The 144,179-nt window shown below is 45.5% G+C and overlaps 2 protein-coding genes and 1 pseudogene across 2 annotated transcripts; 2 read left to right on the forward strand and 1 right to left on the reverse strand.

The window, feature by feature from the left end:
* The first annotated feature begins 16,605 nt into the window (after nt 1-16,605).
* On the forward strand, nt 16,606-99,653 carry LOC141176198 (gastrula zinc finger protein XlCGF66.1-like). Its single transcript, XM_073660188.1, has 5 exons — nt 16,606-16,794; nt 97,780-97,929; nt 98,059-98,238; nt 98,321-98,444; nt 99,649-99,653. The coding sequence occupies exons 2-5, from the start codon at nt 97,852-97,854 to the stop codon at nt 99,651-99,653; spliced, it is 387 nt and encodes a 128-aa protein (XP_073516289.1). The 5' UTR covers nt 16,606-16,794; nt 97,780-97,851.
* Nucleotides 30,074-61,001, reverse strand: LOC141176100 (uncharacterized). Its single transcript, XM_073660092.1, has 7 exons — nt 60,941-61,001; nt 54,627-54,761; nt 54,318-54,497; nt 54,112-54,235; nt 53,931-54,028; nt 53,642-53,732; nt 30,074-34,109 (listed from the first exon to the last, which is right to left on the reverse strand). Exons 2-7 carry the CDS (start codon nt 54,702-54,704, stop codon nt 33,001-33,003), a joined length of 1,680 nt encoding a protein of 559 aa, XP_073516193.1. The 5' UTR covers nt 54,705-54,761; nt 60,941-61,001; the 3' UTR covers nt 30,074-33,000.
* Nucleotides 99,654-108,512: 8,859 nt separating the features above from the next.
* LOC141176101 (uncharacterized) lies at nt 108,513-120,951 on the forward strand (annotated as a pseudogene).
* Nucleotides 120,952-144,179: the final 23,228 nt, after the last annotated feature.

Genomic DNA, 144,179 nt, shown 5'->3' on the forward strand with positions numbered 1-144,179 from the left:
ATTACACTGTGTGGGGCATCATACATACTGTATAAGGGCATAATGGGGGCAGTACACTGTGTGGGGCATCATACATACTGCCTAAGGGGCATAATGGGGGCATTACACTGTGTGGGGGCATCATACATCCTGCATAAGGGGCATAATGGAGGCATTACACTGTGGGGGGCATCATACATCCTGCATAAGGGGCATAATGGGGGCATTACACTGTGTGGGGGCGTCACACATCCTGCATAAGGGGCATAATGGGGGCCTTATACTGTGGGGGGCATCATACATCCTGCATAAGGGACATAATGGGGGCATTACACTGTGTGGGGCATCATACATCCTGCATAAGGGGCATAATGGGGGCATCATACATACTACATAAGGGGCATAATGGAGGCATTACACTGTGGGGGGCATCATACATCCTGCATAAGGGGCATAATGGGGGCATTACACTGTGTGGGGGCATCATACATCCTGCATAAGGGGCATAATGGGGGCATTAAACTGTGGGGGGCATCATACATCCTGCCTAAGGGGCATAATGGGGGCATTACACTGTGTGGGGGCATCATACATCCTGCATAAGGGGCATAATGGAGGCATTACACTGTGTAGGGCATCATACATCCTGCATAAGGGGCATAATGGGGGCATTACACTGTGTGGGGGCATCATACATCCTGCATAAGGGGCATAATGGGGGCATTACACTGTGTGGGGCATCATACATCCTGCATAAGGGGCATAATGGGGGCATTACACTGTGTGGGGGCATCATACATCCTGCATAAGGGGCATAATGGGGGCATTACACTGTGTGGAGCATCATACATACTGCATAAGAGGCATAATGGGGGCATTACACTGTGTGGGGCATCATACATACTGCATAAGGGGCATAATGGGGGCATTACACTGTGTGGCGGCATCATACATACTGCATAAGGGGCATAATGGAGGCATTACACTGTGGGGGGCATCATACATCCTGCATAAGGGGCATAATGGGGGCATTACACTGTGTGGGGGCATCATACATCCTGCATAAGGGGCATAATGGGGGCATTACACTGTGGGGGCATCATACATACTGCATAAGGGGCATAATGGGGGCATTACACTGTGTGGGGCATCATACATACTGTATAAGGGGCATAATGGTGGCATTACACGGTGGGGGGCATCATACATACTACATAAGGGACATAATGGGGGCATTACACTGTGGGGGGCATCATACATCCTGGATAAAGGGCATAATGGGGGCATTACACTGTGAGGGGGCATCATACATACTGCATAAGGGGCATAATGGGGGCATTACACTGTGTAGGGCATCATACATCCTGCATAAGGGGCATAATGGGGGCATTACACTGTGTGGGGGCATCATACATCCTGCATAAGGGGCATAATGGGGGCATCATACATCCTGCATAAGGGGCATAATGGGGGCATTACACTGTGTGGGGGCATCATACATCCTGCATAAGGGGCATCATACATCCTGCATAAGGGGCATAAAAGGGGCATTACACTATGTGTGGGCATCATACATACTGCATAAGGGGTATAATGGGGGCATCATACATACTGCATAAGGGGCATAATGGGGGAATTACACTGTGTGGGGCATCATACATACTGCATAAGGGGCATAATGGGGGCATTACACTGTGTGGGGGGCATCATACAGCCTGTATAAGGGGCATAATGGGGGCATTACACTGTGGGGGGCATCATACATCCTGCATAAGGGGCATAATGGGGGCATTACACTGTGTGGGGGGCATCATACATACTGCATAAGGGGTATAATGGGGGCATCATACATACTGCATAAGGGGCATAATGGGGGAATTACACTGTGTGGGGCATCATACATACTGCATAAGGGGCATAATGGGGGCATTACACTGTGTGGGGGGCATCATACAGCCTGCATAAGGGGCATAATGGGGGCATTACACTGTGGGGGCATCATACATCCTGCATAAGGGGCATAATGGGGGCATTACACTGTGGGGGGCATCATACATCCTGCATAAGGGGCATAATGGGGGCATTACACTGTGGGGCCAGTAAAGGGGTCCTGTACTATGAGAACAATACGTTTCCTCCCTTCCTGTCTCCATAGTTGGGTCGTATGTATCTATTACAGGAAACAGAACAAAAACCTTATGATTCTTATAAAGGAGCAACACTAGACCCCAAAAGAGTCTCGGTGCTGAAGGGGTTAATGCCCCCTGCGCCCAGTAATGGGGTCTCCACATACCTCCACCTGCAGAGCCGCCACCACATATATGGCTGCTCTGTGCGCACAGGAGCTGTGATGAGGTCACAGGAGGGGAGGAGTCAGGGGTCACATGATCAGGGGCCTCAGTGGATGCAGGACTCTGCTGTGCTGGTTGTCATGGTGCTGGATGAGCTGAAGTTTATGTGTGGGGTCAGGAGGGGGTTTACAGTGTAGATGTAGGAGAGCCGCGCGTGTACGAGGTGTACGGAGCGGAGCCGCGCGTGTACGAGGTGTACGGAGCGGAGCCGCGTGTGTACGAGGTGTACGGAGCGGAGCCGCGCGTGTACGAGGTGTACGGAGCGGAGCCGCGCGTGTACAAGGTGTACGGAGCGGAGACGCGCGTGTACGAGGTGTACGGAGCGGATCCACGCGTGTACGAGGTGTATGGAGCGGAGCCGCGCCGCGCACGTACAAGGTGTACGGAAAGGAACAGCGTGTGTACAGAGCGGAGCCGTGTGTGTGCGAGGTGTACGGAGCAGAGCCGTGTGTGTGTGAGGTGTACTGAGCGGAGCCGCGCGTGTACGAGGTGTATGGAGTGGAGCCGCGCATGTACAAGGTGTACGGAAAGGAACAGCGTGTGTACAGAGCGGAGCCGTGTGTGTGCGAGGTGTACTGAGCGGAGCTGTGCGTGTACGAGGTGTATGTATCTGTGCGCTGTAAGGTTTCTACCGGACAGGTCGTGAACAGGAGGCATGTGTCCCCGAAGTACCAAGCTTCGGTGATGTAGGACCTGGAGAAGCAGGCTCCAGCACACATAGTGCTGAGAGGGTGTTAATGGGCCTGGATTAAAGGGCTGGGTTTTACGAGCAGCTGAAAAAGCTGGGGGTGAGGAACAGCTGCTCACTTACCTCCAGTCCAGGTCTTGGAAGGCCTGATTTAAGACAGCTGCGCCTGTCTCAGTGTGCTGTGTGTTGTGCAAGGTGAGCAGACCTTTCATGTACTGCTCAGAGTCGGCTGGAGGCAGAGAAAAGTCTGGACCGGTTATTTTGAGTTTTATCTTGTTATACCTTTTGTGCCAGAAAAAGGCTGTTATGTTTTGTTTTCCTGGTTGGTTTATGGACATTTAATAAACCACCAGTTTGCTTTGGAACCTGAGGACTGCATTCCTGTGTGAACTTGCACCTACACGAGAGCTAATCTGTCACAAATTGGTGGAGAATGCGGGCACAAATCCCAAGGGGCAGTGTGACTTCTACAGGAAAACGTATATGTCCTGGGTGAAGGCCGCCAGCCAGCAAGGTTCGTCCGGCAGCATGGAGGAGCTGATAAAGCAACTGATGCAGGCAACTATGCATCAGCAGCAAGCTCAGCAGGAGACTAACAAATTGATAGTACAACAGTTCCAGCTTCAACAGCAATAGATGCAGCGGAGACAGCTGCAGGAACAGACGACGCTCCTGGCGGAGGCCCTCCGTGCCAGAGAAGTCGCACCACCTCCAGGCCAAAGCGACGAGACCCAGGTGAGGAAAACCTTGAGAGGGGCGTTGCAAAAGATGACTCCGGGGGATGACGTTGAGGCGTTCCTGGCCTTGTTTGAGAGGGTGGCGGACCGTGAGAGACTACCATCGGAGCAGTGGGCGGAGGATCTTGCACCATATCTGATCGGGGAACCACAGAAGGCGTATTTTGATCTGGCACTGCAGGACTCTAAAGGAGTATAGCAAGTTTAAAGCTGAGATCCTGGCCCGGCTGGGCATAACCCTGGCAGTCAGAGTACAACGAGTCCACCTCTGGGACTTCCACAGGGACAAACCTGCTTGGTCACAAATGTTTGATCTTCTGCACCTGGTACAGAAGTGGCTGCAGCTAGAGACTTGTTCCCCAGCCAGATGGTCGAGAGAGTGGTCATGGATCGGTTTATCCACTCTCTGCCAAAGCCAATTTAGTCCAGTGTTGCCCAGAGAGATCCCCAAAATGCAGACAACCTGGTGGGCCTAGTAGAGAGGTACCGGGCGGTAGAGGGTTCCTTGGGTGGTCAAGCAGTGGTTAGGTCACCTTTCTGGGGCTCCAAAAGAAGGGGATTAAATCTTCTTTACTGAGCGTTCGTCCAAAGTCCAAGAGGCAGATGAATCGCAGCTGGGGAATCAGTCCCAATCCATCCTCTGTTGAAGTTGTCATGCCCCTGGCCATCTAGCTGCTCGGTGGCCCAGGAACTCTGAGCCAATGGACTACAGCGTAGGCCGGCATTGCTCCTACTTTGCCTACCCTGCCTGTAGCGCGGTTCATCAACACGGCGAGAGCCCTCAGGCGTGCTCAGTGTCCGTGAACGGATGCAAGTGTCTCGACTGCTGGACTCAGGAAGTTTGGTAACCCTGATAAGCGCCAAACTCCCTCATTGGCTGGTTCCTGGGAAGGTGGTGGGTGTCCGGTGTATCCATGGGGACGCTAAAAAATGTCCTGTTGCCCGGGTGGATGTAAACGCGGACTGTGGCACCACAGCTCAGGAAGTGGGGGTCGTTAAAGACTTGTTGCACCTGACAATAATCGGACGGGACTGTGCATTATTCTGGGACGTGGGGGAAAGTGGTGACACCTGGTTGCTCAGATGACAGCCAGAACACCCCTGAAGAAACCTCGCCGCAGGCCGTAACCAAAGAGTTTCCCATGTGTGTTTGTGGGCGATGAGGATGGGGCAGCATCCCTTGACGCCAACATCCCTGAGCTGGAGGTGTCCGAGGGAAACTTTGGAACTGCCCAACTCAGGGATTTAACTCTTAAAGAGACATTTGATAATGTGTCTATACTTAACGTTGTTGCTGAAGAGCCGGGAGTGACACCAGATACCCATACTTTGCCGTCAATGGGGACTTGCTATACCAAGTCACCAAGGTGAGAGGGGAGCTCATCGAGCAGTTGCTGGTGCCGGGAACATACAATCGTAAGGTATTAGACATGGCCCATGCACATGTGTTAGGTGGTTGCCTGGGGGTAGAAAAAACACAGGAACGAATCCTCCAGAGGATCTTTTGACCCGATTGTCACCGAGCAATTGTAAATTATTGTAGGTTCTGTCCCACTTGCCAGCTGACCACTCCGGTGACACGCCTCCAGTGCCGTTACCTATCATTGAGGTGCCCTTTGATCGCATAGCCATGGATCTGCTGGGGCCCCTGGTAAAGTCCGCCAGATGGCATCAGTGTATCCTGGTGGTACTCGACTATGCGACATGGTATCCGAAGGCTGTGCCGCTACGTAACTCCTCCAAGTGTATAGCTCGGGAGTTGGTCCATTTTTTTTCTAGAACGGGGTTACCTAAGGAGATCCTAACGGATCAAGGGACCCCATTTATGTCAAAGGTGATGAGAGAGTAGTGCAAAACTCTGCAAATCACACAACTACGGACCTCAGTCTACCTTACACAGACGGATGGCTTGGTGGAAAGGTTCAACAAAACCTTGAAGGCCATGTTAAAGAAGGTCATAGAGAAGGACGGCCAAGACTGGGACTGCCTACTTCCATACTTTCTCTTCTCCATCAGAGAGGTACCACAGTCCTGTACTGGATTCTCCCCTTTTGAACTGTTGGATGGCTGACACCCCCAAGGACTCCTGGATGTGGCAAAGGAGACCTGGGAGGCGGAGTCTATACCCTGCAGGAGTGTAATCGAATACGTGGCCCAAATGCAAGAGAGAATTGCCAGGGTGATGCCAATCATGAAAGAGCACCTCCTCCTAGCACAAGAGGCGCAATCTAGGGTGTACAATAGATCGGCACGTGTGAGACACTTCAACCCTAGGGATCAGGTACTGGTACCTACAGTGGAGAGCAAATTCCTGGCGAAATGGCAGGGCCCCTACGAAATAGATGAAAAGGTTGGTGAGGTCAACTATAAACTCCACCAGCCAGAGAGAAGGAAGCCCTACCAGGTGTACCACGTCAACTTGATTAAGCCATAGCGAGATAGGGAACCCGTGGAAGCTTCGTGTTTAGTGGCTGAGCCTGACGCTGATGTGAAAGAGGTCAAGGTGGCAGAGTCACTGTCACGTGCCCAAAAGCAACAGTGCACAGAGTTGCTACAGCGAAATAAAGACCTGTTTTCGGAGTTGCCAGGACTCACTCAGGCTATAGAGCATGAAGTACTCACAGAGCCTCATGTTCGTGTCAACCTAAAACCATATCGGAGCCCAGAGGCCTGCAGAGAGGTGATCTCGAAAGAGGTGAAGCGGATCCTGAACCTGGGAGTCATTGAGGAGTCCAAGAGTGGCTGGTCCAGTCCTATAGTCTTAGTGCCGAAACCAGATGGAGAATCACGGTTTTGCAACGACTATAGGAAGCTGAACGAGGTCTTGAAGTTCGACGCCTACCCAATGCCTAGGTTAGCTGAGCTTATTGAAAGGCTAGGACCCGCTCGGTACATCACCACCCTGGACCTCACCAAAGGATATTGGCAAATTCCCCTGTCCAAAGAAGCCAAGGAGAAGATTGCCTTCTCGATGCCAGACGGATGTTATCAATACATCAGGATGGTGTTTGGGTTGCAGGGAGCTCCGGCCACCTTCCAGAGAGCCATGGACTGGATCTTAGCACCCTGCAAAAAGTATGCAGCGGCCTACCTAGATGACATCATCATATTCAGCCAGGACTGGGAAAGTATTCTTGGAAAAGTTCAAGCCATACTTGACGCCCTAAGGAAGGCGGGCTTTACCATCAACTCGAAGAAATGTGCCATGGAGATTGAGGAAGCAAAGTATCAGGGCTACGTGGTTGGTAGAGGGGAAATAAAACCACAAATAAATAAGGTCGAGGCAATCCTGAACTGGCCACAGTCCCTCTCGAAGAAGCAGGTCAGGGCATTTCTAGGCATCGTGGGCTACTATCGAAGATTTGTCCCTAACTTTGCCCTGATAGCAGATGGATCTGCTGAAAGGGACGAAGTCAGCTATGGCCAAGTGGTCCACGGAAGCTGAAGTGGCCTTCCAGGAATTGAGACTGGCCCTCTGTAAACAGCCAGTCTTGGTGGCGCTCAACTTCTCCAAAGAGTTTGTGGTTCAGATGGATGCATCGGATGTCGGGCTGGGAGCAGTCTTGTCCCAGGAGATTAACAGAGACGAACACCCTCTAATGTACCTCAGTCGGAAACTGTCCACATGCGACAAGAACTACTCTATAGTGGAAAAAGAATGTTTAGCCATCAAGTGGGCATTGGACACTCTCAGATATTGCCTGTGAGGTAGAAGGTTCAGGTTAGTGTCGGACCATGCCCCACTGCGGTGAATGCGAGAACAGAAGGGGAACAATGCCCGAGTAACTAGATGGTTCCTAGCCCTACAAGATTTTAGTTTCCAGGTAGAGCATAGGCCTGGGAAACAACATGGGAATGCTGATGCCCTGTCAAGGGTCTGTTGTATGGTGGCAGAAGGTGCCAAGGCCCCCGCTTTGGGCAGAAGAGGGGTATGTAAGGTTGCTACCGGACAGGTCGTGGACGGGAGGTATGTGTCCCCGAATTACCAAGCTTCGGTGATGTAGGACCCGAAAAAGCAGGCTCCAGCACCCATAGTGCTGAGAGGGAGTTAATGGGCCCGGATTAAAGGGCCGGGTTTTACGAGCAGCTGAAAAAGCTGGGGGAGGGGATCAGCTGCTCACTTACCTCCAGTCCAGGTCTTGGAAGGCCTGATTTAAGACAGCTGCGCCTGTCTCAGTGTGTTATGCAAGGTGAGCAGACCTTGCATGTGCTGCCCAGAGTCTTCTGGAGGCACAGAAAAGCACTACATTTAAACGTCTGAAGCCGTGCTGCATATGGACTGGTTATTTTGAGTTTTATCCTGTTATACCTTTTTGTGCCAAAAAAAGCCTGTTATGTTTTGTTTTCCTGGTTGGTTTATGGACATTTAATAAACCACCAGTTTGTTTTGGAACCTGCAGGCTGCATTCCTGTGTGAAACTGCGCCTACCCAATAGCTGATCCTTCACAGCATGTACAAGGGGTACGAAGCGGAGCCGTGCATGTACAAGGCGTACGCAGCAGAGCTTTACGTGTACGAGGTGTACAGAGTGGAGCCGTGCGTGTACGAGGTGTATGAAGTGGAGCCGTGTGTTGTGGTGTTTACAAGGCGTTCTTTATATTCCATTTAAAGCCTGGCAGTTGTGTGTTGTTCCAAACTATTCACACTTGGTGGCTCACCTACTGTACTCACCCATCCCTTGTAGATTGTGAGCCCTCGCCAGCAGGGTTCTCTCTCCTCCTGTACCAGTCGGTGATTAATTTTTGTTCAAATTATTGTACTCATTGTTTGCTATGTATACCCTTTTACACATGTAAAGCACCAAGGAATTAGTGGCTCTATAATAATAATTATACTCCGTTTAACCCCTTAAGGACCGAGCCACTTTGTAGGTTAGTGACCAGGCCATTTTTTTTCAATTCTGACCATTGTCACTTTATGAGGTAATAATTCTGGAACGCTTCAACGGATCCCCCTGATTCTGAGACTGTTTTTTTTTGTGACATGTACTTCACAACATTGGTAAAATTTCTTTGACATGACTTGCGTTGATTTGTGAAAAAAAAATGGAAATTTGGCGAAAATGTTGAAAATGTCACAATTTTCAAACTTTGAATTCCTATGCCTTTAAATCAGAGAGATATTTCACAAAAAATAGTTAATAAATAACATTTCCCACATGTCTACTTTATATCAGTACAAGTTTGGAACCAAATTTTTTTTTTATTAGGTAGCTATAAGGGTTAAAAGTTGACCAGCGATTTTTCATTTTTCCAACAAAATTTACAAAACCATTTTTTTAGGGACCACATCACATTTGAAGCGACTTTGAGGGGTCTATATGACAGAAAATACCCAAAAGTGACACCATTCTAAAAACTGCACCCCCCAAGGTCCTCAAAACAACATTCATGAAGTTTATAAGTCCTTCAGGGGCTTCACAGGAACTAATGGAATGTGAATGGAAAAAAATGAACATTTTATTTTTTTACCACAAAAATTTTCCTTTTGTCCAAAATTTTGCATTTTCACAAATCTAACATGAGAAAATGGACCATGCAATTTGTTGTGCAATTACTCCTGAATACGCTGGTATCTCATATGAGGTGGAAGACCATTCGACTTTTGCAACAAAAAATTGGCTGGAATCGGTAGTGGACGCCATGTTGCGTTTCAAGAGCCCCTGATGTGCCTAAGCAGTGGAAACCCCCACAAGTGACCCCATTTTGGAAACTAGACACCTCATGGAATTTATCAAGATATGTGGTGAGCACCTTGAACCCACAAGTGCTTCACAGAAGTTTATGACGTTGAGCTGAGAAAATAAAAAAATCTTATTTTTACCACAAAACTTCTGTTTTATGCCCAAATTTAGCATTTTCAGAATAATAAAAAGAGAAAATGCACCATACCATTTGTTGTGCAATTTCTCCTGAATACGCTGATACCTCATATGTGGTGGAAAGCTAGTGTTTGGGGGCTCGGAAGGAAAGGAACCCCATTCGACTTTTGGAATGCAAAATTGGCTGGAATCGTTATTGGAGGATGAGGTTGCTTTATTATTTTTCTTTTATTGCAGGAGATCGTTGGCTTCAGCTGGAATGGGCGTGATGGTAAGTATGGTTTAATTTAGAACAATAAAGAATTGTGTCTTTATTTCAATTAAAGGACTTTATTCTGGGTGTTTGTGTTTTTTTTTTAACTTTGACTATGGGGTTAGTAATGGGGGTGTCTTATAGACGCCTCTCCATTACTAACCTGGGCTTGATGTCAGCTGGCATTATAAGCTGACATCAACCCCAACCCTATTACCCCCTGCCACCGCACCAGGGCAGCGTGGAAGAGCGAGGCTAAGTGCCAGAATTGGCGCATCCTATGGATGCGCCATTTCTGGGGCGGCTGATGGCTGGTGTTTCTAGCCTGGGAGGGGGCCAATATTCATGGCTCCCTTCCTGGGCTATTAATATCAGCCCCCAGCTGTCTGCCTAGCCTTTGCTAGCTATTAAATTAGGGGGGACCCCACGTCATTTTTTTGGGGGGGGGTCCTCCATTTTAATAGCTAGTAAAGGCTAGGTATTCAGCTGGGGGCTGATATTAGTAGCCTGGGAAGCTCCGTGGGTATTACCCCCTTCCCAGGCTTCAAACATCTGCCCCAACTGTCTGCTTAACCTCCGCTAGAGACTAAAATTACAGGGAACCCCACGCCAATTTTTTTTAATAATAAATCCTTTATTTTAATACTAAATGACAAGTACAGTAACCAACACTATCACTGTACTTATTATATATGTGACTGACATGTTTCTATCTATCTAATCTATGTGTGAAGCTCTATTCTGTCTGTTATAAATTGTCGGGTACCGCTGCTGAATTGCCGGCCGGCTTTTTTAAAGAGACGGTGCATGAAAACACTATCATTTTTTTTGATAAATCCTTTACACTAAATGACAATTACAGTAAGCAACACTGGCACTGTACTTCGTATATATGTGGCTGACATGTTTCTATCTATCTAATCTATGTGTGATTCTCTATTCCTTCTATTCTAAATTGTCGGGTACAGATGCTGAATTGCCAGCCGGCTTTTTTAAAGAGACGGTGCATGAAAACACTATTATTTTTTTTAATAAATCCTTTGCAGTAAATGACAAGTACAGTAAGCAACACTGTCACAGTACTTCATATATATGTGACTGACATGTTTCTATCTATCTAATCTATGTGTGAAGCTCTATTCTGTCTGTTATAAATTGTCGGGTACCGCTGCTGAATTGCCAGCCGGCTTTTTTAAAGAGACGGTGCACGAAAACACTATTATATTTTTTAATAAATCCTTTACACTAAATGACAAGTACAGTAAGCAACACTGTCACTGTACTTCATATATATGTGACTGACATGTTTCTATCTATCTAATCTATGTGTGATGCTCTATTCCTTCATGTCTAAATTGTCGGGTACCGGTGTATGCCGCTGCTGAATTGCCGGCCGGCTTTTTTAAAGAAAGCGTCTTCTGAGCAGTTTGTGAGCTTTTGGACACCTTTGAAGGTGTTTTCTATGTGTTCCTATGTGTTTTTTTTGCCTGCCATTGGTTTTAACGGTGTTCGACGGTGTTCTAAGGCAGGGTTCCCCAACTCCAGTCCTCAAGGCCCAGCAACAGGTCATGTTTTCAGGATTTCCTTAGTATTACACAGGTGATAATTGCATCACCTGCACAGGCAATAATTCCATCACCTGTGCAATACTAAGGAAATCCTGAAAACATGACCTGTTGGTGGGCCTTGAGGACTGGAGTTGGGGAACCCTGTTCTAAGGTGTTCGACGAACAGTTCCTCGAACATCCCGGTGTTCGACGAACCGAACCGAACCCGAACACTACGGGGGTGGCTCAACACTAATCAGGAGTGCAGCAGGCAGAGTCTGTATCAGGAGTGCAGCAGGCAGAGTCTGTATCAGGAGTGCAGCAGGCAGAGTCTGTATCAGGAGTGCAGCAGGCAGAGTCTGTATCAGGAGTGCAGCAGGCAGAGTCTGTATCAGGAGTGCAGCAGGCAGAGTCTGTATCAGGAGTGCAGCAAGGACTAGTACGCAACCTTACACAACTTAGACTGCAGAACAGCAAGGTTCCACTAGAGCTAACTAAATAGATGGAGACCCAATCAGGATTCCCCACATTTAAAAAAAAATTAGTGGCAGACGCCAGCAAAGTGGCATCAATTTCACTACTGTAGAAATAGTGTAAATAAGACCCACGCCTCTTCCAGTACAGCCAACCACAAAGATGCAGACCTAACCAGGAGTGTTCACATTGCCCTCCCTAACACCACCGAAGTGGCAAAAATGTCATCAGACTACAAGTAGTTTAACGCAGACCCAAACCTGTCCCACTACAGCCACCCCAGGAGATGCAGACTCAATCGGAAGTATTTACATGTAAAAAATAGGGCCTAAGACCACCATTTCCATGGCCAACAGATTGGAGATGGTGGAGTTCAACCTCTTAGCTTTGTCATGTGTAGGATGAAAATCTTTTACGTGACCACAACAGCGGGATTGAGGGCTGAGAGAGGGCAGAGTATGGTGAAATAGACAAACCGATAGACCATGAGTGAGGTGCAGATGTTAAGGTGGATTGAGAAACGTGTGGTGTGCTCAGAGAAACAAACACAGCAGGTATGTCCGCTTCACTTACAGCTGACGGGCTGTCACTCAGCCTAACTGCAGCGGGTATACAGCTGGTTCTGTCGGACACCTGCGTGACACAATTTGGCACGGTAATAGAGGAGGAGGAAGAAGCAGCAGAGGTGTTTGATGGGGCGGCTGATGGTTGTTTATTGAAAATCAATTTCGAGTTTATCATGTTTGTGTACCCATTTGAGGAGAATAATATCTGCACCAAATGCTCAATTTCACTACAGTATAACTATAGAAATGCATGGAGACCAAAACCTCTTCCACTACAGTCAAGCCAATGGATGGAGACCCATTTTGGATTCCCCACATTTCCAAAAATTAGCGGCAGACGCCAGCAAAAGTGTAATCAATTTCACTACAGTAGAAAGAGTGTAAATGAGACCCAGATCTCTTCCAGTACAGACAACCCAAGAGATGGAGACTTAACCAGGAGTGTTCACATTGCCATAAATGAGGGCCTAAGAAACACCACCGAAGTGGCATCAATTTCACTAGAGTATAAGTATTGCAAAGGAGGCCTAAACCAGTTCCACTACAGCCAATACAATAGATGGAGACCCAATCAGGATTCCCCACATTTAAAAAAATTGTGGCAGACGCCAGCAAAGTGGCATCAATTTCACTACTGTACAAATAGTGTAAATAAGACCCACACCTCTTCCAGTACAGCCAACCCAGGAGATGGAGACCTAACCAGGAGTGTTCACATTGCCCTAAATGTGGGCCTAACACCACCGAAGTGGCATCAATGTCATCAGACTACATGTAGTTTAACACAGACCCAAACATGTCCCACTACAGCCAACCCAATGGATGAAGACACAATCAGAATTCTCCACATTTCCCAAAATTAGGGCCTAAAACCTGCAGCAGCAGCAAGAGCAGGCACAGAAGCCATATCACAGACTGCAATTTCAAGAGATCAATACAGCACACTCAAAACAACATCGCCTACTCTGTACAGTCTGCAATTGGGGTGCAAAAGACCTTGGAGATCCATGACTTGTTCATCTTGGTGAAAGTTAGGCAGTCTACACTTTCAGGGGACAGCCAGGTACACTTATCCGTCAAGACACTACAAGCAGCACTGAAGACAGGTTCAGAGAGAATGATGGCTGCCGGGCATGATAAAACTTCTAAGGTGTGAGAGGCGAGCTCAGGCCATTCATCCATTTTTGAAGACCAAAATGTAAAAGGGTCCAAACCCTCCCTGATGGTATTGATATTGAACTCTAGATACTCTTGCACCATCCTCTCCAGTCGTTCACCACGTGTCAGACTTGTACTCTGTTGTGCAAAAAGTATGTGAAAGGATTCACAGAAATTGCTTCTGCCACTTACTATGCTGCTACTAATGTTTTGGCATTGACGAACTGACGTGCTGGAGGTTGAAAGACTACAGCTGCGATACACACTGTGTGTCTCACTGTTATCTTGGGGAAAACCTCTATTAAGGTTGCTTAAAAGCTTGTTTCGATACCCCAACATAAGCGGGTCCCTCTCCAGAGCGGGAGGCATCTGGCAAAATTGACTCTTTTAACGTGGATCTAACACAGTGGCAATATTTAGTATTATTTTGAATCCTAACTATACGGGGATCATGTTGCAGATAGAGCATCAAAAAAGCACTCATAAGTCGGGCTCTTCCAGTAGATCCAAAGCCAGGCTGTATTGTGGGCTGCATAACGCTGATGCTTGTTTCCTCCATTCCCTCCTGCAAACCACATTCAAATGAGAGGGGGTGATTATCCTCTTCATCCTCTGAAAGCTGCTCACCCATCACCTCTTCCTCCTCCATTAGTTCCTCGGCTCTTGCACCTTCACTAACAGTTTTCCTGGTATCACCAAACCCCCTTGATCGCTATAATCCACCGTCACTTGGCATCCACCTGTGTGACGACAGTCTGGAAATTTGAGACATTGGTATCCCTTCCGCACCCTCCTCTTCTTCTGGGGCCACCACCTCCTGCCGCAGGTTATTCAAAGTTTGCTCCAGCATGTATATGACCGGAATAGTGAAGCTGATGATGGCATAGTCTGTGCTAACCAGTTTAGTAGCCATTTCAAAACCATGCAGAAGGGCGCAGAGGTCCTTAATCTGTTCCCACTGCTCAAACGTGATATGCTCCAAGTCCGTACTGCGTTGCCGCGAGCTATATGTCATGACATACTGCATCAGAGCTCGTTGCTGCTGGCATAGTCGCTGCAACATGTGCAGAGTGGAATTCCACCACGTCGGCACATCGCAGATCAACCTGTCAACTGGCACAGACAAACACCTCTGTATCGATGCAAGTCGATGACATGAGGGGTGCAAAAGGTGGAAGTGAGCACACAGCTTCTGTACTTTGTGAAGCAGCTCATCCAGGCCAGGATAGTGGCGGAGAAATCGCTGTACCACCAGGTTGAGGACGTCAGCCATGCAAGGCACGTGTGCGAGCTTGCCTCAGCCTAGGGCCGCTAACAGGTTCGCACCGTTATCGCACATGGCCTTCCCTGGCTCTAGATTCAGCGGAGACAGCCATTGCTCAAACTGAGCCTGGAGAGCTGCCCACAACTCTTCACCTGTATGCAGGGGCGGAACTACCGCCCGTGCAGCCGGTTCATTGAACGGGGGCCCCGAGGGAGAGGGGGCCCCTCCAGCCTTCAGCAGGGCCGCCATCAGGGCATGACTGCCCTGACTCTAGTATGGGGCCCGGCCGGTAGGGGCCCCCTCGGGGGCCCCCCTCTTGTGCGTCTCTCTCCTCATGGGGCCCCCGGCCCCATGCTATGCGCCGGGTCCGGGACATTTCAGCGCTGAGCTTCGCTGTTGCAGCAGCGCCTTCATGATTCCCCTGACTTCCGGTCATGTGACGGTGCCGTCACATGGCCGGAAGTCAGGAGAACCTGCTGTCAGCGATTTGGACGAGCGCCAGGATTCTGCAGGGATCGCATGGGGGTAAGTATAACAAGTTTTGTTTTTTTTTAAAATACAATTAACTAGGAGTGGAGAGATGGGAGAAGCACATGTGTATGTGTGTGTATGTGTGTGTATGTGTGTGTGGGGGGGGAGATGGGAGATGCACATGTGTGTGTGTGGGGGGGGGATGGGAGATGCACATGTGTGTGTGTGGGGGGGGGAGATGGGAGATGCACATGTGTGTGTGTGGGGGGGGGGAGATGGGAGATGCACATGTGTGTGGGGGGGAGATGGGAGATGCACATGTGTGTGGGGGGGGGAGATGCACGTGTGTGGGGGGGGAGATGGGAGATGCACATGTGTGTGGGGGGGGAGATGGGAGATGCACATGTATGTGGGGGGGGAGATGGGAGATGCACATGTGTGTGGGGGGGGAGATGGGAGATGCACATGTGTGTAGGGGGGGAGATGGGAGATGCACATGTGTGTGTGGGGGGGATGGGAGATGCACAAGTGTGTGGGGGGGGGGATGGGAGATGCACATGTGGGGGGGGATGGGAGATGCACATGTGGGGGGGGGGGATGGGAGATGCACATGTGTGTGGGGGGGAGATGGGAGATGCACGTGTGTGGGGGGGGGGAGATGGGAGATGCACATGTGTGGGGGAGATGGGAGATGCACATGTGTGGGGGAGAGATGGGAGATGCACATGTGTGGGGGGGGGAGATGGGAGATGCACATGTGGGGGGAGATGAGAGAGGTGCACATGTGGTGGAGGGGGATGAGAGAGGGGCACATGTGGGGGAGGGGGATGAGAGAGGGGCACATGTGGGGGAGGGGGATGAGAGAGGGGCACATGTGGGGGAGGGGGATGAGAGAGGGGCACATGTGGGGGGGAGGGGGTGAGAGAGGGGCACATGGAGGGGGATGAGAGCTGCACATGGGGGGGTTTGAGAGCTGCACATGGGGGAATTGGGAGTAGGGGGATAATGAGCTGCACATAACGAATGTGGGGTGGGGGAGAGTAAATGATAAATGATGATGGGGTGGGGAGAGCACGGACATGATATAATGAATTGGGGCAGGGGGTGCATGTAAATATTGAATGCGGGGAGCAGGAAGTATAGAGTAGGGGGCGTTGCGGATGCAGGAGTGTGACTGGTAACAAATTGGCGGAAAGAGTAGAGGTTCTAATTAAATTATATATTAAGTGCCTATTTACAGTTAATGGGGGCACAGTGGTGGATTACAATTTATATTTGGAATGGTAGGTTGCCTAATAACTAACCATATATTGATGGTGGATGCACGTCTGTATTCAGCTGCGTAATGTAGAAGTTGGGGAATGTGCTCTAGATAACTGTGTTATTTTATGCAGAGACGAGTCCTGGCTGGAAGACGTGATGGCGGTCTGTGCTGGATGAAGGAGAAAAGCGAAGATGAAGGACTTCACCTAGAGACGTCACCGGTGAGTCAGTCTATTACATGTACACTGTGTATAATGTCACTGGTGATCACTGTATTACCTGTACACTGACACTATATACAGAGCTCCTGTGTATAATGTCACTGGTGATCCCTGTATTACCTGTACACTGACACTATATACAGAGCTCCTGTGTATAATGTCACTGATGATCACTGTATTACCTGTACACTATATACAGAGCTCCTGTGTATAATGTCACTGTATTACCTGTACACTGACACTATATACAGAGCTCCTGTGTATAATTTCACTGGTGATCACTGTATTACCTGGACACTTACGTTATACATACCATGTATAGAGCTCCCGTGTATAATGACACTTATGGTAATATTAGTAATGTGGTGGTAATATTAGTAATGTAGTGGTAATATGTGGTCTGGTCATGGTGTTGCAGTTTTTCTCCCTTCTGTGTGGTATTATTCGGACACTATGTTGTGGTAATATGTGGTCTGGTCATGGTGTGGCGGTATTCCCTGTATGTGGTATTATTGGTCATTTAAAAAAAAAATGTATATGACACATTCCCTTAAAGAAAACTAAATAAAAATATATCTAAAAAGAGTATTGGATATTTTAAGAAAATTTTAATAGGTTAGAGTAGGGACCGCCCAGAAGAGTCTACCTTATCGTGGTGGCGGCTTTAAAAATCTTTTGGCCAAAACAAAAGCTGATGGCTATGTATGTGGCGCCGTCACATGGCCGAACGTCAGGAGAACCTGGTGGCAGCGACGTGGACGAGCGCCAGGATTCTGCAGGGATTGCATGGGGGTAAGTATAACAAGTTTTATTTTTTTTAAATACAATTAATTAACTAGGAGTGGGGGGAATCAGAGATGCACGGGGGGGATGAGAGATGCACATGGGGGGGGTGAGAGATGCACATGGGGGGGGTGAGAGATGCACATGGGGGGGGGTGAGAGATGCACATGGGGGGGTGAGAGATGCACATGGGGGGGTGAGAGATGCACATGGGGGGGGTGAGAGATGCACATGGGGGGATGAGAGATGCACATGGGGGGGATGAGAGATGCACATGGGGGGGATGAGAGATGCACATGGGGGGGATGAGAGATGCACGGGGGGTGAGAGCTGCACATGGGTGGGATGAGAGCTGCACATGGGGGGGTGAGAGATGCACATGGGGGGTTATGTTTACATAACTTTGTTGCCTTATGAAGGGCAGGGGGGGCCCCCCAAAATTTCTTGCACAGGGGCCCACTACAGTCTGTGTCCGCCCCTGCCTGTATGACTGCGATTTCCAAGGCATATTAATTTGAAGACTGCCTGATTATGGTGAGCCCTGACTGCGCATTATGGAGGTGGTGTGTATTCGCTCCGCACCCTTAGAATGTGTGTCTCGTTAAGGCAGAGGTTGAGTGTGCAGGTGGAGGCCCTAGAGGAGGTGGAGGACGCAGAAGCAGCGGAGGAAGTGGGAAATGCAGAGGTTTCTTCTGCAAGCCTTGGGGATTCCAAGATTTGTGGATCAGCCCCTTCCCCCACGGCCACCAGAGTCACCCAGTGCCCAGTCAGCGAGATGTAACGCCCTTGGCTATGCTTACTCGTCCTGGTGTCTGTGGTGAAATGCACCCTAGCACACGTAGATTTAGATAAGGAAGGATGCAGTGCTCCTCGTGCTTGCATCATTCCATGTCTGTGCCGTAGGGTGAAATGTAACCTCCTCGTCTTCCTCCTCCATCTCCTCTGATGAGCTACTCCGCTGCGTGACTCTGAGTTCACACCAAGTAGGATCTTCAACCTCGTCATCATCCAATGTGTTATCCCATTCCTCGCCCTCAGAGTGACCCCTCTCCTCTTGTTGCCCTGACAGCACAGTACAATCCGCATGAGCCTCAGGTATCTGAGTCTCATTGGGATCACCTCCCTCCCCTGTGGTTAACGTCTGGTGATGAGGTTCAGGAACCTGCTCGTACCCTACTTCGTCCTGCCCCAAATCCAAGCTAAAAAAAATTTGGGCATCGTTGCAGATGCTTTCCTCCCCTTGACTCTGTGACTGTTTGGAGTACACTTCTGATGCCCATGGTGTAGAATGGGTGAATAGTTCTACAGACTCGCCCATCTGTGGTTCGCTACAGCCAGTTGTGACGAGGGGAAAACATGAGTAATTGGGGAGCCACCTCTGAGGACTGTACTGCGTGTGATGTTGAGGTGGAGGAAGAGGAGGAGACGCCACTAGAAGCAGAGCTTGCCATCCACTGGAGCACCTGCTCTTTCTGGGCCTTATCAACAAGGCGTATCGCTGTGCGGCTGCCAAAGGACTAACATAAGTTGTCAGTTGTCTTTGGATAGGACCTGTTTGTGTTGGTTCACTAGTGCTTTCACTAACATTACCACATACCCCACGTACACCTTGAACACCAAGCCTATTCCCCCTTCTACCACGCCCTTTCTTTTTCCCACTCATGTTGGTCAGATACAGTGGTAGGAGCACGCAATTAACTAAAGAAAAATATGTTTTTTTTCCTGTGCAATAGCGCAGCACACACCTGAATTTCAGCGACACTAAATGACAAGGTAAGATATGGCCTGCCGTATAACATTACTAATACACAAAAGAAATTTGTTAGTGTGCATGAGGCTGATAAAACCGACAAGATATTCTCCAAACAATTTCAAACTGAGATGTCCCCTGCTGTATTACTTTAGGAACAGAAGACTTTTTTTTTAATGTGGATGAGGCCAGTATGACATAGAATATATGCTCCCAAATATTTCAAACGCAGATCTAGCCAGCTGTATATTTTTGGGTTGCTCTGCATAAGTTCTGCGTCCATCTGAATTTGACCGCCACTGACTTAGTAGCTGGCTTATAGCACTGTATGACTTTTGGCACAGGAAAAAATATTTTTTGGACTGGGCGTAGCAAGAGAAAAGTTCAACTCCACTAAAATAGTATCTGACACTAAAAAAACTTTAGTGCACACAGCTTTCAATATCCCAATAGCAGCAGAAAAAAACAGATTTTGTGTTCTGCAATAAGAAGCTCTGCAGACTGTGCAGAGCACGTTTTCAACCCCACTAAATGAAAAGGTGCACTGCGCTTGCTTGATCACATTAGCAAGTGCAAAACAAGATTGAAGGTATACTGAGACATGGAGCTCTATACCAGCGGTGCACAGCACTATTGTATGGCATGGGCCATCTGTTTCTGTCAGAATCTCAGTACTTGCACAAGAACACCAAAAATGTGCTGCACCAGCGGTTGCAGAGGTACACAGGCCAGGAATTATCTACACTATCTGACTACGATACAAGCGCCCATCTATCTAGCTAATATCTCTCATTACACAGGAGAACACTGAGCTGCGTCTGTCTCCAGCAGTGACATGGATATAATGGTGCTGAGGGAACATGGCCGCTTTTTATATTGAGAGGACATGTGATTTCTGCAGCCAATTGCAGAAGCCCTTATGTCTGGACAGTGTAGATGCTTCCTGCGCTATGATTGGCTGGCTGCGCTTTCCTCAGTTAAAGTTACCGCCCACAGGAAAAAAGAAAAAAAAGTGCGCCGCTGATCTGACCTGTTCTAAGCTCTCCACAGCACCCACTCACCAGACACATATCACCGCCCATCATACACTTGCACTATGCTAGCAAAACTGTTCAAAACGCCGTGGTTGCCCTGTATTCATGGTCCCGTGCAAATTCTTAAACTTTTCAGATTTTAAGAAAGTTTGCTCGCCTTTGTGATCACAAATCCGAATGTGCCATATTCGTGCCGAATTTGAAACTTTCGAACATTCGCCGAACAAATTCGCTCAACACTAGTGACGACCACAGTTTTACGCTGTGGCCTTTTAGTATAGTATTGTTCAGCGACCAAGTGTGAATAAGTTCAACAACACACAGCTGGCTGACTTTAAATAGAGTATATTTGGTATTCTCCACAAAATGTCTGTATTATTATGGCAGTAATATGGGATCAGGTGTGATGACCACGGTTTTAGGCTGGGGCCTTTTAGTATAGTATTGTTCAACCACCAAGTGTGAATAGGTTCAACAACACACAGCTGGCTGACTTTAAATCGAGTATATTTGGCACGCTCGACAAAATGTCTATTATTACGGCAGTAATATGGGATCAGGTGTGATGATGGAAAATTGTCTCTGCTTTACAATACAGCAATGTGAATAAAATAAAAAAAAAATGCCTGTATTCTGCTAACAAGCATATGGAGCAGCAAAATGGTGTACTGTATTGCTTTTTAAGCTACTAATCAGGATTAAGATAAAAAAAAAATTAGCCCTGGCCCCTGATATCTGGGGCCATGTCTACAGATATCTGTAACAGCAGGAGCAGACATAACGTGCAATGGACCCTATTGTGCTGTATACAGTGTCCACAAAACCTGCCTGCCTAACTCCTGCTATCACCACTGAATATATGCAGCTGGATTAGTCCTCAGAAGGACTGTTAGTTCAGATGGATCTCTATCTTGGTGTGGAATACCTATACCTAACTATTACACTGCCAATTCTGTCCTTCACACAGCAACACCTCTCCCTACTCTGCCTGTTTCCGGGTTAGACTGTGATGAGCATAGGGGCACCAGGTCTTATATATACCCTATGACGATATGCGGCCTGCCAATCACTGTAATGCCACAACCAAGATGGCAACGGCATTACAGTGAGTGGCAGACAATCCCTGCATGTTCACTGGCTCTCTTAAGAGTACCAGACATGCAGGGCAGGGACTCGAGCTCTCGCCCAAGCATCCTAAAAATACTCGCCAAGCATGTCGAGCAGTGAGATCCTCAGGCGAGTACCGAGCAGTGTCGAGCACGCTCGCTCATCACTACTTCTGATCTTTGGGCACCACCACATCCACATCCCCGTTCCTTAACGTCGCCCTTTCCCATATTAAATGCTTTATGAAAAAAAATCCCTGGCTTTATTTTTCACAAATACCCTCACAGATGTGTTATGTATAAAGTCCCTGTATGTAGCAATGTGTGGGTCATTTTTTTTAGCTTTATTAGACACGGCAACAGCAGACTCAGGAAAATTACTGGTAAATAGTTTAGTTTGCATAGCTCAGCAGGCTTTGCGCCAGTCGCACAACTGCTAGATAAATATACGCTATTTTAGCAATAGGCCAGGAATATTATTTAGCTGAAAAAATTGTTTAGTATATGCAGGTACTAAGGAATAATATTTTTCTCTAAAAGGAGCTGTTTTATCAATTATGGTACTGGATATGAAACCCTGCCTCTCTCCCTACTCCCATAATCTGTTCCTACATTATACACAATGCACAACCTACCAAAAAAGAGTGGAGTGACAGAGCCCAAAAAAGAGTCAGGTCAATATCATAATTATTCCAGATAAAAAATCAGTTTTACTGTGTATTAAAAATATGAAAAGGATGTCCCACAGACACTCCTAAATAGAGCACAACCAAAAAAATAGTAGGTCATAGGTGAAAACTACACAAAGGACAGAGAGACAACCATGTGAGTCCACAAATATGGGTACATGAAAAGAAGTGACAATATTATCAATCCAAGTATCAATAAATCCAGTTACCAAGTAATTGGACAACGTAACTTACAAGCGCAGGATACAATCATGCATATGTGTTATCCTGGCATCATAACAGTAAAGGTGCCCATAAGACATGTGTAACCTTCTATGATGTCCAGAAATATACTGACATTGCCTGGGAAGAGAAATTGACACTGACATAAAGATGAGTCATAACATACCCATAGTGCTGTATGGACCAGTGTCTCGCTGGGACCCCGACGCGTGTTTCGCGTGAGACTCTTCGGGGGGCGTTGTGCACAACGTTGTGCCAGGATAACACATATGCATGATTGTATACTGTGCTTGTAAGTTACATTAAACAACGAAAATATCCAGATCAATATATACTAAACATCTGGATAAAGAAGAGATACCAGCTGCATATAAAAGGTAGGTGGTGACAGATAAATTAATTACCTTATCTACCCATACCTTATCCACAACTCAACTAACACTCTATTCTCCCTCTTATCACCTAGACCAGTTCACGACGGTGAAAGATACACATCTATTTGCAAGGAAACTCATTTACAAAAAATTACATTACAAAACAGCGTTGCGTGACCTATTTCCTACCAGAGAAGAAAGGGAAGCATTGGAAACCCTGGAATCTCTGGAGGCAGAAAGTAATTCAGAGGTTAGTGACTTTCCCCATAATCTATGTAACAAATCTAAGAAATTTCCAGCCCTCAGCCTATGTCCTGCCATTGAGGTATTCACTAAGTTGGTCACTTTGGACATTGAGAATCTTTCCCAATGTACGCCTTGGAAATCTAACCTAAGTAAAATGGAAAAAATGACGCTAAAATATTTACAAAAATTGAAAGATGTTATTTTTAAACCTGCGGACAAATGGGTAAACCTCGTTGTCTGGCCAGTCAGCCTTTACAAAAAGCTAGCATATAAACTTCTGAATACCCCCTATTGTTATAAAAAAACTTTCTTATAATCCCCTATCCTTTTTCCAGGATGAGTTGGTGTCTATCCTCGAAGGGGCATTCAAACAGGGTGTGATACCAAAAGAGCTGTTGGATACGGTGCGCAAACTACAGCCTCGTTTGGCCACCTTTGACTTAATTCCAAAACATCACAAAAATCCGATTGATCCGCCAGGTAGGCCAATTGTTGCCGGTAATGGCAGTTTGTGTGAAATTATATCTAGTGTAGTTGATCACTACTTGAAGCTCTTGGTCTCTGGCCTGCCCTCCTACAAGATACCACGGCCGCCCTACAAAGATTGGATCACCTCTGCCTCGGTGACCATATAGTCATGGTCACTGCAGACGTAGAGACACTTTATACGTTCATTAAACATGAAGATGGTATTAGGGTGGTTTCGTGGTATCTGACGTCAAGTGGTCTCAAGCTGTCCCTGGCCGAGCTGCTCGTGGTCCTCCTGGAATTTGTCCTTCGACATGTGTTTATTTTCAAAAAGAACATCTACTTACAACAACAGGGCTCCGATATGGGGGCCTCCTGTTCCTTCTCCTACGCCAACCTTTTTTTGGGGGTGTGGGAGCGGGATATATTCCAGGGGGATACCACTGTTGAGATGGACTTGGTCCAGGGAAGGATGAGATACATTGATGATATATGGTTTGTGTGGGAGGCTACGGCCAGAGATTTGGAGAGGCTTATGACCAAGCTGGATGATAACAATTTGAATATTTGGCTAACATATAAATTCGAAAGAAGTCTGGACTTCTTGGATTTAAAAATCGGGGTATCTGAGAATGGTATTATAACTACTGACATATTTAGGAAACCAACTGCGACAAACTCGTTGTTACAGGCAGAATTGGCACACCCACCCTCCACCATAAGAGGAATTCCAATAGGTCAGTTCCTTAGGGCCAAGAGGATATGCTCTAATGAGAAAACATTTGAGGAACAAGCGACAGAATTGGCTAATCGGTTTGAAGAGGGGATATAGCCATAGGTTAATCAGACGGGGTTACAGGATAGCAGCACGAACCCCAAGAGATCAATTAATTTATGGCAATAAAAAAAACATCAACAAATCGGAGGAGGTACGATTTATTTCGGTATATAACAATCAGTGGCCTGAAGTGAGATCAATTTTACAGAAGCACTAGTAAGTTCTATTAACAGATCCGATCCTCCGTCAAATCCTCCCCCCAGCACCCTCAATGGTGGCGAAGCAAAGTCCAAACTTAAAAGATCTGTTGGTTCACAGTCACTATGATCCGGAGAGATGTAGAGATAAACAGGATAACAGGAAAGAGATTAATGTTTTTTTCCCGTGCGGGCTTTGTAAGGCGTGTGGATATTTGAAGAAGGCAAAGAAGTTTGATAGTTTTGGTGGCTCCAAAACATTTGAAATAAGGGCACATTTAAATTGTACCTCGAAGGGCGTAATTTATTATGCCCAATGTCCTTGTAAAAAGATATATGTCGACTTACTACTAAAGAATTAAAAATTTGAGTAAGAGAGCAAGTTAGGGACATTATCAAAGCCAAAACGGTGGAAGACCCTAGCACTCAAAACTTTACCACGCCATTTTTTACACCACCATCAATGCAGCCCAAGAGAATTCCGCATCATAGATATTGATCAAGTCACCATGGGAGCAAGAGGAGGGGACCTGGGGAGGATTTTAGCACAACTGGAGAGTAAGTGGATCTATCGACGGGGTACCCTAGCACCGGCAGGACTTAATGAAAGCTTTGGGTTCAGTACCTTCCTATAATAGAGGCTAATGGGTAGATGGGGGTTTCTTTTAATATCTTATGGTTTTATTGTAGATGTATTGGTGTTTTTAATTGTTTTTATTCATCCTTAGGAAAGCTTTTGCCTGGGTTGATGGGTCGTGCGGGATGTCTGTTTCCAGTGGCTGAGGGACCAGCTCAATTGTACGAGCAAGGCAGTTGCGTGTCTATCCGCGCGGATGACCCTACACGTGTGGGATAGAAGACTACAGTGACAATATAGTCGTCTATGTGAATTATTGTATCAATATGTTAGATGTGGGTTTTAAATGTATAGGGGTTATTTTATACTAATATATACACTGGGTATGGAAAGTATTCAGACCCCTTTAAATTTTTCCCTCTTTGTTTCATTGCAGCCATTTGGTAAATTCTAAAAAGTTCATTTTTTTTTCTCATTAACCCCTTAAGCCCCGCGGGTGGTTTGCACGTTAATGACCGGGCAAATTTTTACAATTCTGACCACTGTCACTTTATGAGGTAATTACTCTCGAACGCTTCAACGCATCCCCCTGATTCTGAGACTGTTTTTTCGTGACATATTGTACTTCATGATTGTGGAAAAATTTCTTCGATATCACTTGCGTTTATTTGTGAAAAAAACGGAAATTTGGCAAAAATTTTGAAAATTTTGCAATTTTCAAAATTTGAATTTTTAAGCCCTGAAATCAGAGCGATATGTCACACAAAAGAGTTAATAAATAACATTTCCCACATGTCTACTTTACATCAGCACAATTTTGGAACCAAAATTTTTTTTTGTTAGGGAGCTATAAGGGTTAAAAGTTGACCAGCGATTTCTCATTTTTCCAACAAAATTTACAAAACCATTTTTTTAGGGACCACATCACATTTGAAGTCACTTTGAGAGGTCTTTATGACAGAAAATACCCAAAAGTGACACCATTCTAAAAACTGCACCCCTCAAGGTGCTCAAAACCACATTCAAGAACTTTATTAACCCTTCAGGTGCTTCACAGGAATTTTTTGAATGTGGAAGAAAAAAATGAACATTTAACTTTTTTCACAAAAATGTTAATTTAGACCCAATTTTTTTTATTTTCACAGGGGTAACAAGAAAAAATGGACCCCAAAATTTGTTGTGCAATTTCCCCTGGGCACGCAGATACCCAATATTTGGGGAAAAAATACTGTTTGGGCGCACGGCAGGGCTCGGAAGGGAAGGAGCGCTATTTGACTTTTTGATTGTAAAATTTGCTTGAATAATTAGCGGACGCCATGTTGTGTTTGGAGAGCCCATGTGTGCCCAAACTTTGGAGCTCCCCCACAAGTGACCCCATTTTGGAAACTAGACCCCCCAAGGCACCTTTCTAGATGCATAGTGAGCACTTGGAACCCCCAGGTGCTTCACAAATTGATTCGTAACAATGAAAAAAAAAAACACTTTTTCATTTTTATGAATCAATTTGTGAAGCACCTGAGTGTTCCAAGTGCTCACAATGCATCTAGATAGGTGCCTTGGGGGGTCTAGTTTCCAAAATGGGGTCACTTGTGGGGGAGCTCCAATGTTTGGGCACACAGCGGCTCTCCAAACGCAACATGGTGTCGCTAACAATTTGAGCCGATTTTCCGTTAAATTTGTTAGAGGACACCATGTTGCATTTAGAGAGTCCCTGTGTGCCCAAACATTGGAGCTCCCCCACAAGTGACCCCATTTTGGAAACTAGACCCCCCAAGGAACCTATCTAGATGCATAGTGAGCACTTGGAACCCCCAGGTGCTTCACAAATTGATTCGTAACAATGAAAAAGTGAAAAAAAAAACACTTTTTCATTTTTATGAATCAATTTGTGAAGCACCTGGGGGTTCCAACTGCTCACTATGCATCTAGATAGGTGCCTTGGGGGGTCTAGTTTCCAAAATGGGGTCACTTGTGGGAGAGCTCCAATGTTTGGGCACACAGGGACTCTCTAAATGCAACATGGTATCCGCTAACAAATTGAATGGAAAATCGGCTCAAATTGTTAGCGGACGCCACATTGCGTTTGGAGAGCCCCTCTGTGCCCAAACTTTGGAGCTCCCCCACAAGTGACCCCATTTTGGAAACTAGACCCCCCAAGGCACCTTTCTAGATGCATAGTGAGCACTTGGAACCCCCAGGTGCTTCACAAATTGATTCGTAATAATGAAAAAGTGAAAAAAAAAACACTTTTTCATTTTTACGAATTAATTTGTGAAGCACCTAGGGGTTCCAAGTGCTCACTATGCATCTAGATAGGTGCCTTGGGGGGTCTAGTTTCCAAAATGGGGTCACTTGTGGAGGAGCTCCAATGTTTGGGCACACAGGGACTCTCCAAATGCAACATGATATCCGCTAACAATTTGAGCCGACAATTTGTTAGCGGATATCATGTTGCATTTGGAGAGTCCCTGTGTGCCCAAACATTGGAGCTCCCCCACAAGTGACCCCATTTTGGAAACTAGACCCCCCAAGGCACCTATCTAGATTCATACTGAGCACTTGGAACCCCAGGTGCTTCACAAATTGATTCATAAAAATGAAAAAGTGTTTTTTTTTTCACTTTTTCATTTTTACGAATCAATTTGTGAAGCACCTGGGGGTTCCAAGTGCTCACTATGCATCTAGAAAGGTGCCTTGGGGGGTCTAGTTTCCAAAATGGGGTCACTTGTGGGGGAGCTCCAAAGTTTGGGCACAGAGGGGCTCTCCAAACGCAATGTGGTGTCCGCTAACAATTTGAGCCGATTTTCCATTCAATTTGTTAGCGGATACCATGTTGCATTTAGAGAGTCCCTGTGTGCCCAAACATTGGAGCTCCCCCACAAGTGACCCCATTTTGGAAACTAGACCCCCCAAGGCACCTATCTAGATTCATAGTGAGCACTTGGAACCCCAGGTGCTTCACAAATTGATTCATAAAAATGAAAAAGTGTTTTTTTTTTCACTTTTTCATTTTTACGAATCAATTTGTGAAGCACCTGGGGGTTCTAAGTGCTCACTATGCATCTAGATAGGTGCCTTGGGGGGTCTAGTTTCCAAAATGGGGTCACTTGTGGGGGAGCTCCAATGTTTGGACACACAGGGGCTCTCCAAACGCAACATGGCGTCCGCTAACAATTTGAGCCGATTTTCCATTCAATTTGTTAGCGGACACCATGTCGCGTTTGGAGAGCCCGTGATGTGCCTAAACAGTGGAGCTCCCCCACAAGTGTCCCCATTTTGGAAACTATACCCCTCAAAGATTTTATTAAGGTGTATAGTGAACATTTTGAACCCAGAGGTACGGCACATTATTTGTTTACATTAGGTCATCATATTGAATAAGTTTTCATTATTCTTGAGCGCAAGTGCTCGTTACTTGAGTTTGCATCGGGTACTCAGGTATGCACCATGTACAACGTGTGCTCGAGTGACATGCTCGAGTCCCTGCTCCGCATGTTTCACGGTTATTAGACACCCAAAAAAAAACATGCGGGGATCGCTCGTGCATGGCAGGCAATCCCCGTAAAGTTTTTTGGCCGCGAAGCATATGGGGCAGAGACTCGAGCATGTCACTCAAATACCCACGATACTAAATGCATACCAGAGCACCTGATGCAAACTCAAGTAGCGAGCACTTGCTCTCAACACTAGTCGCCATATCGTCATCTTTTTTTCTTACTTTTGAAAAAAATCCCAACCCCAGCCCTAACCCTAGCACAACCCTAGCCCCAGCACAACCCTAGCCCCAGCACAACCCTAGCCCCAGCACAACCCTAGCCCCAGCACAACCCTAGCCCCAGCACAACCCTAGCCCCAAACCCAGCCCTAACCCTAGCCCAATCCTAACTCAAGAGTTTATTTTTGACGCTGTTCCTTGTGCGGTATAAGTGATTAGACGACTTTATTCTTCGGGTCGGTGTGATTACAGCAATGCCAGAATCATATGGGGTTTTTATGACTGACAGCTGTCACACACTAAAAGACGCATTTTTTGTAAAATCTAGTTTTTGCATCGCCATATTTTGAGAGCTATAATTTTTCCAGATTTTGGCAGACAGTCATGTGACGGCTCGTTTTTTGCGGGATGACTTGACGTTGTTATTGGTGCCATTTTCAGGCACGTGACATTTTTTGATCGCTTTCTATTCCGATTTTTGGGAGGCAGAATAAACAAAAACCAACAATTCAGGAATTGTTTTTTTTTTTTTTTTTTTTATTCTGTTCCGCGTGTGGTAAAATTGATGAGGCAGCTTTACTCTTCGGGTCAGTACGTTTACAGCGGTACCACATTTGTATCATTTTTCTATGTTTTGGCGCTTATACACAATAAAAGCTATTTTATAGAAAAAAATATTTTTTAGTATCGCTTTATTCTGAGAGCTATAACTTTTTTATTTTTCGGCTGATGGAGCTATATGGCGGCTTGTTTTTTGCAGGACGAGATGACGTTTTCAGCGGTATCATTTTTATTTATATGCGTCTTTTTGATCGCGTGTTATTCCACTTTTTGTTTGGCGGTATGGTGATAAAGCATTGTTTTTTGCTTGTTTTTTTTTTTTTTTTTTTTTTTTACCGTGTTCACTGAAGGGGTTAACTAGTGGGACAGTTTTATAGGTCAGGTTGTTCCGGACGTGGCGATACCAAATATGTGTACTTTTATTGTTTTTTTTTTATTTTTTTTATAATAATATTTATTGATGGGTACATTATATTTTTATTTTTGGTGTATTATTTTTTTTATTTTTTTATAATATTTTTGCACATTTTTTTTTTTTTTTTCCACTTTCACACAGTTTATATACTTTATTACTTTGTCCCACTCTGGGACTTTCACTTTTTTTTTTCTGATCGCCTGCATGGCACAGGAATGGAGCACCATCCCTATGCCATGAAGGCTGTCAGAAGTGCACAGTGTGAAGATTGCTTGGAGATGCACTGCGCATGTCCAAGCAATCTTCCTGCTCTCTGGTGACCCGGATGTTGTCATGACGACATTGGGTCGTCATGGCAACACCCGGGAAGCCTTTGCAGACTGCGCTGGAAGCCGGAAGAGGAGGTGAGTATCGCCGATCACCTCCCCTTGCCCCCGCAATGCCGCGATCGACTTCGATCGACTTCGATCGCAGCATCGCGGGGGTTAATGTGCTGGGAGCGGTGCGTGACCGCTCCCTGCACATAGTACCGGGTGTCAGCTGTGACAATCAGCTGACACCCGGCGGCGATCGCGCCCGCACAGCCTGTGTGCGCGCGCGATCGCGATGACGTACTAATACGGGTCTGGCTCTTAAGTCCCAGGGCACAGACGCGTATTAGTACGTCAGATGTTATTAAGGGGTTAAAGTCCACTCTGCACCCCATCTTGTCTGAAAAAAACAAATGTAGAAATTTTTGCAAATTTATTAAAAAAGAAAAACTGAAATATCACAGTCTGCAGTTTACCTGTATTCATAGGCCTGTTTTACATCATGACATACCTATCTATTACCTGTATGACCATCATAGTCACTGAAGCACTGGCACCTTAAACTTTGACATTTTAGGCTGTATTTTTTCATTAGGATAGTCTCTTCAGTATTGATTTAAATTAAGTTATGTTACCATCATGTGTATGATTCATGTCACTTAGTAACAAGTACATTGTATGAATACGTATATGGCATTATATTTCTAGTTTACTAGTGATGTTCATTTTTTTGGCCTTTTTTGGGGGTTAATTTTCCCTCCCAGCTCATGTATGTGTTGCTCCTTTATAGAGGTTGTTGCCCTGTCTTGTTAATTGGTTTTATCAATTTGATGAAATAAAATATATACCTTTTATAAGCAGCTGGTATCTCTTCTTTGTCCAGACGTTTAGTATATATTTGTTATGTTCTGCTACCAGAGCTAAGGAAAGAGAGGAGATCTGTCCCTACGATAGAACTCAGCTTTATCCCTACGATGTAACAGGGGACCTGATCCTGCGATCAGACCTGCTAAAGTCCTAAGCTAGTCTGTACGGAGACCTATAGATGTGGGGAAGGAATCCCTACAAGTACTAAGGACTGGGAGGAGAATGGACACCTCCTAACAGAAATAGTAGCAGACAGACGAACAAACAAAATATATAGAACACAGAGGTCCGTAGACCAAGCAAACTAACAGAGTTAGATACAGAGCACAGGCTAGCTAGAAAGTAGTTATACAATGAAGTCCAGCAAAGCCAGAAGGGCGGAGCAGGATTAAATAGGCCAACAAGGTCATGTGACCAGCAAAGGAAAAAACCTAAGAGCAAGGTTCTAACAATATTGATCTGGATATTTTGGTTGTTTATTCATGTTGAAGTGTCCAGGAATGGATTAACATAGGACATTTAATGTAATTAATTGTAAGTTACGTTGTCCATTTACTTGGTAACTGGAATAATTGATACTTGGATTGATAATATTGTCACTTCTTTTTATGTACCCATATTTGTGGACTCACATGGTTGTCTCTGTCCTTTTTGTAGTTTTCACCCATGACTTACTATTTTATTAGTTGTGCTCTATTTAGGAGTGTCCGTGGGACCTTCTTTTTATATTTTGGATACACAATAAAACATTATGATGTTGACCTGACTCTTTTTGGGGCTCAGTCACTCCACTCTTTTTGTAGGTTGTACATTATTGAGAGCGCCCACATATGAACTATGGTTTATCTATACCGCCATGTTCTTCGGTTTATATGCTTCTGACTATACACAATGCAACCTAGCAGAGATCTGCAGCATGTACTTGCAATGCTAACACCCTGCCTCCCTTTTCCTCTCCCTCGTATTAAATCTCACCCTACGCTATCTCAACCTAACAGAGAACTAATCTTCACTCTAAATAGCTCTTAAAAGAGCTTTTTGGACTCAGGAACTCTCCCTATACGCTGCTTTCACACTACGTTGATGTAATAAGCGCAAGATGGCGCCAGCAGGGCTTAAATATCCCCCTACGATGCTGTAAGGCCAGCCAATCACAGTAATGCCACAACAAAGATGGCAGCGGCATTACTGTGATTGGCAAGCAAGCCCAGCATGTTCATTGGCTGCAAATAAAGCGCCAAACATACTGGGCGGGTCACTCGAATATACCGAGGTGAATAGCTAATTACTCGCCGAATAGCCTGAATTGTGTACTATTCGTGCGAGTAACGAATAGTGGCGAATGTATTTACTCATCACTAGTAAAAGGACATAAATCCAAGTGACACATTCATTCCTGCTCCAAGTGTCAAAGGTTGTCATAACTCTGTCTCTCTGAGATTTGAAGTTACCTTTTAATACCAGTAATTTCATGTCCATGATCCTGTGATCAGGAATACAAAAATGTTTGGCCACAGGTAGATCTATTCTTTTTTTCTTTTATTGTGTGGCGATGAGAATTCATCCTTGTTCTAAGTTTTTGCCTTGTCTCCCCTACATACAGACCCCCAGTTAGACATTTGGTACATATAATTAAGTAACTACATTAGATGTGATGCAGCTGAAAGTACCTGGGATCTTGTGGTCTTGATGTGAGTTTGGAATCTTTATCTGGTCTGTGGTCATTATAAATGGACATGTTTTACATATACAGTTGGTGAGGATGAATTTTGTAAGTTTCACCACAAAGGTGAAACTATCCTCCCGGTTAGTTTGCTTTCCCTCCCAGTACCTTTTCATTCTAACAATGTTAGGTTTCTGGGAGATTATACTTGTTCCTTTTATTTTTGGTTCTCCTTAGCTTGCCTTCTTTGCCCTATATGAATGTGTTTTAGTTTCTCACTCAGGGTTTTCATATTTTACTTCATATTTTCCTTTCCCCTGGTTGACAGTATGTTGTGGCCTCCCCTCTGGTTCCTCAGGAGGTACGAGAAACTCCTAAATGGCCTATTAGAGAGTTAGGTCCGTGGCATTTTTAGTTGTGCAGCTAGGGCCTTTCTAGTCTGCACAGAGACTAGTTGGGTGTAGCTGCGGCATTCTCCTCTGTGTGGGTTCTCCGGTGGCTATCAAGATGCGCTTTCTGGTTAAAACATTTCCCACATTTTGAACATGAAAAATGCTTCTCCCCTGTGTGAGTTCTCTGATGTTCGATAAGCGTTGATTGCAATGTAAAACAGTTCTCACATTCTGAACATGAAAATGGCTTCTCCCCTAAGTGAGTTCTCTGATGGCTGATGAGATTTGATCGATTTGCAAAACATTTCCCACATTCTGAACATGAAAATGGCTTCTCCCCTGTATGAATTCTCTGATGTGCAATAAGATATGTTTTCTCTGTAAAGCAGTTCCCACATTCTGAACATGAAAATGGCTTCTCCCCTGTGTGAGTTCTCTGATGGCTGATAAGATTTGATTTCTTTATGAAACATTTCCCACATTCTGAACATGAAAATGGCTTCTCCCCTGTGTGAGTTCTCTGATGTGCAATAAGATTTGATTTCACTGTAAAGCAGTTTCCACATTCTGAACATGAAAATGGCTTCTCCCCTGTGTGAGTTCTCTGATGTGCAATAAGATCTGATTTCTGTGTAAAACATTTCCCACATTCTGAACAGGAAAATGGCTTCTCCCCTGTGTGAGTTCTCTGATGTGCAATAAGATCTGATTTCTTTGTAAAACATTTCCCACATTCTGAACAGGAAAATGGCTTTTCCCCTATGTGAGTTCTCACGTGAGTAACAAAATCTGATTTCTGATTAAAACATCTCCCACACTTGGAACAAGAAAATCTATTCTTCGCTTTGTGAATTTTTTCATGTTTAAGAAAAGACTTTTTGAGGGGAAAACTATTTCCATATTCAGAACATGAAAATGGCTTCTTTGCTTTAGGAGCAATTTGTTTTTTAATGCTTATTTTGTGACTTTGATTTTCCTTAATAGTTGGTAATGAGTCAGAAGACAGGATCTGTTTCATAGGATCAGATGACAGATCTTTGCTGTGAAGGGATGATGGTAAATCTGGAATAATGGCATTAACTTCAATTGTATCTTGTGGGATCTCAAAATTATCTGATTTGAAAATTGAAGATGTCAGCTGTTCCTTTGATCTCCTGGTACAGACATCTGCCAAAAATAAATCCAATTATTATTTTTTAATAAAAAAATCCTTGTAATTATATATTTTTGAACATTTCTACTTAAACTGTCCGTAAAAATGGGAAGTTATGCAAAAAAATGAATTATTCACCAAGACAATGACAGTTCACAGTCTAAAAGAAAACCTCATAGCATGAACCAGTGGAGCGTGGTGTTCAACTGTTTGTTCATTCTGCTTCCCATATATGGAATAAAAAGCCACCAAACAATGTCCCCACTCAGGTCCATCATCTGAAAAACAGAAGTTTCCACTTTATTAGTGGCTGAAAGGCTCTTGAAAAGCAACATGGCTTCCATAAACCAATCCAGCAATATCTTATCTCTCAACGTCAAATCTCCCCCTCGCTTCTGAGCCTTGCAGTGCGCCCAAACCACATTTATCATCCATGTATTTGGCATTACTATAGTGAGAAGAACCCACTTAATTTACAGTGTCTGTGTCTCCTGGGGCACAATCTGGGCACTATGTATTGAGTAATAAAATGATATATTTGTAATTTTCAATCTCCAACATCCATGCGTGCTAATTTCAGAAAAGTGGCTTTGGAGTCAAAATAGTCACTACTCCTATAGATTAATTCACTGGGGGTTATAATTTCCAAAATGGAGCCACTTTATGGTGATTTCTACTGCTCTCGTTTTCTGCCATTGTGTCATATAAGAGCTTCTGCAAGTGGTGTGTCCTATCTCCTCTGGTATCTCCTACTGTGACATCTGCTTCTGTCACCAGGAGCCACCTTTTTCCCTTCCCCCATGACAGCACCATACGAGAGAGTAGGATCTGCCCCTATTACCTGACAGGAAGTCCTGAGCACAAAATAAAAAGGAAACTCCCACTTCCTCCTTCTATGTGGTTTCCTGTCCTCAAGGATGTAGAAGCCTTTAGCTCACGGCTGGAGCAGCCGTAAATCATGGAAGACCAGTGAATCATGGAACACCATGCTGAGTTCTATAGCTACCTCTAGTGAGTGGCAATGAGCAGGGGCCCAGTTGGGCGCTGAAATGATAACATCAGCCTGGAAGAATCTAAATTTAATGATTCCGTACCTACCTACGTTTGTTTGGCCTAGGCCTCATGGCTTGTAAATTGAGCCTCATGGTTAGGCCTCATGGCTTGTGCATTGAGCCTCATGGCTTGTGTATTGAGCCTCACGGCTAGACCTCATGGCTTGCGCATTGAGCATCATGGCTAGGCCTCATGGCTTGCGTATTGAGCCTCACAGCTAAGCCTCATGGCTTGTGTATGAAGCCTCACGGTTAGGCCTCATGGCTTGTGTATTGAGCCTCATGGCTTGCGTATTGAACCCCACGGCTAGGCCTCATGGCTTGCGTATTGTGCCTCACGGTTAGGCCTCATGGCTTGTGTATTGAGCCTCATGGTTTGCGTATTGAACCCCACGGTTAGGCCTCATGGCTTGTGTATTGAGCCTCACGGCTAGGCCTCATGGCTTGTGTATTGAGCCTCACGGCTAGGCCTCATGGCTTGTGTATTGAGCCTCACGGCTAGGCCTCATGGCTTGTGTATTGAGCCTCACGGCTAGGCCTCATGGCTTGTGCATTGAGCCTCACGGCTAGGCCTCATGGCTTGTGCATTGAGCCTCACGGCTAGGCCTCATGGCTTGCGTATTAAGCCTCGCGGCTAGGCCTCATGGCTTGCATATTGAGCCTCGCGGCTAGGCCTCATGGCTTGCATATTGAGCCTCATGGCTTGCATATTGAGCCTCACGGCTAGTCAATGGAACCATATTACACTATGTATTCTTGCGATTAAAGTCATAAACTGGTAGACTCAACTAAGTGGCAAGTTGGTTAAATATCCAGTCAGTGCTCTCTTGGACTGGTAAGACTGCAACTCTGCAATAAACTTATAAAAGGAGGAATCAGTAGATGAGTTAAAATGTCCCCGTATCCGTGAGACTCCTGTGGTGAAGGAGAAGCATCTTAGCTAGTTTAGACGAATGCCTTCACACTGAGGTAAGACCGTTCTGATTATTACTCAAGCACAGGATGATACATACTTAAGGTACATGTTTAACGGGCCGGAATGCTAATACCTTAGCTTAAGACCATCTGAGATTTGACCAATACCATAAGAGATCTAGATCTCTTTCTGAATGAGTTGCTTCGGAAAAAAAAAAAGTGTATCAGAGGTGATGGTTATCACTCGGTTTACTTAGTTTCTTTGCTTGAAAACTAAACTATTTTGCATCTGAACTATTTTAATCTAACAATCTCCATGGTTGGATTATAAAGTTGCAGAATTAATGCTATTATAGGGGAATAGCGTAAATACGATCATTCCTGCATGAACGGTGGATTGTGACTTTTCTTTTGGAATAGCTCAGATCTGTCTCTTACCCTTTCTAGTTGTATTAGCTCTTGGTACTTGGCTAGATTGTGGTAGCCAGAAACTCCCCAGGATGGAAATCTCAAACTATAAGTGTCCGTTCGGCTTAAATACATTTCTTGGGGGGACTTAACATTACATCTTAAGGGATATAAAGTACTAAATATTTCTGCTGGTTTTGAGATCCCCATTTTGGCAATCTGGGATGCTCTATCTACTCTTGGTAGCATAGAGTTGGGTAGTTTTGAATAATTATGTGATCATTGACCCTAGAAAGGGTTTAGGGCCCAGATCTTGGGCTTAAGTGGGGCCTTCAATTGAAAATGCCAACAATATTAAAGTAGAAACCCTAGTCAAAGCCTGGTTAAGGTTACCAGGTTCCCTGAATCGATTAACTTCTGCTTCTATTACACGCTGTGTCCTAGTACCAGTTCTTATATACTTCAGTTGTTGGTTAGTTGATTTAATGAAAACAGAATATCTAATCAAATCTGTGAAAGATATTCAACCATGTATATAAGTGAAGTCTCTAAATATAGACCATTCTCTGGGAGATAAAGAGGAAAGAGTGTTGTAAAAATCCTTTTTACTCTTGTAGGTGCTTTTGGTTTAAGCTCCAAATCGATAGAGATTATGTTGATAGTGCTTCAAGAAGGAAGACTGAATGATATCTAAAAAATTCACAATCTGTTGAACTAGGATATTTCGGGGATCTTTCTTCAGGTGTAAGATCCTACATGGGTGCTCCCTCCCTATTGAAGGGCTCCATTGCTATTGTCTCTCGTATGGTGCTGTCATGGGGGAAGGGAAAAACGATAATCACTTACCGGTAATTTGATTTTCCTGAAACCCATGACAGCATCCTAATTTTCCCTCCCTCTGGCTTTTGGTTGATGGTTCTTAGTCTTCTCTTCTCACAATGAAGAATGTGCTTGAGTGAATGTATAAATAAAAATGATGATGAATTGGGTGACTCTTACTTGACTCCTGGAAACCACATTGAAGGAGGAAGTGAGAGTTGCCTTTTTATTTTGTGCTCAGGGCTTCCTGTCCAGTAATGGGCGGATCCTACTCTGTTGTATGGTGCTGTCATGGGTTTCAGGAAAATCAAATTACCGGTAAGTAATTACCGTTTATACATTCTGCAGGCAGTGCTAGTGATGGAAGAGACGTCGGGAGAAGAAGCTCTGGGCGGCGCAGGCTCTGTCCAGCCACTAATAGCCCCAGCCCCCTGAGGAAGCCAAACATGGTGAAAATTGTTGGGGTGGCTATGTATATATTTTCGGCAGCACTAGGGAACCTGTGTATGTCCTAATAAATAAAGTGATCAACTAATCTATGAACTGCAGACATAGAGGAAAACTATAATGAATTTAATGAGCTCATGATATCAGATGTATCCTAATACTATACAGTTTCTAGAGACTTAATATCATAGTAAGTGCACAGACAAAACTAGTGTAGTTTTAATTTACTTCTTTACCACATTTTAGTAAAACAGTAATAAAAGACATCTTTTATACACCCCTCAACCAGGGTTTTTTTTACCCTCTCGGTTATTTGTCAATACGCATATGACAGAAAATACCCAAAAGTGACACCATTCTAAAAACTGCACCCATTAAGGGGCTCAAAACCACATTCAAGAAGTTTAGTAACCCTTCAGGTGTTTCACAGGAATTAATGGAATGTGGAAGGAAATTTTTAGTTTCACAAAGTGTAACAGGAGAAAATGGATCCCAAAATGTGTTGTGCATTTTCTCTTGAGCATGCTGATACCCCACGTGGGGGAAAACAACTGTTTGGGTGCATGGCAGGGCTCAGAAGAAAAGGATCGCCATTTGACTTTTTAAATGTAAAATTTGTGGACGCCATGTCGCGATTGGAGAGCCCCTGATGTGCCTAAACAGTGGAAACACCCCACAAGTGACACCATTTTGGAACCTAGACCCCTCAAGGAACTTATCTAGAAGTATGGTGAGCACATTGAACCCCCATGTTCTTCACAGAAGTTTATAATGTTGAGCCGTGAAAATACAGAAAATCTAATTTTTCCCTCAAAAATGTTTTTTTGCCCCATTTTGAAGCTTTTTTTTTAAGCTTTTTTCACTGTTTTCAGAACATTAACAATAAGAACATGGAAGAGTCCAGGAGCCATTTGGTGAGCTGCATATCCTGCTACATGTTCACAGACTTGCCAGTGGAAAAGCCAAACTTCACATGCCAGAAATGCAAGCTTGTGTCCCTGTTGGAGGAAAAGTTGCGAAATCTAGAAGAGAGGTTAACTACCTTGAAAATCATTAAGGAAGGTGAAGAGTTCTTAGACAGAGCAGAATTATCTCTTCATGATTCAGAAAGAGAAGAAATTCGAACTGCACCTGACGAAACAGAGGAATGGAAGCATGTGACCCACAGAAGCAGAAGGATCGAGAGGCAGTCAGCACCCATACTGATCTGGAACCAGTACCAGGCTCTCACGCAGGAGAACCATGAAGAAATACAGCAAAATAAGACTTTGCCAGCAATGAATAACCTGGTAAGCCCTCAGAATCCTCCTGGATGGAGAAAGAAGAATGTTGTGAAGAAAAAACGGAGAGTGGTGGTCATGGGGGATTCCCTGTTAAGAGGAACAGAGGCCGCTATCTGCAGACCAGACATAACCTCAAGAGAAATGTGCTGTCTTCCAGGAGCAAAAATTAAAGATGTGTCTGACAGGATATCAAGACTCTTCAGACCTACAGATCACTACCCATTCCTGCTAATACATGTGGGGACAAATGACACCGCAAGAAAGGACCTGGAAACCATCTGCAGTGACTTTGAAGACTTAGGCAAGAAAGTGAAAGAATTGGGAGCGCAGGTGGTCTTCTCATCCATCCTCCCAGTGGATGGCCATGGAACAATGAGGTGGAATAAGATTCTACAGGTGAACAACTGGCTACTTCGATGGTGCCGTCAACAAGGATTTGGATTTCTGGATCACGGAATGAATTACCTATACGATGGACTACTTGCTAGAGATGGGGTGCACCTTACGAAGACTGGAAAACATGTATTTGGAAGTCGCCTTGCTACACTCATCAGAAGAGCTTTAAACTAGAACAATGTGGGAAGGGAAGCAAAAGGCCAGAAAAAGCCATACAGCTGACAAATACTATTGAGATCTCTGCTACTGGAAGTGGAAAGGAAGAACAAAGACAAAACAATTTAAATAATAAAAATATGGGAGGAAGAGAAACCAATCACAAACTAAAATGTTTTTATACAAATGCACAAAGCATGGGCAACAAACAAGGAGAATTGGAACTACTAATGCAGGAAAAGGAATATGATGTCATTGGAATCACTAAAACTTGGTGGGACGATACACATGATTGGAATAAAAGGCTAAAAGGATACAACTTGTTTGCAAGAAACAGACTTGATAAACGAGGAGGAGGTGTCGCATTGTATATTAGAAAAGCGTATATCTGCACAGAGATTGAAGCTTCAGAGACTGGGAGTTCTGTGGAAACTGTTTGGGTAAGAATACAAGGAGAGAACAACGGAAAGGACACCATTGTAGGCATTTACTACAGGCCACCTGGGCAAGCTGAAGATATGGATGAACTCTTTATGTTTCAAATGACCAAGTTCTCCAAAAAATATGACGTAGTGGTCATGGGAGATTTCAACTATCCAGACATTTGTTGGGAATCTCTCTCAAGTAAAACTAACAGGTCAAGCAAATTCTTATCCTCTCTTGCTGACAACTTTATCTTCCAAAAGGTAGGGGAGAAAACAAGGGGATCTGCTACTTTGGATCTAATCCTTATAAACAGGGAGGAAATGGTTGAGGAGGTAAAGGTGGCTGGGACCCTAGGAGGCAGCGATCATGCTATTATAGAATTTTGGATAACTAGAGGAGGAAGACATGTGAAGACTCAAACTTCAAGGTTAGATTTTAGAAAGGCAGATTTTAAGAGACTCATAAAGAGAATAGGAGGGATCCAATGGCTGGATGTCCTTAAGGACAAAAATGTCCAGGAAGGATGGGAAATTTTTAAAAATGAGATTCTCAAAGCACAATCGTTAACAATCCCGAAAAGTAGGAAGAATGGGAAGCATTTAAGGAAACCAGGATGGATGAACACAGAACTTAAACACATGCTAAAAAGAAAGAAAGAAATGTTTATTAAATGGAAAGAGGGAGGCATATCTAAAGAAGATTATAATGCAGTCTGCAGATCCTGCAGGGCACGCATCAGGTTAGCTAAAGCTGACAATGAATTAAGGCTTGCAAGAGATGTCAAAAGCAATAAAAAAGGATTTTGGGGGTATGTCAAAAGTAAAAGAAAAGTCAAAGATGCTATAGGATTTTTACAGGATGAAAATGGAGAAATGGTAAGAGAGGATGTTGAGAAGGCCGAACTTTTTAATTCCTATTTTGCATCTGTTTTCTCTCAGAAAGAAAATGTAACATCAACTGATCTTCACTGTCCTTTTAAAGGAATAGAGGAATCCAAGTTATCAGTAAACAGAAAGATTGTGAGGGAATATTTAGCTAACATAAATGAGTTCAAGTCTCCAGGTCCAGATGAATTACACCCCAGAGTACTGAAGGAGATTGTAGAAGAAATTTTAGAACCACTCTCCATAATCTTTGAAAATTCTTGGAGAACAGGAGAAGTCCCAGAAGACTGGAGAAGAGCAAATGTTGTTCCTATCTTCAAAAAGGGGAAGAAGGTGGACCCAGGGAACTATAGGCCGGTGAGTCTGACTTCTATACCAGGAAAGATCTTTGAACAAATTATTAAACATGTATGTAAGTACATGGATAAGAATGAAGTGATTAACCAGAGTCAGCACGGGTTTGTAACTAACAAGTCATGTCAGACTAACTTAATTTCCTTCTATGACAGAATCACTGACTGGGTGGATCAGGGAAATGCTGTAGATATAGTATATCTTGACTTCAGCAAAGCATTTGACAAAGTATCTCACACCATCCTTATTGAAAAAATGACCAAGTATGCAATGGACCAGGCAACTGTTAGGTGGATTCATAACTGGCTTAGTGATCGGACTCAAAGGGTGGTTGTAAATGGCTTCACATCCAGCTGGATGAATGTCTCAAGTGGGGTACCACAGGGCTCCGTCCTGGGACCTGTATTGTTCAACATCTTTATCAATGATTTAGATGAAGGAATTGAGGGTAAACTGATTAAATTTGCTGATGACACAAAGCTAGGAGGGATAGCTAATACTAGAGAAGAGAGAGAGAGGATTCAAAAAGACCTAAATAAACTGGAGCAAAGGGCAGCAACCAACAGAATGGTTTTTAACAGGGAAAAATGCAAAGTACTACATCTGGGCAATAAAAATGAAAAAAGCATATACAGAATGGGAGGAGTAGAGCTAAGCAACAGTACATGTGAAAAAGACTTAGGTATACTAATAGATCATAGACTGAACATGAGTCAACAGTGTGATGCAGCAGCAAAAAAGGCAAATACAATTCTGGGATGTATTAACAGAAGCATACAGTCTAGATCACGTGAAGTCATTATCGGTCTTTACTCCTCTTTGGTCAGACCTCATCTGGAATACTGTGTACAGTTTTGGGCACCACATTTTAAAAAAGACATAGACAAACTGGAGCAAGTTCAGAGAAGAGCGACCAGAATGGTGACTGGTCTGCAAACCATGTCCTATGAGGAACGGTTGCAGGATTTGGGAATGTTTAGCTTGCAAAAAAGAAGACTGAGAGGAGACTTAATAGCTGTCTACAAATATGTCAAGGGCTGTCACATTGTAGAAGGATCATCTTTATTCTGATTTGCACAAGGAAAGACTAGAAGCAATGGGATGAAACTAAATGGGAGGAGACACAGATTAGATATTAGAAAAAACTTTTTGACAGTTAGGGTGATTAATGAGTGGAACAGGCTGCCACGAGAGGTGGTGAGTTCCCCTTCAATGGACGTCTTCAAACAGAGGCTGGACAGACATCTGTCTGAGATGATCTAGTGAATCCTGCTTTGAGCAGGGGGTTGGACCAGATGACCCAGGAGGTCCCTTCCAACTCTACCATTCTATGATTCTATGATTCTATGAAACTAGATCCCTTAAGGAATTTATCTACCATATTATTTGGACTATAAAATGCATTTTTTAACAAGAAAAATTCTTGTTAAAAAGTGTGTGTGTCTTATAGTCCGAAGGTAGCTTCCTGTGATGGAGGAGAAAGCTGATACTGCATCCTCCCCAATCACAGAAAGAGCTGCTGTCTATTCTTCTGCTCTGCACTGATCTATGTGACCGGTGAAGAGCAGGAGAGGAAGTTTACCGACAGAACGGAGGCTGCAAGAGCTAAGCAACTGAAGGAACTTCTGCAACAGTAATTCCAAGACCTTTCAGGTCCGCGAGTGTCATGTCGCATTTGGAGATCCCTTGATTTGCCTAAACAGTGAAAAACTACCACAAGTGACCTCTTTTTGAAAACCTGACCCCTCAAGGAACTTATCTAGATGTGTGGTGAGCACATTGAAACCACAAGTGCTTCACAGAATTTTACAACGTTGATCTGTGAAAATGAAAAATATATATTTTTCCCACAAAAATGTTGTTTTAGCCCTAATTTTTTTCATTTTTACAAGGATAGCGGGATAAAATGGACCCCAAAATTTGTTGTGTAATTTCTCCTGAGTATGCCGATACCCCATATGTGGAAGAAAACTACTTTTGAGGCACAGTGCAAAGCTCAGAAGGGAAAAAGTGCCATATTGGAGGTCAGATTTTGCTGGGCTGGCTTGAGTGTGCCATATCCCATTGGCAGAGCCCCTGAGGTGCCAGAACAATAGAACCTCCCCCGTAAGAGACCCTATTTTACAAACTAAACCTCTCAATGAATTCATCTAGGGGTGCAGTGATCATATTGACACCACAGGGGGGTTACAGAATTTTATACTATTGGGCAGTGAAGAAAAAATAATATAATTTTTCCCACTAAAATCTTGTTTTAGCCCTTGATTTTACATTTTCACACTGGGAAATGGATAAAAATGGCACCAAAATTAATCCCACAAATTCTGCTCAATGTAGAAATACCCCACATGTGCACATGTGGCTGTACAGTACTGGTTAGCCACACAGAGACTCGGGAAGGACAGAGCACTATTTGCCTCCTAGAGCGCAGGACTCCATATACAAAGCCCCTAAGTGCTAGAAGAGCAGAATCCCCCCTCAAGTGACCCCATTTTGGAAAATAAACCCCTTTGGGATTTTATCTACAGGTGTAGTGTAGATGTTTTTCTTTTCCAGAAACAAGCAGCAGTGGATGTTGCAGAGTGAAAATTGCAAACTACCTTTGTAGTGCCTAGTACGTTGTAGTGACCAGTAAGTTGTAGTGCCTGTACATTGTGCCTAGCTCATACTTCTGGAGACATGCACCCGTTAATTAGGCCAACTTTCATCGCTACAGAAATGCCAAACATATGGACGCTAACCGCGATTTGGGCACACCGTGGTGCTCAGAAGGGATGGGAGCATTTGCATTTGGGAGAGCAGAATTTGCTAAATTTCTTTTGGGGAGCGAGAAGCCATTCTCACTATTCCAGAGCCTCTGTGCTACCAAAAAGTGCTTAGTCCCTCATTATAAACTATTGACAGTGAGACAACGTCGAACTAGTAGGAGACGCCCTCTAGTGGACGTGCTCATTATCAATGAATATAGGTGATACCATGGAAAAGATAATATAGTTTCTGTTACTGGTGACAAATTAATAAATTAGAACCAGTGATGAGCGAGTATGTTCTGTTAACCCTTTCAGCGAGCATGCTTGGGCGAGCACCGAGTATCTTCAGAGTGCTCGGTGATATGGTTGAATCACTCCCGTGTGCATGATTTGCAACTGTTTGACAGCTTTAATACATGTGAGAAATGCCTGCTAATCATGCACACGGGAGTGATTCAAACATAACTCCGAGCACTCTGAAGATACTAGGTGCTCGCCCGAGCATGCTCGTAAATCTCGAGTAACGAGCATGCTCGCTCATCACTAATTAGAACGTGTCAGTAAGAAGATAGATAGCATTCATCTTGAGACCCGTAGAAGCGCAAGGAAGCATGAAATGGCTGTCATCCACGATATGTTCCACATACTCCCCCGCTCTTAGGTTTTAAAGTGATGAAATAAAGACTGGTATTTTTACAGTCAGTGAGTGCTATCTATCCTCTTACTGACAGACGATTGCTCACTGTTTCCATTCAGATATGCGTCCGGCTTGTGTGGGATGAGGTGTCCTGACTGCTTTTGTAACATTGCTGCTTAAGGAGGCTCTGAAATACACAGGTGCCGGCTTTTTGTCTTTATCTCCAATAATAAATTAGAACGCTTTACATCAAGACCATATAAAGACCACACATTCATTGTAATTTTAAAATTGCACACATTTTCTTTTATTGTTATTGGTAAATATATATATTAATAGAGAATCTTGAGTTGAGGGATTATTTGCCTTACGGGAATTAGTTAATAAATTACTAATACCCTACAATGATTCTGAGAACAGTTGAGGTGTAGCTGTCAGATCAACTGACACCCGGCGGCCATCGTGCGTGCCCAGCTCCTGTGCACGCAGAATCAACTGGGCATATCTATACATCCAAGGTAGGTAAGTACTTACTGACCTGGATGTATGGATAAGTCCAATGTCGTGAAGGGGTTAAAGGGTGATGAGCAAGACAATCCTTCGGATATGGAAATTGGAGTAGATAGCACCAATCCTGTTTATGGTGGCCATCTTTTGAGCTGCCAGGTGACCATGAATAGTGCTCTCTATACATTGTGTCTGCAAACTATTCCAGCAAGATCTGCATTCAAATAGCTAAATGTCGCATCTTCCTTTCTTAACCTGCCATGTGCCCAGATAATAGTGTACAGCCGTATAGTGTCGGATTTGGCTGTGTAATGCGTTCCAACAGCAGGAAGACTGTGTTCTGAGTGGGTGGAGTGCGTTCCAGAACAGGGGAGTTTGCGTTCCACTGTGGGATGAGGGATGGAAGCCGTGCAGGACTATAGGACAAAAGAATAATAAGCCTGGAAATATGACAGGAGGTGAACAGGTGTAAGTGGATCAGCCTGTGAGCCGTGGAGGATGATGATCAGTGATTAAAATAAGGAGAAGCCGTTCTGCAACATAAAGAATACAAAATAAATACCATGATAATGAAAGAAAATTAATCTCCGTTAAATGACATGCAAATACTGCATCTCAAAACACATATACAGTTAGGTCCATATATATTTGGACAGAGACAACATTTTTCTAATTTTGGTTCTAGACATTACCACAATGAATTTTAAACAAAACAATTCAGATGCAGTTGAAGTTCAGACTTTCAGCTTTCATTTGAGGGTATCCACATTAAAATTGGATGAAAGGTTTAGGAGTTTCAGCTCCTTAACATGTGCCACCCTGTTTTTAAAGGGACCAAAAGTAATTGGACAATTGACTCCAAGGCTATTTCATGGACAGGTGTGGGCAATCTCTTCGTTAGGTCATTCTCAATTAAGCAGATAAAAGGCCTGGAGTTGATTTGATGTGTGGTGCTTGCATTTGGAAGGTTTTGCTGTGAAGTAAACATGCGGTCAAAGGAGCTCTCCATGCAGGTGAAACAAGCCATCCTTAAGCTGCAAAAACAGAAAAAAACCATCCGAGAAATTGCTACAATATTAGGAGTGGCAAAATCTACAGTTTGGCATATCCTGAGAAAGAAAGAAAGCACTGGTGAACTCATCAATGCAAAAATACCTGGGCGCCCACGGAAGACAACAGTGGTGGATGATCGCAGAATAATCTCCATGGTGAAGAGAAACCCCTTCACAACAGCCAACCAAGTGAACAACACTCTCCTGGAGGTAGGCGTATCAATATCCAAATCTACCATAAAGAGAAGACTGCATGAAAGTAAATACAGAGGGTTCACTGCACGGTGCAAGCCACTCATAAGCATCAAGAAGAAAAAGGCTAGACTGGACTTTGCTAAAAAACATCTAAAAAAGCCAGCACAGTTCTGGAAGAACATTCTTTGGACAGATGAAACCAAGATCAACCTCTACCAGAATGATGGAAAGAGAAAAGTATGGCGAAGGCGTGGTACAGCTCATGATCCAAAGCATACCACATAATCTGTAAAACACAGCGGAGGCAGTGTGATGGCTTGGGCATGCATGGCTGCCAGTGGCACTGGGTCACTAGTGTTTATTGATGATGTGACACAAGACAGAAGCAGCCGAATGAATTCTGATGTATTCAGAGCCATACTGTGTGCTCAGATCCAGCCAAATGCAGCCAAACTGATTGTCCATCTGTAGTATGAAACGACAACCAATGACCCAAAACATAAAGCCAAAGCAACCCAGGAGTTTATTAAAGCAAAGAAGTGGAATATTCTTGAATGGCCAAGTCAGTCACCTGATCTCAACCCAATTGAGCATGCATTTCACTTGTTAAAGACTAAACTTCAGACAGAATGGCCCACAAACAAACAGCAACTGAAAACCACCGCAGTGAAGGCCTGGCAGAGCATCAAAAAGGAGGAAACACAGCGTCTGGTGATGTCCATGAGTTCAAGACTTCAGGCAGTCATTGCCAACAAAGGGTTTTCAACCAAGTACTAGAAATGAACATTTTATTTACAATTACTTAATCTGTCCAATTACTTTTGGTCCCTTTAAAATCAGGGTGGTACATGTTAAGGAGCTGAAACTCCTAAACCCTTCATCCAATTTTAATGTGGATACCCTCAAATGAAAGCTGAAAGTCTGAACTTCAACTGCATCTGAATTGTTTTGTTCAAAATTCATTATGGTAATGTCTAGAACCAAAATTAGAAAAATGTTGTCTCTGTCCAAATATATATGGACCTAACTGTATGTACACTCCAACAGTGAAAAACTCAAGGTTAACAAGAACAATGTGGTACATCTTATGCAGTTCTCCCTAAAATTATCACAGGAATGACAATAAATCATAATCCCTATTGAGCCCCCTGGGGGTAAGAGTTTGAAGTTCATGGATCCAAAAGGCCTCCCTTATCTTCAGTAGGCGTACACAGCCACCTCCGCATGTAGGGGGAAGCACCTGTTCAATGACCTGGAACTTGAGTTGAGATACTTATTATACCGCTATTATGTGCTCTCTATTGTAATGTTTTGCATTTTCAGATGATTATGAATTTCAGAAATACCTTATGACAATTTGTTTCTAGTACTTTTTATGTTTTTGTCTGATATTTGTAGTTTTTATTTTTTTGTGCTTAAGCTGCAGTACACTCTGATGAAGGTCTTGAGGACCGAAACGTTTGTACCTGTGTTGGACTGCAATTAAATACTTTAAAATTATGCCTGTTTGATTGCCAAGTTTCATTTGCTATTTGAATGGTTTTGGACCCTACTTGCACACCTATTCCAGCAGTGCTGCGTTTTTCTACACTATTATCTACTCCAGTACGTAAGCACGCTGAAGTGTCATGTCCTCTTCCACGTTCTCGTATAATGCTGGGGAAACATCCAATATCATTGCTCAATCTAACCTATCATGTGATTTCTTAAAAGTTCCCCCGAAGGAGACGTGAGGACATAACTTAGAGCGAGAATTTCACCACTTCACCAGCATAGAGTTGCATTGTGCCACATTGACAGAATATTTCAGAGTACAAAGGATCCCAAGGGGATTGAGGGTTCCAATTTGTCCAACCCTGTTTAGCGATCAGTCTGAGTACTGCATAAAATGTTAACATATCCTTAATAAATGCTCTTTTGATCTTATGACCCTAACAGTTGACTACTTACAGAAGGCTATTCTATCGATCAAAGAACAGGTAAAAAATATTGAGACTCAACTTGCTGCTACTATCTCTACAGAAGAACTCAGCACTAGTGATGAGCGAGTATGTTCTGTTAACCCTTTCGCCGAGTATGCTCGGGCCGAGCTCCGAGTATTTACAGCTGCTCGGTGATATGTTTGAATCACTCCCGTGTGCATGATTTGCGACTGTTTGACAGTTTTAATACATGGGAGGAATGTCTATTTCTTACACATTCCTCACATGTAATAAAGCTGTCAAACAGTTGCAAATCATGCACACAGGAGCGATTCAAACATATTACCGAGCAGCTGTAAATACTCGGAGCTCGGCCCGAGCATACTCGGCGAAAGGGTTAACAGAACATACTCGCTCATCACTCTACAAAACAAAATCAAGACGAGCATCGACCAGCATCAACGAGATACGGAGAGCAAGAAAAGGAATAAGTTTGCGAGAGATACCGAAGATTACGAGCAAGACTGGGTCTATAGATGGCAAAACAGATAGACCTCAAGAAATTATGCTCCCAGATTTGCCAAATCCACTACAGATTCTTCTACCTCCAGTTCGGACACGGACAGGAGGGACCTTTTTACCACTTCTGCTCCTTTTTTAGGTCAACGAAAAAGATATTCCCGAAGCAGAAGACCAGAAGAGGTGGCCAACACAAGCGGAAAAGTGGACTCGTGGACGAGTGATCCGCTCCCAGGCACAGCATGGTTGGTGGTAAATATATCCTCTAGGACTTTGAGCATTGCACAACTTTCTGTACTACAGAAGGGGTTATCTTTTTGCCCCACTAACAAGTACAACACATTAAATCTTGATATGCAGTTAGTGTTTTTATCTCTCACTACGCCTTAGGACACACTTTGCCAATGACACACTAGGCAATACCTTTTTTATTTCCTCTACCCTCTCTGTCAATACCTCCATCACGGCTGCCAGTCTCGGCCTATGCCCCAAAAGTTCATACAGACCTCCACATGGCTTATATGCGCTCAAGACTTTCATTGGTTTCACGGCTAGTGCCTTTCAGGACTTGCATTCCAAGGTAGACAAAGGGCTGCTTCATTACCAGTCCAATATTTCTCCCCTTAACAGTCAGAGCTGCAGAAGCCTTCAGGAAGAGAGCAATCTTATCATCAAACCGGCAGACTAAGGGGGTGCAATAGTAGTGATGTATAAAGGGGATTATCTCCTGGAAGTCAATAGACAACTTAACGATAACTCCACATACCAACAACTACCCCATGACTCAACACATCAAGTCAGGACTGCAATAGCATCTGTGTTGGAACATTTTCTCTCCAGAGGAGTGATCGATAGTAAGGCATGTGATTTTCTCACTAAGCAACATCCCATCACACTTGTCTTTTATGTACTCTTCAAAATTCACAAAAGCCTTGACCATCCTCGCGGTCGTCCTATAGTAACCTCAACAGATTTGCTTCTTTCACCTTTATCAATTTTCTTAGACAAAATATTGACACCTTTGATTAAAAAAACAATCTCTCCTTTTTACTAGATACAGGAGCTTTTCTCAGTTTTATCACTGACCTAAAATGTGTCCCCCCTAAATGCATCTTGGTTTCTTTTGATGTCAACAGCCTCTATACATGTATTTCACACTCTGAAGGTATACGTGCTTTACTCAGTCTGTTTCTTGAGTCACAGACAGATCCCCTTATCATTGAACTTGGCATTGAACTCCTGATCTTAGTTCTTAACAAAAATGATTTCTTGTTTCAAGATGCTTACTTCCTACAGACTAAAGGGACAGCGATGGGCTCTGACATGACCCCCCTTATGCCAACTCTCATATGGCTACCTTCAAGGCCCAAATAGTGTACTCTAATCCATTCTTCCATACTCACTCCATCGCATGGAAACGTTACATCGATGACATTTTTTACATATGAGGGGTGTCCACAGGAATCTCTAAATGAATTGTATGACCTTTTGAACTCCTCCTGGACAGACCTGGGCTTTACCATGACTCACAGTTCTCATCAAATCAGTTTCCTGGATACCATGGTCCTCAAGGACCAACAAGGATTACTAACCACTGACATACACAAAACCTACCGATCAAAACGGTCTCTTACACTTTACGAGTAATCACTCTTTACAAATGAAACGGTCAATTCCAAAATCCCATTTCCAGCGGGTAAATAGGATAGTGAGTAATGATCAATTACACTCACAGAGGTTACCGGAAATGTGCCACAAATTTGAGGAAAGGGGCTATCCCCCTGAAATCCTACACCAACATAACACACCTTCAGCTCACACCCATCCTAAAACCATGAACCAGATTCTGTTTGTCCACACTTACCATCAGTTCGCATACATCTTGCACAAAGCCATCCTGAGACATTGAAACATTCTACAATCTGCTTATCCCCACATCCCAGAGTTCCAACAACCATTTTTTCCATGTTTCAAACAGGCACCCAATCTCAAGGATTGACTAGTTTGTGCCGACGTGGGCCTCACACATACCTGGGTTAAACAACATTTTTTACAAATTCCTAAGAGGGGGACCTTCCCCTGCTTGCAGTGCCACCAATGCAACAACATCCTACATAGGAACACCATTTACCATCCCCATACTGGTAAACAATACCCGGTCAAAGGGTATTTTACCTGTTACACCAACTTCATATTATACTTCATTAAATGCCCTTGTGGTCTGGCATACATTGGTGACACGATACAACCACAAGCATAAGTCCACAATTAGATGCAAGAATCTACTACACTCTTGCTACAACATTTTGTTACATTAGGCCATAACATATCTCAACTCAAGTTCCAGGTCATTGAACAGGTGCTTTCCCCTAGACGCGGAGGAGACCGTGCACGCCTACTGAAGATAAGGGAGGCCTTTTAGATCCATGAACTTCAAACCCTTACCCCCAGGGGGCTCAATAGGGAATATGTTTAATTGTCATTCCTGTGATAATTTTAGAGAGAACTGCATAAGTTGTACCACATTGTTGTCAGCCTTGAGTTTTTCACTGTTGGAGTGTACATATATGTGCTTTGAGATACAGTATTTGCATGTCATTTTAGAGAGATTAATTTTCTTTCATTATCATGGTACTAATTTTGCATTCTTTATGTTGTAGAACGGCTTCTCCTTATTTTAATCACTGATCATCATCCTCCACGGCCCACAGGCTGATCCACTTATACCTGTTCACCTCCTGTCATATTTCCAGGCTTATTATTCTTTTGTCCTATAGTCCTGCACGGCTTCCATCCTTCATCCCACAGTGGAACGCAAACTCCCCTGTTCTGGAACGCACTCCACCCACTCAGAACACAGTCTTCCTGCTGTTGGAACGCAGGACGCAGCCTCTGACATGCACGTTCTGCACCGTGGAACGCACGTTCGCGCTCAGTTTCTCCAGTCACGCCTCCTATGCCTTCAGGCAATTGATAGCAGCGTATGACACGGCGTCACTTCCTGACGTCACTGCTATCCAGACACCGCCTTCTAACACTTCAGTCCACTTCCAGGAATATTACACCAGCGGTTCACCCTGATTGGTCTCCTGGGACATTAGTTCCAGCCCTCTGACCACATATACTAGGCTTTCTCCTCCCTTGACATGGCGACCTTAGGAACCAGTGGCAGATACCATGTTCCACGCCTGTCATACTTCCTGCTCTCACTACTGGGTATGTTTCTACATATATCTGCTGGTCCCTATTGGATAATTCCCTATGGGGCTGATGTTCTTATGGCTGTTTGTCTCCCTAGATCCTGTCTTTCCACTGAGACACTGTGTCCTTCCTGCTTTTACCTTTAACTATATTCCTAGCAGTCTGGTAGGTCACACTTATTATACAGCCATTATGAGCACTCTATTGCAATGTTTTTGAATTTCAGAAATACCTTATGACAGTTTATTTCTAGTACCGTATTTTTTGGACTATAAGGCGCACTTTTTTCCTCCAAAATTTTGGAGGAAAGTGGGGGGTGCATCTTATAGTCCGATATACATAAAATACTGTGGCTGTGAGTGGTGGGGGATGTGGGGGAAGTGACAGTGACGGAGTAGCGGTGCACAGGAGGAAGCAGCCGCCTGCGGCAGCCTACACTGTGCCCACTACTAAAGAAAATTAATATTCACTGCTCCCCACGTCCATGGGCGTGGGGAGCAGTGAATATTCATTTTCCTTAATAACCGGCACACTGTGCCTGCAGCGCGGCTCCTGGTAAGTATGGCACCCTGTATGTATGGCCCCCTGTATGTATGGCCCCCTGTATGTATGGCCCCCCTCATCCCTGTATGTATGGCCCCCCTCATCCCTGTATGTATGGCCCCCCTCATCCCTGTATGCATGGCCCCCCTCATCCCTGTATGCATGGTCCCCTTCATCCCTGTATGTATGGCCCCCTTCAGCCCTGTATGTATGGCCCCCCTCATCCCTGTAGGCATAGCCCCCCTCATCCCTGTAGGCATGGCCCCCCCTCATCCCTGTAGGCATGGCCCCCCCTCATCCCTGTAGGCATGGCCCCCCCTCATCCCTGTAGGCATGGCCCCCCCTCATCCCTGTAGGCATGGCCCCCCTCATCCCTGTAGGTATGGCCCCCCTCATCCCTGTAGGTATGGCCCACCTCATCCCTCTATGCATAGCCCCCTTCATCCCTGTATGTATGGTCCCCTCATCCAGGTATGCTTGGCATCCCCTGATCCCCCTCACGCTGCACAGAAAAAAAAAAAAAACTTTCATACTCACCTCCTCTCTCCTCCAATGCAGTGTCCAGCTCTGTGGCGGAATAGTCACCGCTCCTCACGCTGGGACTCTGTGCGTGGGGAGCAGTGAGCATTCATTCTCCCTAATAGTGCGCACGCTGTAGCCGCAGCGCGGCTCCTGCTGCGCTCGGCTGTCAGCGTCCCCACTATTAAAGGCCATGAATATTCACCACGACTTAACAGGGCATCATGACCACATTTTTTGCTTACATTTTTTTTCTATTTTCCTCCTCTAAAACCTAGGTGCGTCTTACAGACCGAAAAATACGGTACTTTTTAAGCTTTTGTCTGATATATGTAGTTTTTAATTTTTTGGTCTTTATGCTGCAGTACACACTGATGAAGGTCTTGAGGACCAAAACAATTGTACCCGTGTTGGACTGCAATTAAATACATTAAAATTATGCCTGTTTGAGTGCCAAGTTTCATTTGCTATTTGAATGGACCCTACTTGTTCACCTATTCCAGCAGTGCTATTATCTGAGAAGAATCTGTGACTTCTCTGCATTTAGTGGTTACTACTCACCTGGGTAGTCATATGTAGGAATCTCCTCTTTACACTGCTCATCACCCCTCACATATATCTCTGTAGTATTAATATGGGTCAGATCTTCAACCTGAAACAAATATTGTAAAAGTCACAGACAGATGAAGAAGTCACATCTATGATCAGCTCTAATCCTGCCATCTCCACCGTCCTCATTACACAAGTATAAAACATATAATACTGGTGGATAAAACAAGACTGAACACAAGACCTTCACAGCCATCTACACATCATAGGGGAGACCTCAAGACATCTTCTCTCCATCTACCTGATGATCCTGAGGAATATTGGGATCTTCTTGTTTACAGTCATGTGGAAGAAGAGGACGGGGACATCTCTCTGGTGTTGTCCTCTTACTGGACAGATCTGGAGGAAACACATACAGGGACTGAATTAATTCTTTACATACAGATAATTATAGACTGTGTGTATTTAGTCCTGTCTATTACCTGGTGATGTGAGGGACTGGGGAATCTCCATCATGACGTCCTTGTACAGATCTTTGTGTCCTTCTAAATACTCCCACTCCTCCATGGAGAAATAGACAGCGACATCCCGACACCTTATAGGAACCTAACAGATACAACGATACATTCATCCCCCGATCCCTTCATAGCGTTACTGTATAATGTCCCAGCATTCCCAGCAGTGTCACCTCTCCAGTCAGCAGCTCAATAATCTTGTAGGTGAGTTCTAGGATCTTCTGGTCATTGATGTCCTCATGTATCAGGTGATGAGATGGAGGCCCTGTGATTGGGCTCAGGGGTCTTCCCCATCCCTCAGACACAGGGTCCTGACAGCGCTCACTAGAGGTCTTCTTCACTACTGTGTAATCCTGGTTATGGAGAGACACATTAATAAATCTCACTCCAGACATTTCCAGAGTCCTCACCTCTCCAGTTCTGTCCATCTGTTATTCCCATAGATAAGAATGATGTAATGTGACGTCATCAGAATCTCTCACCTCTCCAGTAAGCCGGAAGAGGATCTCTAGGGTGAGGTGTAATATCCTCTCCGCCATCTTGTCCCTGTCCATATCCATGCTTAATAGATGAATCAGAAAATTTTTCTTATTTAAAGGATCCGATATTGTAGAGACCTGAATGAGAAGAACATGAGCCGATGTAAATTCATAAAAATCCTGTGTAATAATAAAATCACTGGAGATAATAAGGGAAACATATGAGATTTACTATTTTATACTATTTAGTTTTCTTCTTTACATCTAGTAACGTTAGATCTCAGGTCTGATTCACACACAGAAGTTTGAGACATTTATAAAAGTTTGTTTGTAAGAACATCAAGATAGGAGGTATTTGATGCCAAACTCTCCATGTACAATGTATTTTTTTCTCTGGATATGATAGGAGTTTTTTAGCATTTTCATGTACCGGATTGGTGTATAAGACGACTTTTTAACCCCTGAAAATCTTCTCAAAAGTCAGAAGTCGTCTTATACGCCGGGTGTCATCGTATAGGGCGTATACTCCTATACTCCGAATGTTGGGGGTATATATATATATATATATATATATATATATATATATATATATATATATATATATATATATATATATATAATATGTGTGGTGTGTGGGGGGAGCGGCAGCGGTGGAGGAGCGGGGCACAGGAGGCAGCAGCCACCTGCTGCAGCCTACACTGTCCCCGCTGCTATTGAAAATGAATATTCAGTGCTCCCCATGCCCATGGGGAGCACTGAATGTTCATGCTCTTTAATAGCGGTACACAGTGTAGCCACGCTGCGGCTCCTGCTGCTGCCGGAATCGCCTGTGCCGGCTGTTAAAGGACATGAATATTCAACCTCTCTCTACGCCCATGGGTGTGGGGAGGGGGTGAATATTCATGCTCTTTAATAGTGGTACACAGTGTAGCTACGCTGCGGCTCCTGCTACTGCCGGAATCACCTGTGCCGGCTGTTAAAGGACATGAATATTCAACCTCTCTCTACGCCCATGGGTGTGGGGAGGGGGTGAATATTCATGCCCTTTAATGAGCGGGCACAGGAGACAGCCGGCAGCAGCAGGAGCCGCAGCGCGGCTCCTCTGTGTACCAGCTATGAAGGAGAGTGAAGTCACTGCTCCCTGCGCACACAGTCCCGGCGTGGGGAGCAGTGACTTCCGGCAGCTGAGCTCTCCTTGTGAGCCGCGAATCGTAGTGACGTCATGCGCAGCTCACATGGAGAGATCAGTGCAGGCAGACAGGATGCAGTGCTGGAGGAGAGAGAAGAAAGTTGAGTAGGAGTGTTTATTTTTTTTTATGTGCAGCATGATGGGGATTAGGGGGACCATGCATACCAGGACAAGGATGAGGGGTGCCATGCATACCGGGACAGGGATGAGGGGTGCCATGCATACCGGGACAGGGATGAGGGGTGCCATGCATACCGGGACAGGGATGAGGGGTGCCATGCATACCGGGACAGGGATGAGGGGTGCCATGCATACCGGGACAGGGATGAGGGGTGCCATGCATACCGGGACAGGGATGAGGGGTGCCATGCATACCGGGACAGGGATGAGGGATGCCATGCATACCGGGACAGGGATGAGGGGTGCCATGCATACCGGGACAGGGATGAGGGGTGCCATGCATACCAGGACAGGGATGAGGGGTGCCATGCATACCAGGACAGGGATGAGGGGTGCCATGCATACCAGGATGGAGGGGTTCCATGCATACCAGGATGGGGGATTGCCACGTATAAAAGGAAGGGGGGGGGGGGCATATATACCAGGATGGCGGATATTGTCAGAATTGGGGGACATTACCCCTATACTAGTGTCAGCAGAAGACCCCCTCCCCCTTAAAAGTACATCGTGAACACATTTTTTTATCTTTCCCCCATCTCTCATATCTTCCCCACCTGATCTATCTATCATAATAAACGACATCACTCTTTCCGCTGTACCGACAATCCGCTGCCTCGGAGTAACCCTTGACTCTGCCCTGTCCTTCAAACCCTACATCCAAGCTCTCGCCACCTCCTGTCGCCTCCAGCTCAAAAACATTTCCAGAATCCGTCCTTTCCTCAACTCTAACTCTACTAAACTGCTTGTGCATGCCCTCATCATCTCCTGCCTCGACTATTGCAACATCCTCCTCTGTGGCCTCCCTGCTAACACTCTCGCACCCCTCCAGTCCATCCTCAACTCCGCTGCACGACTCGTTCATCTCTCGCCTCGCTACTCCTCTGCTAAGCCCCTTTGCAAATCGCTTCACTGGCTCCTAATTGCCCAGCGCATCCAGTTCAAACTACTAACACTGACCTACAAAGCCATCCATAACCTCTCTCCTCCGTATATCTCTGAACTAATCTCCCGATATATTCCCTCACGTAACCTCCGGTCCTCCCACGACCTCCTTTTCTCCTCCACACTTATCCATTCCTCACGCAATCGCCTCCAAGATTTCTCCCGAATATCCCCCATCCTATGGAATTCTGTGCCTCAACACGTCCGATTATCCACCACATCCGGATCCTTCAGACGGAACCTGAAAACCAATCTCTTCAAGAAAGCTTACATCCTGCAATGACCCCGCTGCCTCCTCAACAACGCCGAAGCTACTACTACTGCAACCCCCCAACCTACTGTCTCCTCCCTATTCCCGTAGAATGTAAGCCCGCAAGGGCAGGGCCCTCTTCCCTCCGTACCAGTCTATCATTGTTACTTTGTTTACTGTAGTGATATTCTTATTTTGTATGTAACCCCCATGGAATCAATGGCGCTATATAAATTAATAATAATAATAATTTTTTGCTTACATTTTCTTCTATTTTCATCCTCTAAAACCTAGGCGAGTCTTATGGTCCGGTGCGTCTTATAGTCCAAAAAATACGGTATTTATGGTAATTTATAAGCCCTCCCTGTCTCCAAGACTATCAGGGCGGTAGCACATCCCTCTGGACCGCCCTTGTATCCTATTACTGGTACCTCCTTCTCTGCCTCTCTGATCTCGCTCCTGAGGACTGCAGTGATGAGGTGAGGGGGCGCCTCACCGGGAAAGTGTAAGTGAAGCAAGCTGCAGGCGTCCCCCTCACGTAGTCACTGTAGTCCTCAGGAGCGAGATCAGAGAGGCAGAGAAGGAGGTACCAGTAATGATACAAGGGCCAGAGGGATGTGCTACCGCTCTGATAGTCTTGGAAAAAACTGTAAAAATCACTGCACACGTAGAGAGGTATGGTATGCTTTAGGTGAAACTTTATTTAAAGGGTGATGCTTGAGGCGACTAGTGGACGTTTCGGCCAACACTTGGCCGAAACGTCCACTAGTCGCCGCAAGCATCACCCTTTAAATAAAGTTTCACCTAAAGCATACCATACCTCTCTACGTGTGCAGTGATTTTTACTGACGGAACCACTGGCTCCCTTCACTAGGACCGTGCCTTTCCACTTTGTTGAGTGCTAGCCTTCATCGTTTCCACTGATAGTCTTGGAGACAGGGAGGGCTGGACAGGCAGGGAGAGCTGACCAATCCAAGCAGGATTTGTATACAACAACCAGCCAATCGCCGGTAAGGTTCATCACTTTAAAATTACCATATTGAAATCAAATCTGATTTTTTTTTTTAATTTTTACCGTATTTGCGTTAGAAGAGGGGTAGTCTTATACGGCGAGTATATCCCAAATCCTTTATTTTAACTGGAAAAGTTGGGGTCATCTTATACACCCAGTCGTCTTATACTCCGGCAAATACGGTAGGTTTCCATATATTACATGACAAACACCCCCAAAAAATACAATTGGGGATGGAGGTAGTGTGCAGACATTATACAGTGTGTGGGTGGATGGTGGTACTAGGGGGAACAGTATACTGTGTGTGGGGGCCATGAAAGGGGCACTGTACTATGGGAGCAATACATGATTCCTTCACAAAAACACCCTAAATATAACATTTTCAAAACAACCCCACAATTTGTGAATCTTCAGGTAAATCGCTATCTAACCATTTGATTAGAGCTGATACTATTAAGCTAAAGTGTCTAAACAGACTTTCTTTCAAATCCATAAAGGGGCACTTTTCAGTGTTTGTCATTCCAGAACTGTGTGAGGATTATTAGAGGTGATAGTTTTCCCACCAATTAGAAGGGACACATGTGGATATTGGTGGTTTTTACTGGCTATATTTCTGGTGTGAATTACTCAGTAAAGTGCCCTTGTGTTAAGGGGTTGTCCACTACTTTATATGATCCCTCAATGTATTCCCCCAGGGAAGTGTTTCTCTAAATACTTTGTGGTGCCTTTTCTGCCTGTGAGCGGCGCTATCACTGGCCGCTCACAGGCATCACGTGACCTCCCGGTTCAGCCGGCTCTGACATCTGATGTCACGTCATGTTCCGGCTGCAGCAGGGGGTACTCACTTCTGTGTTCCACGGTGGATGCTGGGCTGTGGGCGGGGTTACCCTGCGCATCACACCCGGTATCCACCGCGCACTCTCCCTCTCCTCATTTACTGGGAAAGCACGCGGTGGATGCTGGGTGTGACGCACGGGGTAACCCCGCCCACAGCCCAGCATCCACTGCGGGGAGCGCGTCACTGATGTCACACCTCACATGACGTGACATCACGTCACGTCACGTGATGCCTCTGAGCGGCCAGCGATAGCGCCGCTCAGAGGCAGAAAAGGCACAGCAAGGTATTTGCAAAAACATTTCTGGGCCCCGGGGGGATAAGTTGGGGGGTTCATATAAAGTAGTGGACAATTTCTTTAAAGTGGACATTGGACAAACACCACGATCAATTACAATCAGACTGAAGGAACATGGCTCCTCTATTCGGCTCTATGAGTCTAGGATGAAATCCACTGCGGCCCCTGCAAGAAAAAGAATGAAGAAGAGCAGAAGTTTGTTGAGACCACCGTGGCCAGACATTTCTCGGAGATGGTGATAAAAGTTCTGATCTCCGATGGTCGGTGTTAGAAGAGATGACCGCAGCGGATTCACAATCACAACGCTGTAAACTTCTACAGAGACGTGTTCTGGATTTACTCCCTAGAATCACTTTCTCCCAAGGGGTTAAATGACGTCTGTAACGTCAACGTATTTCTATGAAGCTTCTTCTCTGAACTTTATTCCTCTGTTGTCTGTCGGGGAGTTGTTTTCTAAAAAAAAATATTTTTGTGTGTTTTTTTTCTTTTAGTTTACTGGGTTTGTAATGGGGGCGCTTCTCTAATACTAACTGTTACAATTGATAACAGCTGACAATACACAGCTGATGTAAACCCAAAAAATATTACCCCGGTTGCCAACATACCAGGGCAATTGGGAAGAGGCAGGCAAAGTGCCAAAATTTGTCGCATCTAATTGGATTTTCCAATTCTGGGGCTGCTGTGGACTGGTATTTTTAGGCTGGAAGGGGCCAATATCCATGGACCTTCCCAGCTGGATAATATCAGCCCAAAGCTGTTTTCTTTACCTTAGCTGGTCATCAAAAATAGGGGGGAACTCCACATCATTTTTTTAAATGTTAGACAGCCTCAACACATGCAGGGATTGCCTGTTTGTTAGGGAATCCTCACGTGTTGAAGCTGTTTAACAGCCGCAAATCATGCAGACACAGGGACTCGAACATAATATACGAGCGCTCCAATGATACTCAGTTGTGCTCGAGCGTGCTCGGTTAACCCCTTATCTAAAGACCATTCGCTGATCACTAGTTCTTGGCTCTTACCGAAAGACCCCCGCAATGCGATGCTCGGCCCACTGTCCTCAGAAAGTATAGTAGTTCAAGGAGAGTTGTTATAGGAGGGAGTGCTTAGATTAATGTCCACTCCCTCCCCCTAAATATTATAAAGTTGCACCCTTTAGTTCCTTATCGGAGCATGTTCCCTCATCACTACCGACAACAACAAGATGTGGCCGGCCAATCGCAGTAATGCCACTAGAAAACATGGCTACAGCACTACAGTGTATGGCAGGCAATGCCCGAATGTATACTGGCCGTATAACAGACACAAGACATGCGGGGGGCGGACTAGAACTCCCCCGATACTCGATCCAGTAATGGAGAGATAATCACCAGTATCTACATTACTGCGCTGGAGCTAGGAGAGGAATAATGGCGTTGTGTGAGGACTTCTCTGGGCTTCTGTCCTTCATCCTGCTGTCGTCTGAATGGATCTAATGTGGACGGGAACCAGCTAAGCCGCATTCTGTCCACAGCTGTTACCTCACTGTTCACACCACACAGAGACCCCAAAAGAGTCTCCGTGCTGAAGGGGTTAATGCCCCCTGCGCCCAGTAATGGGGTCTCCACATACCTCCACCTGCAGAGCGGCCACCACATATATGGCTGCTCTGTGCGCACAAGACCTGTGATGAGGTCACAGGAGGGGAGGAGTCAGGGGTCGCATGATCAGGGGCCTCAGTGGATGCAGGACTCTGCTGTGCTGGTTGTCATGGTGCTGGATGAGCTGAAGTTTATGTGTGGGGTCAGGAGGGGTTTACAGTGTGGATGTAGCAGAGCCGCGCGTGTACGAGGTGTACGGAGCAGAGCCGTGTGTGTACGAGGTGTACGGAGCGGAGCCGTGTGTGTACGAGGCGTACAGAGCGGAGCCGCGTGTGTACGAGGTGTACGGAGCGGAGCCGCGCGTGTACGAGGTGTACGGAGCAGAGCCGTGTGTACGAGGTGTACGAAGCGGAGCCGCATGTGTACGAGGTGAACGGAGCGGAGCCGCGCGTGTACGAGGTGTGCGGAGCAGAGCCGCGTGTGTACGAGGTGTACGGAGCAGAGCCGCGTGTACGAGGCGTACGGAGCAGAGCCGTGTGTGTACGAGGTGTACGGAGCAGAGCCGCGTGTGTACGTGGTGTACGGAGCGGAGCCGCATGTGTACGAGGTGTACGGAGCGGAGCCGCGCGTGTACGAGGTGTACGGAGCGGAGCCGCGTGTGTACAAGGCGTACGGAGCAGAGCCGCGCGTGTACGAGGCATACGGAGCGGAGCCACGTGTGTACGAGGCTTACGGAGCGGAGCCGCGTGTGTACGAGGTGTACGGAGCGTAGCCGCGCGTGTAAGAGGTGTACGGAGCGGAGCCGTGCGTGTACGAGGCGTACGGAGCGGAGCCGCGTGTGTACGAGGGGTACGGAGCGGAGCCGCGTGTGTACGAGGCGTACGGAGCGGAGCCGCGCGTGTACGAGGGGTACGGAGCGGAGCCGCGCGTGTACGAGGCGTACGGAGCGGAGCCGCGCGTGTACGAGGCGTACGGAGCGGAGCCGCGCGTGTACGAGGCGTACGGAGCGGAGCCACGCGTGTACGAGGCGTACGGAGCGGAGCCACGCGTGTACGGAGCGGTGTACACAGCGGAGCCATGTGTGTACAAGGTGTACGGAGCCGGGTATGTACGGCTGTATACTCCCAGGTTAGGACGGAGACACTGCGGCTCCTTATCAGACTGTAGAAGAACTGACACTGGACACTCGGTAAAACTGCGCTCGGACGTCTCCTGTTTCTCGCACAGATATTGATAACATAAGATGGAGTCAGACGAACCCTCCTACAAAACCTGATAAAGTCATTACTACAGGACTGGATGAGAAAGGGATTTATTCTACAAGAAATGCTGGGGCCACAAATGAGAGAATCCGGGCCCCGTGGCTGGATACTCCGGGCCCCCAGCGTGTTAGGAGCAGACGGGGTCTTTGTCCCTGGAGCTTCTCTGCTCGGTATAACGAGACTCTGATCTTGTTCTTATAAAGAGGGTTGGAGTAAAATAGAAGCTGCCTGAATATGAGGACCTTGTCTGATGTCTATGTCCTTGTGTACAAAGCTATGGAGATAGTGCTATTCTCTGTATAATAGATGTGATGTCGCTGGAGCCCTAATATTTCTGTACAGGGGTCTCTGTAGTACAGTGTCCATTTTAGGATATGATCAGATATCAAAATCAAACATCAGAATGATGTTTGAGGCTAAATACCCTGTCTGACAAGTGATTCTGAAAAGTGATTTTGACAAATGACTTTTACAACTGTAATAATAATGAAACTCATTGGGACTTATGCACAGACTGCAAGCAAGCCAAATTCAAATGATGTTTGATTTTGATGTGTGAGTCTGATGTGTGACTTTCTTCAAACTTCAGAATGAGAATCACAATGACTTTTAGTCACCCTGAGTATTTTCATGGTGAATCTCATAAGACAAGAAAAGCTGCCAGCTCCTATCACTTGCCTGGATAGCTCAATGGTAAGGCATCAGCCTCTGAAACTACAGTGTCATTGTTCAAATCCCACTAGGAATATTATTATTTTTAAACTATGTCTGTTTAGCACACAAACTACAGAAATTATGCAAATGTACAGTCACTTGGAAATAGATATGTAGTAAATTAGTGCCTCCCAATTTAGTTTGGCTATGTAATTTACCATGCAAATAGACAACATGTCTGAAACTCTTAGCACGTCAGGATGACAATCAAAATGTCAGATATTAAAAGTAAAACATCCCTGTAGTTTGTGTGCTAAACAGGCATAATTTAAAAAAAATAATAATAATATTTCTATTGGGATTTGATCTGTGACACTGTAGCATCAGAGGCTGATGCCTTACCATTGAGCTATCCAGGCAAGTGATAGCAACTGGAAGCTTTTTTGTCTTATGAGATCAACCATGAAAATACTCCGGGTGACTAAAAGTCATTGTGATTCTGATGTTTGAAGAAAGTCACACATCAGACTCACACATCAAAATCAAACATCATTTGAATTTGAATATACCACAAAAAGAACCAGACTTTGATATAAATCATGCTAACGCCCTTATTAAGCATTTTATTTAAAAAAACAGAGTGATTACACATGCCGCAATTTTTGTGAAAAAGTATAAATCCATTTATTTTACATATATGCTGACAAACAATTAAAAACAGTTATTTAACAGACAGTGAACCGTAGTAAATGATGAACTGATCAATTGGGGTGGTTTGCAGGTTTACAAGTGTATATCCTGAGTGGCATTAACATCAATCAAATCACATTGCAGTAAACAGTTTAACACCAGTCTTTTTTAGTAATCAGAAGGGCTTTATCTTCCCCTCTCCACGGGAGGTAGCAAACAGCAGGCAGAGAAAAAAAACAGTCACAGTTTAACAGCACATTATATACATATCTCAGTCTATGCCTCGAGTGCAATCATGAATGCAGGCTGCAAACTATCAGTGCTCATGTACCCAGTACACAGTTACCCTGTGCTGAAATCTCAAACCCCAGCTAGTGTCACCTCACTGAATCAAGCAAGAATATCTCATTTTGCGGTGTTGAATCATGTATTACATGCTATTACCGGTCAGAAAGGCTGTTAGGACCCACTTACCACGTGACCCCTGGCCCCAATGCACATTTCGCACTAGCTTCCTCAAGGGGGCGTGGCTATTTGAATTTGGCTTGCTTGCAGTCTGTGCATAAGTCCCAATGAGTTTCAATCAGGTTTGCACTTAAAATAATATAACTCTTAGGTCCTACTTCAACTGAGTTATTAGTTCAGTGGTTAGTGCACTGGTGTCTGGATACAGAATTTGGGGTTCAAGTCCCAACAGTGACTTTTTATTATTATTATTACAGTTGTAAAAGTCACTTAAAATCACTTGTCAGAATCACTTGTCAGACAGGGTATTTAGCCTCAAACTGACATCATTCTGATATCTGATCATGTCATAAAATGGACACTGTACATGTGTGTGATGTCGCTCCTCTCCTCCCTTTCTGGGTGTTTGTAACAGGATAAGGGAGGATGAAATTTAGGATCACAGTGTGGAGCCATTTTGTTGGTGACTGCCAGTGATACTGACAAGTATAGTGTCACCGAGGACGGCCGGCCGCGCCAATTCTGTTAGTGCTGCTCTCTGTATCATAAGCTGCGGTTAGATACTGTCGTTGTAGTCCTTCCAAGAATTTGGATTGAGATAATTATCTCCAAATCTGCCATTTTTGGTTCAAATTAAATAAATAAATACGATGCATCAGATAAATAAAATAGCACACAGCCAGTGTCTGAGTGTACAATTATTGTCTGCCTTCAGAACCCAAGCAACAAGTATTTTATTACACCCCCAGAAGAAAGGGGTGGCTAACATTGCCTAAGAAAGAAAGTATTTTAATTGGAAATAACAGTCCTTGAAAGCAGCTCTGTCCAATTTACTATACTTTTAAAAACAAAGGAAAGCTTAACACGAAGACAGCTCTATATTTCATACAATGCCGTGTTATCACTTTTATGAGTAACACTTATAAGACTAATATTAAAATATAAAATTATCAAATATATATATACGGTATTTTTCAGACCATAAGACACACTTTTTTCCCCCAATATTTGGGAGGAAAATTGGGGGTGCGTCTTATGGTCCGAACGTTACCTACGGTGGTGGTGAAGTGGGATTGCAGGGCCCTCCAGGATCGCGGTGGTTGTAGCAGCGGCAGCAGAGGTGAGGCAGAGCGGCTGGGGCCGGGACCTGTGCCCGGCCGGTACAGGGGCTGGGGCCAGTGTCGGGCTGTGAGCGTCATTGGGTGGCGAGGCAGTGCGGCCTGCGCAGGTTTCCGGTGTGCGCAGTCATCTTTCTAGAGCTGTGATCTACAGGAAAATGGCCGCCCGAGCCGGCGCATGCGCAGACCGTAGCTCTGGTGGCCATTTTCCTGTAGATCACAGCTCTAGGAAGATGGCCGCGCACACCGGAAACCTGTGCAGTCCGCACTGATTCGCCGCTCACTGCCCGGCACCTGCCGCAGCCCGGTACAGGCACCAGCCCGAGGTCCCGGCCTCAGCACGGTACAGGCCCCAGTCCAAGGCCCCGGGCTCAGTCCGCTACAGGCCCCAGCCCGAGGCCCCGGCCTCAGCCCCAGCCACAGGCCTCAGCCCCAGCAATCGGCCAGGCTGAGGGCCTCAGCCAGGCACAGGCTCCACAGCATCTGACCTCTTCTGCTGCAGCCGCCGACTTCCTGAGGGACCCTGCCTCCTGTGACCCTCGCTTCACTGCCCCCCAGGTAAGATACCATACCTATTTAGACTATAAGATGGACCCCCATCTTATAAAAAATATTTTTTTCTATTTTCCACCCCAAAATATAAGGGTGCATCTTATAGTCCAAAAAAATACGGTAGGTAGATTTAATTGTCTAAAATAATAATCAAATCAAAGTATAAATATTTACCATAACAATACGGAGTGTTACACACAGTGGGATTATTCACAGCACATGATACACTACACATATCTAGATATAGGGCTCAGTGTAGTGTATCACATGATGGGATTAGATACACCAGTCCGGGGCGTATTGCACACAATGATGGGATTAGATACACCGGTCCGGGGCTTATTGCACACAATGACGGGATTAAATACACCGGTCTGGGGAATATCGCACATTTTGTTGGTGACCGCCAGCGATACTGACAAGTACAGTGTCACTGAGGACAGCCGGCAGAGCTGATCCTGATAGATGGTGCTGCTCGCTGTATCATAAACTGGGGTTAGATATGTGGACTGTATCACATGCGCGATTAGATACGCTTAGAGTAACACATGCTGCTATTAGATACAGGACTAAGTGTAGTCCTGTATGGGATTAGATATTGAGCTCAGCAGAGTGTATCATACAGGATGGGATTAGATACAGTTTCTAATGTATGGAGCAGGGTCAAACCTTACACCACTGCTCCCATAGAAGTGAACGGAGCGGGGTCACACATTACATCACTACTCCCATAGAAGTGGACAGAGAGGGGTCACTATTGAGGGGTTTGTACTTTTCTAGGGGTACAACAACAGTTTCATGTACCATACCATCCACAGTCTGCTGGTATTGTGGAAAGGATGAATAGGACAATAAAATCCAGAATTGCCAAAATGTTATTGGACAAAGGTCATACTTGGGTGGATGCAGTACCTTTTGTACTGTTGAGTGTTTGAGGAACAACTTCCTCCACATCTCAGTTTACTCCTTTTGAACTAATGTCAGGAAGGAAAATGCCATTGATTTTCCCACATGAACCATTTTTGTCCACACCTCAAAAAGATGCTGTTGCAAGGTTCAAATGGTTGCAATTGTTGCAGGAAAACTTGAAAACCATTCTTCCACATCCTGCATCAAGAATGCAGAGGATGGAGCCACCATATGAATCCAAATTCAAAAAAGGGGCTCTAGTCATGATAACAACTTTCAGGAAGAATGGACCTTGGGAAAGTAACTGGGAAGGTCCATTTGAAATAATCGACACCATGGGATGAGTTATGATCCTAGTGCAACCAGCATCCAACATGGTTAAAACTACCCGCAGACAACAAAAATTGTGGGAACATGTTGATCAATGCAAATTGTATATTGCAAAATAATGATACTGCATTTCTTTTAGGAAGAAATGGATTCCAATAAGAGCTGGAATATGGAATACCATGTCCTTTATGGAAGGGATTCAACACCAATCCTTCAAGAAAAGAAAAAGTGTCCCAGGAAAAGCTATTATCTGATGGGAACCACATTTCTGCTACTTTGTACTGTTTCAATTGTAATCTACGCAGAAGACATTTTATATCATGGAACAAATACTAGTGAAGTGGATGGACATATCAAAGGAACTTTACATTCACGGAAACCAAGAGGATCAAGTCTACAAAATCTAATAGATGAAGACATACCGGACAATTCAGTAGATATTACTGGAAACATTTGCATGGGTTATGGTGTAAAATGCGGTATTGAGCTACACTTCATACACGTCACTTAATATTACATGCTACCATAGGACCTAAGTCTAAATTTACACAGTTGCAAGGAGATTATATACATAATAAGACAGGCACATGGGAATGCAATCCTACAGATGTGTTATACTGGAATATAGAGATAAGAGGTGAAGAGAAAGCTGTGTGGCCGGGTGATATTACTAATGATATGATCACAAAAGGGACAGTTAGAACATCCGAAACAGAGATTGTGTTAAAGACACAACTTTTGGGGAAAATTTTGGATCCTTCATTACTTTCTATTACAGAAGGAGATGAAGATTGGGTAAAAACATGGAATTTCCAGATAACCAGAGAATCAGTACAAGTATCTGTAGTTTTTACAGTAACAAGTACTATCGCTCCAGAAGTAAGGGTTGCACCACAAGCAATACATCGTCATGAAAATATGGCTCCTCTTTTATTGAAATGCAACACAAGGTTAGAGTTACCTCCCGAGTCTTTGTTAAAATGGACCAGAAACAAATTATTTTTGGGAAGTTTTTCAAATGGTCCAACAAATGTTATACACAGAGGTCAATATGGGAATGTGAGATGGTTGGATAAGAATTTAGTTTTTTCTCTAGATAATCCATCTCCTAAGGATTCTGGACTTTACCAGTGTTGCGTTTTAACTAAAAATAATTATAAACAATGTAAAGATGTAAATGTTTGGTCAGCAGTAGATAATGTATGTACACAGACAAGGTTTCAACCATCTACTCCTTTCCAAATCAATCGATTCCAATCTAAACCTCTATTAAGGGATGGAGTGTTGATGACTATGGTCTGGACTTTTAACATGTCTAGTTGGAAAATCTCATCCAGATATCCCCAGTGTCAATCACATCTCATTAACATGGAAATGGGAATAGAACAATGGTTTGGGAAAAGAATTTTAACACAGGTTAGAAGAGGTGGATATTAGAAGGTATTTTGGGGGGGATTAGGAACAGTGGGAAGTTTAATTAACACTATGAACATTCATACACTTAAATCAGATTTGGAAAATATTGGGTATATTGGAGGTAAAGGGGTAAAAATTCAGAAAAGTTTGCATCAACTCCTTGAGAAGATGATTTTGAACACGGCTGCTGTGTTGGGATCTTCAGTGTCACATCTACAAGATGCTACTTTAGCTCTAATAGAAAGTGAGCAGGAATCCCAAGTGGCCACAGCATGTCTAGAAATTCAGATTGAATATTCCACCAATCTGAAAATGATTGCACAAGCATTGCAAAGTGGAATTACCCTTTTAGGAATAATGAGAAATTTGCCTACAGAATATAATTTTGCGTTAAATCACACAGATTTGTGGGTAAATAAGTGGTTAGGATGTGAACAGAACATTTATGTAGGAACATCACTAATCCCAATATCAGGAAGAGAAGAAACCATGGTTCCTATTACTGTTCTGGGAATTCCTGTTAGTAATACACAATTGCTGTATTATCCATTACAGGACACAGATTTTGCATTTGATGGTACAAACACGGAACAATTCGACATTTCTTCATGCTTACATTTCGTTTCTAAGGTAATGTGTCTACCTGGACAGGATAAAGTCATTTATAACTCGTGTTTCCATAATCATACCTCATGTCATGCCAGAGTTGAGAATGTGCACACGATTCATGACTTGGTGACTCCAATAAGCTCGAACAAAATTTGTTTCCAGGTTATGTCCGAAAAAGAAGTTGTTTCTGCATTCTTCTCATCTTGTGTACATGCTGAAAATCTGGCAATAGGTTTATATTATATCGAGGGAAATGTGAAAACTATCTCCAAGAAGGAAGGAAGTATTAATATTACATCAATAGGGACAAGAAATCTGAAAATCTTTCCGATACAGTTCAATTTGTCACAAATAAATAATTTCCCTTGGGATATGTGGACAAATGAGATAAAGAAAGACAAAGGTTTGTTAACAAAACAACTAAAAGAAGCTGAGATTGTATTCAGACATGAACAAGGTCATTTAAGAGATATTGAACATGAGTGGACAAGTATGTCAGGCTCATCTTGGTGGAAAAATCTAGGAAGATCAGTAACAAGTTGGTCACAGTCTTCAGCAAAAATGGCAGCAGGTAATGTATTAACAAATCCAATCATAATCATATTTATTTTGGTCTTGCTGTGCATTTTTTTATCAGATTTTTATTATGTGTAAAATTAAGAAAATATACAAAAAAGATAAAGACAGAAATTAAAACGATGATACTTTAAGAGAAATGTTAAAATAAAAAAATATAACTTTTTGATTTTAATTTTTATTTTTAATTTAGAAGATTTTTGGGAACTCAGATGACATTCAATACAGGTGTTGATACAAGGTTTTCAGAATAAAGAATGAATGTGATACAAATGATGAGAGAATGAGTTTAGGATTGATTATGATATTTTTTAAATCATAATCGGGGGGACTGTAAAATATTAATTTCTTATGATAGAAAAATATACATAAGCTTTAACATGCTTAGGCTCTAACCATGCTTAGATTCAAATATAGAGAAAGACTGGAGTTATTCTGGGACCTTGGTAGAAACCTGTTAATTTTGTCAAACCTATAGGACTCTTGTCAATATGGGTTATTTGGGGATAACTAATGATCCTTAAAGGTCACTAGCCATATGTTTAAAATATACCAACAAGAGGTGATGTGCACGTAGCCAAAATGCATATGTCACAAGTTACTAGTTTTGTTCTAATATGATAGAAGCTACTAATATATCAGCAAGTCACCATATTGGGTTATGAAACTGTAAAAATATTCTCCAATGTATGTCTATGAGGCAAGATGGTATATAAGGAGAGCCGGACATGAATGGGGGAGATCACTCATTCCTCGAGTATCTCCAACACGGATCATGCTTCTATACTGGATACGTAAGAACCTATAATTGTTTCCTTTCTCTCTTCTAACCTGATACTTCTTTTTGTGTGCTATGAAATATATTTCTTCATTTTTGTAATCACTTTTGAATGAACATTAAATAAGCTTTTGTTTTATCCACACAATTCAAGATTGTTTTCCTCTCTATTCTCACAGTACCCTTACCTAAAGTAAGGAAGTGTTAGTTTTTCTAACACCAACCAACAACCTTTTCACACTGCTCTGGCTTCAAGAGTGGTATTACACAGCCCCCTAGAAATTGGGACAGGAAGGTAGTTTGACATGATGTGGGTGCCTGTTGTGCTCCCTCAGCAGGAGCAGTTTCATGTTGCCCACGGCTTTGGCGTGCATGTCCACTTCCCCCTCCCTTGCTACGCGCCTTGCCCATTTTAAATAGAGTTTAATATTTGTCACGTTGCCAAAAATGTCTGTATTATTATCGCAGTAATATAGGATCACGTCTGATGACCACGGTTTTATGCGGTGACCTGGGAGTCAGAGATGCTTCCAGGGGTCTTCCCCATGCTGTTTCCATGTCTTTTCAGCACTGTATGCATGTGTCTGATCATGTCTCACACACTACATAGCCTGATAAGGTTGTAAAATGTCATTTACCGGTGAATGTATTTTTCACACTTGAAAGTAATGCAAAAACGCATCAAAAACGCTTTGTGTGAACATAGCCCAAGGGTTCCTTAACATATTTCCCAGGAAAATCCATTTTGGTTTCGTTTTTGTTTGTTTTATTGTGAGTCTGTAAAAGTGGTGTAATACCTCTGACAACATTGTTGACAGCAGTGACCTGGGAGTCAGAAATGCTTCTAGGGGTCTTCCCCATGCTGTTCCCATTGACTTGGGCAATTTTTAGGCCCCCTGCAGGCGCTGGAAAAATGCTTGAGTTTCCCATAGACTTACATTGGGCTTGTTGCTCGGGTCCAGCACCAAAGCATTCCAATTTGCTCGACTCAAGCACCCGAGCATTTTAGTGCTCGCTCATCACTACTGTTTCATTTTAACTCCAGATTAGTGGCCTGCAGAGCTGAAATCATGAAGATTCACTGTCCAAATATTTCTGGACCTACCTGTATTCATATATGTACACTATATGGACAATTATTGCATATCTTGCCCCCACCCCACAAAACAAATCCCAAAATGTTCTCCTGCCCCTTTTCCTAACTCCCAATCCCAAAATAGACAAGGACATTCGGAGTTGCCAATCCTCCCTCTTTTGTAGACTAGTGGAGATAAAGCATCTTCAGCCTCGGCTCTTTACTTCCTACAGACAACATGGTGGGAAAATGAACCACTTTTTATAATCAGTTATTTTTTATCACATTTTTTTAAAGGTAAATTACAATAAAATGCCCCTAATCCCTTTTTCTCCGTCTCCCAATCCATAATGCTGGGGTAAGATTATCTCTACAGAGACCCCTGTACAGGAATATTAGGGCTCCAGTGACATCACATCTATTATACAGAAGAATAGCGCTATCTCCATAGCTCTGTACACAAGGACATAGAGATCAGACAAGGTCCTCATATTCAGGCAGCTTCTATTTTACTCAAACCCTCTTTATAAGAACAAGATAAGAGTCTCATTATACCGAGTAGAGAAGCTCCAGGGACAAATAATAATAATAATTTTTATTTATATAGCGCCAACATATTCTGCAGCACTTTACAATTAAGCGGGGACATGTACAGGCAATAAATTCAATACAAGGTGAGACAGTTTAACAGTTACATCAGCAAGCTTACATTCTACAAGGAAATGGGGGGACACAATAGGTAGAAAGTGCTTGTTATTTCAGGTCTGGCAATTATAATAGGTCGGGATTATCATATAAGGCTGTATGATCCGGTCATCAGCTTGTATGTTCAAGTGCAATACTCAAATACCGAGTGCTGTTATCGTGTGCATGGAGGGTGTAGAGACAGATGAACAGTGGGGGGCAGATTCTGAATAGTATTTAGGAGGGAACAGGGGAAAGTTAGTTTACTGAGTATTTGAGGTGGTAGGCTTGTTTAAAGAGATGGGTTTTTAAAGCGCGCTTGAAGACATCGGGGCTAGGCATCAATCGGATCGTCTGGGGTAGAGCATTCCAGAGAACTGGCGCAGCACGAGAGAAGTCTTGGAGACGGAGGTGCGAGGTTCGGATTATGGGGGATGTTAGTCTTAGGTCATTTGTGGAACGAAGGGAACGTGTAGGATGATAGACTGAGATGAAAGAGGAGATATAAGGTGGTGCAGAACTGTGGAGAGCTTTGTGGGTGAGAGCAATGAGTTTATATCCGAAATACGACCCTGGCTGTCGCATTCAGGACAGATTGGAGAGGGGAAATTTTGGTAAGAGGGATACCGATCAGGAGAGAGTTGCAGTAGTCCAGACGAGAGTGAACAAGAGCGACAGTAAGAGTTTTAACAGTTTCAAAAGTGAGAAAAGATCGGATTCTGGAGATGTTTTTAAGATGCAGGTGACAAGAGCGAGTGAGTGATCAGATATAGGGAGTAAAGGAAAGGTTAGTGTCGAATATGACCCCAAGGCAGCAGGCGTGCTGCTTGAGAGTTATGGTTGAACCCTCCAAGGTAATTTCGATGTTAGGTAGAGTTAGGTTAGTAGAGGGGGGAAACACAAGACCCCGTCTGCTCCTAACACGCTGGGGGCCAGGAGTATCCAGCCACAGGGCCCGGATTCTCTCATTTGTGGCCCCAGCGTTTCTTGTAGAATAAATCCCTTTCTCATCCAGTCCTGTAGTAATGACTTTGTTATCAGGTTTTGTAGGAGGGTTCGTCTGACTCCATCTTATGTTATCAATATCTGTGCGAGAAGCAAGAGCGCAGTTTTACCGAGTGTCCAGTGTCAGTTCTTCTACAGTCTGATAAAGAGCAGCGGTGTCTCAGCCTGAACCTGGCAGTATACAGCTGTATACAGTGTACATACAGGGCTCTGTACACACACGGCTCTGTACACACACGGCTCCGCTCCATACGCCTCATACACACACAGCTCAGCTCCGTACACCTCGTACACGCGCGGCTCCTCTCCACACGCCTCTCGTACACACACGATTCCGCTCCGCACGCCTCGTACACACAAGGCTCCGCTCCGCACACCTCGTACACACACGGCTCGGGTCCGTACACCTTGTACACGCATGACTCCGCTCCGTACGCCTCGTACACATGGCTCCACCTTGTACACACGGCTCCGCTCCATACGCCTCGTACACACACGGCTCCGCTACACACGCCTCGTACACACGGCTCCGCTCCGCACACCTCGTACACACGGCTCCGCACACCTCGTACACACGGCTCCGCTCCGCACGCCTCGTACACACGGCTCCGCTCCGCACGCCTCGTACACACACGGCTCTGCTCCATACACCTCGTACACACGCGGCTCTGCTCCGTACACCTCGTACACACGCGGCTCTGCTCCGTACACCTCGTACACACGCGGCTCTGCTTCGTACACCTCGTACACACGCGGCTCTGCTCCGTACACCACGTACACACGCGGCTCCGCTCCGTACGCCTCGTACACACGTCTCCGCTCCGCACACCTCGTACACACGTCTCCGCTCCGCACGCCTCGTACACACATGGCTCTGCTCCGTACACCTCGTACACACGCGGCTCCGCTCCGTACACCTCGTACACACGCGGCTCCGCTCCGTACGCCTCGTACACACGCGGCTCCGCTCCGTACGCCTCGTACACACGCGGCTCCACTCTGTACACCTCGTACACACGCGGCTCTGCTCCGTACGCCTCGTACACACGCGGCTCCGCTCCGTACGCCTCGTACACACACGGCTCTGCTCCGTACACCTCGTACACACACGGCTCTGCTCCGTACACCTCGTACACACGCGGCTCTGCTCCGTACACCTCGTACACACGCGGCTCTGCTACATCCACACTGTAAACCCCTCCTGACCCCACACATAAACTTCAGCTCATCCAGCACCATGACAACCAGCACAGCAGAGTCCTGCATCCACTGAGGCCCCTGATCATGTGACCCCTGACTCCTCCCCTCCTGTGACCTCATCACTGCTCCTGTGCGCACAGAGCAGCCATATATGTAGTGGCGGCTCTGCAGGTGGAGGTATGTGGAGACCCCCATTACTGGGCCCAGGGGGCATTAACCCCTTCAGCACGGAGACTCTTTTGGGGTCTTGTGTTGCCCCTTTATAAGAATCATAAGGTTTTTGTTCTGTTCCCTGTAATAGATACATTCGACCCAACTATGGAGACAGGAAGGAGGAAACGTATTGTTCTCATAGTACAGGACCCCTTTACTGGCCCCACAGTGTAATGCCCCCATTATGCCCCTTATGCAGGATGTATGATGCCCCCACACAGTGTAATGCCACCATTATGCCCCTTATGCAGGATGTATGATGCCCCCACACAGTGTGATGCCCCCATTATGCCCCTTATACGGTATGTATGATGCCCCCACACAGTGTAATGCCCCCATTATGCCCCTTATACAGTATGTATGATGCCCCCACACAGTGTAATGCCCCCATTATGCCCCTTATACGGTATGTATGATGCCCCCACACAGTGTAATGCCCCCATTATGCCCCTTATACAGTATGTATGATGCCCCCACACAGTGTAATGCCCCCATTATGCCCCTTATTATTATTATTATTATTATTATAGCACCATTCATTCCATGGCACTTTACATGTGAAAGGGGTATACAAAGCACAAGCAATTACAATAATCTTGAACAAAACGTGACAGCGACTGGTACAGGAGGAGAGAGGACCCTGCCCGTGAGGTCTCACAGTCTACAAGCGATGGGTGAGGATACAGTAGGTGAGGGTAGTGCTGGTCGTGCAGCGGTATTTGTGGAGTGGTGGTTACTGCAGGTGGTAGGCTTGTCGGAAGAGGTGGGTCTTCAGGCTCTTTTTGAAGGTTTCCATGGTCGACGAGAGTCTGATGTGTTGGGGTAGAGAGTTCCAGAATAGGGGGGGAAGCACGGGAGAAATCTTGTATACGGTTGTGGGAGGAGGAGATAAGAGGGGAGTAGAGAAGGAGATCTTGTGAGGATCGGAGGTTGCGTGCGGGTATGTACCGGGAAACTAGGTCAGAGATATATGGAGGAGACAGGTTGTGAATGGCTTTGTATGTCATGGTTAGGGTTTTGAACTGGAGTCTCTGGGCAATGGGGAGCCAGTGAAGAGATTGACAGAGAGAAGAGGCCGGGGAATAGCGGGGGGACAGGTGGATTAGTCGGGCAGCAGAGTTTAGGATGGATTGGAGGGGTGCGAGAGTGTTGGAAGGGAGGCCACAGAGCAGGAGGTTGCATTAGTCAAGGCCGAAGATGATGAGGGCGTGCACTAGTGTTTTTGCAGATTCATGGTTGAGGCATGTGCGGATCCGGGAGATATTTTTGAGTTGGAGTCGGCAGGAAGTGGAAAAGGCTTGGATATGTTGTTCCTATGAAGGAGAGTTCAGAGTCCAGGGTTACCCCAAGGCAGAGTTGATGGACTGGGGAGAGTGGGCAGCCATTGACTATGATGGATAGGTCAGTTGGGGGGTTTGAATGAGATGGCGGAAAGATGATGAATTCTGTTTTGTCCATGTTAAGTTTTAGAAATCTAGCAGAGAAGAAGGATGAAATAGCAGACAGACATTGTGGGATTTTGGTTAGTAAGGAGGTGATATCGGGTCCAGAGAGGTAGATCTGTGTGTTGTCAGCATAGAGGTGATAATAAAAGCCATGAGACTCTATGAGCTGTCCCAGGCCGAAGGTGTAGATGGAGAAGAGCAGGAGTCTTAGAACTGAACCTTGGGGGACACCGACAGATAGGGGGCGAGATGAGGAGGTGGTCTGTGAGTGAGAGTCACTGAATGTCCTGTCTGTTAGGTATGAGGAGATCCAGGATAGGGCCAAGTCTGTGATGCCGAGAGATGAGAGATGTAATGCACACGCCCAGGCTGAGCGGCGTGTGCGTGTGATTGTAGTGATTCCACTGGACCGTGCCGGAGAGTGAATGCCTGGAGGGGCGTAACTAGGTATTCACCCGATCCGACCAGGGTCGCACGACGGCATACGACGCCAGTGCACCAAGGAGGAACCGAGCAGAGGGACCAGGTGCTACTTCAGGACAAGCCCCGGACACGGCTGTTGACCCACACAGGGGAATACAGGAACAGACTGGTAGGCTGGCACACAGACTGGTGGGTATAGGCTGGCTCAACTGGGATGCAGGCAGGCGGGTATGCAGGCAGGGGGGTACAGGCAAGCACAGCTAGAGTGCAGACAGGGAGGCACTAGCAGGTAGGAACACAGGCGGAATAGGACCCAGTACACACTGGGACTCAGGAACAATACAGGCAGAGGGGTACAGGCAAGCACAGCTAGAGTGCAGACAGGGAGGCACTAGCAGGTAGGGACACTGGCAGGATAGGACCCAGTACACATTAGGACTCAGGAACAGAACCACAGATGTGGCGGACAAACACAGCAGAGTGAGGCCGCCCAGAGAGGTGAGCGAGACTGCCAGAGCAGTAAGCAAGAGTAAAGCAGGACGAGGCCGCCTGGAGCGGTGAGCAAGAGTGGAGCAAGACTGCCGGAGCAGTGAGCAAAAGGGTCAGAGCGGAGCAAGGCTGCCGGAGCAGTGAGCAAAAGGGTCAGAGCGGAGCAAGGCTGCCGGAGCAGCGAGCAAAGGAGCCAGAGCAGGCTAGAACCGCCAGAGCGGTGAGCAAAGGAGTCAGAGCAGGCTAGAACCGCTGGAGCGGTGAGCATAGGAGTCAGAGCAGGCTAGAACTGCCGGAGCGGTGAGCAAAGGAGTCAGAGCAGGGGGGACAGGGCTCTGTTCACACGGAACAGACAGGAAGAGAAAGGCAGAGCCAGATACCCACAGGGTACTTGCAGTGAAGTAGCGAGTGGACCACAAACTCACAAACAGGAGTACAGAGACAACAAGCAGGAGTTAGGTACGAGTTCAGACTCTGCAGAAAAAGGAAGGGAACGGACATAGAGGCAAAACAGGTAAAGGATAGGAGAGAGTTCAGACTGGAACTGAGTGTACGGAGGAGACCGACACTGCAGCGGGATACAGGAGCGGGTCTGGGAATACTGCCCCCAGAGAGGCGGGACAAACAGGCAAGGAGCGTGTTCAGACAGGACAGACAAGATACAGGAGCAGGTCTAGGTAATCGGCCCCTAGAAGGCGGGAGGAACAGGCTAGGAGCGTGTTCAGACAGGACAGACAAGATACAGGAGCGGGTCTAGGTAATCGGCCCCTAGAAGGCGGGAGGAACAGGCTAGGAGCGTGTTCAGACAGGCCTGGAAATACAGCCTCCAGGATAGGCAGACAAGAGAACACAGAACGGGACCTGGCACCTTCAGAGTGCAAGCACACACTGAATGAAACACTATGCTCAGGCAGGGATTGATTGGAGCAGCTGAGCTATATACCAGGTGACAGACAGCAATAGGCTGAGGACGCACAAGGGGTGTGACCCACAGCAGGTACAAAAAGCAGGAAGTGATCGGGCGCCGCCCTTAAGCAGCAGAAACAGACACAAACAGACAGCATGGAGGGAAGCCAGAGAGACATTCTGGACTGGAGATCAAGTGCGCGCTCTTGCACAGTGGGAGATGGACCGCCATGCAAGGACGCCGCCAGGTATGTTACAGTACCCCCCCCCTTACGCCCCCTCTTCTTCAGGCCTGCCAGAATCTTCCGCAGGGAATTCGAGGACCAGTCGTTCACTTCAAGGAGATCACTTCCACTGTCCACAGGAAAAACTGATCCCATCTGGTTAGCTAGGATGCTACCTCCTATCCAGCCATCCTCAGCAACAGACGAAATGGGTGGAGTACCAGGAACAGCACACAAGGAAGTCTCTCTCCACATATTTTCAGGTGGCACCCCAGAGGGTACAGGAGACAACTGGAAGTCCTTCACCGGGTTGGAGGGGGACAGAGACTTGGGGGTAATCTCTGCTTCGAGGTACATCTTGTCAAGCTCACAGGAAGAAATAGACGGGTTATCAGGTACATAATGAGGAAAAGTCACTGTCTCTTTGTTATCTGGTGGTACCCCGGAGGATTCAGGAAATAACTGGAGGTCCTCCGCTGGGTCAGAAGAGTGCAGAGGCTCAGAGAAAACATCTGCTTCAGAGTACACTGGGTCGGACTCACTGGACGAAGCAGGCGAGGTATCGGGTACCGAGTATAGGAAAGTCTCTGTCCATTCACCACCAGGTGGCACCCCGAAGGGTTCTGGAGACAACTGAAGGTCCTCCGCCTGGTCAGAGGGGTGTAGAGACTCATGGGTAACCTCTGCTTCAGAGTACACTAGGTCGGACTCACTGGACGAAGCAAGCGAGGTATCAGATCCAGGATATAGGAGAGTCTCTGTCCATTCACCACCAGGTGGCACCCCGAAGGGTTCTGGAGACAACTGGAGGTCCTCCGCCTGGTCGGAGGGGTGTAGAGACTCGGGAGTAACCTCTGCTTCGGAGTACACTAGGTTGGACTCAGTGGACGAAGCGAGCGAGGTATCAGGTACAGAGTATAGGAGAGTCTCTGTCCTTTCGCTACCAGGTAGCACCCCGAAGGGTTCTGGAGACAACTGGAGGTCCTCCGCCTGGTCGGAGTGGTGTAGAGACTCGGGAGTAACCTCTGCTTCGGAGTACACTAGGTTGGACTCACTGGACGAAGCGAGCGAGGTATCAGGTGCAGAGTATAGGAGAGTCTCTGTCCTTTCGCTACCAGGCAGCACCCCGAAGGGTTCTGGAGACAACTGGAGGTCCTCCACCTGGTTGGAGGGGTGTAGAGACTCGGTGGTAACTACCACTTTGGGGTACCCATTGTCAGGCTCACAGGACGAAGCGGACAAAGTATCGAGTACCGGGTGTAGAGAAGTCTCTCTCCATTTGTCAGCGAGTGGTATCCCGGAGGATTCAGGAGGCAACAGGGGATCCTCCGCCAGGTAGTAGAGGTGCACAGACTCTGAGGTAACCACAGCTTTGGAGCATCCTTGGACATGCACACCGGTTAAAGTGGGTGAAGCATCTGATGCCGGGTGCAGGAAGTTCTCCTGTGTGGAGTCTGGATGGGCAGAAGTCTCTTCGGGCAGGAGAACTGGTGCACTACCCACGCACATTACCCGTTGGGGCTTCTCCGGGATACAGGGAGATGAAGCTTCAGTAGGGACTTCAAGGTTGGGGTCAGGAGGTCTCAGGGAGGACAGACCCTGGCGTGACGGCTTGCCTCTACGTCTAGCACGTCTGGACTGCCTCTTGAGGTTGGGAGAAATATTCCGGAAAGCGTAGTCACCCTGTGAGGATTCTGGGTGGGCAGTAGTCTCATTGGGCTGGAGGACTATTGCGCTACCCACACACATTACCCATCGGGGCTGCTCCGGGATATTGGGAAGTGAAGCTTCAGCAGGAGCCTCCGGGTTAGGATCATTGAAGACCATTAGAAAGGCCACCAGGAAGGCCATTAGGTCCAGGAGGATCGGATCCTGTGTTTCAAATAGGGGGTTGATCCATTCCAAGGCATCACCCGCTAGGTAAGACATAATGAATGCCACCTTAACCCGATCGGTGGGAAAACATAGAGGGTAGAACTTGAAGTGTAGCATGCATTGCTCCACAAATGCACGACTTTGTCTTGGATCCCCATAGTAACGTGGCGGATCCGCAGGAACGAGAGCAGATAGATCCATCTGGACAGGTGCGTAATTCGCCTGGAACTCAGCTAAGAAAAAAAAAATTATTTATTTATTTTAATGCATGTATTCGCTGGAAAACTTCTCAGAGAGCGAAGGCCGTGGGGCTCAACGGGAACCATGGCCTGAGCATGCTGTAATGCACACGCCCGGGCTGAGCGGCGTGTGCGTGTGATTGTAGTGATTCCACTGGACCGTGCCGGAGAGTGAATGCCTGGAGGGGCGTAACTAGGTATTCACCCGATCCGACCAGGGTCGCACGATGGCATACGACGCCAGTGCACCAAGGAGGAACCGAGCAGAGGGACCAGGTGCTACTCCAGGACAGACCCCGGACACGGCTGTTGACCCACACAGGGGAATACAGGAACAGACTGGTAGGCTGGCACACAGACTGGTGGGTATAGGCTGGCTCGACTGGGATGCAGGCAGGCGGGTATGCAGGCAGGGGGGTACAGGCAAGCACAGCTAGAGTGCAGACAGGGAGGCACTAGCAGGTAGGAACACAGGCGGGATAGGACCCAGTACACACTGGGACTCAGGAACAATACAGGCAGAGGGGTACAGGCAAGCACAGCTAGAGTGCAGACAGGGAGGCACTAGCAGGTAGGGACACTGGCGGGATAGGACCCAGTACACATTGGGACTCAGGAACAGAACCACAGATGTGGCGGACAAACACAGCAGAGGGAGGCCGCCCAGAGAGGTGAGCGAGACTGCCGGAGCAGTGAGCAAGAGTAAAGCAGGACGAGGCCGCCTGGAGCGGTGAGCAAGAGTGGAGCAAGACTGCCGGAGCAGTGAGCAAAAGGGTCAGAGCGGAGCAAGGCTGCCGGAGCAGCGAGCAAAGGAGCCAGAGCAGGCTAGAACCGCCGGAGCGGTGAGCAAAGGAGTCAGAGCAGGCTAGAACCGCCGGAGCGGTGAGCAAAGGAGTCAGAGCAGGGGGGACAGGGCTCTGTTCACACGGAACAGACAGGAAGAGAAAGGCAGAGCCAGATACCCACAGGGTACTTGCAGTGAAGTAGCGAGTGGACCACAAATTCACAAACGGGAGTACAGAGACAACAAGCAGGAGTTAGGTACGAGTTCAGACTCTGCAGAAAAAGGAAGGGAACGGACATAGAGGCAAAACAGGTAAAGGATAGGAGAGAGTTCAGACTGGAACTGAGTGTACGGAGGAGACCGACACTGCAGCGGGATATAGGAGCGGGTCTGGGAATACTGCCCCCAGAGAGGCGGGACGAACAGGCAAGGAGCGTGTTCAGACAGGACAGACAAGATACAGGAGCGGGTCTAGGTAATCGGCCCCTAGAAGGCGGGAGGAACAGGCTAGGAGCGTGTTCAGACAGGCCTGGAAATACAGCCTCCAGGATAGGCAGACAAGAGAACACAGAACGGGACCTGGCACCTTCAGAGTGCAAGCACACACTGAATGAAACACTATGCTCAGGCAGGGATTGATTGGAGCAGCTGAGCTATATACCAGGTGACAGACAGCAATAGGCTGAGGACGCACAAGGGGTGTGACCCACAGCAGGTACAAAAAGCAGGAAGTGATCGGGCGCCGCCCTTAAGCAGCAGAAACAGACACAAACAGACAGAATGGAGGGAAGCCAGAGAGACATTCTGGACTGGAGATCAAGTGCGCGCTCTTGCACAGTGGGAGATGGACCACCATGCAAGGACGCCGCCAGGTATGTTACAAGAGAGTTTGTAGTAAGAGGGAATGGTCCACTGTGTCGAAGGCAGATGACAGGTCTAGGAGGAGGAGGACAGAGTAGTGTCGCTTAGATTTGGCGGTTAGTAGGTTGTTGGTGACTTTGGTCAGTGCAGTTTCAGTAGAATGGTGCGGTCGGAAACCAGATTGTAGGCGGCCGAAGAGGGAGCAGGAGGAGAGGTGGGAGGACAGCTCAGAATGGACATGTTGTTCCAGTAGTTTTGAGGCATAGGGGAGAGGTGATATGGGGCAATAGCTAGACAGAGAGGATGGGTCAAGGGAGGGCTACTTGAGGATTGGTGTGATTGAGGCATGTTTGAAGCATGAGGGGAAGACACCAGTTGTTAGTGACAGGTTGAAGAGGTGGGCTAGGGCTGGGATGAAGATAGTGGTAAGGTTTGGGATGAGGTGGGACGGGATTGGGTTAAGTTTACAGGTGGTGAGGTGTGATTTAGAGAGTAAAGAGGAAAGTTGATCTTCGGTAATGGTGGAGAATGTGGTTTTGGAGGAGGAGGGTTGAGTAGGTGTGGGAAGGGGCTCTGGGGGCTTTAGGCAAAAGCTTTGTCTGATGGTGTCAATCTTCTGTTTGAAGAATGAGGCAAAGTCTTCGGCTGAAATAAGAGGAGAGGGAGGAGGCACTGGGGGACGGAGGAGAGAATTGAAGGTGTTGAATAGTTGTTTGGGGTTTTGAGACAGGGAGGATATGAGAGATGAGAAGTATGTTTGTTTTGCTGCAGTGAGTGTGGACTTGAAGGTAGTGAGGGACTGTTTGAATGCGATGAAGTGCTCATTGGAGTGGGACCTTTTCCATCTACGCTCAGCAACCCTGGAGGCCCGTCGCAGTCCTTTAGTTAGGCTGGTGTGCCAGGGTTGTCTGTTGATTGTGCGAGCTTTGGTATGTGTGAGGGAGACTACTGAATAGAGAGCTGCAGCTGTTGTGGTGTTGTATAAAGTGGCATCAACATCTGCATCATGTAAGGACCTAATGTCTGTGAGAGGGAGGAGGGATTCAGAGAGTGAATGTAGGTCAAAGTGTTTAAAATTTCTGCGAGGGTATGCAAGTTTGTGGAGTGGGGATTGTTGCCCTGGAGAGGAGAGGCTAGAGAATGTAAGTAGGTTGTGGTCAGAGAGAGGGAGAAGTGAGTTAGAGAGGTTAGATAGGGAACAGAGGCGGGTGAAGATGAGGTCCAGTGTGTGTCCGTCTTTGTGGGTGGGTGTGGAAGACCACTGAGTAAGACCGAAGGAGGAAGTGAGGGATAGAAGCTTAGAGGCAGCTGAGAGGGAAGTGTCAATGGGGATGTTGAAGTCGCCCATGAGGATAGTGGGGATGTCAACGGAGAGGAAATGAAGTAGCCAAGTGGTGAAGTGGTCAAAGAAAGTGGTGGCTGATCCTGGGGGGCGGTAGATGACAGCCAGTTGGAGGGGGAGTAGATGCGCACGCAGTGCACTTCAAAAGAGGGGAGAGTAATTGAGGGTGGCAGTGGGATATGGGTGAAGGAGCAGTTATCTGAGAGGAGGAAACCTATTCCTCCACCGTGCTTGCCGGTGGGGCGGGGGGTATGGGAGAGGTGGAATCCGCCGTACGAAAGTGCAGCAGGAGAGGCCGTGTCGGAGGGGGTGAGCCAGGTTTCAGTGATGCCGAGGAAGGAAAGCTTGTTAGTGATGAAGAGGTTGTGAATGTAGGAAAGTTTGTTGCAGACGGAGCGGGCGTTCCATAGAGCTCCTGTTACGGGGGCTGGGCAGATGGGTATAAGGTTAGAAGGGTTATGAGAGTTTGGGATAGATCGTAGGTATGAGGTGGAAGTGGCTGTGGGGATGTGGTGAGGAGGGCCGGGATGTGGAGAGATGTCGCCGGCAGTGAGGAGGACCAGAGAAAGCGTTAGTAGGTGGGAGCAGGAGAGGGCATGAGGTGGCTGTCTGTGTTTTTAGACAAAGGATTGTATGTTGAGGAATAGCTCTGAGGAGGAGGTGAGATGGGTGGGGAGAATGAAGGGAGAGATGAAGAGTTCATTACTAGGTGTAGGGATTAGGGGTGGTTGGAAAAGGTGAAGGATTAAGGGGGTGAGAGTGAAAACAAAACACAAACATTGTTTACTGTGACTTAGTATCCAGTTACCTTCAGTTCACTTCAGGTTCAATTCAGAACTAATTCATATTTCTCACACTTAAGCAATGGCCACACTTAAGGTAATGGACACAGACTCCTGGCCCACAATATATTTGTAACAGAATGCATTCAGCTGTGAACCAGAGGGGAGTGGTCTGTGCTCATCTTGATCAACTGATTAAGGCTGAACCAGATGCTGGATACTCAAAGGCTAAGTAAACAAGGTCATAAATGAAAGTGGGGGGTAGCTGGTGTAACTTGAAGAACATACCATTAGTAAATAGGAGCAGAGAGGTACAGAGAAGGCTGCATGGAAATCAGGATGGAAAAGTTGGGTCACGTACCATTATGCTGGATGTATGATGCCCCCACACAGAGTAATGTTCCTACAGTACCACCATCCCCCCACACACAGTATAATGTTCCCACAGTACCGGCTGAGGTCCTGAAGTTGGAATAAGTCCTGAGGTTTTACAGTTGGAATACTCCTTCCGGACAGTGGTTCTCCCTTTGCCTGCTCCCCTACATGTATACCCTCGAGCATGTATACAGGCATGTAGGGGAGCAAGCCTTACTAGATATCAAGGCTTTGTACAGTAATATACTGCATGAGGATGATATTAGAGGAGTAAGACGTTTATTGAAATCAAGATCAATAGAGTGTAGCAGACATAATGACTTCATGGACGATCTTCTAAAATTCACTCTTACTCGTAACGTCTTTCTTTTTGACAGGAAGTACTTACCCGAGCTCAGGGGTACTGCAATGGGGAGCCCCTGTACCCCCTCATCTGATAACTTATTCCTGGGCTGGTGGGAGGAAACCACAATATTCAGGGATGATCATAAGTGGTGGCAATCATATATTGGGGCATGGGATAGATATATTGACAACATTTTTATCATCTGGTCAAGGACGAGTGAACAATTTCTTGAGTTTGTCAGGGAACTCAATATCTATAGAGTGGGGCCTTAGATTTATATCAGTTTAATTATTACCAGTTGCCTTTCCTGGATATACTAATCCAGAAAGTACGGGATGTGAGCCAGGGTTGTGAAGTCGGTAAGCCAAACCTTCGACTCCTACTCCTCAATTTTCATGACACCGACTTCCTCATACATGGCTCATAAATTTACAGTAGGACACATTTTTCTCAGCTAAAAGTCTAGACCCTTAGATCAGGAATAGGACAGACATTTATAGGACATTTCATAACTTTCCCAAATTCTTATGAAAAAATATTCCTCACAAACTACATTGTACTACTGTACCCAATTTATTTATTTTAGGAGTCGGTCCATTTTATGCCGACTCCGACTCCATCAAAATGGGCACCGAATCCACGACTTCGACTCCACAGCCCTGGATGGGACCCTAGGGACACTCATCTACCATAAACTATTAAAGTGGAATAGCAACCACCCCATCCTCCTAAAAAAAAAAAAACAAGCAATATCCAAGGGCCAATTTTTACAGTTGAGAAGAAACTGCTCTAATGTCACAGATATTAATAAAGAGGCAATAGACATAAACACCAGATTCAAGGAAAAAGGTACCCACAGTACATTTTGGATTCCGCACTATTGTTTACAGAAAAACAGGATAGACAGACATTCCTCCATACCTAACCAAGAGACCAAGAAAAAGATGGGATAACACAAGTAATAGAAACTTGTGACAATCAGTGACCTTATCTTTAATATCTTCAGAAAACACTAGGATGTACTTGCGGCCAACCTGGACCTGAGGGTGCTGTGGGATCTACTCCCACAATAACTTTCAGAAAGGGTTGGTCAATTAGGGACCGTTTAGTGCATAGTTTCTATAAAAACCTGCACCCTAGGGGACATGGCTAGATAGAAGAATCTGTGGTTTCTTTAGATGTGTAGAAAGTTGTACATGTAATTGGATGACACCATCTAAATCTTTCTCAAGTTCCTCTACAGATGAAACCTTTTTCCAGAGGGATTATTCCAACTGTAAAACCTCAGGACTTGTATATGTGGCCACATGCACCTTCCTCCTAGATTATGTATGCACGACCAATAGGCAGTCTAGGAGGAGTGTGGGGTGGCATTTGGGCGAAATACGCCATGGTCGGGACACCCCATTAGTGAGACACATGAACAGTGCACATTGAGGTGAAACAAGAGACATCTCCTTTTGCATCGTTGAGGTGGTTAAACCCAATGTGAGAGGGGGTGATCTCAATAGATGTATCCTCATAAAGGAAAGTGAGTGGATTTCCAAACTGGATTCACGAGAGCCCCTAAGGGACTGAATAAGCAGATTTACTATGCTTGTTTTGTATGAATACAGCCCCAATCTGGATTACATTTTTGGATTTTATACTCTACCCATTGCTATTCAGTTCTCTGTGAATGAGGTTCACATATTGTTTTACTTCATCAAGAGATCTGAGCTTCTATATCAGAATTATTTCTTATCAGTTATATCCCACTTATACTGTTTAGTAACTAACAAGTGTGGTGATCCTTGTGTATCTCTAATTATGCAATAGGGGTCAAATATGACCATCTAGGAATATACTGTGGGCCACCATCCCATATTTTTTTGTAGTGATAAAGTAGATCTACATGCCTATTGCATGATGGGAGGATGTGCAATACTTGTTTTTAGTCTCCCATGAAACTGATCTCAGAGAGGATTTTTCTGTTGGTGGAATGCAATCCAATACCATATGCGCTCCAGCGTGGAACGCAGACATCTGGCCATGCGCATTTGTCGACAATGATCCTAGATGTGCTCTGTCGTGGAATGATAACTGCGGGCACGCGCAGTCACAGGTACGAGTGACGCGGAGGCAATCAATTTATCTGGCGTTTCAGCGTAAAGCACGTCACTTCCGGACATGCACACTAGGAGATGGACATTATCGAACCTCTTGCTCATGAGAAGTAGCGTAGGCGCGGTACAGTATATCCTGTGACAATTCACCTCTAGGAATGGGAATGGGTCTCCTAATCTGGGGTTTTGGATGAAATGTGATATTTAAACATGGACACCTGGCTATTAGGCACACTATGCTGAACATCATGAATTATCATCCCTGTATCAAGCCTCCTAATGAACCTGTTGGGGAAACGCTTTGAGGCGGATTATTGAAACATTCTCTGAGTACCATACCCTTTCCTTTATACATATTGTAGGGGTTTTACTTTCTTGGGCACAACGGGAGGAAAACAGGAGGCATGTTCCTTTAAAAGTTCATGTGGGTTTATTGCTTCATAAATCCAGAAGCCAAACAGAAAAACAAATAGCCTTTAGATCAGGCAAACAAAGTAAATGTCCTTAGCATGTCTCTGCTCAGCCAGGCTTGTGCGGCACACAGCTGGGGTAGCGTCCAGTGTCCTGGCTTGGTCTGAAGACAAACATACACAGGAGGCCGTCTACCTCCAAACACACAGACCATGTGCCAAACAACAGCCTTCATTTTATAGGCTATTAACCACACCCAGAGGTGAGGTATGTTGGTAGCTGGACCCGCCCACCTTACATATCTACCCTAAAGCCATGGGGCTTGGCATCTTCTACTGCCAGACAGGGGATTCTCGAGAGGGCATGGGCATTACCATGTAGCTTCCATGCTCTATGTTCTACATGGAAGTAGAAGTCCTGTAGGGCTAAAAAACAGAGGTTGACCCCTCATCCATCCGAGTGGGGCATAGTCGGATGCTAATCTAAATTTTCGACCTAACAGATAGTACCGTAAAGTGTCCACCGCCCACTTTATGGCCAAGCATTCCTTCTCTATGACCGAATAATTTTTCTCGCAGGAGGACAGCTTTCTACTCAGAGGACAGGGTACTCCTCCCCGTGTATCTCCTGGGAAAGGACTGCTCCTAAACCGACATCTGAGGCATCTGTCTGGAGTATAAACTCTTTCTTGAAGTCCGGGGCAACCAGGACCGGTTGCCTACACAGAGCCAGTTTCATCTCTTGAAAGGCCGTCTCCGCCTCTGCAGTCCACTTGGCCATGGCTGATTTTGTCCCTTTAAGGAGGTCCGTCTGGGGTGCGGCCATCATGGTGAAGTTTGGGATGAATTTCCTGTAGTATCCCACGATTCCCAGGAAGGCTCTGTCTTGCTTTTTCGACAGCAGTCTATGCCAATTTTGGATTGCTTCTACTTTAGTAATTTGGGGTTTTATCTCGCCTCTACCCACTACATATCCGAGGTACTTGGCTTCTTCTTTCCCCATGCCACATTTCTTCTGGTTTATTGAAAACCCCACCTTCCTCAGAGCATCAAACACAGTCTGGATTCTTTCCAGATGACTCTCCCAGTCTGGACTGAAGATAATAATATCGTCCAGGTATGTTGCGCCATATTTCTTATGGGATGCAAGGATGCGATCCATGGCTCTCTGGAAGGTTGCAGGGGCCCCCTGCAGTCAAAACGGCATCTGGACATACTGGAAGCATCCGTCAAGTGTAGAAAACGCAGTCTTCTCTTTGGCTACCTATGCCATAGGGATCTGCCAATATTGGTCTGGTAGCGCACCGCTCCTTGGTGCCCCTGTGTTTCCCTTCTAATATTGTTCTTCTACCAGCTGGAGTTACATTATCGCCATCTGGATATTTTTTTAAAAAAATTCTAAATAAAAGACATTTGTTTTTACCATTGGAGTCTGTGGAGCTGGATCATCCTCATTTCTATTACCTGTCTACTGAGCGCAAGCAGCAGCGCTGATCACGGATCCTGGAGACACCCAGCTGGTTCATGGAGGTGAGCTGGTTTTTTCTTTTCCCTTTCCATCTGCCAATATCTCTTCGTCATATCCAAGGTGGTTATGTGCCTTGCTGGCCCAAGCCTCTCGATCAGCTGATCAACGCGTGGCATGGGATATGCGTCAAATTTGGAGACCTCATTCAACTTCCGATAGTCATTTCAGAATCTCCACTCACCATCGGGATTTGGGACCAAGACGATCGGGCTTGACCAATCGCTCTTGGATTCTTCAATGACACCGAGCTTCAGCATACAAGCTACCTCTTTGGAGATCAACTCTCGTCGGGCCTCAGGTATCTGATAGGGCTTCAAGTTTACCCGCACATGAGGCTCCGTCAGAAACTCGTGTTCTATGACACTTGTGCGTCCCGGCAATTCCGAGAACAGATCCCTGTTCTTCTGTATCAACTCCCGACACTGTTGTTTCTGGGCCTTCGTTAGCGTTTCCGCTATTGCGACTCTTCCAACGTCACCTTCTGGCTTGCCCAGCAAGCATGGAGCTTCCACAGCCTCTCTATCTTGCCACGGCTTGATGAGGTTGACGTGGTATATCTGGTACGCCTTACATCGTCCCGGTTGATGAACCTTGTAGTTCACTTCACCCACTTTTTCCACCACTTCATACGGCCCTTGCCACTAGGCCAAGAACTTGCTTTCCATCGTAGGAATTAGCACGAGGACTCGGTCTCCTGGATTGAATTGCCTCACTCTGGCTAACTGGTTGTAGACTCTGGCATGAGCTTCTTGTGCCTGGAGGAGATGTTCTTTTACAATGGGCATCACCTTCGCAATCCTCTCCTGCATCAGAGCAACGTGCTCGATGACTCTCTTGTGGGGCGTGACCTCGGCTTCCCAGGTTTCCTTTGTGACATCCAGGTAACCCCGCGAATGTAGGCCATACAGGAGTTTGAATGGCGGGAACCCCGTAGAGGCCTGTGAAACCTCTCGGTTAGAGAACAACCGATAAGGTAGGAGACAGTCCCAGTCTCTTCCATCCCCTTCTATGGCCTTCCTCAGCATACTCTTCAGATTCTTGTTAAACCTTTCGACTAGGCCATCTGTCTGAGGATGGTATACTGAAGTCCTCAGTTGGGAGATTTGAAGGGCTTTGCATAACTCCCTCATCACCTTACTCATAGAGGGAGTTCCCTGGTCGGTGAGTATCTCCCTTTTGGTAAGCCTGTTCATGAAAAGACATGGACCAACTCACGGGCTAGACTCTTTGCGGATGAGTTTCTCAGTGGAATCGCTTCAGGATAGCGTGTGGCATAGACCAGGATAACCAATATATATATTGATGCCCACGAGCAGATTCAACCAGGGGACCGACCAAGTCCATAGCAATTCTTTCAAACTGCACTTCAATAATGGGCAATGGCACGAGGGGACTTTGAAAGTGAGAGGTGGGGGCGGTTAACTGGCACGTAGGACAAGACCTGCAATAGACCTGCAATACTTAAATATTTCCCGGTGACATCCAGGCCAATAGAACCTTTGCATGATCTGTTCCTGTATTTTTTCCACTCCCAGATGTCCCCCCAAGACATGTGAATGGACCATGTCCAACACCTTCCGTCTAAACGGGCCCAGCACTATTAACTGCTCTGCACGCTCCTCCCTCACTTTCTTGACCTGGTACAACAACTCCCCACTCATCATAAAATGGGGAAACCTTGTGTTACCCTCAGCTCCTGTGCAACCCCATTTATAACAGTGACATTATTAAAGGCTTCCTTCAGAGCTAGGTCCCTATGTTTGGCAGACCCAAAATTCTCGCTGGTCACCCCTAACTCCGGAATGGCAGACACAGGGGGCACCACCTCCTCATCCCCCACAAGGACACAAAAGGGAAACCTGTCTGACTCTGGGTGTGGTGATACCTCATTAGGATTAACTGTTTTCTTATCTGAGCCAGCGAACCCAGAACCCTTCCCCCACAGATCCCAAAGCATACAAAAGTCCCAGCCTATAATAATAGGGTGCAACAAGTCCAGAATGATGCCGACCTCGTGAGACTCCGTACCGTGGGCCGTTTCAATGTCCACTCTGGCCATGGGTTGTCCTTAGCATCACTATGAATGCACCGAACGCCGACTTTTTTCCCTCCCCGAGTCTAGTAGTGCTGTTACCTCCCATCCATTCACCTTCACGGGACATGCTTGTGGCCCCTCGCTGGGTGGACAGTTCACACTGCTGGCTGGATAAACTTAATATGAACAACTGTGTCCTATACTGCAGTCCATCGGCTCAAGGGTCAGGGGACAACAGGTGGCTATATGGCCTGGACCGTGGCACCTCCAGCAAACAACATCACCCTTAAGGACCTTGGGCACCACCTCCCTCGTCCCTTTGGACCTTGTCACCCTGGGCAACCCAAGGCTGTATGGGCCTCGGCAGGGAGTGCACAAACCGGTCCATCACCATCCACTCTACCATCTGCGCAGGCATTGAGGACTCCAGCTGCAGTCACTTCTGGACCAGGTGCAACAGGTCAAACATTTGGGAGCGAGGTGGTTTGTTCCGGTGATACGAACCAGCTGTTCCCTGATAGTCATTGTCACCCCCAAGCGCGCGAGAATCTCAGTTTTTAGCTTGCCATACTCTTTGGCATCCTGCAAAGCTAAATCATAGTACACCTTTTGGGTGTACTATGCAAAGCTAAATAGGACGTACTATGCAAAGCTAAATAGGGTGTCCTGCAAAGCAAAATCATAGTAAGCCTACTAGGCGTAGTTCTGGGGCTCTCCCGTCAAGTATGGCGCCAGTACCTTTGTCCACTGCTCTTGCGGAAATTCCTCCCTCTCGGCGACCCTTTCAAACACCGTCAGGAAGGCCTCAACGTCTTCCCCCGGGGTCATTTTCTGCAAAGCCCGTTATACCGCCTTCCGGACATGGGAGTCATCAGTCGGACCTGGGGTTGGAGCACTCATCATGCCCTGGATGGCGGTTGCCAGAAGCTGCATCTGCTGCCATTGTTCCTGCTAGTGCTGCTGGATCTGCTGTAACAGCCTGTTGGGGATGCTTGCTGGCTTGCGACAGACTTCACCCAGGGCATGCAGTCCATCCTGTAGCAGTCACGCGTCTCTGCTGGGAACATTGCTCGCACCTCTAACACCAATTGTAGAGGTTTTACTCACTTGGGTGGCGATGGGAGGAAAACAGGAGGCATGTTCCTTTAAAAGTTCATGTGGGTTTATTGCTTCATAAACCCAGAAGCCAAACAGAAAAGAAAATAGCCTTTAGATCAGGCAAACAAAGTAAATGTCCTTAGCAGGTCTCTGCTCAGTCAGGCTTGTGTGGTACACAAGCTGGGGTAGCGTCTAGTGTCCTGGCTTGGTCTGAAGACAAACATACACAGGAGGCCTTCTCTGTCCAAACACACAAACCATGTGCCAAACAACAGCCTCCATTTTATAGGCTGTTAACCACACCCAGAGGTGAGGTATGTGGGTAGCTGGACCTGCCCATTCTCTCCTAGCTACCCGTAACCCATCTCCCAGGTGCACCAAACGATCCTCTTAGTGCTTATGTGCCCTAGAGAAACACTCCGAGTTACATCACAGAGACCAGCCATCTCTGTGACACATATCTCCCATCGACTACGCAACCATTAGCCACCTTACAATACTTTGATACATATCTGGTTTTATGATTACCCCATGGCCGATTAAAGGGAATCTATCACCCCCTGGGACTTATCTGACCTCTAATATTGGCATACAAGTAATAGAAATGTGAATCTATACATACAGTACAGACCAAAAGTTTGGACACACCTTCTCATTTAAAGATTTTTCTGTATTTTCATAACTATGAAAATTGTACATTCACATTGAAGGCATCAAAACTATGAATTAACACATGTAGAATTATATACTTAACAAAAAAAGTGTGAAACAACTGAAATATGTCTTATATTCTAGGTTCTTCAAAGTAGCCACCTTTTGCTTTGATGACTGGTTTGCACACTCTTGGCATTCTCTTGATGAGCTTAAAGAGGTAGTCACCGGAAATGGTTTTCACTTCACAGGTGTGCCCTGTCAGGTTTAATAAGTGGGATTTCTTGCCTTATAAATGGAGTTGGGACCATCAATTGTGTTGTGCAGAAGTCTGGTGGATACACAGCTGATATTCCTACTGAATAGACTGTTAGCTGCTTTTTTCTTGCCATAATACAAATTCTAAGTAAAGAAAAACGAGTGGCCATCATTACTTTAAGAAATGAAGGTCAGTCAGTGCGAAAAATTTGGAAAACTTTGAAAGTGTCCCCAAGTGCAGTTGCAAAAACCATCAAGTGCTACAAAGAAACTGGCTCACATGAGGACTGCCCCAGGAAAGGAAGACCAAGAGTCACCTCTGCTTCTGAGGATAAGTTTATCCGAGTCACCAGCCTCAGAAATCGCAGGTTAACAGCAGCTCAGATTAGAGACCAGGTCAATGCCACACAGAGTTCTAGCAGCAGACACAACTCTTCAACAACTGTTAAGAGGAGACTTTGTGCAGCAGGCCTTCATGGTAAAATAGCTGCTAGGAAACCACTGCTAAGGACAGGCAACAAGCAGAAGAGACTTGTTTGGGCTAAAGAACACAAGGAATGGACATTAGACCAGTGGAAATCTGTGCTTTGGTCTGATGAGTCCAAATTTGAGATCTTTGGTTCCAACCACCGTGTCTTTGTGTGGCGCAGAAAAGGTGAACCCGACGCTGGTGACACTGTTGGGGATTTATTCAAAATTGAAGGAATACTGAACCAGCATGGCTACCACAGCATCTTGCAGCGGCATGCTGTTCCATCCGGTTTGTTTTTAGTAGGACCATCATTTATTTTTCAACAGGACAATGACCCCAAACACACCTCTAGGCTGTGTAAGGGCTATTTGACCAAGAAGGAGAGTGATGGGGTGCTACGCCAGATGACCTGGCCTCCACAGTCACCAGACCTGAACCCAATCGAGATGGTTTGGGGTGAGCTGGACCGCAGAGTGAAGGCAAAAGGGCCAACAAGTGCTAAGCATCTCTGGGAACTCCTTCAAGATTGTTGGCAGACCATTTCCGATGACTACCTCTTGAAGCTCATCAAGAGAATGCCAAGAGTGTGCAAAGAAGTCATCAAAGCAAAAGGTGGCTACTTTTAAGAACCTAGAATATAAGACATATTTTCAGTTGTTTCACACTTTTTTGCTAAGTACCGTATATTCCGGCGTATAAGACGACTTTTGAAGACTGAAAAATCTTCTGTCTAGTCTGGGGTCGTCTTATACGCCGGTAATGCTTTTGAACTTTCAGAAATTGACATGCGGGGATACTCTGCGGGTGTTAATAAGCTGCCGTGGCCGTATCCCTGCCATGTCGGAGTTAATATAAGGTGGAGGGAGTTAAAATACGGCGGCGGTACGTCCAGACAGTCAGCGCTTCTGTGCTGAAACTGACACATCGCTGCGTATTCCCAGCTCCGGACACAGCGCAGGGCTTCTGTGCTGACAGCTTTCACTTGTCACAGAAGTGGTGCGCTGTGTCCGGAGCAGGGAAGTTCGCATCGCTTCTGTGACAATATATAAAAAGCCGGCAATTCAGCAGCGGCATAAGCCGGCACCCGACAATTTAGAATAGAAAGAATAGAGCTTCACACATAGATTAGATAGATAGAAACATGTCAGTCACATATATATGAAGTACAGTGACAGTGTTGATTACTGTACTTGTCATTTAGTATTAAAATAAAGGATTTATTATTAAAAAAATTGGCGTGGGGTTCCCCTTAATTTTAGGCTCTAGCGGAGGTTAAGCAGACGACTGGGGCAGATGTTTGAAGCCTGGGAAGGGGGTAATACCCACAGAGCTTCCCAGGCTACTAATATCAGCCCCCAGCTGAATACCTAGTCTTTACTAGCTATTAAAATGGGGAACCCCCCCAAAAAAATGACGTGGGGTCCCCCCTAATTTAATAGCTAGCAAAGGCTAGGCAGACAGCTGGGGGCTGATATTAATAGCCCAGGAAGGGAGCCATGAATATTGGCCCCCTCCCAGGCTAGAAACACCAGCCGTCAGCCGCCCCAGAAATGGCGCATTCATAGGATGCGCCAATTCTGGCACTTAGCCTCGCTCTTCCACGCTGCCCTGGTGCGGTGGCAGGGGGTAATAGGGCTGGGGTTGATGTCAGCTTATAATGCCAGCTGACATCAAGCCCAGGTTAGTAATGGAGAGGCGTCTATAAGACACCCCCATTACTAACCCCATAGTCAAAGTTAAAAAAAACACAAACACCCAGAATAAAGTCCTTTAATTGAAATAAAGACACAATCCTTTATTGTTCTAAATTAAACCTTACTTACCATCACGCCCATTCCAGCTGAAGCCAACGATCTCCTGCAATAAAAGAAAAATAATAAACCAACCTCATCCTTACCTTTCCATGGTTCCCACGACAGCTCCAGCTCTGCTACATCGAGATGACAGGCTGGACCGCAGCAGAACGCTGCCATCCAGCCTCTCATCCCGCAGACACTGAGAAGCGCAGGCATGCTTGCGCTCCTCAGTGTCTCTCTGTGACGGCATCCAGATGAGCCGACAATGAACTCAGCTCACCTCCTGGACGTCCGTCACTGACAGCGTGGGAAACTTCTACTGCGCATGCGGGGAGCAGGAGAATTTTCCCACGCTGTCAGTGACGTGCATGAGGTGAGCCGAGTTCATTGGACATGATCTCGGCTCATCTGGATGCCGTCACAGTCAGACACTGAGGAGCACAAGTATGCCTGCGCTTCTCAGTGTCTGCAGGATGACAGGCTGGATGGCGGCGTTCTGCTGCGGTCCAGCCTGTCATGTGAATGTAGCAGAGCTGGACCGGTCCTGGGAACCATGGAAAGGTAAGGATGAGGTTGCTTTATTATTTTACTTTTATTGCAGGAGATCGTTGGCTTCAGCTGGAATGGGCGTGATGGTAAGTATGGTTTAATTTAGAACATTAAAAAATTGTGTCTTTATTTCAATTAAAGGACTTTATTCTGGGTGTTGTGTTTTTTTTAATTACTTTACTAGAAATTCATGGCGGTCATGTCTAATATTGGCGTGACCCCATGAATTTCGGGCTTAGGGCCAGCTGATAATGCCAAGCTGGCCCTAACCCCTTTATTACCCAGTGAGCCACCGCACCAGGGCCCTGGATGAGTTGGGTACAGCGCCAGAAGATGGCGCTTCTATGAACGCGCCATTTTCCGGGGTGGCTGCGGACTGCAATTTGCAGCAGGGGGGGCCCAGAAAGCTTGGGCCTCCCTGCGCTGCAGATTCCAGCCCCCAGCTGCCTAGTTGTACCTGGCTGGACACAAAAATAGGGCGAAGCCCCACGTATTTTTTTTTTTTATTATTTCATGAAATAATTAAAAAAAAAAGGGCTTCCCTATATTGTTGTGTCCGGCCAGGTACAAATAGGCAGCTGGTGGTTGGGGGCAGCCCGTTCCTGCCTGCTGTACCTGGCTGGACACAAAAATATGGCGAAGCCCCACGTCAACATTTTTGGGAAAAATTAATTACAAAATTAATAATTTAGGGACTGCATCTTTATTAACCCCTGAATTGTCATTTAGTGTTAAAATAAAGGATTTTTTAAAAAGAAAATTGGCGTGGGATCCACCATCATTATAGTCTCTAGCGGAGGTTAAGCAGACGGCTGGGGCAGATGTTTGAAGTCTGGGAAGGGGGTAATACCCACGGAGCTTCCCAGGCTACTAATATCAGCCCCCAGCTGAATACCTAGCCTTTACTAGCTATTAGAATGGGGGACCCCCCCAAAAAATGACGTGGGGTCCCCCCTATTTTAATATGTTTATGAGTGACAGTTTTCCTGCTATATACCTGCATGTCATAAGAATTTAAATTAAAAAAGGACCATGTTAAATTCAAATCTGTTTTTTTTTAATTTTTACCGGTGTTTGGTATGCGTTGGAAAAGGGGTAGTCTTATACGGTGAATATATCCTAAACTCTATATTTTAACAGGAAAGTAGGGGGGTCGTCTTATACACCAGGTCGTCTTATACGCCGGAATATACGGTATATAATTCCACATGTGTTAATTCATAGTTTTGATGCCTTCAGTGTGAATGTACAATTTTCATAGTCATGAAAATACAGAAAAATCTATAAATGAGAAGGTGTGTCCAAACTTTTGGTCTGTACTGTACCTGAATGCCTCATATTAGAGGTCTGTTTGCTGTGAAATGGCTTTTTATTCAGTGAAGATTCTGATGCTTGCTGGCCGTGGGGTAGTCGGTGGAGTGGATTCCCTTTAATAAATACTCACTTAGCCCCATTCTTCATGCAGATACTAATAAATCCAGGACCTACGAGATTTTTACCATATGATAGTTGGATAGTTAGGGGTGTATCATCCATATCAGCAGCCCACAGGGCCACTATGGTGCCCGTGAAAAAACACAGAATTTGAGCTTGGTATAAGTTGGTATCCATGCAGCACATAAATGCATGTTTACTATGGCCATAAATCAGAAAAAAAACTATAAGAAGAAAAATGATCATAAACCCTGCTGTAAATAAATAAAAAGCAAAAGTGCATTTAAATAAAATAGGGTTCTTAGCAACACTGTTTTTGATCAAAAATAGCATGAAAGCTACCATGGCAAGGTGAACCTATTCGGAATAGTCCTACTCTGTATAATATTAAAAACCTTGCCGTGTATCAAAGCCTCAAACTTCTGTGTGTGAATTAGACATGAGATCTAACGTGATAGAAGATTACAGTCCGGGGAAGACGGTAAACATTCATATAGACGGCTGGTGGAGATGTAGTCAGTGAAGAAATCTGGCTAAATATGTTTCTAGAGCCGTAGTAGAAGATGAAGATGTCATCCTCATCATGAAGTAGTTATTTCTCATGTTACGTGTAATGAATATCTCCTGCAGTATTGCTAATGCCGATTGTAGTGTCGGTAAATGAGACGAGAATTAGCGTTATGGAAGATGAGTCTTTGAGAAACGTGTTCAGCTACAGACTCCAAGGAAGAAACTGCTTGTTGTCTGTGGCCTAAAATATATCGGTTTTATTACTAGATGTAAAGCAGAAAACTAAATACTGTAAAATAATATATCTCCTCATATGTTTCCCCTTATTATCTCCAGTAATTGTATTATCACACAGGATTTTTATGACGTTACATCTGCTCATCTTCTTCTCATTCAGGTCCCTACAATATCGGATCCTCTCAGTGAAGATCTTCTATTTAAGAGAATTTTCCTTATGAACCCATGAAAGATGGATATGGATAGAGACAAGATGGCGGAGAGGATATTACACCTCACCCTAGAGATCCTCTTCCGGCTTACTGGAGAGGTGAGAGATTCTGATGACGTCACATTACATCATTCTTATCTATGGGAATAACAGATGGGCAGAACTGGAGAGGTGAGGACTCTGAAAATGTCTGTACTGAGATTTATTAATGTCTCTCTCCATAACCAGGATTACACAGTAGTGAAGAAGACCTCTAGTGAGCGCTGTCAGGTCCATGTGTCTGAGGGATGGGAAAGACCCCTCAGCCCAAACTCAGGGCCTTCATCTCACCCCCTGATACATGAGGACATCAATGACCAGAAGATCCTAGATCTCACCTACAAAATGATTGAGCTGCTGACTGGAGAGGTGACACTGCTGGGAATGCTGGGACATTATACAATAGCACTATGAAGGGATCGGGGGATGACTGTATCATTGTATGTGTCAGGTTCCCATAAGGTGTCAGGTTGTCGCTGTCTATTTCTCCATGGAGGAGTGGGAGTATTTAGAAGGACACAAAGATCTGTACAAGGACGTCATGATGGAGGTTCCCCAGCCCCTCACATCACCAGGTAATAGACAGGACTAAATACACACGGCCTATAATTATCTGTATGTAAAGAATGAATTCAGTCCCTGTATGTGTTTCCTCCAGATCTATCCAGTAAGAGGACAACACCAGAGAGATGTCCCCGTCCTCTTCTTCCACAGGACTGTAAACAAGAAGATCCCAATGTTCCTCAGGATCATCAGGTAGATGCAGAGAAGATGTCATGAGATCTCCTCTATGATGTGTAGACGGCTGTGAAGGTCTTGTGTTCAGTCTTGTTTTATCCACCAGTATTATATGCGGTGGAGATGGCAGGATTAGAGCTGATCATAGATGTGACTTCTCCATCTGTCTGTGACTTTTACAATATTTGTTTCAGGGTGAAGATCTGACCCATATTAATACTACAGAGACATATGTAAAGGGTGATGAGTGGTGTAAAGAGGAGATTCCTACATATCACTACCCAGGTGAGTACTGACCACTAAATGCAGAGAAGTCACAGATTCTTCTCAGTCACCAGCTGTGGCCGCTTTATCGGTTGTGTAGTCCGGCCGTATCACAATCGTGTGATCACCATTTTGCCTCTAGACCACAACATTCTCCCCCACCCAAAACTGTTCAAATGATTTTGGGCATTGAAACCCTTTTCCATAGAACTTACAACCTGGAGGATCTACCTACTCCCTGTGATTAGGAGACGTTACCTGCCCAGATCTGTAAACCACAAAGCCAGAAAATCACTTGAAGAAAAATATTATGATGGTCCTGTAAGAGAAAGCGGAGGGTAATGATGGTGTTGGCTTCCTAGAACCCTGATATCTTATTGGATGAATCTTCCTTCTCTCCCTTCTGTGCTGCTGAAGGTGCTCATATGGTCCCTACAAGACCAGGTCCACTCTTTCTGGCCAAACTTCACTTTTATGATCGACAACATTAAATGTGCAGTGACGGCCAAGTGTGAATTTCTGTACAATAACAACAGAGTTTCCCTTTATCCTGACTTTTCAATTTCTGTTAAAACTGACTAACTTCAAACCAGATTGTGATAAACTAAACAAAAAAAAATTACTCCTGTGCCATGATATATCTTTAATAGTGATGAGCGAGAATGCTCGTTACTCGAGCTTTACGGGCATGCTCAGGTGTTTTCCCGAGTATCTTCAGCTGTGCTCGGGCGTTATGTTTTCGTCACTCAGTGCTCATGATTTGTGACTGTTTGACAGCTTGAATACATGTTAAGAATGACTGTTTCTTAGGCATTCCTCACATGTATTAAAGCTGTCAAACTGTCGCAAATCATGAGCACTGAGTGATGAAAACATAATGCCCGAGCACCGCTGAAGATACTCGGTGAGCACCCGAGCATGCTCGCCGAAAGGGTTAACAGAACATACTCGCTCATCACTAATCTTTAAGCTAAATTTAAGACGCCTCATCTCTGCACTATTATAAAAGTTCTCTTTGAAGTCTAATATTTCTTCTTGAAACTCATCTGACAGAAAATATTGTCCCTTACGATAGTTTAGATTGCCAAGAGCCACTGAGCCCCATACTCTAATTACCCCAGAGAGGTTTCACCACTAGTTACTCACTACTTACTGATGGAGACTGTTGAGTTTGATCATTTCAGTAGATGTGTTATTGCCTATACTCACAGTTTTTGACTATAGTAGTTAGTGCCCAAAATACTCTGATTTAACCCCTTCCTGCAGCCAGTTTTGTGTTCCTATCTGGGCCCATTCTTCAAATCTGACGTGTGTCACTTTATATGGTGATAACTTTGGAATTCTTCACAAATGATAATGGGAAACAAATGGACCTTACAAATAATATTCCAACTTCTCTTGAATCCGACAATCCCCTATATACGGTTGTACACTACTGTCTGGGCACATGGCAGGTTAAGAAGGGAAGGAGCGACATTTAGCTATTTGAATGCAGATTTTGCTGGAATAGTTCGCAGACACAATGTATTGGGGGCGCTGTTCATGGTCACCTGGCAGCTCAAAAGATGGCTACCAGAAACAGGCTTGGCGCTATATACTCAATTTTCCAGATCCCAGGGTTTGCCTTGCTCATCATCCTTTAACCCCTCTACATGGATCTGGAGTTACACAGAGACCCCCTAGGCTTGGGCCACGGTGTTACCTGCTGTTCTGTGGTGTGAGATGGGAAGAAGAATAGTCAGGTAGCCGGGTCAGAACCAAGAGGATAGAGAAAATACAAAATCAGAAGACACAAGAGTAGTCAGTAAACGGGCCGAGGTCTCAACAGGAATCAAATACACAAGCCGGGAGCTGAGCACAGAGGACTGAACCAGAGGAGAACAAGGCTGTATCTGGCAGCTTCCGGCAATATGCTTCCAGCTTTAGTAGGGTACGGTGCTTTCCAATTGGCTGAAGCAGGGAGCAGATTACTCCAGCTGGACAGCACACACCCATACTGCCAGACTGGATGGTACTACTGGTCCCAGGCTCCCTAATCTTAGTGGCTGCGAAGAGCCTGCGCCGCCCAGAACTTCTGGTTCTGACGTCTCCTCCATCACCAGCGCCACCTGCAGGATGAATAAGGCGGCTCCTGGTGAGAGAAGCAGACGTCGCAGGAGCAGATCCCAGAGGAGATGGGACCCACCATTTACAGAAGCCCTAATGTGACCAAATTGCAGAAAACCAGAGCAGTAGAAATCCCCATAAAGTGACTCCATTTTGGAAATTATAACCCTCAGTGAAATAATCTATAGGAGTACTGACTATTTTGACTCCACAGTCACTTTCTGGAAATTAGCGCGCAGTGGATGATGGAGAGTGAAAATTACAAATATATAATTTCATTACCCAACACATAGTGCCCAGATTGTGCTCCAGGAGACACACACCGTAAATTAAGTGGGTTCTTCTCAGTATAGTAATGCCAAATACATGAATGCTAAATGTGTTTTGGGCGCACTGCAAGGCTCAGAAGTGAGGGGGAGATTAGACTTTGGGAGATCGGATATTGCTGGATTGGGTTATGGAAGCCATGTTGCTTTTCAAAAGCCTTTGAGCCACTAATAATGTGGAAACCTCTGGTTTTCCATTGACAGATGATGGACCTGAGTGGGGACTTGTTTTTTGTGAGATGAGTAGAAGTTTTTATTGGTATTATTTCACCTACATAACATTGTTTGGTGGCTTTTTATTCCATATTTGGGAGGCAGAATTAACAAACAGTTGGACACCACGCTCCACTGCTTCATCCTATGAGGTTTTCTATTAGACTGTGAACTGTTATTGTCTTGGTGAATAATGATGGCTAACATAGGGCAAAATTTAAAAAAAATCACAGAAAAACATACAGCCTTACCAACACAAATCATATAAGAAATGCACTAGCAGGATGCCACAGACCCCCATGATAAAGGTGGGGGCAGCGCAGGTGCAAAATACTGATGGAGCAACCACTCACAAACCGAACAATTCATGGAGAGGATGGTTGCCTAGTATTAAAGATGCACACAGATGAAGCTTGCATAGGACGCCAGTCACACAGGTAAGTGTGATGCACAGTGTCTGGCTTAGGATAGTGATGATGCCCATACTATTAGATCAGGGCGGCTGTCCAGCACTATATAAGTGCACCCCACATGCACAGACACCTCAGTACACCCAACCAACACGAAAATGCTAGTGCATTTGTTATCTGATTTGGTGTTGGTAAGGCTGATTTTTTTCTGTGATATGTTTTCTTGGTAAATAATGATACTCTGTTGCCTCATTGGGGGACACACAGGACCTTGGGTGTTATGCTGCTGTCCACTAGGAGGCGACACTATGCATAATCTGGAAAAGATTAACCGTGGCTCCTCCTCTGCAGTATACACCCCTGAACGGCATCAGCCTTCTCCAGTTTTTGCTTAGCGTCGCATAGGAGGCACACCTAAAACCTTTACTCTGTTTTCACTGATGGGATTACAGATGAAGAAAAGTGGGTCTAGTGCGAGACTCCCGGCATGGCTCCTTCCTCGGCCCCTTGTTACAGGGTGCACGGTTGAAGTCGAAATGGCTATTCCCCATATCGCTCCTTCCCCAGCCCCTCGTGTGCTGGTTCGAAGACGAGACCCCCCTCCTTCCCCAGTTCCTTTCGGTTTCTGGGTTGAGGTCGAGGCGAGGATATAGCCCCCTGATAGTGACAGCCCCTGGGGGTATTAGGTTGAAACGCCTCAGGTAGGGCCTGTACAGGTACCAAGGACCCCAGCCGTGCTGCGGGTTCCTGTCGGGGCCGGGGGAGCGCAGGCAGGCATGATACAACAGAGGCACAGGCCTTCCTGCGCCCTGTTTCTGCGGCAGCACAAGTTCTATGGTGCCTCAGGGGGACTCTTCACAGGTTCACAGGGCCCCACCCCCTTTCGCTGCTACCCCACCGCTACCCTGCCTTTAAATCCGGGGAGGTCCGGTTCAGATCCGGCCCCCTCCCGGACTTCCGCGCCGGCCTGGAGTCCCTTTGGGCATCAGGCACCTAATTTAGGCTGCGGCTTCGGCCTAGCCGAAGCCACCACCTCCTCTCCCCGGCCCGCCCCCCCGATGACAAATATTACACTTTACAGTGTCATAGAGGGGGCGGATCGAGACTGAAAGGGCGCGATTTTACACAGTTCTGCCGCCCTTTCAGCTCTCCGCCCCCCTTCTTTCTTAACTTTACTCCGGCGACCATTATCTGCTGCAGAATAAGGGACATAGCCAGTCTCTGGGGGGCACAGGACTGCGGATCTTCGGCGCTGGACCTAGGGGCACACTGGTGGGATAAGATCACAGCTGGAGTTCTTCCTCGGCTGTGAGTCCATTATTCCTTATAGGCTCCTCTGCATAGCCTCCCCTGTAGGGCCCTCTGCATAGCCACCCCAGTGCACTATGCTGGGCTCAAGGTCCAAGAGAACCAGGCAGGACTGCTATTATGCACTCTGTACAGCCTGCAGCAATACTCTCCCCAGCGGCAGCATGTATCCGCACTGCCAGGACTGCATCCAGGCTACTGTGCCAGAGCCCCAAGAAGCCCCTGCCAATGCTTCGGTGTCTAATGCCATGCTGGAATGGGTCACTCAGATATCGCAATCTATGACACAGTCTATAGATAACCTAACTTCCACATTGCTTCAGGCTCTGCAAAGTCATGCCTCGGCTATGAACGCTACCCAGCAAAGGGAAAGCTCGACTCAGGGACATGTCGACCCGGGAACATCCACGTCTAGGTCAGGACACAAGCGGACCCACAGGTCACGTTCATCTGCGTCATCCCATAGCACACGGTCATCCCCTTCTAGGGAGACATACCATAGTTCCAGATCATCTAGACCGTCCCCTACCAGGGACATACAATACAGTTCTCCGCAGGGATCCCCGACCAGAGAAGGCCTCCACCCTGGTTCACCCAGCAGGAGACACCTTAGCGATACACAGGATTCGGAAGGCATCTGTGATTCCGACTCAGACAAGGAAACTGAAGGGTCCCTGATCCCAGTTCCCCCTAGCAATACAGCGCTAGTTCAGGTATTAATCTCGTCCATCCATCAGGTGCTGGACATTTCTGATCCGCCCCCAGAGGCACCACAACAAGATTTTATTTGAAGGAGTTCTGAAGCCGCCTAAGGTCTTTTTTGACCACCCAGAGTTTGTCGATCCTTAAAAAGCAGTTCTCACAGCCTGAGAAGAAGTTTACCAATCGCAAATATCTGGAAGCGCGGTACCCCTTCCCACAGGAGACCACCAAGGAATGGACAGATCCACCCAAAGTGGATCCCCCAGTCTCTAGGCTAGCAGCACAGTCACTCCTTTCACTGCCAGATAGCTCAATCCTCAGGGACGCAGCAGACCGGCAGGTAGAACGCATGGCTCGTTAAATTTTCGAGGCCGCAGGGGCCTCCCTGGCTCCCGCGTTCGCTTCAGTTTGGGTTGCCAAGGCCATCCTGGCTTGGGCCCAAAATTTACAAGCTGGCCTCCCAGTATCTGTTCCTGAGCTGTCGGACCAAGCGGTTCAAATAGCAGTTGTAGCAGATTACATGCTTCATGCAGCTCTGGATTATGCAAGGGGTGCAGCGGGGATAGCATCAAACGCCATCGCGATTCGGCGTATCCTCTGGCTGCGGTAATGGAAAGCAGACGCAGCCTCAAAGAAGTCCCTTACGCACCTCCTGTACCACAGTGGTCGACTTTTTGGTGAACAGTTGGATACGATGATATCCAACGCCACCGGGAGTAAGAGTACCTCTCCTCCCCCAACTGAAACCCAAACGCACTTACAATAAGCATAACCAAACTCGATTCCGATCCTTTCGGAACTCTTCGGGCTGGTCCGCCTCACGGCCAGCACAAAATAACAACCGCCTCCCACGCAGGTACAACTCGCGGCCGATGCAAAAGTCGGACAAGACCTGGCAGTCAAAAGCAGGCCAGTCAAGGTCCAAAGGAGGAAAACCTCAGACCTTCTCCTCATCATGACTCACGGACTCCAGAAGACACCTCACCTGTAGGTGACTGACTTTTGCTCTCTCATCAAGTATGGCTGCCTGTTACAGAAGACAGGTGGGTCAGGGAACTAGTGTCTTCGGGATACAAGATAGAGTTCACTTCCAACCCATCAAACAGACTCTTTATTTCTGTTCCCCCAAAACCGCCACACAAGGCTCGTGCCTTCCGCCAAGCGGTCTTCTCGCTTCTTCAAGCTGCAGTCATAGTACCGGTCCCCGCGGCCGAGCGCTTCCGAGGGTTCTACTCCAATTTATTCGTAGTCCCCAATAAAGGAGGCGGCATACGGCCCATACTGGACCTAAAGCAGCTCAACAAATATGTACGGGTACGTCACTTCCGCATGAAGTCCCTTCGGTCCATCATTGCGTCTATGGAAAAGGGAGAATTTCTCGCCTCCATAGACATACAAGACGCATACCTGCATATACCAATTGCGCCCGCCCATCAGAGATTTCTCAGGCTCGCAATCGACCAGGACCACTACCAGTTCGTGGCTCTCCCGTTCGGACTCGCCACGGCTCCCAGAGTGTTTACCAAAGTCAAGGCAGCCACCATGGACGTCCTGCACTCCAGAGGCATAGTAGTCGTTCCATACCTGGACGATCTCCATATCAAGGCTCCCACCTCCAAGGACTGCGAGCTCAGTGTCTCAATCACAATCGACACTCTGAGTTGCCTGGGCTGGTTAGTCAACCTACAAAAGTCATCACCAACCCCGAGTCAGTCTCTGACCTTCCTGGGAATGCTATTCAGTACCTTAAGGGGTCTAGTGCTCCTTTTCAAGGACAAGGCACTGCCTCTCTGTCTAGGAGTTCGACCCTCCTCAGCAAACCCCCTTGATCTCTCCGGTTTGCCATGAGAGTCCTTGGCAGGATGGTGGCGGCAATAGAAGCGGTCCCATTTGCCCAGCTTCACCTCAGGCCTCTCCAACTAGCCATCCTCAAGTCATGGGACAGGAACCCTCTTTCTCTCGACAGGGAGTTCCAGCTGACGTCGTCAACCAGGAGGTCCCTCCACTGGTGGCTCAACCCAACCTCACTAACAAAGGGGAAATCCTTTCTCACTGGTCAATGGAAGGTTCTGACCACCGAAGCGAGCCTGACGGGTTGGGGTGCGGTACACCTACACCACAGAGCACAGGGCAAGTGGTCCCCAGCGGAAGCGACCATGCCCATCAACATCTTGTAAATTCGTGCCATCCTCCTGGCATTGAGAGCCTTCCATCACTTACTGGCAGCCTCTCACATCAGAATACAGTCGGACAATGCCACGGCAGTGGCATATGTGAATCACCAAGGGGGGACCCGCAGTGCCAAGGCGATGCGAGAAGTGACACACATTCTCCACTGGGCGGAAGACACAGGTTCGGCTCTCTCTGCGGTCCACATTCCGGGTGTGGACAACTGGGAAGCAGACTTCCTCAGCCGGCAAGGAATGGACTCAGGAGAGTGGTCTCTCCATCCCGAAGTTTTTTGACAGATCTGCCATCGCTGGGGGACTCCAGACGTGGACCTAATGGCATCCCACTTCAATGCCAAGGTCTCCAACTTCATGGCCAGAACACACAATCCGCAGGCGCTAGGAGCGGACGCCCTGGTTCAGGACTGGACTCAGTTCCAGTTCCTGTACATTTTTCCACCTCTTACCCTGATATCCAGAGTGGTGAGGAAGATCAAGCAAGAGGGAATTCCAACCATCCTAATCACACCGGACTGGCCCAGACGTACATGGTACGCCGACATCATACAGCTCACAGCAGACGTCCCCTGGCGTCTCCCTGACCACCCCGATCTTCTGTCACAAGGCCCGTTCTACCACCAGAACTCAGAGGCCCTCAATTTGACGGCTTGGCCATTGAGACCTGGGTTCTAACCCAGTCAGGGTTCTCGCCGGAAGTCATTGGAACCATGTTCAGGGCACAGAAGCCAACCTCTGCTAAGATTTATTACTGTACCTGGAAAGCCTTCTTTACCTGGTGCGAATCTCTCGTGGCCAAATCCCATTCCCTTATTCCCTCCCCAGGGTACTTGGGTTTCTCCAATCATGTCTGGAGGCCAGACTGTCCCTGGCCTCCCTTAAGAGCCAGGTGTCAGCTCTCTCAGTGCTTTCTCAGAGGTGCATCGCTAACAAGCCGCAAGTAAGGACATTTCTTCAGGGGGTTTCCCAATTGGTTCCCCCCTACAGACGACCACTAGAAACGTGGGACCTCAACCTGGTGCTGACAGCATTGCAGGAAACACCTTTTGAACCCCTTAGGGAAGTCCCACTCCGCCTTCTATCCCAGAAAGTGGTTTTCCTGGTGGCAATCACCTCGCTACGCAGGGTGTCTGAACTGAGAGCACTCTCCTGCAGACGGCCTCCCTGGCTTTTCACCAGGACAAGGTAGTCCTCCGTACGGTCCCATCCTTCCTCCCGAAGGTTGTATCCAACTTCCACCTCAATGAGAAAATTTCACTGCCATCCTTCTGTCCGGTCCCGGTTCATAGAGTGGAGAAGGCTCTGCATACGCTTGACCTTGTCAGGGCATTGCGTATCTATGTGTCTAGGACTGCGCCCTTCCGGAAGTCTGATTCTCTTTTCCTTCTTCTGGAAGGCGGCAGCAAGGGTCTGCCAGCTTCCAAAGCTACCCTTGCCAGGTGGATCAAATCCACCATACAAGAGACCTACCGCCTCAAAAATTTTCCTCTTCCAGCAGGTATTATGGCACACGTGCGGTAGGGGCCTCCTGGGCCATTCGGCACCAGGCTTCGGCACAACAAGTGTGTAAGGCAGCCACCTGGACTAGCCTACACACGTTTACCAAACACTACAGGGTTCATACCCAGTCCTCAGCAGATGCGAGCCTGGGCAGATGTGTTCTGCAGGCGGCGCCCGTCTACACAATATTCGTCCATTGCTTCCCACCCAGGGACTGCTTTGGGACGTCCCAAGGTCCTGTGTCCCCCAATGAGGCGACAGAGTAAAGTAGATTTTTGTGTACTCACCGTAAAATCTCTTAGCCTCTAATTGGGGGACACAGCTCCCACCCTATTGTCCGTTCCGGGCCGTTGTTATGTTGAGTTCTCATATTGTTTTTCCCTTGAGCTCGTACATAGTTGCCTTCTTATAGGCATGGTTATGTTATCCATGTTACGTTCCTCCTACTGCTTTTGCACAAACTGGAGAAGGCTGATGCCGTCCAGGGGTGTATGCTGCAGAGGAGGAGCCACGGTTAATCTTTTTCAGATTATGCATAGTGGACAGCACATAACACCCAAGGTCCTGTGTCCCCCAATTAGAGGCTAAGAGAAAGAGATTTTACGGTGAGTACACAAAAATCTCCTTTTTACATAAAGTACATTTTTACGGAGAGTTTAATTAGAAATGTTCAAAAATATAAAATTCAAGGATTTTTTTATTAAAAAGATAATAATTGGTTTTATTCTTGGCAGATGACTGTACCAGGAGATCAGAGGGACAGCTGACATCTTTAATTTTTAAATCAGATGATCTTGAGATCACACAAGATACAATTGAAGTGAATGCCATTACTCCAGATATACCATCATCCCTTCACAGCAAAGATCTGTCATCTGATCATTTGAAACAGGTTCTGTCTTCTGATTCATTACCGACTACTAAGGAAAATCAAAGTCACAAAATAAGCATTAAAAACAAATTGCTCCTAAAGCAAAGAAGCCATTTTCATGTTCAGAATATGGAAATAGTTTTTCCCTCGAAAAAGTTTTTTCTTAAATATCAAAGCATTCACACAGCAAAGAATAGATTTTTTTGTTTCAAGTGTGGGAAATTTTTTAACCAGAAATCAAATCTTGTTAATCACCAGAGAATTCACACAGGGGAGAAGCCATTTTCTTGTTCAGAAAGTGGAAAATGTTTTACAGAGAAATCGAGTTTTATCAGACATCAGAGAACTCACACAGGGGAGAAGCCTTTTTCTTGCTCAGAATGTGGAAAATGTTTTAGCCGGAAAACAGATTTGGTTGAGCACCAGAGAACTCACACAGGGGAGAAGCCTTTTTTCTGTTAAGACATGAGATGCCACTTGATAGAAGATTACAGTCCGGGGAAGACGGGAAACATTCATATAAACAACCGGTGGAGATGTAGTCAGTAAAGAACTCTGGTTAAATATGTTTCAAGAGCCGCAGTAGAAGATAAAGATGTCGTCCTCCTCATGAAGTAGTTATTTCTCATGTCACGTGTAATGAATATCTCCTGCAGTATTGCTAATGCCGATTGTAGTGTCGGTAAATGAGACGAGAATTAGCTTTATGGAAGATGAGTCTATGAGAAACGTGTTCAGCTGCAGACTCCAAGGAAGAAACTGCTTGCTGTCTGTGGCCTAAACTATATAGGTTTTATTACTAGATGTAAAGAAGAAAACTAAATACTGTAAAATAATAAATCTCCTCATATGTTTCCCCGTATTATCTCCAGTAATTGTATTATTACACAGGATTTTTATGATGTTACATCGGCTCATCATCTTCTCATTCAGGTCCCTACAATATCAGATCCTCTCAGTGAAGATCTATTAAAGAGAATTTTCCTTATGGACCCATCAAAGATGGATATGGACAGAGACAAGATGGCAGAGAGGATATTACACCTCACCCTAGAGATCCTCTTCCGGCTTACTGGAGAGGTGAGAGGTTCTGATGACGTCACATTACATCATTCTTATCTATGGGAATAACAGATGGACAGAACTGGAGAGGTGAGGACTCTGGAAATGTCTGGAGGGAGATTTATTAATGTGTCTCTCCATAACCAGGATTACACAGTAGTGAAGAAGACCTCTAGTGAGCGCTGTCAGGACCCTGTGTCTGAGGGATGGGGAAGACCCCTGAGCCAAATCACGGGGCCTCCAAGACACCCCCTGATACATGAGGACATCAATGACCAGAAGATCCTAGAACTCACCTACAAGATGATTGAGCTGCTGAATGGAGAGGTGACACTGCTGGGAATGCTGGGACATTATGCAGTAACACTATGAAGGGATCGGGGGGATGACTGTATCATTGTATGTGTCAGGTTCCTATAAGATGTCAGGATGTCGCTGTCTATTTCTCCATTGAGGAGTGGGAGTATTTAGAAGGACACAAAGATCTGTACAAGGACGTCATGATGGAGGTTCCCCAGCCCCTCACATCACCAGGTAATAGACAGGACTAAATACACACTGCCTATAATTATCTGTATGTAAAGAATGAATTCAGTCCCTGTATGTGTTTCCTCCAGATCTATCCAGTAAGAGGACAACACCAGAGAGATGTCCCCGTCCTCTTCTTCCACAGGACTGTAAACAAGAAGATCCCAATGTTCCTCAGGATCATCAGGTAGATGGAGAGAAGGTGTCATGAGATCTCCCCTATGATGTGTAGAAATCTGTGAAGGTCTTGTGTTCAGTCTTGTTTTATCCACCAGTATTATATATTTTATACTTGTGTAATGAGTACGTTGGAGATGGCAGGATTAGAGCCGATCATAGATGGGACTTCTCATCTGTTTGTGACTTTTACAATATTTGTTTCAGGGTGAAGATCTGACCCATATTAATACTACAGAGACATATGTGAGGGGTGATGAGCGGTGTAAAGAGGAGATTCCTACATATGACTACCCAGGTGAGTAGTGACCACTAAATGCAGAGAAGTCACAGATTATTCTCAGTCACCGGCTGTGGCTGCTTTATCAGTGGTGTAGTCCGGCCATATCACAATCGTGTGATCACCATTTTGCCGCTAGATCACAACATTCTCCTCCACCCAAAACTGTTCAAATGATTTTGGGCATTTAAAACCCTTTTCCATAGAACTTACAACCTGGAAGATCAACCTACCCCCTGGGATTAGGAGACGCTGACCGTTACCTGCCCAGATCTGTAAACCACAAAGCCAGAAAATCACTTGAAGAAAAATATTATGATGAAAGTGGAGGGTAATGATGCTGTTGGCTTCCTAGATCCCTGATATCTTATTGGATGAATCTACCTTCTCTCCCTTCTGTGCTGCTGAATGTGCTCATATGGTTCCTACAAGACCAGGTCCAGTCTTTCTGGCCGAACGTCACTTTTATGATCGACAGCATTAAATGTGCAGTGAGGAACAAGTGTGAATTTCTGTACAATAACAGCAGAGTTTCCCTTTATCCTGACTTTTCAATTTCTTTTAAAATCGACTAACTTCAAACCAGATTGTGATAAACTATACAGAAAACATTACACCTGTGCCATGATATATCTCTAAGCTAAATATAAGACACCTCAGCTCTGCACTATTATAAAAAGTTCTCTTTGAACATCTAATATTTCTTCTTGAAACTCATCTGACAGAAAATATTTTCCCTTACGATAGTTTAGATTCCCAAGAGCCACCGAGCCCCATACTCCAATTACCCCAGAGAGGTTTCACCACTAGTTACTCACTACTTACTGATGGAGACTGTTGAGTTTGATCATTTCAGTAGATGTGTTATTGCCTATACTCACAGTTTTTGACTTCAGTAATCCTCTGCTTTAACCCCTTCCTGCAGCCAGTTTTGTGTTCCTAATCAGACCCATTTTTCAAATCTGACGTGTGTCACTTTATATGGTGATAACTTTGGAATTCTTCACAAAGGATAATAGGAAACAAATGGACCTTACAAACTTCCAACTACTCTTGAATCCGACAATACTCTATATACGGTTGTACCCTACTGTCTGGGCACATGGCAGGTTAAGAAGGGAAGGAGTGCCATTTAGCTATTTGAATGCAGATCTTGCTGGAATAGTTTGCAGACACAATGTATTGGGGACACTGTTCATTGTCACCTGGCAGCTCAAAAGATGGCCACCACAAACAGGCTTGGCACTATCTACTCCATTTTCCAGATCCCAGGGTTTGCCTTGCTCATCATCCTTTAACCCCTCTACATGTATTTGGACTTAGACAGAGACCCCCTACGATTGGGCCACAGTGTTACCTAATGTTCTGTGGTGTGAGATGGAAAGAAGAATAGTCAGGTAGCCGGGTCAGAACATGGAGGTCAGAGAAAATACAAAATCACACAAAAGTAGTCAGTAAACGGGCCGAGGTCACAACAGGACACAAATACACAAACCGGGAGCTGAGCACAGAGGACTGAACCAGAGGAGAACAAGGCTGTATCTGGCAGCTCCCAGCAATATGCTTCCAGCTTTAGTAGGGTGTGGTGCTTTCCAAATGGCTGAAGCAGGGAGCAGATTACTCCAGCTGGACAGCACACACACCCATACTGCCAGACTGGATGGTACTACTGGTCCCAGCAACCCTAATCTTAGTGGCTGGACAGAGCCTGCGCCGCCCAGAGCTTCTGGTTCTGACGTCTCCTCCATCACCAGCGCCACCTGCAGGATGAATAAGGCGGCTCCTGGTGAGAGAAGCAGACGTCGCAGGAGCAGATCCCAGAGGAGATGGGACACACCATTTTCAGAAGTCCTAATGTGACCATATTGCAGAAAACCAGAGCAGTAGAAATCCCCATAAAGTGACTCCATTTTGGAAATTTTAACCCTCAGTGAAATAATCTATAGGAGTAGTGACTATTTTGATTCCCCAGGCACTTTCCGGAAATTAGCACGCAGTGGATGTTGGAGAGTAAAAATGACAAATATATAATTTCATTACCCAACACATAGTGCCCAGATTGTGCTCCAGGAGACACACACCATCAATTAAGTGGGTTCTTCTCACTATGGTAATGCCAAATACACGGAGGCTAAATGTGGTTTAGGCGCACTGCAAGGCTCAGAAGAGGGGGGGAGATCTGACTTTGGGAGATCGGATATTGCTGGATTGGTTTATTGAAGCCATGTTGCTTTTCAAAAGCCCTTGAGCCACTAATAATGTGGAAACCTCTGGTTTTCCATTGACAGATGATGGACCTGAGTGGGGACTTGTTTTTTGTGAGATGAGTAGAAGTTTTTATTGATATTATTTCACCTACATAACATTGTTTGGTGGCTTTTTATTCCATATTTGGGAGGCAGAATGAACAAACAGTTGGACACTACGATCCACTGGTTCATCCTATGAGGTTTTCTATTAGATTGTGAACTGTTATTGTCTTGGTGAATAATGACGGCTAACATAGGGCAAAATTTAAAAAAAATCACAGAAAAAGATACAGCCTTACCAACACCAAATCATATAACAAATGCACTAGCTGGATGCCGCAGACCCCCATGATAAAGGTGGGGGCAGCGCAGGTGCAAAATACTGATGGAGCAACCACTCACAAACCTACCAATTCATGGAGGGTGTGGTTGCCTTGTATTAAAGATGCACACAGATGAAGCTTGCATAGGACGCCAGTCACACGGGTAGGTTTGATGCACAGTGTCTGGCTTAGGATAGTGATGATGCCCATACTATTAGATCAGGGCGGCTGCCCAGCACTATATAAGTGCACCCCACATGGACAGACACCCCAGTACACCCAACCAACACTAAAATGCTAATGCATTTGTTATCTGATTTGGTGTTGGTAAGGCTGATTTTTTTCTGTGATATGTTTTCTTGGTAAATAATGATACTTACCAAGTACATTTTTACATAGAGTTTAATTAGGAATATTCAACAATATAAATTTTAAGGATATGTTATTCATAAATAATAATTGGTTTTATTCTTGGCAGATGACTGTACCAGGAGATCAGAGGGACAGCTGACATCTTCAATTTTTAAATCAGATCATCTTGAGATCCCACAGGATACAATTGAAGTGAATGCCATTATTCCAGATTTACCATCATCCCTTCACAGCAAAGATCTGTCATCTGATCATTTGAAACAGGTCCTGTCTTCTGATTCATTACCGACTACTAAGGAAGATCAAAGTCACAAAATAAGCATTAAAGAACAAACTGCTCCTAAAGCAGAGAAGCCATTTTCATGTTCAGAATATGGAAATAGTTTTTCCCTCGAAAAGTCTTTTCTTAAACATCAAAGCATTCACACAGCAGAGAATAGATTTTTTTGTTTCAAGTGTGGGAAATTTTTTAACCAGAAATCAGATCTTCTTAATCACCAGCGAAGTCACACAGGGGAGAAGCCATTTTCTTGTTCAGAAAGTGGAAAATGTTTTACAGAGAAATCAAGTTTAATCAAATATCAGAGAACTCACACAGGGGAGAAGCCTTTTTCCTGTTCAGAATGTGGGAAGTGTTTTAACGATGAATCAAATTTTGTTAAGCACCAAAGAACTCACACAGGGGAGAAGCCTTTTTCCTGTTCAGAATGTGGAAAATGTTTTAGCCAGAAATCAGATTTGGTTAATCACCAGAGAACTCACACAGTGGAGATGCTTTTTTCCTGTTCAGAATGTGGAAAATGTTTTAGCCGGAAAATAGATTTGGTTGAGCACCAGAGAATTCACACAGGGGAGAAGCCTTTTTTCTGTTCAGAATGTGGAAAATGTTTTAGCTGGAAATCAGCTTTTCTTAAGCACCAGAGAATTCACACAGGGGAGAAGCCTTTTTCCTGTTCAGAATGTGGAAAATGTTTTAGCCAGAAATCAATTTTGGTTGAGCACAAGAGAAATCATACAGGGGAGAAGCCTTTTTCCTGTTCAGAATGTGGGAAATGTTTTAGCCGGAAATCAGATGTTGTTATACACCAGAGAAATCACACAGGGGAGAAGCCTTTTTTCTGTTCAGAATGTGGAAAATGTTTTAGCTGGAAATCAGCTTTTCTTAAGCACCAGAGAATTCAAACAGGGGAGAAACCTTTTTCCTGTTCAGAATGTGGGAAATGTTTTAGCCGGAAATCAGATTTGGTTAAGCACCAGAGAACTCACACAGGGGAGAAGCCTTTTTCCTGTTCAGAATGTGGAAAATGTTTTAGCCGGAAATCAGATTTGGTTAAGCACCAGAGAATTCACACAGGGGAGAAGCCTTTTTTCTGTTCAGAATGTGGAAAATGTTTTAGCTGGAAATCAGCTTTTCTTAAGCACCAGAGAATTCACACAGGGGAGAAGCCTTTTTCCTGTTCAGAATGTGGGAAATGTTTTAGCCGGAAATCAGATTTGGTTAAGCACCAGAGAATTCACACAGGGGAGAAGCCTTTTGTCTGTTCAGAATGTGGAAAATGTTTTAGCTGGAAATCAGCTTTTCTTAAGCACCAGAGAATTCACACAGGGGAGAAGCCTTTTTCCTGTTCAGAATGTGGGAAATGTTTTAGCCGGAAATCAGATTTGGTTAAGCACCAGAGAATTCACACAGGGGAGATGCTTTTTTCCTGTTCAGAATGTGTAAAATGTTTTAGCCGGAAAATAGATTTGGTTGAGCACCAGAGAATTCACACAGGGGAGAAGCCTTTTTTCTGTTCAGAATGTGGAAAATGTTTTAGCCGGAAATCAGATTTGGTTAAGCACCAGAGAATTCACACAGGGGAGAAGCCTTTTTTCTGTTCAGAATGTGGAAAATGTTTTAGCTGGAAATCAGCTTTTCTTAAGCACCAGAGAATTCACACAGGGGAGAAGCCTTTTTCCTGTTCAGAATGTGGGAAATGTTTTAGCCGGAAATCAGATTTGGTTAAGCACCAGAGAATTCACACAGGGGAGAAGCCTTTTTTCTGTTCAGAATGTGGAAAATGTTTTAGCTGGAAATCAGCTTTTCTTAAGCACCAGAGAATTCACACAGGGGAGAAGCCTTTTTCCTGTTCAGAATGTGGGAAATGTTTTAGCCGGAAATCAGATTTGGTTAGGCACCAGAGAATTCACACAGGGCAGAAGCCTTTTTTCTGTTCAGAATGTGGAAAATGTTTTAGCTGGAAATCAGCTTTTCTTAAGCACCAGAGAATTCACACAGGGGAGAAGCCTTTTTCCTGTTCAGAATGTGGGAAATGTTTTGTGAAGAAATCATCATTTCTTAGTCACCAGAGAACTCACACAGACGAGAAGCCATTTTCATGTTCTTAATGTGGGAAATGTTTTACACGGAAATCAACTCTTAAACTTCAGAGAAGTCACACTGAGGAGAAGCCTTTTTCATTTTTAACCAAAAATTGCATCTTCATAAAGGGGTTGTCCACTACTAGGACAACTCCTCATTCCTCATGTTTGGCCTTGTTAAAATAAATACACTCATACGCACTTCCTGTTCTGGCGCTGTTCCATCGGTGTCACAAATCGCGTTTCCGTAAGGATGTTACATCACACAATCCTGCTCCCCATCATGGCCTGGACATAGCACCAAGAGAACGCACACACTGAGAGTATTCTCTTCAGACCGTGTTCCTGGGGGAATTATAAGCAATTTACAGCCTCAAACATGACGTCCGATATGGAAAAGAAAGAAGAGATCAGAGGTTAATCTGAGGTCCTCCACCTCCGTCAGCATGTCTCGTATGCAGCGTTTCTTATGGAAGGTCTTATCTTCCTGCTCTGGAGCTATTACTGCCTCACCTCAGCGTGGAAAAAGAAGCAGTCTTAACCCTCATGATGCCAGACAGCTCCAGCCTGTAAGTCCTGCACCAACTTCTCTCAATGTAGGCCTCACAAGAAAACAGCTCCACAAATCTCCCTGTACTCTCACCAAAGCCCCCATGCTGAGCAGTGCTTGCTTCACAGGGACATTTACCCCCCAGCCACAGGTTATTCTGATATGGGGAACAACATAACTTATTTGTATATCAGATTGCGTCTATCCCTACTAAAGAAGATATAGAGCAATATATTCAGAGGCTGGAGACCACATACAATACTGAAATACGTCCCCTCACTTCTATCCTGTCACAGCTTACTGACAAGGTACAGAGATTAGAGGATAATGTCGTCCAAGTTAGAGGCCATCATAATGCTCAGAAACTAACACTGGATCTTCACAGACAGTAAATAAACCATCTGTTTAATATGGTTGATGAGCAATAAATTCACAATAATATCTGGATAAGGGGTATACCTGAAAGCATCAATGCACAAGTGATTATGCCAACACTGCGATCATTATTCAATAATATTCTTGGTGATCCTATTGATAAGGAGGTGGAGATTTATAAGGCGCACTGTACAATAGGCAATCATGGCCCAGATCCTGAGAGTCCAAGGGACATTATCTGTCGCATACATTTTTTCAATGTAAAAGAGGCCATTGTGAGGAAAGCAGAGGAGTTGGATCCTGGTGATTTCAATGGAAAACGCATATAATTGCTCACATATCTATCCTGAATGACACTTGCTAAAAGAAGGGTATTGAAACCACTACTTGATGCCATCCGGGAAAATGGCCTGATGTACTCCTGGGGGTACCCATTCCAGCTGTATATTTTCAAAGATCCAAGCAACATGAGATCTATTTGTGATGCCCTGGACATTCCATATATCTGACTGGCCACCTGCTCCACCATTGCCACAGAGAGTTCCAGCACGTCACAGAAGGTGTTCAATGGATCAGGAACTTGATGGTGATGCAGCCAGATGGGAAAGGAACCTGCCAATCATATGAGCTCCTGAAATGAATCTTGTCTTCCCTGATGAGAGACAGTTTGCAGATGCTTACTTCTTTGAGCATATAATTAGATATATCTAAATAGAGCATTAGGTGCCACTCTTCCACTATATAGAATGTCTAAGTTCATATAAGATCTTAGACTGGCATATAAGTTGAGTTCACATGATACTACTGTAATATCAGGCTGTATTACTTTACTTGCTTTATATTCCATGGCTCCACCTAATAGGAATCCTAGAACTGAAAGTTTGACTTAGGCTATGTGCCCACGTTGCGGAAATCAAGCAGAAAATTTCTGCTTCATTTCTGCATGTCCTCTCCCGGAAAAACGCATGCGGAATTTCGCAAGTGTTTATCGTGCGTTTTCTACATGCGGAATTGCCTTGCGTTTTTTATTGCATTGCGAAGGCAATTCCGCATGCAGAAACGCAAAAATTAATTGACATGCTGTGGATTTTTGTGCGCATCAAAAACGCTGCAGAAAAATCCGCAGCATGGGCATAGAACTTGCAGATTCTCATTGGGGACCATAGGGTGCAGCTTAACAAGCGTTTTACAAGCGTTTACGCTGCAGAAATTCTGCAGCATATAAGCTTGTAAAACGCTACGTGGGCACATACCCTTATGCCTGTAAAAACAACCCCCAGTTAGGGACTTGCATTGGGATCTGCTTGTTTCGCAATTTCCTACTGTTTTGATATATTCATAATCTATACTTCTTAGACACTGAGAGGTAGACGTTACTATCTACCATCTATACTTCCTCTTTTCTCTTAACCTTTCTCTCTTCCATTCCTCCTTTTTTTCATATAATATGGCACAACTCAAAACTTGTTCATTGAATGTCAGAGGACTTAATGTTCCAGAGAAAGGAGCTCAAGTGTTTTATCGTAGCCATAAACAGCACGTACATTTTCTCTTTCTTCAGGAGTCACACTTTAGAGGCGATCATATACTGTACCTCAGATTACTAACAGATATTATTCATCTTGGCGTTCCAGAAAAATGCAGTTTTGAAGTCTAAGGTGCTGAGTATAGGCCGCCACAGATCACTGCCGCGTACTATTGTAGAAACACTGTCTGACACGGAGAGGAGGTTCGTGTTTGTTAAGATCTCCATCTACTCCAAAATGATGACTTTGGCGAACTGCTATCTCCCTAATTGTGACCAAATTAAGACATGTCGTTATTACTTAAACAAACTAAAATATTTTGCGGAGGACCTTATCATTGGAGGTGACTTTAATTTTGTCTTGGATCCTTCTTTAGACGCGTCCCTGGGCTGGAGTCACCAATCTAAAACACAAACAAAAGCTTTGCTAATTGTGCTTTGGTCTCAACTGGTCGATGTATGGAGGATACTACATCCAGACATAAAGGATTTTACCTATTATTCTCCTTTGCACAATATGCATAGCCATATAGTCCTTTTCTTAATTAGCCGTCACTTGCCTACATGGCAACCTACATCTCAGGTAGGAACTGCTGTATTTTCAGATCATGCTCCTGTATATTGTAACTAGCTATTGAACCCGTTCTATGCCCGGGTGGCGAGCATTTTTATTGGTATATGGTCTCCCATGCTGGTATGTGCTGCCCCCCTCCTGGTATTTCTGCTGCCCCCATCTTGTCCCCACCATCCCATCCTGGTATGCATGGCACCCCTCATCCCCATCCTGATATGCATGGCACCCCTCATCCCCATCCTGGTATGCATGACACCCCTCATTCCCAATCCTGGTATGCATGGCACCCCTCACCCCCAATCCTGGTATGCATGGCACCCCTCATCCCCAATCCTTGTATGCATGGCACCCCTCATTCCCAATCTTGGTATGCATGGCACCCCTCATCCCCAATCCTGGTATGCATGGCACCCCTCATCCCCAATCTTGGTATGCATGGCACCTCTCATTCCAAATCTGGTATACATTGCACCCCTCATCCCAATCCTGGTATGTATGGCACTACTACTCCCCCAATCCTGGTATGCATGGCACCCCATCCCTCATCCTGGTATGCATGGTACCCCTCATCCCTATCCTAGTATGTATGGCACCCCTCATCCCCCAATCCTGGTATGTATGGCCTCCTCATCCCCCAATCCTGGTATGCATGGCACCCCTGATTCCAATCCTGGTATGTATGTTACCCAATCCCTCATCCTGGTATGCATGGCACCACTCATCCCCCAATCCTGGTATGCATGACACCCCATCCCTCATCCTGGTATGCATGGTGCCCCTCATTCCTATCCTGGTATGCTTGGTACCCCTCATCCCTATTCTGGTATGTATGGTACCTCTCATCCTGGTATGCATGGCACCCCATCCCTCATCCTGGTATACATGGCACCCCTCATCCCAATTCTGGTATGTATGACCTCATCCCAGAAACCTGGTATGCATGGCACCCAATCCCTTATCCTGGTATGCAATTCACGCTTCATCCCCAATCCTGGTATATATGGCTCCCTCATCCCTATCCTGGTATGCATGGCACCCCATCCCCTATCCTGGTACGTATGGCAACCCTCATCCCTATACTGGTATGCATGGTACCCCTCATCCCTATTCTGGTATGCATGGTACCCTTCATCCTGGTATGCATGACACCCCATCCCTCATCCTGGTATACATGGCACCCCTCATCCCAATTCTGGTATGTATGGATTCCTCATCCCAGAAACCTGGTATGCATGGCACGCCTCATCCCCAATCATGGTATATATGGCTTCCTCATCCCTATCCTGGTATGCATGGCACCCCATCCCCTATCCTGGTATGTATGGCACCCCTCATCCCTATACTGGTATGCATGGCACCCCTCATCCCTATACTGGTATGCATGGTACCCCTCATCCTTATTCTGGTATGCATGGTACCCTTCATCCTAGTATGCATGGTACCCCCCGCATTCCTATCCTGGTATGTATGGTACCCCTCATCCCTATCCTGGTATTCATGGTTCCCCATCCCTATCCTGGTATTCATGATACCCCGCATTCCTATCCTGGTATGCATTGCACTCCATCCCTCATTCTGGTATGCATGGTACCCCGCATTCCTGTCCTGGTATGTAGGGTACCCCTCGTCCCTATCCTAGTATTCATGGTACCTGTTAAATAATTAATAGTGGATATTCATTTTATTCTCAAATTTTGAGTTCTATGCATCAGCCATCGTGTCTAGTTGACATGCGCTATTTGTGTGTATATTTTTAGTTTACTACCATATGTAGAACAGGTGTGCCATACGACTGGCTATAAAAGCCCATGGTACAGAAAAGGGGGGCTCTCTTGCTCTTCCCACTCCACAAGACACAAGAATCTTCATGCTGAGAAGCAGCTGACGTAGGCCTGGACACGTGCTGGACAAAGACGTGATTTACCAGCCAGGATCCAAGGAAAGATGGGTGAATCTTAACAATTAAGCTAATTATGGACAAATGGACAATTACTTTTTAACTAATTATTGTATGTACCTGCTGCAATCTGATTCTATTTAATGGACAATCCAAGAATAAATAGATACATTTTTTTATAAGAATATCGTGATATTGATACTTTGAGAAGTCCTCAGTAGAAAAAATAATACAGAAAGAGTATTATTTTACAATGGTGAGCCAGCCAGTCCTGTTTTTTCGTTTTTTTTTAAAAGTGAATTTCCTTTTTTGAACAAAGGGGGGTATTCCTGACGAGTTGAACAGCTGTTGTTCATGTGTCAGTAAATTCACTAATTTGTCACAAGAAGCAGAAAGGAACCTACAGACTGAGGACTAACAGGAAGCAGAGGTACTAACAAGGAACAGAATCACACAGGAAAAGAATCAGACGAACTGAAGACAGGACGTGCTGATAAAGAGAAGCTAAGGAATCTTAAGGTAAGCAAAATATGGATATAATTTCTTCTTTTGCTAAACAAAGTAATATTAATTTCAAAATTAATGTAGGAAATGACTTAGACGTTTTGTGGCTCAGTTTATACAAAGAATGTGAATTGCAGAATTTACAGTTAACTTCTAAATTGGTAAATAGAGACAAACAGAAATTGCGGAATATTCTACATCTTGTACATGTATTTCATAATTTTGTACTTGAAAGTTCTAAGCAGGAAAATAGTGTAGAAATAGTGTCAGATAGTGACAATGATTCTGACTGTAATGTGGAAAATGAACAAGAAGTAAGACACGTGTCTGTAACTGAAGGTGACCTTGGGTCTGACCAAGTGACGGACATACAGAAACCTGACATGGGAGGAGACATGACTGATATACGAGAAACCGACATACTAGGTGATGTGGGAGGAGACGTGAGTGACGTAGGAGGAACGGACGTACAAGAGCCACTAAAAATATCAGAGAATTCAGGAATTACCCAGGCTCAACTACAAATTAAAATGAGGAAAAATTTGCTGAAATTATACAAAATCATGCCAAAATATGATGTCAAAATCCATGCCTGTAGAAATTCAGAGACATTTGAGAGCTTTTCTGATAAGTTTGATTTATCCAATGAGGAGAGGAATCAATTATTTAAAATATGGATTCCTGTGACATTGTCCAGATGTTACTCTCCTAATGGATGGGAAAATGATTCGGACAGGTAAAAATATTTGATTTACTGTGTCACAAAGGATTTTCCCAACATAGAAGATCTGCAGAAACTAAGGATTGGTAGGAAGGAATGTACATATACATTCATGTCCATATTTGAACGGTTGTACAAAGCTCTCATCAAAAATGGAAAAGTACAACAAATGATAACAACTTTTGTACAAAAATTCAAATTCCTAGATCCAGTTTCCCAAGTTATGGCATCACAAAAAAATTCATTATTTGAATGTGCTCAGTTGCTGGATTTTGTTAGAAAACATGAAAATCGTGAAAAGAAAATAAATCAAGTTAAATTTATAAAACCAGAAAAGGTAAATTCTTACCAAAAGCCAATATCAAACTCTCCTAGACTGAGTCATCCCCAAAGTGAACTCTATCGAATACGCAGGAGATTTCATATCTGTTATAAGCCATATCAGCCAGTGCAAAGGTCCATCTCTTCACAGAAAGAGTTAAAAATGCAAAGCTATGACTTTTCCCTAAGAAAGAAAATGGCCGAAATAGACGGACAGAGTCAGGTGAGACGACCAGGTGAGAGTGACGTCATGGAATGTGGACAGAAGGACAGGCAGTTCTCTGAGGTTTTGAAGGATAGAAAAATGTCTTTCCTAAATAGGGCGTTCCTGGAGATATTTGAGAGAGACAGAAGATTTGGTTTAGGGAGTGGCTAAGAAAAAACTGTAATTATAATGTAGCATAGAAGTGTTACAATGTCTTAATATTTATTTATAATCTTATACAGTAAAATTGTAGTTACATAGTTTCTAATAGTTCATATATATATGAGTCCTGAGGAGATAATTTGCATATTCCCACTGCATTTTGGGGTAAGTGAAGAGTCTCCGCGAGCTCAAAGAACACTGGATTTTGGCTGTTGGAGCTGAAAAGAGGACATCGGTAAACCAGGGGAGGAGTCCTGAGGAGATAATTTGCATATTCCCACTGCATTTTGGGGTAAGTGAAGAGTCTCCGCGAGCTCAAAGAACACTGGATTTTGGCTGTTGGAGCTGAAAAGAGGACATCGGTAAACCAGGGGAGGAGTCCTGAGGAGATAATTTGCATATTCCCACTGCATTTTGGGGTAAGTGAAGAGTCTCCGCGAGCTCAAAGAACACTGGATTTTGGCTGTTGGAGCTGAAAAGAGGACATCGGTAAACCAGGGGAGGAGTCCTGAGGAGATAATTTGCATATTCCCACTGCATTTTGGGGTAAGTGAACAGTCTCCGCGAGCTCAAAGAACACTGGATTTTGGCTGTTGGAGCTGAAAAGAGGACATCGGTAAACCAGGGGAGGAGTCCTGAGGAGATAATTTGCATATTCCCACTGCATTTTGGGGTAAGTGAAGAGTCTCCGCGAGCTCAAAGAACACTGGATTTTGGCTGTTGGAGCTGAAAAGAGGACATCGGTAAACCGCGCGCCTGCCGGTTGTGCGCATTTTGAAGCTTTTTTTTAAATGCAAGCTTGTGTCCCTGTTGGAGGAAAAGTTGCGAAATCTAGAAGAGAGGTTAACTACCTTGAAAATCATTAAGGAAGGTGAAGAGTTCTTAGACAGAGCAGAATTATCTCTTCATGATTCAGAAAGAGAAGAAATTCGAACTGCACCTGACGAAACAGAGGAATGGAAGCATGTGACCCACAGAAGCAGGAGGATCGAGAGGCAGTCAGCACCCATACTGCTCAGGAACCAGTACCAGGCTCTCACACAGGAGAACCATGAAGAAATACAGCAAGATAAGACTTTGCCAGCAATGAATAACCTTGTAAGCCCTCAGAATCCTCCTGGATGGAGAAAGAAGAATGTTGTGAAGAAAAAACGGAGAGTGGTGGTCATGGGGGATTCCCTGTTAAGAGGAACAGAGGCCGCTATCTGCAGACCAGACATAACCTCAAGAGAAATGTGCTGTCTTCCAGGAGCAAAAATTAAAGATGTGTCTGACAGGATATCAAGACTCTTCAGACCTACAGATCACTACCCATTCCTGCTAATACATGTGGGGACAAATGACACCGCAAGAAAGGACCTGGAAACCATCTGCAGTGACTTTGAAGACTTAGGCAAGAAAGTGAAAGAATTGGGAGCGCAGGTGGTCTTCTCATCCATCCTCCCAGTGGATGGCCATGGAACAATGAGGTGGAATAAGATTCTACAGGTGAACAACTGGCTACGTCGATGGTGCCGTCAACAAGGATTTGGATTTCTGGATCACGGAATGAATTACCTATACGATGGACTACTTGCTAGAGATGGGGTGCACCTTACGAAGACTGGAAAACATGTATTTGGAAGTCGCCTTGCTACACTCATCAGAAGAGCTTTAAACTAGAACAATGTGGGAAGGGAAGCAAAAGGCCAGAAAAAGCCATACAGCTGACAAATACTATTGAGATCTCTGCTACTGGAAGTGGAAAAGAAGAACAAAGACAAAAAAATCTAAATAATAAAAATATGGGAGGAAGAGAAACCAATCACAAACTAAAATGTTTTTATACAAATGCACAAAGCATGGGCAACAAACAAGGAGAATTGGAACTACTAATGCAGGAAAAGGAATATGATGTCATTGGAATCACTGAAACTTGGTGGGACGATACACATGATTGGAATAAAAGGCTAAAAGGATACAACTTATTTGCAAGAAACAGACTTGATAAGCGAGGAGGAGGTGTTGCATTGTATGTTAGAAAAGCGTATATCTGCACAGAGATTGAAGCTTCAGAGACTGGGAGTTCTGTGGAAACTGTTTGGGTAAGAATACAAGGAGAGAACAACGGAAAGGACACCATTGTAGGCATTTACTACAGGCCACCTGGGCAAGCTGAAGATATGGATGAACTCTTTATGTATCAAATGACCAAGTTCTCCAAAAAATATGACGTAGTGGTCATGGGAGATTTCAACTATCCAGACATTTATTGGGAATCTCTCTCAAGTAAAACTAACAGGTCAAGCAAATTCTTATCCTCTCTTGCTGACAACTTTATCTTCCAAAAGGTAGGGGAGAAAACAAGGGGATCTGCTACTTTGGATCTAATCCTTATAAACAGGGAGGAAATGGTTGAGGAGGTAAAGGTGGCTGGGACCCTAGGAGGCAGCGATCATGCTATTATAGAATTTTGGATAACTAGAGGAGGAAGACATGTGAAGACTCAAACTTCAAGGTTAGATTTTAGAAAGGCAGATTTTAAGAAACTCAGAAAGAGAATAGGAGGGATCCAATGGCTGGATGTCCTTAAGGACAAAAATGTCCAGGAAGGATGGGAAATTTTTAAAAATGAGATTCTCAAAGCACAATCGTTAACAATCCCGAAAAGTAGGAAGAATGGGAAGCATTTAAGGAAACCAGGATGGATGAACACAGAACTTAAACACATGCTAAAAAGAAAGAAAGAAATGTTTATTAAATGGAAAGAGGGAGGCATATCTAAAGAAGATTATAATGCAGTCTGCAGATCCTGTAGGGCACGTATCAGGTTAGCTAAAGCTGACAATGAATTAAGGCTTGCAAGAGATGTCAAAAGCAATAAAAAAGGATTTTGGGGGTATGTCAAAAGTAAAAGAAAAGTCAAAGATGCTATAGGATTTTTACAGGATGAAAATGGAGAAATGGTAAGAGAGGATGTTGAGAAGGCCGAACTTTTTAATTCCTATTTTGCATCTGTTTTCTCTCAGAAAGAAAATGTAACATCAACTGATCTTCACTGTCCTTTTAAAGGAATAGAGGAATCCAAGTTATCAGTAAACAGAAAGATTGTGAGGGAATATTTAGCTAACATAAATGAGTTCAAGTCTCCAGGTCCAGATGAATTACACCCCAGAGTACTGAAGGAGATTGTAGAAGAAATTTTAGAACCACTCTCCATAATCTTTGAAAATTCTTGGAGAACAGGAGAAGTCCCAGAAGACTGGAGAAGAGCAAATGTTGTTCCTATCTTCAAAAAGGGGAAGAAGGTGGACCCAGGGAACTATAGGCCGGTGAGTCTGACTTCTATACCAGGAAAGATCTTTGAACAAATTATTAACCACATGTATGTAAGTACATGGATAAGAATGAAGTGATTAACCAGAGTCAGCATGGGTTTGTAACTAACAAGTCATGTCAGACTAACTTAATTTCCTTCTATGACAGAATCACTGACTGGGTGGATCAGGGAAATGCTGTAGATATAGTATATCTTGACTTCAGCAAAGCATTTGACAAAGTATCTCACATCATCCTTATTGAAAAAATGACCAAGTATGCAATGGACCAGGCAACTGTTAGGTGGATTCATAACTGGCTTAGTGATCGGACTCAAAGGGTGGTTGTAAATGGCTTCACATCCAGCTGGATGAATGTCTCAAGTGGGGTACCACAGGGCTCCGTCCTGGGACCTGTATTGTTCAACATCTTTATCAATGATTTAGATGAAGGAATTGAGGGTAAACTGATTAAATTTGCTGATGACACAAAGCTAGGAGGGATAGCTAATACTAGAGAAGAGAGAGAGAGGATTCAAAAAGACCTAAATAAACTGGAGCAGTGGGCAGCAACCAACAGAATGGTTTTTAACAGGGAAAAATGCAAAGTACTACATCTGGGCAATAAAAATGAAAAAAGCATATACAGAATGGGAGGAATAGAGCTAAGCAACAGTACATGTGAAAAAGACTTAGGTATACTAATAGATCATAGACTGAACATGAGTCAACAGTGTGATGCAGCAGCAAAAAAGGCAAATACAATTCTGGGATGTATTAACAGAAGCATACAGTCTAGATCACGTGAAGTCATTATCGGTCTTTACTCCTCTTTGGTCAGACCTCATCTGGAATACTGTGTACAGTTTTGGGCACCACATTTTAAAAAAGACATAGACAAACTGGAGCAAGTTCAGAGAAGAGCGACCAGAATGGTGACTGGTCTGCAAACCATGTCCTATGAGGAACGGTTGCAGGATTTGGGAATGTTTAGCTTGCAAAAAAGAAGACTGAGAGGAGACTTAATAGCTGTCTACAAATATGTCAAGGGCTGTCACATTGTAGAAGGATCATCTTTATTCTCATTTGCACAAGGAAAGACTAGAAGCAATGGGATGAAACTAAATGGGAGGAGACACAGATTAGATATTAGAAAAAACTTTTTGACAGTTAGGGTGATTAATGAGTGGAACAGGCTGCCACGAGAGGTGGTGAGTTCCCCTTCAATGGACGTCTTCAAACAGAGGCTGGACAGACATCTGTCTGAGATGATCTAGTGAATCCTGCTTTGAGCAGGGGGTTGGACCAGATGACCCAGGAGGTCCCTTCCAACTCTACCATTCTATGATTCTATGATATATATATACACTTGTCTAAGTAGAGATTGTGTATAATTGTATATATATATATTTATAAAAAAATATATATATATATATATATTAATTAATAAATTAGAACTTCAAATATAAATTTAAGTAACAATATTTTGAATTACATTAGAACCAACCAATATATGTATAAGATATTTAAATAATTCTGTTTCTGTATGAATTTGATATTTTATTTTACTTTCTTATATTTCCTTAGAGGTTTCATTTCAAAGCAGGATTTGATCAAACAACTCTAAAATGGATTTATTTCTTTATTCACACAGGAAGTGGAAAAATTGCATGATTTTATGTGTATAACATTTTAAAATAATAACTAGTTAATTATTATGTGTAACATTAATTAATTAATATTTTCTGTGCATGAAGTGTTCGTTATAACAAGTAGCTTTACAGCTTGACGTGTGACAGCTGCGGCCTTTGAACTTTGAGCTAATAGTGTAGATCCCATTCATTCTATTTCCAGCTGATGTAACTTAAGACCGGGCAGCCAGTGAAAAAAGAATCTAAGTCAAGAGTGTGTCTGAAATTCCAGTGACTTACTCTCATATTATATAATATGTATTTGGGGAATATTCAAAGAATATTAAGATATTTAATTGATATGACAATGCGCATTAATAAATTGGGATACAACAATTTTGGGTTAAATATATATATATATATAAAGCTTCTTATGTGGAATGTTTGAGTTGAACAGATCTGTGAATGTCAGAGTGAAGGTGACAGATGAGTAAATCAGCAGCTGCTAAGTGTGATTGATGTGACAGAGGCCTCGTATGTTTGTATGTTTGGAAAAAAAAAGAACGTTTCTTTATGTGAAGGTACAAAAATATATTTAATTCTGAGAAAAATTATAATACATAATTAGGTATTATCTACATAATATCTATATTTCTTTAATAATTATTATTTCTTGATTTAACTAATAGTGGATAAGGGCAACCACACATCAAAATGGTTTACAAAGCAAATTTATATTTAGAATAATTTTCCACATGATAATATTCTTGAATAACTAAGATATTATTTTTAATGGTTACCTAAATAGGTACACACCTCTCTTTAGACAAATCTATGCTACTCATCGATATGAAATTTATGCACAATATTTCTAGAAGAATAATTATTTTTAATTTGGTTCTGATATATACATAAATTTTATAAAATAATATTTTTTGGTATTAAGGGGGAAAATGTGTTTTTGATCCTGATTACATAATCACTTTTGATCAATACTTATTTTTTACACATTTTAATAAAGAAGAAACAATAATAAGGTACAATGATATAATTAAGAAGGGTGTTACATGCAAAGTTGCATAGTTTAATATTTTTTGGTGATACAAGGTTATGACAAATATGAAATCATCCAGATAATGGAGATATAAGGGTATTTTTTATGGAGAATATAATTACTCTGCATTTGTCATTAAAATTTAAAGGCCTTATTTTTACTTTTATTCTTATTTTTACTCTTAATTTTATTTTTCATTTTTAAAATTTTATTCTTACTTTATACTTCTTATTTTTCTATTTTTTCATTTTTTAATTCTCATTTGATTTTATTTCAGTTCAATATCTCAATTGAGAAAACATATTAATATTTAATAAAGTAATGTCTAATACAAGAGTATTTCTTCATTAAATATATATTGTTAAAGGAAAAAATGTTTACATTTTCTGAGTAAACACAACAATTCATTCATTCATTTATTCATTCATTCATTCATTCATTCATTCATATATTTATTCATTTTAGTTCAGGAGTATACATTCTTTGGTATTATTGGTTTAATAAAGATATAAACACTTGTTGTTTCAAACCACACTGACACCTATGGGTTGGAAAAGGTAATTACACCTATGACATAAAAATATTTTATCCCATGGAGAATTTGATTGAATTACTATCTATTATTGTCTATTATTCCAAACATAATTTATTTTATATTTTGATAATAATTAGATGGATATTAGTGATTGCTATGGTACGCTGTGATATTATAGGTTAGGAAATTGCCAGATTTGGTACCAGATTAGGGAATGAAGACTTCAATCAAGACATCGCAATTATGAATTCTATCTTAATAAAGACTTTTCATATTTATAAATCAAAGAGATTCTCAAAAGTTACAAGAAGAAACAGCCGATATCCGGAAGTCTCAGAAGGTCACAGGTGTGAATGCTGAGTGATCATAGACTGTGTCCATTACATACAATACAATTCACACCACTGATCACCGGGACGGCAGAGGACGAGGATCCTACATTCACCACTGACCACCAGGACCGCAGAGGACGAGGATCCTACATTCACCGCTGACCACCAGGACCGCAGAGGACGATGATCCTACATTCACCGCTGACCACCAGGACCGCAGAGGACGATGATCCTACATTCACCGCTGACCACCAGGACCGCAGAGGACGATGATCCTACATTCACCACTGACCACCAGGACCGCAGAGGACGATGATCCTACATTCACCGCTGACCACCAGGACCGCAGAGGACGATGATCCTACATTCACCGCTGACCACCAGGACCGCAGAGGACGATGATCCTACATTCACCGCAGACCACCAGGACCGCAGAGGACGATGATCCTACATTCACCACTGACCACCAGGACCGCAGAGGACGATGATCCTACATTCACCGCTGACCACCAGGACCGCAGAGGACGATGATCCTACATTCACCGCTGACCACCAGGACCGCAGAGGACGAGGATCCTACATTCACCGCAGACCACCAGGACCGCAGAGGACGATGATCCTACATTCACCACTGACCACCAGGACCGCAGAGGACGATGATCCTACATTCACCACTGACCACCAGGACCGCAGAGGACGATGATCCTACATTCACCGCTGACCACCAGGACCGCAGAGGACGAGGATCCTACATTCACCGCAGACCACCAGGACCGCAGAGGACGATGATCCTACATTCACCGCAGACCACCAGGACCGCAGAGGACGATGATCCTACATTCACCACTGACCACCAGGACCGCAGAGGACGATGATCCTACATTCACCGCTGACCACCAGGACCGCAGAGGACGATGATCCTACATTCACCGCTGACCACCAGGACCGCAGAGGACGAGGATCCTACATTCACCGCAGACCACCAGGACCGCAGAGGACGATGATCCTACATTCACCACTGACCACCAGGACCGCAGAGGACGATGATCCTACATTCACCACTGACCACCAGGACCGCAGAGGACGATGATCCTACATTCACCGCTGACCACCAGGACCGCAGAGGACGAGGATCCTACATTCACCGCAGACCACCAGGACCGCAGAGGACGATGATCCTACATTCACCACTGACCACCAGGACCGCAGAGGACGATGATCCTACATTCACCACTGACCACCAGGACCGCAGAGGACGATGATCCTACATTCACCGCTGACCACCAGGACCGCAGAGGACGAGGATCCTACATTCACCGCAGACCACCAGGACCGCAGAGGACGATGATCCTACATTCACCGCTGACCACCAGGACCGCAGAGGACGATGATCCTACATTCACCGCTGACCACCAGGACCGCAGAGGACGAGGATCCTACATTCACCGCAGACCACCAGGACCGCAGAGGACGATGATCCTACATTCACCACTGACCACCAGGACCGCAGAGGACGATGATCCTACATTCACCACTGACCACCAGGACCGCAGAGGACGATGATCCTACATTCACCGCTGACCACCAGGACCGCAGAGGACGAGGATCCTACATTCACCGCAGACCACCAGGACCGCAGAGGACGATGATCCTACATTCACCACTGACCACCAGGACCGCAGAGGACGATGATCCTACATTCACCGCTGACCACCAGGACCGCAGAGGACGACGATCCTACATTCACCACTGACCACCAGGACCACAGAGGACGATGATCCTACATTCACCACTGACCACCAGGACCGCAGAGGACGAGGATCCTACATTCACCACTGACCACCAGGACCGCAGAGGACGATGATCCTACATTCACCACTGACCACCAGGACCGCAGAGGACGAGGATCCTACATTCACCACTGACCACCAGGACCGCAGAGGACGATGATCCTACATTCACCACTGACCACCAGGACCGCAGAGGACGATGATCCTACATTCACCACTGACCACCAGGACCGCAGAGGACGAGGATCCTACATTCACCACTGACCACCAGGACCGCAGAGGACGATGATCCTACATTCACCACTGACCACCAGGACCGCAGAGGATGATGATCCTACATTCACCACTGACCACCAAGACCGCAGAGGACGATGATCCTACATTCACCACTGACCACCAGGACCGCAGAGGACGAGGATCCTACATTCACCACTGACCACCAGGACCGCAGAGGACGAGGATCCTACATTCACCACTGACCACCAGGACCACAGAGGACGAGGATCCTACATTCAACACTGACCACCAGGACCGCAGAGGACGACGATCCTACATTCACTACTGACCACCAGGACCACAGAGGATGATGATCCTACATTCACCACTGACCACCAGGACCGCAGAGGACGATGATCCTACATTCACCGCTGACCACCAGGACCGCAGAGGATGATGATCCTACATTCACCGCTGACCACCAGGACCGCAGAGGACGATGATTCTACATTCACCACTGACCACCAGGACCGCAGAGGACGATGATCCTACATTCACCGCTGACCACCAGGACCGCAGAGGACGATGATCCTACATTCACCGCTGACCACCAGGAAAGCAGAGGACGAGGATCCTACATTCACCACTGACCACCAGGACCGCAGAGGACGATGATCCTACATTCACCACTGACCACCAGGACCGCAGAGGATGATGATCCTACATTCACCGCTGACCACCAGGACCGCAGAGGACGATGATCCTACATTCACCGCTGACCACCAGGACCGCAGAGGACGATGATCCTACATTCACCGCTGACCACCAGGAAAGCAGAGGACGAGGATCCTACATTCACCACTGACCACCAGGACCGCAGAGGACGATGATCCTATATGTACTGGGTTGTGTTCAAGTTTCATCACGTACCAGTGGTTTCTCATCACCTGCAAAGCTTCAATGAAAGCTGGTGAACAGGTAATACCTGGCATATGTGTCCTGTACATAAAGGACTGAGTACTGGTTATGGTGCTATATAAAGCAGGGAAGTGCCAAGTTAACCCTTGCTTTACTGACCAAAGACGTCACATCTGTTCCAAAAGTGACACGAGACCAGTGCGGACGACACGGAAGATTCCAGAACTATCCAACGTAAGTCCAGGTGACACTGCACAGATATTAAAGCTACATTTCATCCATGGATTTTGTTTTCTTATCAGTTGACACATGATCTTTCTAATAAAGAGAACAGTTTATGGACTGAACAATGATGAATACAATTATGGACTGTACAATATCTACACGCTATCATTTATTTCAAAGGAGTTTTCATCTAAAGACTGAGTTATAAAAGAACCAAGAAGAAGACGAGACGACGACCCGATGACATCAGACGATGACGATGGGACCCGCGATTGCTTCGATTTAGATATAGGGAAGTATAATTATACATATTAAATGAATATTAGTCACGGCTTACCATAACATGAATTCACATCATTATATAACAATAATCCGATATTAATATTATTATTATTATTATTATTATGGAAATTAAATGATATTGCCAAGGAAGAAGGAAAGAAACAATGACTGTTATCCTAATGATGAACCTATCTTCTTTTGAGGATTTTCAGTCCTTTTTATCCTCAAAAAGGGGGAATGTTAAATGGTTAATTATGGAAATTCATTTGGAATGTTAATTAATAATGGATATTCATTTTATCCTTAAGTTTGAGTTCTATACAAGGATTGCATCAGCCATCGTGTCTAGTTGACATGCGCTATTTGTGTGTGTATTTTTGGTTCACTACCATATGTAGAACAGGTGTCCATACGACCGGCTATAAAAGCCATGGTACAGAAAGGGGGGCGCTCTTGTTCTTCCCACCCCACAAGAAGAATCTTCATGCTGAGAAGCAGATGACATGTAGGCCCGGACACGTGCTGGACAAAGACATGATTTACCAGCCAGGATCCAAGGAAAGATGGGTGAATCTCAACAATTAAGCTAATTATGGACAAATGGACAATTACTTTATAACTAATTATTGTATGTACCTGCTGCAATCTGATTCTTTTTAATGGACAATCCAAGAACAAATAGATACATTTTTTTTATAAGAAAATCTTGATATTGATACTTTGCGAAGTCCTCAGTAGAAAATAAATAGTACAGAAAAGAGTATTATTTTACAGAGATGGGCACCTGGACTCCCGTTAAGAAGACATGTTGTCAACCTCTAGATCCCTTACATGCCTGCACTTTTCGGCTTGCTGCTGCTGCTGGCTGTCCAGCAGCAGACTGAAGGTGGCTGCTGCAGTGCGCAGATATATAAAGGCTCAGAGCCTATTGTGACACACGCAGCAGTGTTCCATTGCCACATTCCATCTACTGCAGGCAGGATACCTGGCTGGCTGAACAGCATTGAGAAGCTCACAGAGACCGCTATAAGCAACACTTTAAAAGAGCGCCACCGACCAATCAACCAAACTTTTTTGGGTTATTTTTTATAGTCTGCAGGCATGAAATTAAAGAAGTTGCGGCAATTGATTGCGGCCTACGGTGCCACCCTCGGATCCTGAAAAGTCCATTTGTGGAGATGGGCACCTGGACTCCCGCTAAGAAGACATGTTGTCAACCTCTAGATCACTTACATGCCTGCACTTTTCGGCTTGCTGCTGATGCTGCTGGCTGTCAAGCAGCAGACTGAAGGTGGCTGCTGCCGTGCGCAGGTATATAAAGGCTCAGAGCCTATTGTGACACGCGCAGCAGTGTTCCATTGCCACATTCCATCTACTGCAGGCAGGATACGTGGCTGGCTGAACAGCATTGAGAAGCTCACAGAGACTGCTATAAGCAACACTTTAAAAGAACGTCACAGACCAATCAACCAAACTTTTTTGGGTTATTTTTTATAGTCTGCAGGCATGAAATTAAAGAAGTTGCGGCAATTGGTTGCAGCCTACAGTGCCACCCTCGGATCCTGAAAAGTCCATTTGTGGAGATGGGCACCTGGACTCCCGTTAAGAAGACATGTTGTCAACCTCTAGATCCCTTACATGCCTGCACTTTTCGGCTTGCTGCTGCTGCTGGCTGTCCAGCAGCAGACTGAAGGTGGCTGCTGCCGTGCGCAGGTATATAAAGGCTCAGAGCCTATTGTGACACGCGCAGCAGTGTTCCATTGCCACATTCCATCTACTGCAGGCAGGATACCTGGCTGGCTGAACAGCATTGAGAAGCTCACAGAGACCGCTATAAGCAACACTTTAAAAGAACGCCACAGACCAATCAACCAAACTTTTTTGGGTTATTTTTTATAATCTGCAGGCATGAAATTAAAGAAGTTGCTCCAATTGGTCGCGGCCTACGGTGCCACCCTCGGATCCTGAAAAGTCCATTTGTGGAGATGGGCACCTGGACTCCCAAGAAGACATGTTGTCAACCTCTAGATCCCTTACATGCCTGCACTTTTCGGCTTGCGGCTGCTGCTGCTGCTGGCTGTCCAGCAGCAGACTGAAGGTGGGTGTTGCCGTGCGCAGGTATATAAAGGCTCAGAGCCTATTGTGACACGCGCAGCAGTGTTCCATTGCCACATTCCATCTACTGCAGGCAGGATACCTGGCTGGCTGAACAGCATTGAGAAGCTCACAGAGACCGCTATAAGCAACACTTTAAAAGAACGCCACAGACCAATCAACCAAACTTTTTTGGGTTATTTTTTATAGTCTGCAGGCATGAAATTAAAGAAGTTGCGGCAATTGGTTCCGTCCTACGGTGCCGCCCTCGGATCCTGAATAGTCCATTTGTGGAGATGGGCAACCGGACTCCCGTTAAGAAAACATGTTGTCAACCTCTAGATCCCTTACATGCCTGCACTTTTCGGATTGCTGCTGCTGCTGGCTGTCCAGCAGCAGACTGAAGGTGGCTGCTGCCGTGCGCAGGTAAATAAAGGCTCAGAGCCTATTGTGACACGCGCAGCAGTGTTCCATTGCCACATTCCATCTAGTGCAGGCAGGATACCTGGCTGGCTGAACAGCATTGAGAAGCTCACAGAGACCGCTATAAGCAACACTTTAAAATAGCAACACAGACCAATCAACCAAACTTTTTTGCGTTATTTTTTATAGTCTGCAGGCATGAAATTAAAGATGTTGCGGCAGTTGGTTGCAGCCTACGGTGCCACCCTCGGATCCTGAAAAGTCCATTTGTGGAGATGGGCACCTGGACTCCCGTTAAGAAGACATGTTGTCAACCTCTAGATCCCTTACATGCCTGCACTTTTCGGCTTGCTGCTGCTGGCTGTCCAGCAGCAGACTGAAGGTGGCTGCTGCCGTGCGCAGGTATATAAAGGCTCAGAGCCTATTGTGACACGCGCAGCAGTGTTCCATTGCCACATTCCATCTACTGCAGGCAGGATACCTGGCTGGCTGAACAGCATTGAGAAGCTCACAGAGACCGCTATAAGCAACACTTTAAAAGAACGCCACAGACCAATCAACCAAACTTTTTTGGGTTATTTTTTATAGTCTGCAGGCATGAAATTAAAGAAGTTGCTCCAATTGGTCGCGGACTAAGGTGCCACCCTCGGATCCTGAAAAGTCCATTTGTGGAGATGGGCACCGGGACTCCCGTTAAGAAGACATGTTGTCAACCTCTAGATCCCTTACATGCCTGCACTTTTTGGCTTGCTGCTGCTGCTGGCTGTCCAGCAGCAGACTGAAGGTGGCTGCTGCTGTGCGCAGGTATATAAAGGCTCAGAGCCTATTGTGACACGCGCAGCAGTGTTCCATTGCCACATTCCATCTACTGCAGGCAGGATACCTGGCTGGCTGAACAGCATTGAGAAGCTCACAGAGACCGCTATAAGGAACACTTTAAAAGAACGCCACAGACCAATCAACCAAACTTTTTTGGGTTATTTTTTATAGTCAGCAGGCATGAAATTAAATAAGTTGCGGCAATTGGTTGCGGCCTACGGTGCCACCCTCGGATCCTGAAAATTCCATTTGTGGAGATGGGCACCTGGATACCTGTTAAGAAGACATGTTGTCAACCTATAGATTCCTTACATGCCTGCACTTTTCGGCTTGCTGCTGCTGCTGCTGGCTGTCCAGCAGCAGACTGAAGGTGGCTGCTGCCATGCGCAGGTATATAAAAGCTCAGAGCCTATTGTGACACGCGCAGCAGTGTTCCATTGCCACATTCCATCTACTGCAGGCAGGATACCTGGCTAGCTGAACAGCATTGAGAAGCTCACAGAGACCGCTATAAGCAACACTTTAAAAGAACGCCACAGACCAATCAACCAAACTTTTTTGGGTTATTTTTTATAGTCTGCAGGCATGAAATTAAATAAGTTGCTCCAATTGGTTGCGGCCTACGGTGCCACCCTCGGATCCTGAAAAGTCCATTTGTGGAGATGGGCACCTGGACTCCCGTTAAGAAGACATGTTGTCAACCTCTAGATCCCTTACATGCCTGCACTTTTCGGCTTGCGGCTGCTGCTGCTGCTGGCTGTCCAGCAGCAGACTGAAGGTGGGTGCTGCCGTGCGCAGGTATATAAAGGCTCAGAGCCTATTGTGACACGCGCAGCAGTGTTCCATTGCCACATTCCATCTACTGCAGGCAGGATACCTGGCTGGCTGAACAGCATTGAGAAGCTCACAGAGACCGCTATAAGCAACACTTTAAAAGAGCGCCACCGACCAATCAACCAAACTTTTTTGGGTTATTTTTTATAGTCTGCAGGCATGAAATTAAAGAAGTTGCGGCAATTGGTTGCGGCCTACGGTGCCACCCTCGGATCCTGAAAAGTCCATTTGTGGAGATGGGCACCTGGACTCCCGTTAAGAAGACATGTTGTCAACCTCTAGATCCCTTACATGCCTGCACTTTTTGGCTTGCTGCTGCTGCTGGCTGTCCAGCAGCAGACTGAAGGTGGCTGCTGCCGTGCGCAGGTATATAAAGTCTCAGAGCCTATTGTGACACGCGCAGCAGTGTTCCATTGCCAAATTCCATCTACTGCAGGCAGGATACCTGGCTGGCTGAACAGCATTGAGAAGCTCACAGAGACCGCTATAAGCAACACTTTAAAAGAACGCCACAGACCAATCAACCAAACTTTTTTGGGTTATTTTTATAGTCTGCAGGCATGAAATTAAAGAAGTTGCGGCAATTGGTTCCGTCCTACGGTGCCGCCCTCGGATCCTGAATAGTCCATTTGTGGAGATGGGCAACCGGACTCCCGTTAAGAAAACATGTTGTCAACCTCTAGATCCCTTACATGCCTGCACTTTTCGGATTGCTGCTGCTGCTGGCTGTCCAGCAGCAGACTGAAGGTGGCTGCAGCCGTGCGCAGGTATATAAAGGCTCAGAGCCTATTGTGACACGCGCAGCAGTGTTCCATTGCCACATTCCATCTAGTGCAGGCAGGATACCTGGCTGGCTGAACAGCATTGAGAAGCTCACAGAGACCGCTATAAGCAACACTTTAAAAGAACGCCACAGACCAATCAACCAAACTTTTTTGCGTTATTTTTTTATAGTCTGCAGGCATGAAATTAAAGATGTTGCGGCAGTTGGTTGCAGCCTACGGTGCCACCCTCGGATCCTGAAAATTCCATTTGTGGAGATGGGCACCTGGAATCCCGTTAAGAAGACATGTTGTCAACCTTTAGATCCCTTACATGCCTGCACTTTTCGGCTTGCTGCTGCTGGCTGTCCAGCAGCAGACTGAAGGTGGCTGCTGCCGTGCGCAGGTATATAAAGGCTCAGAGCCTATTGTGACACGCGCAGCAGTGTTCCATTGTCACATTCCATCTACTGCAGGCAGGATACCTTGCTGGCTGAACAGCATTGAGAAGCTCACAGAGACCGCTATAAGCAACACTTTAAAAGAACGCCACAGACCAATCAACCAAACTTTTTTGGGTTATTTTTTATAGTCTGCAGGCATGAAATTAAATAAGTTGCTCCAATTGGTCGCGGCCTACGGTGCCACCCTCGGTTCCTGAAAAGTCCATTTGTGGAGATGGGCACCTGGACTCCCGTTAAGAAGACATGTTGTCAACCTCTAGATCCCTTACATGCCTGCACTTTTCGGCTTGCTGCTGGCTGTCCAGCAACAGACTGAAGGTGACTGCTGCCGTGCGCAGGTATATAAAGGCTCAGAGCCTATTGTGACACGCGCAGCAGTGTTCCATTGCCACATTCCATCTAATGCAGGCAGGATACTTCGCTGGCTGAGCAGCATTGAGAAGCTCACAGAAACCGCTATAAGCAACACTTTAAAAGAACGCCACAGACCAATCAACCAAACTTTTTTGGGTTATTTTTTATAGTCTGCAGGCATGAAATTAAAGAAGTTGCAGCAATTGGTTGCGGCCTACGGTGCCACCCTCGGATCCTGAAAAGTCCATTTTTGGAGATGGGCACCTGGACTCCCGTTAAGAAGACATGTTGTCAACCTCTAGATCCCTTACATGCCTGCACTTTTCGGCTTGCTGCTGATGCTGGCTGTCCAGCAGCAGACTGAAGGTGGCTGCTACCGTGCGCAGGTATATAAAGGCTCAGAGCCTATTGTGACACGCGCAGCAGTGTTCAATTGCCACATTCCATCTACTGCAGGCAGGATACCTGGCTGGCTGAACAGCATTGAGAAGCTCACAGAGACCGCTATAAGCAACACTTTAAAAGAACGCCACAGACCAATCAACCAAACTTTTTTGGGTTATTTTTTATAGTCTGCAGGCATGAAATTAAAGAAGTTGCTCCAATTGGTCGCGGCCTACGGTGCCACCCTCGGATCCTGAAAAGTCCATTTTTGGAGATGGGCACCTGGACTCCCGTTAAGAAGACATGTTGTCAACCTCTAGATCCCTTACATGCCTGCACTTTTCGGCTTGCTGCTGCTGCTGGCTGTCCAGCAGCAGACTGAAGGTGGCTGCTGCCGTGCGCAGGTATATAAAGGCTCAGAGCCTATTGTGACACGCGCAGCAGTGTTCCATTGCCACATTCCATCTACTGCAGGCAGGATACCTTGCTGGCTGAACAGCATTGAGAAGCTCACAGAGACCGCTACAAGCAACACTTTAAAATAACGCCACAGACCAATCAACCAAACTTTTTTGGGTTATCTTTTATAGTCTGCAGGCATGAAATTAAAGAAGTTGCGGCAATTGGTTGCGGCCTACGGTGCCACCCTCGGATCCTGAAAAGTCCATTTGTGGAGATGGCACCTGGACTCCCGTTAAGAAGACATGTTGTCAACCTCTAGATCCCTTACATGCCTGCACTTTTCGGCTTGCTGCTACTGCTGCTGGCTGTCCAGCAGCAGACTGAAGGTGGCTGCTGCCGTGCGCAGGTATATAAAGGCTCAGAGCCTATTCTGACACGCGCAGCAGTGTTCCATTGCCACATTCCATCTACTGCAGGCAGGATACCTGGCTGGCTGAACAGCATTGAGAAGCTCACAGAGACCGCTATAAGCAACACTTTAAAAGAACGCCACAGACCAATCAACCAAACTTTTTTGGGTTATTTTTTATAATCTGCAGGCATGAAATTAAAGAAGTTGCTCCAATTGGTCGCGGCCTACGGTGCCACCCTCGGATCCTGAAAAGTCCATTTTTGGAGATGGGCACCTGGACTCCCGTTAAGAAGACATGTTGTCAACCTCTAGATCCTTTACATGCCTGCACTTTTCGGCTTGCTGCTGCTGCTGGCTGTCCAGCAGCAGACTGAAGGTGGCTGCTGCCGTGCGCAGGTATATAAAGGCTCAGAGCCTATTGTGACACGCGCAGCAGTGTTCCATTGCCACATTCCATCTACTGCAGGCAGGATACCTGGCTGGCTGAACAGCATTGAGAAGCTCACAGAGACCGCTATACGCAACACTTTAAAAGAACGCCACAGACCAATCAACCAAACTTTTTTGGGTTATTTTTTATAGTCTGCAGGCATGAAATTAAAGAAGTTGCGGCAATTGGTTGCGGCCTACGGTGCCACCCTCGGATCCTGAAAAGTCCATTTGTGGAGATGGGCACCTGGACTCCCGTTAAGAAGACATATTGTCAACCTCTAGATCCCTTACATGCCTGCACTTTTCGGCTTGCTGCTGCTGCTGCTGGCTGTCCAGCAGCAGACTGAAGGTGGCTGCTGCCGTGCGCAGGTATATAAAGGCTCAGAGCCTATTGTGACACGCGCAGCAGTGTTCCATTGCCACATTCCATCTACTGCAGGCAGGATACCTGGCTGGCTGAACAGCATTGAGAAGCTCACAGCGACCGCTACAAGCAACACTTTAAAAGAACGCCACAGACCAATCAACCAAACTTTTTTGGGATATTCTTTATAGTCTGCAGGCATGAAATTAAAGAAGTTGCGGCAATTGGTTGCGGCCTACGGTGCCACCCTCGGATCCTGAAAAGTCCATTTGTGGAGATGGGCACCTGGACTCCCGTTAAGAAGACATGTTGTCAACCTCTAGATCCTTTACATGCCTGCACTTTTCGGCTTGCTGCTGCTGCTGGCTGTCCAGCAGCAGACTGAAGGTGGCTGCTGCCGTGCGCAGGTATATAAAGGCTCAGAGCCTATTGTGACACGCGCAGCAGTGTTCCATTGCCACATTCCATCTACTGCAGGCAGGATACCTGGCTGGCTGAACAGCATTGAGAAGCTCACAGAGACCGCTATAAGCAACACTTTAAAAGAACGCCACAGACCAATCAACCAAACTTTTTTGGGTTATTTTTTATAGTCTGCAGGCATGAAATTAAAGAAGTTGCGGCAATTGGTTCCGTCCTACGGTGCCGCCCTCGGATCCTGAATAGTCCATTTGTGGAGATGGGCAACCGGACTCCCGTTAAGAAAACATGTTGTCAACCTCTAGATCCCTTACATGCCTGCACTTTTCGGATTGCTGCTGCTGCTGGCTGTCCAGCAGCAGACTGAAGGTGGCTGCAGCCGTGCGCAGGTATATAAAGGCTCAGAGCCTATTGTGACACGCGCAGCAGTGTTCCATTGCCACATTCCATCTACTGCAGGCAGGATACCTGGCTGGCTGAACAGCATTGAGAAGCTCACAGAGACCGCTATAAGCAACACTTTAAAAGAACGCCACCGACCAATCAACCAAACTTTTTTGCGTTATTTTTTATAGTCTGCAGGCATGAAATTAAAGATGTTGCGGCAGTTGGTTGCAGCCTACGGTGCCACCCTCGGATCCTGAAAATTCCATTTGTGGAGATGGGCACCTGGAATCCCGTTAAGAAGACATGTTGTCAACCTCTAGATCCCTTACATGCCTGCACTTTTCGGCTTGCTGCTGCTGGCTGTCCAGCAGCAGACTGAAGGTGGCTGCTGCAGTGCGCAGGTATATAAAGGCTCAGAGCCTATTCTGACACGTGCAGCAGTGTTCCATTGTCACATTCCATCTACTGCAGGCAGGATACCTGGCTGGCTGAACAGCATTGAGAAGCTCACAGAGACCGCTATAAGCAACACTTTAAAAGAACGCCACAGACCAATCAACCAAACTTTTTTGGGTTATTTTTTATAGTCTGCAGGCATGAAATTAAAGAAGTTGCGGCAATTGGTTCTGTCCTACGGTGCCGCCCTCGGATCCTGAATAGTCCATTTGTGGAGATGGGCAACCGGACTCCCGTTAAGAAAACATGTTGTCAACCTCTAGATCCCTTACATGCCTGCACTTTTCGGATTGCTGCTGCTGCTGGCTGTCCAGCAGCAGACTGAAGGTGGCTGCAGCCGTGCGCAGGTATATAAAGGCTCAGAGCCTATTGTGACACGCGCAGCAGTGTTCCATTGCCACATTCCATCTAGTGCAGGCAGGATACCTGGCTGGCTGAACAGCATTGAGAAGCTCACAGAGACCGCTATAAGCAACACTTTAAAAGAACGCCACAGACCAATCAACCAAACTTTTTTGCGTTATTTTTTATAGTCTGCAGGCATGAAATTAAAGAAGTTGCGGCAATTGATTGCGGCCTACGGTGCCACCCTCGGATCCTGAAAAGTCCATTTGTGGAGATGGGCACCTGGACTCCCGCTAAGAAGACATGTTGTCAACCTCTAGATCACTTACATGCCTGCACTTTTCGGCTTGCTGCTGATGCTGCTGGCTGTCAAGCAGCAGACTGAAGGTGGCTGCTGCCGTGCGCAGGTATATAAAGGCTCAGAGCCTATTGTGACACGCGCAGCAGTGTTCCATTACCACATTCCATCTACTGCAGGCAGGATACGTGGCTGGCTGAACAGCATTGAGAAGCTCACAGAGACTGCTATAAGCAACACTTTAAAAGAACGTCACAGACCAATCAACCAAACTTTTTTGGGTTATTTTTTATAGTCTGCAGGCATGAAATTAAAGAAGTTGCGGCAATTGGTTGCAGCCTACAGTGCCACCCTCGGATCCTGAAAAGTCCATTTGTGGAGATGGGCACCTGGACTCCCGTTAAGAAGACATGTTGTCAACCTCTAGATCCCTTACATGCCTGCACTTTTCGGCTTGCTGCTGCTGCTGGCTGTCCAGCAGCAGACTGAAGGTGGCTGCTGCCGTGCGCAGGTATATAAAGGCTCAGAGCCTATTGTGACACGCGCAGCAGTGTTCCATTGCCACATTCCATCTACTGCAGGCAGGATACCTGGCTGGCTGAACAGCATTGAGAAGCTCACAGAGACCGCTATAAGCAACACTTTAAAAGAACGCCACAGACCAATCAACCAAACTTTTTTGGGTTATTTTTTATAATCTGCAGGCATGAAATTAAAGAAGTTGCTCCAATTGGTCGCGGCCTACGGTGCCACCCTCGGATCCTGAAAAGTCCATTTGTGGAGATGGGCACCTGGACTCCCAAGAAGACATGTTGTCAACCTCTAGATCCCTTACATGCCTGCACTTTTCGGCTTGCGGCTGCTGCTGCTGCTGGCTGTCCAGCAGCAGACTGAAGGTGGGTGCTGCCGTGCGCAGGTATATAAAGGCTCAGAGCCTATTGTGACACGCGCAGCAGTGTTCCATTGCCACATTCCATCTACTGCAGGCAGGATACCTGGCTGGCTGAACAGCATTGAGAAGCTCACAGAGACCGCTATAAGCAACACTTTAAAAGAACGCCACAGACCAATCAACCAAACTTTTTTGGGTTATTTTTTATAGTCTGCAGGCATGAAATTAAAGAAGTTGCGGCAATTGGTTCCGTCCTACGGTGCCGCCCTCGGATCCTGAATAGTCCATTTGTGGAGATGGGCAACCGGACTCCCGTTAAGAAAACATGTTGTCAACCTCTAGATCCCTTACATGCCTGCACTTTTCGGATTGCTGCTGCTGCTGGCTGTCCAGCAGCAGACTGAAGGTGGCTGCTGCCGTGCGCAGGTAAATAAAGGCTCAGAGCCTATTGTGACACGCGCAGCAGTGTTCCATTGCCACATTCCATCTACTGCAGGCAGGATACCTGGCTGGCTGAACAGCATTGAGAAGCTCACAGAGACCGCTATAAGCAACACTTTAAAATAGCAACACAGACCAATCAACCAAACTTTTTTGCGTTATTTTTTATAGTCTGCAGGCATGAAATTAAAGATGTTGCGGCAGTTGGTTGCAGCCTACGGTGCCACCCTCGGATCCTG

Source organism: Phyllobates terribilis, unplaced genomic scaffold (genome assembly GCF_046119375.1).
Source record: "Phyllobates terribilis strain yellow unplaced genomic scaffold, ASM4611937v1 Scaffold_17__1_contigs__length_24005725, whole genome shotgun sequence".
Lineage (NCBI taxonomy): Eukaryota > Metazoa > Chordata > Amphibia > Anura > Dendrobatidae > Phyllobates > Phyllobates terribilis.

What these genes read in the sequence shown, in the direction of transcription:
- LOC141176100 (XM_073660092.1), bottom strand. Translation starts at nt 54,704, where the DNA reads ATGGATATGGACAGGGACAAGATGGCGGAGAGGATATTACACCTCACC. An exon ending in TCTTCCGGCTTACTGGAGAG is followed by an intron (nt 54,498 to 54,626) that starts GTGAGAGATTCT and finishes CTCCATAACCAG; the next exon opens with GATTACACAGTAGTGAAGAA. An exon ending in TCCTACATATGACTACCCAG is followed by an intron (nt 34,110 to 53,641) that starts GTGAGTAGTAAC and finishes TATTTTTGGCAG; the next exon opens with ATGTCTGTACCAGGAGATCA.
- LOC141176198 (XM_073660188.1), top strand. Translation starts at nt 97,852, where the DNA reads ATGGATATGGATAGAGACAAGATGGCGGAGAGGATATTACACCTCACC. An exon ending in TCTTCCGGCTTACTGGAGAG is followed by an intron (nt 97,930 to 98,058) that starts GTGAGAGATTCT and finishes CTCCATAACCAG; the next exon opens with GATTACACAGTAGTGAAGAA. An exon ending in TTGAGCTGCTGACTGGAGAG is followed by an intron (nt 98,239 to 98,320) that starts GTGACACTGCTG and finishes TGTATGTGTCAG; the next exon opens with GTTCCCATAAGGTGTCAGGT.